Source organism: Nilaparvata lugens, chromosome 6 (assembly GCF_014356525.2).
Source record: "Nilaparvata lugens isolate BPH chromosome 6, ASM1435652v1, whole genome shotgun sequence".
NCBI classification, from domain to species: domain Eukaryota; kingdom Metazoa; phylum Arthropoda; class Insecta; order Hemiptera; family Delphacidae; genus Nilaparvata; species Nilaparvata lugens.
The window spans coordinates 41,117,511-41,261,689 of NC_052509.1; the positions used below are offsets into that span (position 1 = coordinate 41,117,511).

Sequence of the window (144,179 nt, forward strand, 5' to 3'; positions counted from 1 at the left end):
GCCACCTCATTTCCAGATTTAGTTTTCATTGGTATTCCAAATGCAAATTTACTGGAACAGTTAATCACAGTTAGTATGTATCTAAAATTCTTATTTAATGTGCTGTAGTTGGACATGTCAACAATATCAGCTTGATATAAATCTGTTAGACCTTTTATTTCAGTGCGACATGTGAGGAAATTACATCTGACTCTACCATGTAGCTCATGTGCAAGTTTCTCTCTTGTGGACATTCCTTTTTAAATATACAAAGTTGAGGTAACCAGGTGGGGGGGGGATAATCTATACTTCTATATTTATTTCATTGTTTTCATACCATTGCTTGAATGAAATTCCAGAAGAAAGTAAGAATTGTTGGATTAAGTTTGGATCAGTCATATACTTCCACTCTTTTTGATTATTGAGATTTATGTTTGGAATGTAGGGTGCAGCTAATGGTATGATTTGTAAAACATAGAAAAAATTCTGAATCAAATTTTTAATATCTTTATTATTTCTATCATGCAAATATTGACCAAATTTGTCAATACTCATGATCTATTTTTATTATGAATGTGGACTGATCCTTATTTTCTGTTCAATCTTAACAAATGAGGTGTCAATGGATTTGTTATTAGATTTACTGAAAAAAGTTATTCTTGTAATTTTTTTTGTAAAATTAACGGTATCTTAGTTATTCAAGAAATTGAAAAAAGCTTGATCTACTTTTTCCATGAGTGGGACTGATCCTTATTTTCTGTTCAATCTTAACAAATGGGGTGTCAATGGATTCGTAATTAGATTTACTGAAAAAAGTTATTCTTGTAATTTTTTTGTAAAATTAATGGTTTGTTAGTTATTCAAGAAATAAAAAAATCTGGATCTAGTTTTTTCCAAAAATGTGGGGATCTTCATTTGAGGTTTATTGTGAGTTTAGGGGTATGGTTAGGTTAAGTTAGTTTAGATAACATTGGGTTGGGCAAGGTTAGAACCAAGAATCAGCTTTGGGGCAGCTTTGAGGCAGTACTCTCATTTTACCCCTACTGGCAAGGCACTACTACACCGAAAGTATCTCACGTCCAATAAAAGCCATAATAATAAAATATATATATTTTTTTTAATTTGCGCCCAAGAAATATTTGTAGAGGCTAGCGGGGGTAAAATGGAGTGCTGATGAAAATCAAGAATGCCCTCAGAGATTGTTGAAGAGATTTATATCTTATGGAGTTTATTAAAACAGATATTCGAAAGACCAGTTGGCCTTTAGTACGGGACTACTATAATCTTAGATAGAATGAATAATAAATTGTAATGAATAAATCATCATAAATGTATGAATGAATAAACATGTACTTTATATTTGAATATTGTAGATTAAATCATTCAATCAATATTTTTCTGTCATACAGTTTGATATCAACAGGCCTATTGACATTTTTACCACACTATTCTGGTTCAAGTGTATGAGAGCCTCTTCCCCTAACTCCCCACACTATTTTCCCTAAATGGGAGCCCACTTTCTATATTAGAAGAGTTAGGATCTCTCATGTCCCCAGGGCAAGGACTCTACATAATAATTATTGCTATTTTTTTAAACAATACTGAAGCTTTTTTATGACACTCTGACCTTTAAGAATTATGGTCCCTACCTGCCATTTCAATTGATGGAAACCAGGTGTACCATCTCGTCGTACGCTACCTATAACTATTGTCAAAACAAATTCATTTTAAGGCATGCGCAATCGTCACTAGTTCACAAGGTTTGAGGATTGAAACTGCAATGCCACCAGATTTTATTGGAAAACACTGCAAACGAAGTTTGCGTTCAATTTCAGGCTTGTTGGTAGTTTTCTGTTTTGAACACAAAATGAACGATGTTTTTAAAAAATATTACAAAATTTTAAATATAAAATTTCGAACAAATCCTTGAACACTAGTACGAGTTTTCAATTTCAAGTTAGTTATTATTATTATTAGCGTATGGCTTTGAATGGTGGGGAGACCCCAGGGTAGTTCCACCTCGCCGTATAAATTATAGTCCAAAGTTTCGTAATGGGAAACCGGACACTAAGGTTATGTAGTGAGCACAATACTTTAAATTTACACTTTTCACTTCGAAATAGAGTTCATTTTGATGTTAAAAAGTCCAAACATATACAAAACCGAAACAAAACACAAAACCACTAAGCCAAAGTTAGTATTGAAATTAAAATGTCTACATTACAACAATATTTAATAACAGAAAGTAACTAATATAGCTTCTATCACTTTCTCCATACACCATAAATAACACTGAAAAATGTTTTTTTATAGAACGAAACTTTATTATACAAAATGTACAACGTATTTACATTTTATATTGGAAAAGTTGATAACGAATGAAAAATTGTATCATCGAACTCTTAGGATTTCGTCTCGTTTAGTTGATGGAAATATTACGAGATGGATAATAATTATTAATAATACAGTATAGCTTTCCCTTTTCTTGGTAAAATTGATTTGATAGAATAACAATTGAAGTATAATGATGCTGGAATACCTGAAACAGGAAAGCACATTGAGTTAATTGAAGTGAAACAATAAATTTGGACAGTAAATTATTCCACAAAAATAGTCTACTTGTTTCATTTTCAATTTCCCATGCTTTTTTTACAAAAGAGTGATCTAATCTCTAGTCATAATAAACTTATAGAGCATTGAATTCTCTTCAATTTGATGTATAATTTCACACTTTCACGAATTTCCCTACACCTTTTGCAGCAGCTTTAGTATTGATTGTGAAATCTCCATTTTTGCAACAATAGACCAATTGACAAAGGAATTCGGAGGGAATGTTGAAAAATGCAACATTTAAACCCCTCTCATCCCCTTAGCACATGAGTGAGGAATGGGGACTTTTGATATGTTCTTCTCCTAACTAGTCTTAAGCTGCAAAGTCAATTGTGTTTAAACATTCCCTCCAAATTCCTTTGTCAATTGCTCTATTGTTGCAAAAATGGAGATTTCACAATCAACACTAAAGCTGCTGCAAAAGGTGTAGGGAAATTCGTGAACGTGTGAAATTATACATCAAATTGAAGAGAATTCAATGCTCTATAAGTTCATGATCAGCATGGTTTTTTCCCATCGATTTTTAAAAAGTTATAAGAGAAAAAATTGGAGGCAACCGTGCTTTTTCAAGAATGTCACACCTTCAAGAGCGGATATCTCGAAAACTAGGGAAGATATAGAAAATGTGAGATAAATATTGTAGGAAATTATGTAAGCTTAAATTTTGTATGTAACAATTATGTCCGTAAGATATATAGTTTTCGAGTTATATGCGAGAAACCAAAAAATGGTACCTTTGAACCACTCCCACCCCTTTAGGAACAGTGGGTAGTGGGTAGGGGTGGGGACTTTAGATATGTTTACCTCCTTACTTCTCTAAACAGAACTGCGGGGTCAAAAATTGTCTTCCAAACATTTCCCCCTATACCCTTTTTTGAGCATTCATTGCCTGGACTATTAGTCGACTCGCCTATCCTGGCCGGTTCAATTGAAAAGATAAGTTGAGCGGTTTCTCAAGCTAAATCCGGTAAATGTCATGGAACCCATAAAAACCTGTAAATCCATTCATCTCTCATCATCATCCTACCATGTGGGCATCACCCTCAACCAATATATCGCGAGAGTGTACATGAGTTATGTTGATATTCGCTATTATCCAACAGTATTACACCAATGAAGGAATACAAAACTCAATTTTTCAAAAATAATACATTATTACAAATTTGTGACTAATCCAGCATTCCAGTATCTCCGACAATCGAAATATTACTAACAAATTGTTGGTTAAACTTCCGTCTTACCTAATACATACATAATTCTAATTATAAGAGATAATTAGAGAGCAATTATAATTATTAGAGAGTAGGCACGGAACAGTTTGTGTTCGAATACAATGTATACAGATTATAAATAAATTACTTGGTAATTAACTTGATTCAGTTTCTTTTCTTTTATAAAAGATTTAACATGAAATAGTTATTTGTGCAACTAGTGCGCAAAGTGACAGTTTGCTGCACCGAAAGAAACGTTTACGCCCGAGCCGTAGGCGAGGGCGGAATGGTTTCTTGAGTGCAGCAAACGAACTTTGCGCACGTATTTCACATTAAATTTTTCCTACAGTTACCATTGAATATGGAAAGTGGGTAATTATGGGTAAAATTCCCTGAAATCCATCAAATGTTTTTCTGTGTAATTTTATTATTAATAAAAACCTTAATTTATTTAAAATTGAATAATAAGAATTGAATTATAATGATTAGTAATACAATTGAAAATTTATGTGACTGCTTGAAGGGGGTTTATGTTATGTTAGCATTGAAATGACTATAATCAAGGCACATAATGGCAAGGCAACGCTGTTCTCCACTGCCATATTATAACGTGGGCCTCACTATGAGTGTTACCAACTTAATTTTGATTTTCCTGCTCTGGTGCTCCATATAACCTACTAACTATTTTGCATTGTCATGCTGAAAATCTGGAGTACGCAAAGTACTCACTTTGCGCACTAGTGCGGAAAAGTGATTCTTTGCGGCCTGCAATCAGTGCAGAAATGCTCACTTTTCAAGGTATTTGTAGGAAAAATATATTTTTTTTAAGATTTGAAGATTTTTTTCTGAGCCTTTGAGACTTTTGGTGTAATACTTTCTTTAGCTCGATTTAATTAAATTTGTATATCTCTTCTTACTGACTAGAATTGAAGCAGAATAAGTTAACCGCAACTCACTGCCAACACACAAGGACTCTTATGTTGGCAGTGCCCAATATTACATTGATAATAATTATTGTTGTGCAAATTACACAAAACAGCCAAAACAGTTGCCGAAACAGTTGATTTTTGGCAATAAAAAATGCAATAATGAAGTGTAAAAAAGTAATGAAGATGATGATTAATGTGTTTTGAATTGGTAATCAACTGATTGATACTTACGACGTCTTTTTTTCAATTCCTTGAACAACCTGATTGTCATTTACACCCACGAAAGCACTTTGTGAATAAACTTTTTCTGGAAAACATACAAAATATGATAGATAGATAAATAATTTTTATTTTTCAATACAAGCATACAATACAAATTGAATACACTAGATACAAGTTCCAACAACATAATTGAAAACTGATACAATAAAAAATTCTTAGGCATGGCCGAAGACGTCAGCCAGAGTTGATATTTATTGTCTTTAGGTGGAAAACATCTTAATCTTATCATACTATTCCAACAGATGACGAGTAATAATCACGAATTCCATTCTCGAGATAAAGTTCAGAAATAGAAACACTAATGCATTTTTATCTAGATTGAGCTGCCAAAAATTGAATGTCCATTCTGCAGCATAACAGTTGACTACTGTTCTATGGATACAGAATAGAAATCTCTACTGTGTCTTGTGTTATTCAAATATCGAGATTATGTCATCCAACTTATTTCATACAAGCAAAAAGTTTTCAAAGCGAAACAAAATGTATGGTATTACATGTTCATAGTGAAAACTACTTGCCTACCAATAAACAAATAAACCACAAAAAAATTACCGTATATTACACTTTGAGCCATATATAACTTAATTAATCACACCAGTCAACAATCACAGCTACAAAATTAAAATAAATCAGTACAATAGAATATTATGTTTTATTGAGCAATGAGATTCGTCAATAATATAAATTTAAAAGTTGAATTCATTCACGAGAAAGCTTCTATATTTTAGTGCGGCACTTACATATCCTGATGAAGTTTTCCCAGTTTTCCCCATTTAAATACTTGTGAACCATTTCTTCGGTTAACAGAGAGCATACAAACCACCTAGATCTGTATTCTGAGAGCACCTTACACTTTCCCATAAAATGATAGACATCTTCAATTTCTCGGCTATTACACAGAGAACAAATATAACTATCTTCTCCTCTATCGACTCTAAAGTTTAGAGGTTCCCTCTTGCCTTGAATATCGTACTAATCATCCTTCTCTTATTCACAATACCCATATAGTCTCGCCTCACAGAGCCGTTGGCGGTCAGATTAAAATATAACCGGTGGAACTGTGAGTTAGCCGCCCCTCTCCCACCACGTGTCCTGCACCTTCCGACCTATCTTATCAATGACTCTCTCGCATAAAAAATATGATTTATTCGTTTAACTGGTTTTCTAATTCCAATATTGTAATTGCTTATCCAATGAATAAATAAAAAGACTTGGAAACGTCCAGTTATAAACCATAGCAAAGAGCTAGTTGTGGTTTCTTACTCAAAAATCTTTTTTCCTGACAAGGTGGTATTTTTTTGCTATAATAAATTGCATAATAAATTTATGTGTTTATCAAATTTAAATATATATAGCAGAAAGAATGTTAAACAGAAAATTTGTTCATTGAGCACAAAAAAAGTAAAAATGATAATAATAGTCCAGTCAATGACTAATACAATACTACAAAGGCTATTGTAATATTGCACTTATAATTTGCCTAAGCATACTCTTATTTAGTCACTTAATCACTTATGCAAAGTGGAAAGTGAAATATTGTTCCCGAAAAATGTGTTTCAAGTTTTTGAAGTTAAATTAATCACGAAAAATATAGTCCAAATGAGACGATTCTATTGAATATTACAGATTGGTTAACTCTAAACACTTTGGTGAAAGATTCAATCTGATATCTCTTACAATAACTGAATAGCAAGCGATATTAAAATTTCTGTCGATAATGACCCCCATATTTAATTTTTCGTGATTAAATTATGCTATAGTTCAAGATTGTTACCTCATGCGTATGAGTAAAAACACCAGAAATCATGCAGGGTTTTCTTTGGAGGGCGCTAGAGAAACGATCTAAATTTCATAGATTTAAAATTTCTCTGTATTCCTTGCACAAAAAAAGTTATAATGGAAAGAAATTTGAAAAAAAGTTTTTTTGGGCTTTTGAAGGTTATAACTAGTAAAATTTGCGTTTTAGAGGGAAATTTTATAGAACACATTTTGTAGAGGGAGGTTTTAAAAATATTTTTGTTCAAAAAATGGCTAAATATCTTGAACGTCTATTGAAATACAAGTGATATAGCATAACCCTAAGACTTTTGGCGGCCATCTTGGTTTTGAGGTGTTTGCCTGTGATTTCGACTTATCATCATACATTATCCTTATTATGCTAGACCTAACGAAGAAATTGACATCTTCCAAGGTTGTTACCCAAAAATGACCACGGAGAGCCTTTTCATGACATTAATTTGTACCCGGATTAAATACAGATAATATGCATTGTGATTGTTTTGAAGTTTCATCAGTGAAAGGTGTCAAATTGAATTGCGTATCAGGTATTTTCTCCGACTAGATGATTATAAACAAAAATCATCAATAATTTTGTTGTATGAATTGGTGGTTAGTGTGTGTACTGACATGTGCGCGACTGGCTGCTGGAGGCCTCTCTCTGCTGGCGCTCGTACATGCGCTGCTCCTTCTCGGCCAACCGCTTGCTGCGACGCAGAGGCTGCCGCGCGACGGCGATCGACTCAACCTCATCATCACAGTCGCTCTCACTGCACACCGGGTTGTCGTGGCTCCAGCACTTGATCGTGTTATCCCACTGCAAACCACCAACATATTATTTATTTATTTGCGAATATAATAACAAATTATATAAATATGATCGGGAAAAACAACTGGCATGGCCCAAAACTATTCTATTCCCAAATTTTGATAATGAATAACATGCTTTCAATTCTTAGAATCTGTTTCTCTTGCAAATCTAAGGATATCCTTTTCCAAGAATGGACGGTTATCTGTTCAAACTATGCCGATTTATGTAGATACGATACACTATTATCATAGATAAAAGATAGCATGACATATCCCATGGTATGGGTTGTTTATGTTCCAAATTTCAGCCAATTTTTTGTCAACACAAGCTGATCACTGTCGACTACTGTTTATTATAACTGTTTTGGCCGGGTGAGAGTGTAAGAAAGACAGAGTATGAGAGACTACCAGCGGCACATAGCTTCACGAAAAAGAACTACGTTGACTATCGGCTTGAGTTAAGTGATTTTTGAAACATAAAAGCCCTATACCATGGGATATTTTATTATCCTTTATTTTCTCTATGCTATTATTATTGTGCCATAACTGCATTTACCTCCATATTATTCTATACTTTGTGCAAAATTCATGTATTAGACAGCTATATTGTTAGTTGTTAAAGCCTGCAAAATACAGTATTGTAAACTACACTGAGTAATCTAGTTTAATTTTATAGCTGGCCACTTCACCAGCTTAACTTTTTGGTCGTTATCACACTCACCGATTTCTTTTACCCAGAATGTCCTCTGATTGGCTGATTCACAGCAACAGCTGATTCTCAGCCAATCGAAGGACATTCTGTAAGTCGTGTTGGTGACTAATCGGTGGTAAGTGTGAAAACGGCCATTCTCGTCACTGAAGCATCTATATTTTCAGAGCGAAAGAGAAGGAAGGGAACAGTTCAGTTGTTTATGGAAATATTTCTTATTTTCAAATGAGAAATACTTTCTTCATTTATATAACTCACGAAGAACCGCGTTACACATGATTAATTTACAATCAACTCGAATAGATATAACATATTGAACTCAATACACAAGAATCATTATAAATACAAAAAAACACAACGCACCTCATTCTATACACACCCAATGCAGTAGCAATAGCACACTTGATGGAATTTATCTCAACATACAATATAGCTTGCAGCAAGTGACTACTGTTGTATTGTATAGAGGATGTGGTGCATTGCGCCATATTGTAGCAAATTTTCGTGTATTGTAAAGTATAAGATGATGTGTTGCATTTGAATTATTTGTAACTTTTATTCGTTAGTTTAAATCTTGAAAACAATTTTACGACGATAATGTTATTTATATTTCAAATGGTTGTTCAAATGAACATAATTTAAGATATTCTTGAAATAAGACTACTTATTGAATTGATGAGTTGACTGATTGCTTACTGATGTGGTAACTATTTCAGATCGGTACGGATGCCAAGCCACGTCTCTCACACAGCACAAATGTCCGTCATACTCTTTCACTATTTTACCCGTCAGAACATCATACACTGAAAAAGATAGTCATTTCAAGATTTATTTACATTTTGTGTCGTTCAATCCTCAGTTTTATGTCATTTCCTGACATCACCCAAGCACAATACTTAACTTGGCTAAATTGAGCCCTATAAAACAGGAAAAGGCTACCACACACTAGCTATTTAGTATAATAAATTATTACTACTCATCACTTGATGTTGTTTTAGATGAAGAAACACCTGAAAATACCAATGTTGTAATTAACTATTGCCTGGCTATGTATCCATGCTAATTGTGCGAACCATTCCTCTTTATTGAAGGATTCGAATTTCAAATCAATCAAATCAAAAGTTTTTTTTTTAATTCAAACAATTGAGGACCCTGCCAAACCCGTAGGTTTTTCAGCGGGTGCCCAGTTACAGAAATTTTATTTACAGAAGTTGAATAAACTCAGACAAAATAATATGACACTACAAAAATTTCAAGTATAAGATAAAAGGAAACACATACAAAGTACAAAAAAATTACAATTCAAACTTTGCAAACGAATTAATAAAAAAGGGGAAATTGATAAAAATCTATTAGAAAGGAAACAAAATAAAAAAGAGGGAATAATTGTATCACACTATTAATAATTAATTTTTATCGTTGATGCAGGCGGCAGTCACAAGAAAATTTAAAAATTCTAATAATGTAAGCATATTAGAATCAAACTTTCAATCAGGATACAATCAATATTCATTTATTTAAAATGGTTCGCCTGTTTTTCTTCTCACAATATTATTTAATGATAAATGCTTGCTTACAAATGTGAAAAATAAATGAGTCGTTATATTTTAGTCGTTATATTTTAATAATGAGTCGTTAATTTTGTAGGGAGCTTGTTTTATGTAGCTTAGAGTAAATGAACGACGTATAATTTGAATGAATACTGACCAAGCGCTTGCCCCGACGCACATCCTGTGATGATGAACGACTGGCCAGTTGTGAACGCCGGCGAGAAATGACACCGGATGAGCGTTTGAAGCACAAGGTGACCCCTGTACGTCATCAGACTAGTATCTCCTTCTAGTTTAGATTTTCCGTGTATCACTGAAATCATACAAACTTAGAAACATCTGCAATGGGAGTAAAGATGTGCATTTATTCAGCTAAAAAATATAGAAATTGAGTAATTATTTGAAGATAATCACATAATTAGAAATGAGGCTTATACATTTTTGGATTTTTTTGGAGTCCGAATAATCATGCTCTTCATGATTTAAAATCTGCCATAATTTAAAGTTGTTTTAGTGGCAAAAATGTTTTTGTTTCAGTAATAAGAATGGAGTTGCAACTGTAAAGTTGTGTACTAATAATAATGCTTCATTTTGGAATAGAAAGAAAATAAATATTAGGATGAAAATCGTTGAATCGTTTGTAGTCCAGTCAACGAGAAGTTACAGTTTGAAAGGCCATTTTCGAACCCGCTGCTCTGTTTGGGGTAGTAAGGAGGTAAACATATCAAAAGTCCCCACCTAGCCGTTTAAAGGTACCATTTTTCGCATGAATCTCGGAAACAATGAATCGGACATGACTATTTAGTACAAAATTAAAGCATACACTATTTTCTAAAAAAGTAATTTGACAACCTTTTTCACATCTCTCATAGTTATCGAGATATTCAGGCCTTAAGGTGTGCCGTTTTCGAAAAAATAAGTTTGCCTCCAATTTTTTGCTCTTTTTGATCTTTACCTTTTTACTATTGAAAAAATCCATGTTCATTATGAGCTTATAGAGCATTCAATTCTCTTCAATTGATGTATAATTTCACTATTTTACGCATTTCCCCACGACCTTTGCAGCAGCTTCATTGCTGAGTGTGAAATCTTCACTTTTGCCATACATAATAGAACAAATGAAAAAAGTATTTGAAGGAAATGCTTGGAACCCAATTTTTGACTTTGCAGCTTTGTTGGGACTAGTTAGGAGGTGAACATATTATTAGAAGTCTTAATGGGAAGGAATATGATACATGATTTCGATACAGAATTTCAAGAGAAAATGAATTGTGGAAACCGCACATTGATATCTGGAATCGTTCAATTGTTATTAACATTCAAAAATACTAATCTATCATCTATTATATAATTAAGAAAATAATTGGATACACGTACGGAGTATTTTGCTTTGGTTGACTCTAAAATTAACTTTGGTATAACTTGTTGGGGCTCTACAAATAAAACCAATTTGAAGCCTCTAGTCACCTTACAAAAATCAATAATCCGAGTGATGAAAGGTGTTAGGAGAACAGAGCACTCGTTCCCAATCTTCCAATTTTACAAATGTCTACCACTGCGGTATATTATTGTTTTTAAAGTTCTGTCTTCTTTCTTTTTGTTATCAGGTGATCGCAGTAGGCAGGTATATGAGGTGGATCACCTATATAGCACAAGAAGTGCAACTAATAACATTTTAAGGCTTCCTAGACCACATACAACCTTTTTCCAAAAATCATTTGTTTTCCTTGGCCCCAAATTTTTCAACAATGTGCCTGATTCAATTAAAAGAACTAATAATAATTTTTCATTTAAAAAACAGATTTTCAAATGGCTTATTAGTATTTCACCAGAACTTATTGAAAGTTTATTCATTGTAACTAATTAATTAAGTTGTAAAATAATAGCACTTGTACACATGTAATTTCTATTCTTCAATTGCATGAATGGTGAGTGAATCTGCGAGTGAATGTAGTAGCATTAACTAAATTTTTTTCACAAGAGACTCCTACTTGCAAACAAATTTTTTATAATTCAGCAAGTAGTATTTTTGTTTTGACTAATAAATTATAGTGATTTTGTATGATAGTAACAAAATTCATTTTGTTTTGTTAAATCCTAGTTGGATAAGTTTATCAATCTACAAAATGTTATATAATGTAAAGTGTCATTTATGATGATGTCAAAATAAAAAAGCGATTTGATTTGAAATACACGAATCATCACGTCTGAACTACACAACTGATTAACTTGAAATTTAGCATTAAGATTCTTACCGAGGATAGTTATAGGCCTACTTCAAATTCTTCAAGATTTCAGTTTGTCAAAATTTTAATTAGACCCTTGCGGAGCACGGGTTGTGAATAAAAAATTAATTTATCAATCATTAATAATAATCAACTTATATTGTGAATTTAAAAAAATGTAGTGTAGATTAATAGGTATTTGAACTGAAATATTTTTGAACAAAATATTCTATTGTTAATTTCTATAAAGCAGTATGAAAAGACTGACATTTTCGGGGAACTTTCTGCCAACGGTAATCCCAGTCGTGTCTCATGAGTTGCTTTGCGGCGTTACCAATGGCGTTTTTGGACGAGAACTTCCTTATGTCCCAGAGCTTGATGGTCTGATCCTTGGAGTTGGAGATCAAGTGGCGGCCATCACCCCGGGAGTCGATGTGTGTGATGCCGTCCACGTGACCCGCCAACACCCCCACCGGCAGTGGCTTCCTCTCGTTCAGAGTGCGTCTGTCCCAAACCTAAATTACACACAACAACAATGTATCGATAGTAGTTTTCAAATTCATGTTCTGAACTCAGCATCTGATTTAGAGTAACGTAAGGATAGTGAGGAGTTCGAGGTGGAGGTGAGAGGTCGAGGTCAAAGCGGAATAGAGGTAGAGGGATCATCTATTATTTATTTATTTATTACACAATTTTCACATGAAATCACTTGATGTATGAACGTCAACTTAATAAAAATGAAAACAATTAAGAATGAATGAATAGATGATACATATTACGTGATCAGGATATGTATAGCATCAAGTTTCAGTGGAGATTTTTTCAAAAATCCCTAAATTTTATATGGGCAAGTATTCAAGAGACTATATTTAAGGCTTTCTTTGAAACGATCATGGGTAGCACTGTCTTTAATTATTTGTGGCAAAGCATTGAAAATTTTTATCCCCATGTAATATGGGCCTTTCTCAAGTAAGTCTATAATTTGGGTAGATAACACCTCTAAAACGTGTGCAACGTACCTGTCCCTGACGAAAAAGATTTATATTCCTAAAAACAAAAAGAGCCAGTTCTAATATATAAATAGTCGGTGCAGTATGAAGGCTTTGTCCCTTAAATAAGGGTCTACAAGAGCATCTATTAGAAAAGCCATAAACTCTTTGAAGCTTTCTTTTGATACCTGAAAAGAGCATTAAACTCCGTTGTCTTGCCCCAAAAAAATGATACCAAAACGGAAGCGGGATACAAAATAGGAATGATAAAGCTGTCCTGTTGTCAACCACCCTGGAAATCAGACCGATAGCAAACGTAGCTCTACTCAGTTTATTTAAAAGTTCAGCAGAGTGTGTTTTCCACTTCATATCACTATCCAAGCATAGACCCAAAAAAGTTGCAGCATCTACCTGTTCAAGAGAGGTATCCAAGTCCAGCCGCACATTGAATTTTTCTTGAGCAGCTCTAACATGAAAAGGAACTAACTTGGTTTTACTGGAGTTCAAATTCAGGCCATTATAACTGAACCACTTATTTAGTTCCGTCAAACAGTTCTCAGCTTCCCTTACAAGAGAATCTGTTCTCTCACTTTTTATGAGTGCAGTTGTATCGCCAGCAAAGAGAGTGAGATCATAGTTCACAAATCTTAAGATGTCATTAACATATATAAGATGCTTTGGAACTTTTTATTTCTAGAATGACACTTTTCCACTGAATTAGCTTTGTGCCATTCTTTATTTATTTTATTATCTGTCGGCTTCCTTGGCCATATTCTTCTTCTTCTTAGATCAACCCAAGTTGTGATGTGGACCGTGCTGATGGGTGGTACTTTTATATGGTGTCTCTAACGGTGCCTGCAAGATACCAGGAGCCCTCCTTTAGTATTTAGCCTTGCCTGGACATGCGGGGCTCTGTCTGAGTTAACTCCACTTCCCTAGCTGTTCGTGGGAACCACATGAACAAAGCAAACCCCAAGGCAACTCCAGAAGTTGCCTTGCCTTCAAACCGACGAGATCTGGTTCCTTAATCTGAATTGGGTGCTTCATGAACACAGGAGGTTCCGTTGCACTCTTATATAGAGGATATACACATTGAGAAGGCTCCTATTGATCACGACATGTATGATGCAAACTCAATCACATCATCCCAACTGGAGAGGAAGGATGAGCTTCTCAGACCACTGCTCAAAGAAAGGCAGCCATTCACGCAAAACTTCTTGGGAGAGGTGAGGCTTTTGACCCTGAAAAGTTTCGGAGGGGCAAAAAAAAACCAAGAGATCAGAGATGGGTGAGACTCCAGGCACAAATATGGGTCAAGAGGCTGAGTCAAGGGTAGCCAGGCGCCCTAGAGGCAACTTGGCGACCCCTTCCTGAGCGGAAGGATCTTCAAAGAAGGCCAGGAGTGGAACTCACGTAGGTCACGAGGAACAATCAGTCTGAAGAGACTGTCAAGCGTATCACACTAGATTGCGACAAGCAACCATGTGAAGAATGGGATGTTAGCATAGGGAAAAACTCCTGGTTCTTGTAAAGGACACAGGTATTGGTTTGCCTAACTAACATACTACTTGGGAACACAATAAGCTTCGGTTGATGTGTAGGGTTCTTTGAACCTTTGGATCCTTGAATCCATCCCATCAAAAAAAAAAAAAAAAAAAACAAAAAAAAACATATATCAGATGTATAATAATAATATATTATTAATAATAACATATAATTATCATAGCAGTGGTCCAAGAATAGAGCCCTGATGTATACTATGTTTCACCGGCAGTCAAGATGATTTAAAAACCATTCCATCAGCGCAACTTGTACCCTATGGTATCTACCTGATAAGAAGGATCTAATCCACATGAACTCAACTCTTGTTACACCACAGTGCCAAATCTTGGATAAGAGAAGATCATGGTCCAGACAGTCAAAGGCCTTCGACAGATCACAAAAGATACCAAGTACCTTCTGAGATCCATCCAAAGCACTAAAAGCATCCCTATTCCCTATTGAAACGTAACATTCTAAGAATTTCTCTTTTGCGTTCACATTATACCTTTATACCCTTTGTCAACCATCCTTTACTAGATTCATCCCGAACTCTTTCCTTGAATGTCTTCAAAGGAAATGATTCCAAGAAATGCTTTCGATAAATATGGAAGAATTTGCTGAAACCATTAAGACAAGAATCTGATCTCGTACAACTCAGCCAAGACTCCTTCTCCAACAAAGACAAAAAATAATTAATTTGAGATTCTGTAAAAAATGAATCAACATAGCATGATTCTCAGTTTTTCAGTTGGAAACGGAATAAATGAAAACTACAGAAGTAATGTTAAGAAATTTTGGACAGTTTGCAAGAGTCTACGTGGAAAGTTTGGGACCAATATATTTATTATGAAATATGAGTAAGAAAAAAAATTGAGGCACTAACCTTACAGTATCCGTCATCTCCTCCACTGTACAGAATTTGAGATGAGCTGTCAGCAAAGGCAACAGTGTTAACATCAGCACTGTGACTATTGATCTGCAACAATCACATCCAAATTCACTTTTCATTTTTAAAGAAGCAAACTAAATTTTCATCAATTGTGAATTCACTCTACTGATATCATTGTTAATGTCCTTAACATCCTTAACATTTTCAAAAAATTATCAAGAGTAGTAATAAATTTTGAAAAAATACAACAAATCCATTTAAACATAATTTCATAGATTCTCAAACTTTCCAAGCTATTACGCGACATAGATTCGAAACATTTTCAAAACTCTACTGAACCAAAAACATACAACAGATAATATTACAAAACTGTGAATGATACGTTATTTATCCATTGCTGCAGATCAACAGTAGAAGTTCTTTATACTTCTCCATCGTTTGTTTGCCTGTAATTTTGTTAATATAGTTTGACTAAGCCATTCCTTATATTATATTCCATATATAAGTATCAGATACTGTATTTGAGTCTGAGTTTCTCGGGGACTCGACATGCTGCTCGCCAAGCAACTTGAGACTTGAGTATTAAGTATCTACAGTAACCTGAGGCAGATAAAACTTATACTGAGATTGTTTTATTCTATGCTTGAGGTTAGGCCGGTTACAGAGCTCGACCCACCGTCAGTGCGAATGTACAATCCTGACCATACGCATTTATACATCAGTTTTTCAGTCTCATGCCCGGTTTCTCAGTCGTTCCATAAACTATTTATCCATTCAATAACTTTATTGAATCGATAAACATGAGAAATGCGTTTCTATAACGCTCCATAAACTTATTGAAACCATCTCTCGATAAACTATAGTGCCAAAATCCAGCCTATAAATATTTATGGAATGGGTAAATTCGTCAAATTTTTAGTTGCAATCAAAAAATTAAGTTACAAAAATTAAATTACAAAATAAAATTAAAATTAGTATAGATCACCAGTATTTTAAAAACAAAACAGGATCAAAGTTGCGCTATATTTAGCATTGATTAGCATTGATAGCCCATATTTGGTGTCAGCCATCTTGTTTTGGAGACATCAGCCAAAAGATAATATCAATACCGTAGGAAATAACCTCACAACAAGCAGCATAGAATAAGCATCCACGATTATTTTGGTTCGTTACCATGGTTGCCATTGTAACCATGTATAAAGTTTGTTTACGAAAGTGGCTGGTTTGGGATCATGCCCTGTTGCCAGATTCATTGAACAGATAAATCGTTCTAAAGATATGGATTCTATAAATATGTTTAAGAAACCAATAAAAATTTATTGAATACATAAAGTTGTTGAATCAATAGCTATAGCGTTGTTTATTGAACGAAATAGTGCCAAGATGGCTTTCATCTTCAATCCATCGTAGAGGGACTTTAAAGTTTTCACTTCCCTCAAACCGGTGATTTGAATAGAATTATTATATTCTTCTCTCACTGCATCCCATGCCATGTTTTTATCTTTTATCGAATATTTATTCTATCTTTCTTTTTATTCTCTAATACAGCTTTGTACTTTAGGCAGATTTCTACTAATTAGTCTTTTTCGACCTCTGCAAAATTCTTGCCACGGTCTCTTTTCTCTGCTATAATTGACCGAACGAAGTGAAGTCTAAGATTCAAGTCGACGGTTTGGCATTTCTCTTAATGTTTATATATTTATATGTTGCGCATTTACGGCGAAACGCGGTAATAGATTTTCATGAAATTTGATAGGTATGCTCCTTTTTAAATTGCGCGTCGACGTATATACAAGGTTTTTGGAAATTTTGCATTTCAAGGATAATATAAAAGGAAAAAGGAGCCACCTTCATACGCCAATATTAGAGTAAAAATCAGATTATAGAATTATTCATCATGAATCAGCTGTCGAGTTGATTATAGATCGCATGCCATGAAGCATGCAATTCAATATCTCAATGTAATTTCAGTATCGGTTCAGACGTTGAAAGAAGAGGTTGTTTTAGAAGTTGCTATCGGAGTGATAATAGTACTACGTACTTTTGAGCTACAACGTGTTTGAAGAAGTCTTGAAATCTGTGTTTGAATAATTGTTGTCTGCTTGGAACTGTGATTGTTATATTTGTTACGAGTTTTTATTGGACTTATTTGTTTTTAAAATGAAATGCTGAAGTGTTGCTGTTGTGATTTATTCGTCGAGGTAACAAAAATTTTAAATTGCACGACCTGTAAAAACTCATATTATTTCAAGTGCATGGGATTTTCTGAAATAAACTATAGGAAACTGTCAAAAGCAAATTTGGCTAAGTGGAAGTGCTCAGGGTGTAAAAAAATAAACTTTCATCTAGCAATCAGAAAAAACACTATAGACCTAACTAAAGAGTGCAAACAAGAAATATTAAAGGAAATATAATCTATAATATCCACGGAACTTGACGGATTTAGAGAAGAATTGAAAAAAACTAACGATACTGTATCCGAACTGCGACATTCAGTGGAATTGTTCTCAGCTAAAATAGACGATTACAATTTGTTAATAGATAACTTCAAAGCGGAGCATGGTTAAATGAAAAAAGAAAACGAAAAATTAGCTAGAAGGGTGCATGAAATGGAGGTGCAAATCGTCGAGCTACAACAGTATAGTAGGAGCAACAACCAGGAGATCCATGGTATACCACAAACACCTAATGAAGATGTCTACGGAATTATTGAGGACTTGTCAAAAGCACTCAATTTCGAAAATGATGTTTCTAAGATCGATGTAGCTCATAGAGTTCCAACAAATTACAAAAAGACTATTCCACCAATACTAAAAAGATTCAATAACAGAAGTGAGAAAAATAACTGGTTTTCTAGATATAAGCAAGTACAGAAGGATCTGAGAAAAATTCAACCACCAGGACAACTGAGAACTACAGCAGTCAATAGGAATCTTCAAGATGGGCCAGTATACATCAATGAAAATTTATCAGCATACTATCGTGGTCTTCTGATGGAAGCGAAACACTTTGCCAAGGAGAACGGATATAGATATACGTGGGTCATGAATGGGAAAATATATTTACGTAAGCAAGAAGACTCAAGAACAATCAGACTGGTAAGTCACGCTGATCTAGACAGTCTAAAGTGTGCTAGTAGATCGAACTCGTCGGTAAAAAACAATAATGAACGTAAGTAATACAGCACACATGCTTTGATGTCAGTTAATTGCCAATAGACTTTCATATTTTTATGTCAGCAATAGAAGAAATATATAATTTACTAGATAAGTTAGAAATAAAGTTAACTAATGAAATAGAAAACTACATAGATTACTCACCGTCAGCTAGAAATCAATTGAATATTATAAATATATTTCATATGAATATAAGAAGTATTTCAAAAAATTTTGACGAACTGGTGGTATTTTTGAATGATTTAAAATTTGATTTTGATATAATTATCTTGACTGAGACGTGGATATGTGAAGAATCTCTATTTGAATATAAAATAAAGGGTTATAGAACATTTAACAAATGCTCCAGGTTAAATAAGTGTGATGGCATTTGTATATTTGTTAAGGAGGAGGTCATGTTTGAGATTTATTCAATAGATATACAAGAGGCTAACTCGTTAAGTTTGAATGTAGAGATAGGCAATATCAAATTACTGATAATTGCAGTTTATCGCTCCCCTAGTGGTAATGTTGCTACATTCCTAGACAGTATTGAGAATAGCCTCCAATCAATTCAAGATAAGAATAATTGTGTCTTTGTTGGAGATATGAACATTGACTTGAATGCAAATAACAATATAACAAGTGAATATATTCATATACTAAATAAAAATGGTTTTGAATCCTTTATTAATTCTTTCACGAGAGTAACAGAAACTACACAAACTTGTATTGATCATATTTTTCTCAAGACTAATAATAATGATATAAATGAACAATCTTTTGGTAATGTATTAAAAAAAACATCAATTACAGATCACTTTTCGACTACTTTACACATCCATCTATCAAATAACAGACAGGCGAAACAAAAAAGTAGCTTTCCTATAATTGACTATGCACTACTGACTAAACGCATCGAAGACGAGGACTGGGGGTTCTTGTACTCTAATGATGACGTCGGTATTGATTCATTGACGGAATTGTTTGTGGAGGGACTTGGGTGTCATATAGAGAATTCTACAAAGATGAAATCTATTCCACATAAAAAACGAGCCTTAAAGCCTTGGATTACACCGGGTCTTATCAAGTCAATAAATGTAAGGGATTCAATGGAATTAAAACTAATTAAACAGCCATATAACACTTTATTAAAAAACAAGTTTAAAGATTATAGAAATAAGTTGAATGAATTGATCAATATCACTAAAACAAATTATTATAAAAATAAATTAGAGGAACACAAAAACAATAGTAATAAGTTATGGAATGTTATGAGGGAAATTATTGGTAAAAATGCTGACAAAGGAAATAATATCAAAATTGACCCCAATAAATTAAACAATTTTTTCGCAAATGTAGGTAGAGAATATGCTAGTAAAATTCCGGCTATAAATGAAGATTGTGATGAAATTTACAACGACCACTTCCCATTAATAAACGAACATTTTACCCTGAATCCTGTTACGAGTGATGAGATTGAATGTATTATAAAAAATTTGAAGAATTCAGCAAGCCCCGGACTAGACCATATCAATAATATTACAATAAAGAAAATATCTACTTGGATTGCAGAACCTTTATGTTTTATCATTAATAAATGCTTTGAGGCTGGTACATTCCCGATTTGCTTCAAGACAGCCAGAATTAAACCGCTTTTCAAGTCAGGTAACGTTGATCTTCCGGAGAATTATAGACCCATAAGTTTAATCAGTAATCTAGCAAAAATAATGGAGAAAGCAATAAAAACTAGATTGATGGGTTTTATAAACAATCACAACATAATTCATAAGGATCAATATGGCTTCCAAAGTAAAAAAAATACTGAGGATGCTCTGGCCGCCTTTACAAATGAAGTTTCTGATCCATGTCTTCCAATAACAACAAATGCCTAGCTATAATGATTGACCTGGCAAAAGCCTATGATACCATACCCCACAATAAATTACTAGAAAAATTGGAGAGATACGGGATTAGAGGACTCCACCTTGAATTATTTAAGAATTATTTAAGTGATCGGACACAATTAATATCTGATAACAACAGTTACAAATCAAATACTACAAAACTTAACGACTTTGGATTACCACAAGGTACCGTCTTGTCCCCGATTTTATTTTTATTCTATATCAACGACATCTTTAAACTAAATATTGATAGTTCGAAAATAATTTCCTTTGCTGACGATACGGCTGTAATAGTTAAGGACCGCTCATGGTTAGAGACGTACTCGAGAGCAGAAAGAGTAATATCCATTGTTAAACAATGGCTTGATATTAATACATTGAGTATATAAACATCAAAAACTAAATATATTACATTTTCTCCTACAATAGTTGGTTAACCAAATGATGCTATGAATTTAAAAATACATACAAATTGTGATTTTGAGAAATGGAAGGATTGTGCATGCCCTCAACTAAAAAATGAAAAATCTATAAAGTATCTGGGCATCATGGTTGATTGTAACCTTAAGTGGGAGCCTCATATAGAATATATTTGTAAACGCTTAAAATTTATTTCCTTTATCTTTTATAAAGTCCGTAACATATTAGACATTAAATTACTTAGGGTCCTTTACTTTGCCTATGTTCAATCGGTGCTGCAATATGGGTTAGTGGTATGGGGAGGAGCGTATGATGTTTTCATGAATAAAATTTTTACATTTCAAAAAATGATAATAAAAGCAATTCTTAATAAGCCAAGGGCTTTTTCTAGTAGTGAAGCATTTGCCGAATTTAAAGTGATGACAGTACGTCAAATTTATATAAAGAAACTTCTCTATTATGCATGGATGAGGAAGGAGGAATTTACAGTGAATAATAACGTTTCTATGTATAACCTGAGAGTTACATCTCATAACATTTATAATATTAACTACTCAGATTTGACAATAGTGCGAAGACAATTGGGGTATCTTAGCTCAAAAATAATAAATATCATGCCAAATGCATTGTCAGAATATCTTTCTAATAGGGGTAGACAGAGGATGGAACAGATAAATAAGTGGGTGATACAAACATTTTTCTTCGACATCAGTCAAATATTATAATTACTAGTAATTTATTGTTAACTTCGATTTTTTGTAGCTTTGATTATTAATAAATAAATTTTTATATTGTGTAAACAGCTGATACTCTCACTCAGCGGTCAGGGTTTTGCCCTTGCTGGGTGGTGCCATATAATTTTAATTTATTTGTAAAATAGCATAATATATTATTATAATCTAGAATATTTCTTTTGTAAGTTTTTTATTTTGTATTTTGTTTTTATGGGCAATAAAGATGTTTAAAAAAATAAATAAATAAAAAATTGATGAAAAATCCGCAGCTGTGTAGACTATAAATTGCATGCCTCATTGAATGCAATTTTTATGCACTATCAAATAGGATGCAAAGAACTTATAACAGCTTGTCTGGGCGCCTAGATGTTTTCTGGTTTTCTCGCGTTAAATTCCGGAAAGCGTTATTATGATAATAATTAAATCTTGTGTAAGAATGATCTGATCGAATAAATAGTTGGTGCATCAGTGTGGATGTGCATATGGTTTGGGATGTCGTTCAATTATATGTTATTTTATTCTATTGATAAAATTTTTGTTCATTGTTTGTTATTATATTCTTTAATTTTTATAAGTTTTGGAATTTTGAATTCTCAATTTGTTTTATTTTTGCTTTTTTCATAAGTATTTGAAATCTTTGTATTTTTCATTTTTAAATTGGGTGGTATTTTCGTTGTTTGTATTATTTATTATTGCATAATTTCGTATTATTTTTCTTTTTCCTTTTGTATCTGTACAATTTTAATTAAGGAGACATATTTGGGGAAACCCGTTGTCTCCATTGTGAATAAATAAATTAATTAACTATTGATTGCGTGCAATAGCGCATGCAATTAATAACTAAAATAACATAGTATTGTCTCTCGAACTTTTTCTGCTTTGAACTCAGTCTGTCCTGTTGACAGTATGTCTTGAAGGATATTAGCTTTTGATGTTATCATTTTTGATACACCAACCCCAACAGCCATTAGCCGTTTTTACACCGATATCTCGCCGACACGACATACAGACAGGATTTACTCTGATGGACAGTATAAGATGAGGCTGCGGTTTATAACTGCGCGAGGTCTACTGTTCACAGAACTACTAGTATTTTTGATTCTAAAAAATTAATTTTCATCAGATAGAAAGATCATCACGAAACTGGTATATGATATCATATGAAATACAAATTCAAACGTGAATTGAGTTTGTTAACATTTAAAACAGTTGACATCTGGTACTTGTGGATGAGAATACTGCGTGAGATCTACTGTTGACAGAGCTACTAGTAAATAATAACTCATGAAAAATGTCAGTACCGTAGGAAATAACCTTCAACTTAAACTTCACAACAAGCAGCAAGGAATAAACAACCAAGATTTAGTTGGTTACCATGGCTACTATATAAAATTTGTATACGAAACTGGCCAGTTTGGAATCATGCTATGCTGCCAGATTCATTGAACAGATAAATCGTTCCATAGCTATGGATTCTATAAATAATTATATTTAAGGAACCAATAAAAGTTTATTGAATCGATAAAGTTAATGAATCAATAGCTATAGCGTTGTTTATTGAACGACTGAGAAACCGGGCATCAGAGCTCTCCTGACGAACGAACTGATCTGACTCACAAAATGGACGCGTTTACAAATTGTTTAATTTCAAAACCTTGACTCTTATAAAACTTCTTAAGCTATGTTAGTATTTTATAATAAATGTACCGTGGAAAATAATAATATTATTATTTTTTCTAATAAGAAAGTTGGAAATAGGTGAAGAAATGTGTAGAAAATTTCTGATTTCAAATAATTATGATTTATTCATTAATTGAATTCATTCATTATATTATTCAATTCAATATCAGCTGATTGTCGGACAGAGGTGTCAGCGCAGTAGTTATGGCGCGTTCGGGCAACTGTTCATTACTAGATTAGATTAAATATTTATTAAGCCATAAACAATACAAGAAAGTACAGGCCAAGTCATTATTTACAATAATTTAAAAAGTCAAAAGACAATATTTACAATAAATTGTAAAACAATACACAAAATCTATAAAAAGATATCACAAAGACTTAACATATATCGTCAGAATAATTCAAAATAGCCTAAAGAATGTCAATGTCATATGAATAAGCATGTCACAGCCAGCAATCCAACCACGTGTATTAAATACTACAGACATTATGAAATAAACAATATTTATCGATCAGTGAGGAACTCTTCTACACTATAATATGCTTTCTCCGCAAGAAAAGTATACAGATCTTTTTTAAAAGTTGCAGATGACATGGACAGAGATCTAGGTAGCTTATTTAATAGTCTCAGACCATAGGTCCGAGGGTCTTTGTCGGAGAACTTCAATCTATGCTGAACAATACATGGATTGCCACTACCTCGTGTATTATAGCCATGCATATCAGAATTAGTTTTGAATGAGTCTAAGTTATTAGCAATAAAAAGAACAACTCTGTATATGTAAATACATGGTAAAGTTAGAATTTTTAAATCTATGAAGGCATCTCTACAGGGGTGATTGTAATCAAGCTTAGCCAAATACCGTACTGCACGCTTCTGTAAAATGAAAATTTTTAGAGTGTTTCCAATAGATGTACTTCCCCAAAGCTCAATACAATAGACAAGATGAGTGTAAATCAGAGAAAAGTATACAGATTTTGCTACGTTTAATGGTACATACTTTACAATATATCTTAAGACAAAGAGTCCCTTACTAATTTTACCCACCACCCTATCCACATGCTCATTCCATGACAATTTGTCATCGACAGTTAAACCTAACAAATTAACTACATTAGCATTTTCTACAATGCTGTCATTTATAAAAATAGCTGGTTCAAAAGGATGTGTCTTCTTTAAATCAAATTGAATTGCCAGGCTTTTACTTGGATTCACAGAGAGGGCGCATTCATTAAAAAACTGCACAACTTGATTTGTGAATAAGTTTGATGTGATCTCAAGGTCAACAATATTTTTGCTATGAAATAACAAGGAAGTATCATCAGCATAAAGTGTGATATCCGAGATTCTGGGAATTGAGAGCTGCAAATCATTAATATAGAAAACAAACAGAAGAGGTCCAAGTATGGATCCTTGAGGGACTCCAGTGCTTATATTCAATCTATCAGAGCTCGCTCTATATCCTCCATTGCATACACTAACGTATTGCATCCTATTGGACATATATGATTTAATCAATTTGCCAGCAACACCCCTCACACCCAGCGAAAAAAGCTTTTTCAAGAGAATATTGACATTTACGCTATCAAAAGCCTTAGACAAATCTAGTAGTACCCCCTTTATCAATCTCTTCTATAACATTTCCAATAAATTTTATTGCAGCTGTAGTTGTTGATTTGCCCTTTACAAAACCATTCTGACATTCACTCAAAAGTTTAAATTTTTCCAGATAGTTTAAAATTCTATTATGAATAATTTTTCCAAAAATTTTTGAGAGAACAGGTAATATAGATATGGGCCTATAATTTGTTTTGCTAGCTCTATGTCCTTTTTTGAAAATGGCTATGACTTTGGCTATCTCTACAACTGTGAACGCTTCTATTTGCTTCAATAGCGCGTCAGTCGACCGATGGAACGGATGCGCACAAGCTCGACCGATGTTAAAGAATATTTTTTTTGAATGGTCTTCGTACGCAGTGTAAAACGTGGTACTGACCGTGCGCATGCGTGTGGTCAGTCTTGCTCTGTACGGATACATGGAACATCTATGGACAAGCGCGACTGCCGGACGCACTGACGGTCGGTCCAGCTCTGTAACCGGCCTTAGGGCTCAAAGTGAAGTAGCTTGACTATAAACTAGCACACGTTCAAATCTGTTGGGAAAATAGTAACATTTCCGATAATATACAATTGAAGAAAATATTGTAGTAAATGAGTGAAGTGTACCTTGAGCGTTCGTCTGTTGACTGTCCTATCGTATACATAGAGGTTGCCGTCGTTGGCCCCTCCCAGCACCTCATTGCCGTCAGCTGAGAAGACGAGCGCAAATATGCAGAAACGCCTTTCGTCGGGACACAGCGGCAGAGCTACCTGCTCTGCATCAGTCACATCCATCGTGTCATCCAGTTTTATAATGTGAACTGCAACCATTGCCACAAACATTCCATAATAGTTTTTTTCTTTAGGGCTACTTTTGAATATAGATTAAACATTACAAATCTAAGTACCCTTTTTAAAATTGTTTAGTCACAACATATTTAGACTATATGATGCCATTGTCAAGTGATTGAAAAAAAATTAAAAATGAATAATAAAATAATTTTGAAAAGGGTACTTAGATTTGTATTTTTATTTATATTCCATAATGACCATGAAAATTATCATGTCGAATCAACGAGTATTACAAAGTTGAAAATAGAATATATTGTCACCTGGTCATGAAGTTTTATTAAGTAAAATTCTAGTTATTCTGTTCTTTTTTGTTATCATAGTTTTTTCCCCTTACATAATTGGTGAAGGCACATCGTGCTTACATATTTGGTGGAGGCTTCTCCTGCCGTTCCCCCCTTACATATTTGGTGGAGGCTCAAGGGAATTAATCCAGCTTTAAAATTTGGACTTTTCCGGTTACCTCAGTGAAGATTCAATTTTTGTGGTTTTCATTTGTTGCTGTATTGTTGTTGTGATTTATCTTCTCATTTATATTTGTATTATGGAATGAGTGCAGTGGTAGATCTTAGGAATATTCGTACAAAAAAATTGAATCTTAAAGAAGCGTTGTTTATAGCTCAGCAATATAGATTGTTTGTTCTCCCAAATGCGGATTTAGATTTTTTGAGATCTCATATTAGGATCTTGAAATTGTCGTTGTTACAACCTGAACAGCATTTACTTAGTCAAGAGAAAGCTCTGAATCATATAATGAAAGGGGTCAGGTTATCGAACGAATTAGCGTTACAGCATCCCAATCTTGTCTTTTTAGAGCAGACTTTGAGAAGAAAATTTACTCTGGATTCCTCAGAAGTTAGTAAAAGTGAACAACCTATATCTGGAGACGAGGATTCAAATATTCTTAATAAAACTTTTATTGAAAATAAAGATAGTGCGGTTCAGACAGACGTTATTATAAAATCGGATACAGTTGGTTCATTTGAAACATTGAATATGGCTGATAAAAAGCGACCTTTCTTAGCTCCACGGATATATGGAGGAAAGAAATCGGAGGATGTTATAGATTTTTTATTCATTTTGAAAGAGTTTCAAATGCAAATTCGTGGGATGAAAAGGATAAATTACTATATCTACCATTTTATTTAGAAGGCAGTCCTTTGAAATATTTAGATATGATCCAACTCTCGTTGACGGAAGCGAATAGATGGGATTACAAAAATGTTCGATCTGAGCTCGAAAAGTATTATCAGCCTATTCACATGGATAGGTATGAAATGGAGTTGACAAGCATAACAATGAAACCGTGTGAAGCAGCTAGGGAATATATGGCCCAAGTTTTAGGATTGTGCTCAAAGGTTGACCCGCACATGTCGGAAGGTAGGAAAATAAAATATGTATTGAAAGGATTGTTACCTCATATTCAGGATAGGGTAATAATGCTTCCCATCGATGAGTTAGAAAGAAATTTACAGCGTTTTGAATTTTCTCAATACATAGTGGAAGATAGAGTAGGTCTAGGCAAAGCTTCAATAGTTCAATGGGATTCATATGATCACCACATTATGCAGATAAGTAGGAATGTGGATAAACTCATTGCGGAAAAAGAGTTATCGCGGAGAAGATTCAATAACAGCAATACGAGTGGTATGGGGGCCGTTGGCAGAAACGAAAATAATAGGTCTTATGGGAACAATTTCAACAATGGTATTGAGAAGGGTCAAAGGTTTAATAGGAATAGGTATGAAGGAAATAGGTTTGAAGGGAATAGGGTTGAAGGAAATAGGTTCGAAGGAAATAGATTTGAAAGGAATAGGTTTGATCGAAAAAATAGGAATGATAGAGATGGAGATATTCATCACAAAGAAAATATCAAGTTTCAAAGAAGATGGTGTGCGATATGTGGGACCACTACGCATACGACAGCTGAATGCAGGTTTAATTTGAGAAACAACAAAATGGAAGATGAATTTTTTTGTCATATATGCAATGCCTACAATGGGAGAAAGAATGAGTCAAAAAACTAGTAGCGGGGGCTCAGTTCTCGGCGACAGAGTATAGGGGCCCCTTTTCACGTAACAAACGTGATGAATTGCAAGAATCGGATGTAAAAGACATCGATAAGAATAATAATACTAAATCAGGTGTGACAGAAACGTCATTTAAAAATGGAATATTGTGTGTTGAGGATTCAAACCCTATAGGTAATACCATAGTGGAAACCAATATGAGTATGGATCATGTTGAGGATGGTGATAGTCAGAAATTTATTAGTTATTCAAATTCATTGTTGAGTAAGAGTCATAAAACGCTGATATCAATTCAAGGAATATCTTGCGTGGGAAATATAAAGATATTATTAGATACGGGTTCAAGTGTCTCACTCGTTAATCTTGAATTGATTGATCATTGTCAAGGTCAGTCATTGTGATAGAGTAGGTCTAGGCAAAGCTTCAATAGTTCAACGGGATTCATATGATCACCACATTATGCAGATAAGTAGGAATGTGGATAAACTCATTGCGGAAAAAGAGTTATCGCGGAGAAGATTCAATAACAGCAATACGAGTGGTATGGGGGCCGTTGGCAGAAACGAAAATAATAGGTCTTATGGGAACAATTTCAACAATGGTATTGAGAAGGGTCAAAGGTTTAATAGGAATAGGTATGAAGGAAATAGGTTTGAAGGGAATAGGGTTGAAGGAAATAGGTTCGAAGGAAATAGGTATGAAGGAAATAGGTTTGAAGGGAATAGGGTTGAAGGAAATAGGTTCGAAGGAAATAGATTTGAAAGGAATAGGTTTGATCGAAAAAATAGGAATGATAGAGATGGAGATATTCATCACAAAGAAAATATCAAGTTTCAAAGAAGATGGTGTGCGATATGTGGGACCACTACGCATACGACAGCTGAATGCAGGTTTAATTTGAGAAACAACAAAATGGAAGATGAATTTTTTTGTCATATATGCAATGCCTAAAATCATTCCACTATGTCGTGTAGGAACAATGGGAGAAAGAATGAGTCAAAAAACTAGTAGCGGGGCTCAGTTCTCGGCGACAGAGTATAGGGGCCCCTTTTCACGTAACAAACGTGATGAATTGCAAGAATCGGATGTAAAAGACATCGATAAGAATAATAATACTAAATCAGGTGTGACAGAAACGTCATTTAAAAATGGAATATTGTGTGTTGAGGATTCAAACCCTATAGGTAATACCATAGTGGAAACCAATATGAGTATGGATCATGTTGAGGATGGTGATAGTCAGAAATTTATTAGTTATTCAAATTCATTGTTGAGTAAGAGTCATAAAACGCTGATATCAATTCAAGGAATATCTTGCGTGGGAAATATAAAGATATTATTAGATACGGGTTCAAGTGTCTCACTCGTTAATCTTGAATTGATTGATCATTGTCAAGGTCAGTCATTGTTTGAAACAGACGTCATTCTCACAGCCGCGAATGGGTTACCAGTTAAGTCGTTGGGCAAGGTTTTTTTTTATTTTCAAGTTGAAGGAGTCAATGCCACTTGGGAATGTTTTGTAGTGAGATCATTGTCCATACAGTTATTGTTGGGTGTTGATTTTTTGTTTCGACATGGAGTCCGTTTAAATTTTCAAAAACAAGAGATGAAGATTCTTCTAAACAATAACAGTATTGTTGTTCCATTTTCAGTACATGATGAAATTGCGAAGACGAATTTAATTCAAGTTAAAATGGACGATCAGGTTATTGTAAAACCGAAAGAGATATTAAATATTGATGTTCATGTTGATAAGCAAATTAATGAGGACAGTGAATTATCATTCAATTTAAATAAATCAGAGTTGGATATTATTTCTGTAGGTAAATACAGTGAAAATGAGAGATACACATTAAAAATTCACAATTCGGCTGAGTCAGTAGTTCAGTTGTTGAATCGGCAAGTGATAGGCGATGCTACGATTTCGCAATCAACTGATGACGCTGGGCTTTTGCGAGCGGATGAAAGTAGGACAATGATTAGTAAAGATGTATTTTTAAAAGACTATATCAAATTGAGTTCAGGTGAAGAAAAACATTTTTCTATTCCAATGTTGGAGTCGAATTATGTGGTCAACGGTTTTAAAGATCGCAAAAATTATTTTATTGATAAGGAGTCATTTATTGGTTTCGTATCGCAGAGCAGAGAAGGTCTCAATTTTATTGCTAGCAATGTCGATTCAAATGAGATTATTCTCGAAAAGAATGAATGTATTGGGAAATTGATGTATGATAATTCAAGAGAGATGTTATCAGCTCCAGTTAATATAATCGAGCATGTGAGTATCACACAAAAAGTTTCTATTAATGATAAGTTAGAAAAGTCAGTTCAAAATGAGTTTTATGCATTGGTTAAAGATTTTAAGGATATTTTTGCGAAAGATAAATATGATATTCCGGTGTCAAAATTGCCACCAGTAAAAATTCAATTGATAGACGAGTCTCCAATTATCTGTTCACCATACAAATTCGCTGCTAGTGAAAGAGAGGAATTACAATATATTTTAAATGGATTAAAAAAGGCTAATGTGATTGAGGAATGTAGATCAGGTTATGCTTCTCCAGCTTTTCTCGTTGGATATAAGAACAAGCCTCCTAGGATGGTGGTCAATTACAAGAAATTGAATTCAAAAATTATCAAAGATAGATATCCATTGCCGAATCCCGGTACAATTTTAGAATCCTTGGCTGGAGCTCAGTTTCTCACAACATTAGATTTGACATCAGCTTTTTATTCTATGCCTATAGAGGAAAAATCTCAACATTTGACGGCTTTCACGACGCCATTGGGTTTATATAAGTTCAAGAAACTACCTCAGGGGTTGGCTATAAGTCCCAATACCTTTCAACGAGAGGTCACGCGTATCTTCAGTGATAAGTTATATAAGAGTATGTTGTTATAATTATATAGATGATCTATATATATTTTCAGCAACGGTGGAAGAGCACATTAAAGAGTTGAAGGAGGTTTTTGAAAGAATCCGGAAGTGTAATTTGAAACTAAATCCAGACAAGTCGAAAATATGTTTTCAGTCTTTAAAAATTCTAGGACATCTTGTTTCAAATGAAGGATTAGCGCCATTGGCGGAGAATGTAGAATCTATAAAAAAATTTCCAGTCCCCACTAAAGTCACTGAGCTAAGGAGATTTTTGGGAGCAGTGTCTTACTATCGTAAATTTATCCCATTTCTATCTAAAAGAGCATATGTGTTGACGCAGTTAACTAAGAAAGATAAAGGGTTTGAGAGGTTAGAAAGTCACCAACAAGTGTTTGAGGAGTTGAAAAATTGTATTATATCGAGTCCAGTTTTAGTTCATTATTGTGATAATCGGGAAACTTTCTTATACACAGATGCATGTTCTGTAGGGATTGCTAGGTGTTTGAGTCAGAAATTAGAGGACGGTACTATCCATCCAGTTTAATTTGTTTCAAGAAGATTAACTAAGAGTGAATCAAATTGGTCGGCCACTAAGCTTGAATTATTGGCAGTCACGTATTCCGTTATGCATTTCAGATCTTGGCTTCTAAACAAACAGTTTACTGTTGTAACGGATCACTGTAGTTTACAGTATTACAGAAACATCAAGGAACCAAGTTCGCGTTTAGCAAAAATGGTTACTAAATTGGTTCAGTTTGATTTCAATATTCATTATCAACCAGGCAAGACATTACAATTGGTTGACGCTTTGTCTAGGGCGCCAGGGGAAAAGGTTATTGAGAACGATTTTCTTGAATTCTCTTTTGTCATTACGAGCGAAGAAATAACTTCTCTACAGAATCAACTTATTAAAGATGATGTGTAAGAATCCGCTAACATGATTACTAGTATAAATATAGGATTATTGCAAAAACAGGATCCGTTTTTGAAAAATATATATGACGCTTTGTTGGATTTAGAGTCAGCGGAGAGAACTATTGCACGAAAAGCTAGAAATTATGTTCTAAGAGATGACATATTGTACTTCAAGGAAGCACAGGTCAAAAGCGCAGCCTTATTTTTGTTGGTCGTTCCTGAGAGTTTGGTGACAACTGTATTGAAACAATATCATGATTCTTTGCAGTTCGGGGGACATTTAGGGATAGATAAAACGTTGTCTAAAATCAAGGATAGGTATTATTGGCCTACTGTCAGGAAAGATGTAGTTGAGTATGTGAAATCATGTGAAGTTTGTCAAAAGACAAAGGTGTCGAGGTTGAAACCGGCTGGGTTTTTGAAACACATAACAATTTCAGGTGAGCCTTTTCATACAATCTGTATAGATGCAGTTGGTCCAATATCGAAAAGTAATAATTGCCAGTCTATTTTGGTAGCGGTAGATAGGACGACGAGATTCGCATTCTGTAAACCAGTGTTTTCTATTGATGCTAAAAATACAGCTAAATTCATTTTAGATTTTGCGTCTTTATATGGATTACCTAAAGTTATTCACACGGATAATGGGTCAAATTTTCGAGCTGAAATTTTCAAGGATTTTTGTGTGTCATTGGGAGTAGAGCAGAAGTTCGGTTCTGCTTATATGCCTTCCACTCGGGGTGTAACAGAGCGGTACAATGACACTTTAGTAACTATGTTGCGATGTTGCGTATCTGGGGATCAGTCTAATTGGGCGAGCTGTATTAGGCATGTATGTTTTTCTTATAATATAGCAGTTCAAGATTCAATTGGGTTTTCGCCGTATTGCTTGGTGTTTGGATTCGTTCCTAGAAGTCCAGTGGATATTGCTTTCCTTCCTTCTTCTATTTGTAGGGATAGGTTGGAGGAGTTAAAATCGTTAGCAAAGGTCCGTGAGAGATTACCATAGATATTAAGAGAAGTGCAGGAAAAACAAAAAGATAGTTTTGATAAAAGACATAGATTAGTAGCTTTCAATAAAGGAGATAAAGTTTTAGTTTCGTATCCTAGGTTTCAGGCTGATACTTGTAAAAAATTTAATAATCCTTTTCATGGGCCTTTTGTGGTATCAAGAAAGTTATCTGATTTAAACTATGAAGTGTTATTAGAAAAGCGGGGAAAAATTGTTCCAGAAATTATTCATGTAAGGAGAATGAAACTTTTTCATGAACGAAAGTCATAGCAAGTTGTGGAAAAGTGGAAAAAAAATTATATCAATCATTATACCATAATAATGTTGTCTGTAATCTAGATATTGAGTTTTTTTCCCCGTTGGGATGATAGTCATGTTACAGGTAAATTTTCATTTTTGGATTTTATGATTTTTTTTTCACTGAGCTTGTAGGTAGTGATAAATGTTTATGTGATAAGTTTATGTCCAATAAAATTTTTCGATTAGGGCAGTAGTTTTCGAGTTAGGTATTTTCAATAATTTTCAAAAATTTTTCTTTTGGGGTTTTGTGATTTTTTTCTTCATATAAAGTTTTGTTTTAGTATTTTGAAACATATTCTGGAAGTTCAATGTAATTCACCGAACGAATCTGTTGGGAAGGAAGTTTTTCAAACGAAGATTTTGATAGCGTTCGATATTGATTGACTCCTACTAAATTTTGCTCTACTGTCTGCCAAGAGGCGAAATTATCGAAAAATTCAGAAATTTCCAATTTCCGTTTTATATTTTTTTCTCAGTATAAAGTAATGATTACTATATTCTTGATTATATTTCATGATAATATTTGAGTTTCATCGTGTCATGGTTCTAATATTAATGGTTTTGAGTAGGAAAATTTTCTTTTTGGCACAATAGGTTGAGTTTAGGGCTTATTATTATGGTTGAGTTTTGATTTTCAGTAGTGATTTTTGGTAATCATTGTAGAACCATGTTTTGCGATATAGAATCAGTTATTATAAAGAGGTTTTTATTCCATGACTGGATATTGAAGGTTTTATGGTTGATTTACTTCTCAGACAGAAGGACTTTTGAAAATTTGAAGTGTTATATGAGTATTATATCATGCCTATTAAATGTGAATGCTTCAGTATATTTTTTATATATAGTTTTTTTTCACGTGGTATATAAGAGATTCACTATTCCATGGTTACATATTTGTAATTTTAGGGTACAGTTACCTATGAAAATTGGTATTTGGCTGGGTTTTACATTTAATTTCACCAGTTGCATTATTGATTTTGTATTGATTTTACAGTTATGACTAATCATGTTATATTTCATAGTCATTATAATTATTTCTCAGTTATTTCAAATTATGGTTATTCCAGGATTTGAACAGGAAATATGGTTGATGGATAGTTTATCATTGTATGATAACCAAATGGTCATGTTTCATTCACATAATTACATATTCTGATTGCATATTGCATTCTTGTAATATAACATTCTCACTGATATAACTTTTTTCTCTCGATAAATCATGGTGCATATTTGATGCCACGAAAAAGTAATATACTACAGTAATGTAATTCATTGTTTTGATATTTTTGGCGTTTGTACTGATGTGACCCACGTTAAAGAAAAAGCAATTGTCACGTATTTTTGTTTAGTTGTCAATCTTGTTATTCATATCCAGGGCAAGGTCGTTCATTGAGTGACAAGCGTTATTGATACTTTTAAACGTTCACTGATGGAAATTCATAATGAAGCTGTTATAAGACAATTATATTTTTGATGGATGAATATTTTATTCACATTTATTTGACTTGAAATTCTTTCTCAATAAAAATATAACTGGAGTATAAGTTTATTATATTCTGATGATTTATTGTATGATTGTGATTTTGTTTCCATATGACTCATATATTGTTCTGATTTCAGAATTGTTCCAGTATATATATATATAGGCCTATGCACTTCTAATAAATTGTATCATTTCTAGGTTTCTGATTAATAATATATGCTAACCAGCCAGTCCAGTTGTTAATTGTAATATTTTGTTATTCACGTCGAGTTTGTTAATATTATTGTAAACGTTTCTCTTGATTTTTTTTATTACGATTCATTTGCGGTTGCTTTGAAGTAGAGTTTTTTTGCTTGTAAGAGGTTCTGTTACGCATAAACATGTAAATTATGGTACATTTTGGGTCATTTCTCATTCTTACGACTTTCACTGCGCGACTGGAGGCAGTCAGGGTCTTCGCGGGAGTTTTCTACAGCGGGAGTAACATGTAGCAACTCCAAAAACATGTAGCTGATCACCTCCTCAACGCATTCCAAGGGTTGGTTGCAGACGACCATAAAGATTAAATTCGGATTTCTCGCAACTTGAGGCAGTTTGCTGGAAATTTTTCTCAGCAGTTTCACGATGCGTATAGCAAATTAACAGACAGTATGAGATTATTCGTACAACAGAATGTATCGGAGGAAAAAACACTGTTCATAAACCAGTTATTAATTTAATTTTTTCACCTCTACTCACATGTAAATATTTTATCACGGCAGGAATTCATAAATACTGCGAAGGAACGCTGTGATAAAAAGCTTTTACCCTTTTCGCTGGTACACCCCAATTTATTACGTTCAGATCTCTTCAGATTGGAGAAAGGATAAAAGTCAAAAGGACACCAGTTAGCTATACCTCTATCGGATTTGCAGCGATATTTTGATCTTCCACTTACGACTTGTGTGGTGAAGGAGAACTCCATGGTGCTTAGCTTAAAAGTACCGTTGGTCAGCATCGGCGGACAGTTTCAATTGCACAAGTATGTGAGGACACCTATGTATTTCGACGGCCAGATTTGTCAGCTTCAGCAGCAGGATTTCGTTTTGGCGCGGAGACAGGAGGACGGTGAGATTCAGGTCATCTCGGGAGATCATCTCTCTTCTTGTCGGGCACAGGACGATTTCTTATGCTATCTTCCGCGACTGGTGCATGGAGGACATATGTCATCGAGATGTATGAATCACTTGTTTGCGGCGACAGAGCTGAATGACATCCCAACAATATTGCAGTTTAAGCTGTCGTCCAGCTAAGCAGGAGTTGGAGATCGTCGAATTTTCGCCTACTACAGTCACTTGCGAGGGAGGTTCGTTTCATCATCTTCAACCTATTCCGGGAGCAATGTATGTGGTTTTACCCTGTCATTGCGAGATTTCGGTCGGCGGGAGAATATTGGTGAGAAAGACTTTTCCGTGTGACGCAAATGTTGATAAACAGCCTCAGGTTCTCCATTACTTACCTTTGCATTGGGTTAAGTTTAATTCGTTAAAGTAGATCTTCCAAATTCTTGGGGAGATGTTATAAATTCCTCTAGTTTTGTCTTTTATATATTATTTGGCTGGTTAGGGTTTTTAACTTTATTCTATGCATATTTAGGCATCAAGTTGTATGTGTGTAAATTATCTGCTGTAACGGTAGCAAAACCTAGGATACATATAATCGATAGTTAAGAGTTATATAGTTGCTTATTGATGGATTAACTGTTTTATTGTTTTCTTGCTTGACTATATAGTTATGAGTCATATGTACTTCTAAAGTATTTTTTCGATTTTTATTGCAGCTTTTGAAGTAGTTCAATGTTGATTCACAAATAAATATATTGTCAATTGAGATTTTCTTTTCATAATAAGTTGAATTCATGTACGTCTTATTTTCAAGATGAGATTAAATATTCACACTAGTTGCAATGTATATTAATGTGTATAATATTGAAAGTTAGTTTTATATTTAATCAATTTTATTGTACAGCATAGTTTCAATTTGAATTTGATTCGAATGTTTGTAAATCAGTTTGAGTAGACTACTTTCCAATGTGGTTGTTGGATTTCATCTTTGTAATTTAGTTTGAGTAACCTACCTTTCTATGTAAATGTTTGATTTCAATGTATAGTAGCATTATCAAGTCAATCAGGCACACGTTTGTTTCTGGAGTATATTATTTTGTTTAATTATTATTTATTATTTTTTTGTTCCCCTCTTGACTACAGACTCAGGGACGAGTCTTTCAGCGGGATGGGTGATGTGTCACCTGGTCATATGGGACATATATATGAATCATATATTTATCTCATATTGATCAGGATTTTATCGTTTTAAATTAAGAAAGTTTAATGAACAGTGTTTTTGTCTTTGAACAATCTTTGTCATCGACAGAAAGATTGTTTATTTCAATTGTTGTCAAAATTAATGTAGCTTCTCTTTTGTTTTTAATAACAAACGTGCCGCTTGTGCGACAGATAAAAATATGTACTTGAAATGGCTTTCATGTTTGGCATTGACTGAGTTTATATTTAATACCCAAAATTTTACTTTTGGGCGGAGTGTGAGTGTGAGCTCGTTCGATAGGACTGAAAGTTAAGTCCGGCTGATCCAGTGAAAAAGGCTAGATTTCGGTTCGTTTAATAATACAGTTATTCTGTCACAGATCGGGCAGTATAAAAATAATTGTATTGTTAAGGGAGACGGGTTCTGAGCCTATTCATTGGTTCAGTTAATATTTGTTCTTTTTAAAATACTAAAGTCGCGAAATACCAGTGAATGCCAAAGTGGGAAGCAATTTCAAAAAGGTAGGTGACTACTGATTCATTGTTCTTAAATTTTCATAGCCACAAACATTGTATGTTAAAGTTTTATTAAGTAAAATTCTAGTTATTCTGTTCTTTTTTGTTATCATAGTTTTTTCCCCTTACATAATTGGTGAAGGGACATCGTGCTTACATATTTGGTGGAGGCTTCTCCTGCCGTTCCCCCCTTACAATATCTAGTGGCCTGGCTGGCTCATGACTCAAGTCCTGAGTTTTCGGATGATCACACGTGATCAATTTCAGGCCACCTGTTTTTAGAGAATTATAATAGTTGATAAATTCATACCCCTTCAAATTCGTATTCAAATTTTAGTTATTACAATGCACAATATTTACAATAATTATAAGCAATAAGATAAAAAATCACACAACTCACTGAGATGAAAAATAATAAACTAATAATTATTAAGTAATAATTATACAATAAACAAGTGTATATCAGTTAATTTATATCAGTTATTTTATGTGAGATGAATTTTGTATCAGACAATATTATTTGTGAATTAAGAATATAAATACTACTTTTTTGAAGTACTATATTCTAAGTAAGCAAGTAGGAATGGATATAACTTGATTTATCAATTCATGGAGAAGTGGAGAGGAGAAAAAGGAAAAAACTAGAAACCAATCACTCAAACATTCACTCACCTTGCAAAATTTCCAATTCCAGCTTATTTTCCGAATGTATATTGATTACCATCATTACAATATTATTTAAACTAAGATATTATGGTAAATAAATTCTCTAGATAGTCAGGCCTAAGAACTCTAAGCCATCTGAGAATTCGTGTTTTTTCAAACAAGTCGATTGAGTATCCACTTAATTTCGTGTGGAATATTATTTTAAAAAAAACTTTGGGCCATGAAATACAAACGATTTTCGGAAACAAGTGGTAAAAGATTTAAGAAGGCTTGGTTTATTCTGTGGTAGATTATCAACATGAAGTACTTATGTCCTACTCTATCTTTGTAATACAAGTTTTTAGTTTTACATAGAATGCATTAAGAAGTTGAATGTATCAATCCTTGATTTCTCAACATCTCATATGTTAAATATTAAGGCATTACCTAATACAAATATTCAAAATTGGTGATTTAGAGTGATGTCACACCAAGCCGGAAACGAACGGACAAAATGACCACTCCGACCGAGTGGGAAGGCTTTAGCATTGGAATAGGTGATAACACGTCACACCAGACACATTCGGACATTTGCAAACGTGCATTCTACGTACAAATTAATAAATGAATGAATAACTTTGAAATGACTTACTTTTTTCCGACCAACTGGAATAGGCAACAGAATTTCCATCTGGACTGAATGCAGTGTCCAATATGCTCCACCCAACATCTTTTGCTGATATTACAGCCGACTTCTTGAAGAAACCATTTCTACAGTTGTACAACCTGATTAATCGATCTGGAATACAAAAGAATTCAATGTTTTTTTATGTAAGGAATAACACACTAATAAGATTCATATTGATACAAAACTTTTTCACATGACAACTATCGTAGTTAACTTCACTTCTCGCTTTGTAAAGTCGTCGTGGTTGGAAGCTAGGAGGCAGAAAGGAAGTCTCACCGCTAATGAACTCGTAAATACGTTCCCTGATTCCGTAATCTACCTCAATGAACATTTAACACCTGAGACTAAAGCTATTTTCAATGCAGCCATGGCAATGGAAAAAGACGGGAAATTGACATCAGTATGGACGTCTGATTGTAAAGTGATTGCGAGGATTTCGAAGGAGCAGCGACCGTTTCGAGTGCGCGACCTCGCACATGTGGAGCTGATAAGGCGCGAGGGCAAGCGGGCTGCGGTCGCCAACCCTCCAAACCCCATCCCACCACCGCCATCGTCCACCAGTCAGTCATGAAGTGTGCATGTGTCTCTGCCAGCCTATTATTAGTATGTGCCTCCAATATACATGTGAGTAAGAAATACTAAGTCATTTATTCTTGAAATAAAAACGAAGACCGTTCAAGTGATTTTAATTTCAAGACGACTTTATTATTATTATTTTTTTAATTCATATCGTTCTGTAACCTACATGAACTACTGGTTAATGTGTTTACTGGTTGAACTTTATATTTATGATTTTACTTTATTTCCTTTATGATTCATAGATATAAGCCTGGAAAAATCGTGAATGAGTACTAGTTAGGTACCTATAATTGCAAACTAAAGTAGGTCTATACTGTTCTGCCTATGCTGCAACACTCACTTATGGACAATATACGTCCACTATTAGTAGGGTAAAATTATACTTATCATTAAGAATAATACTGTATCATGTATAATATTAATAATACTGTATCATGTGAAGAATAATATATAAAATGTGAGGAATATTGAGTATGGGCTAAAATTGAATAGGAATATTATATTTAGATAATATGAATACAACTGCAGTATATCTCATTATTTTTTCTTCTGCATATATACAATAGTTTGGTAAATGATAATGGCATCTTCATTTCATTAATACAGGAAAATACAGTACCGTACTGACTTTATAACCAGTAGGCTATTTGAGTTCTTACTTGTAAGACAATGAATTATCGTAGAAAATGTTTTCAGTCACGATCTTATCTTGTTTTATCTTTGAAGGAAGCATGATATTCGATTATTACTCTCACAATTCCACTATTTTTCTTACTACCCACTTTACCGAACAAAATAGATCTCTCTATAAATATAGTTATAATAGAAACACATAATTTTTATCGCCAATAATATGAATCACTACAGCTAGTCGAAACTCACAAAACTGTTTGGACAAATTACTATGAACTTAAATGAATATATTATAATCATGAGCAATATTGGAAATTGAATACAGCAGTTTGGAATTTTCATTAATAAACATTTGTCAACATTCTTTATCACATAGGTAACTTGTTCTCTCATTTTATTTCCTTAATTTTTAATCTTATATTATTATAATATTTATAATAATCTTATGGCCCACTCGATTCTGATAGCCTAAATAAATATGAATTATTTTAAAATAAATCACTGTTTAAAAAATAAAGGTCTGAATTATAATTTATGAACAATAATAGTTTAATGTTATAATAATTATAAATCAATGATATTAATGATGAGGTTGTGATATTGTCAAGAATTGATGAAGATTAGTCATTGATCCACTGTTGATCACTATTGAGCGTCTTAGTTCTTGTTATTCTATACTTTTACATTATCTTTCACATTCATATAATAAATTTTAATTTTTTCTTCACATAACTTCCATACACATTCTCATGTATTCTTTTATGTTTGTTTATCACTGGACTAAATTTTCAACTGCTACTTAAAACCATTATGAGTATTGAAAGCTTTTTGGTTGGCCGGTTTCGGCTAGATGCCTTGGTTTTTGGCGCTCACTACAATTATAAACAATAGATTTGATGATTAGGATGGCATGGGATTCTCGACTGTGGTTAGCGAATGTGTGAGCCTCGATGATTTTACTGAATATTCCCAATTTATCAACTGTTCCGGTCTAGAAAGCCTGAAAATCTTACATTGTAATATAAGGAGCTATAAGAAAAATTTTGATGACTACTTAATTTATTTAGATTCTGTTTTTCCCAAATTGGATATAATAATTTTTTCAGAATGTTGGTTGCCCAAGTGTGTATTGATTTATGTAAATGAGCGAATATCAGCGGTTGCAAGGGAGGTTACTCTTGGAGATGTTTATGGGTTAAGTCTTGATTTTAATTATTGCGGGGTAAATTATAACTTGTTGGGGTTGTATAGAACGTTCGATAGCAGTATTGATAATTTTATTACTGAACTGGATACATATTACAGAAATATTCCACGAAATAGAGGATGCATCTTGATAGGCGACATAAATATAGATTTACTCAAAAATGATGTTGTCACTGATCGATATCTTAACAGTTTGTCAGGAGCCGGTCTTGTCCAATGTATCGATAAGCCAACGAGAGTGTCAGGAACTGGTGGAGCATGTCTGGACCATGCGTTCCTGAGGCATTGTGATATGTCGGCTGTAAATTCAGCTGTTCTCCATACCAGTGTAACCGATCATTATAGTATCACCGTAACTATAACTTCCCCTATGCAGCCAAATATTCAGTCAGGACATGAAGCTAATACCACTAATAATACCTACATTTGAAAATCTCTTCTCAGTAATAATTTAGCAAGTGTCGACTGGCAACCCTTCTTTGCCTGTCAGGATACTAACACCTGCGCTCAATTATTTTGTTCCAATATTAGAATATGTACAGAGAAGTCAAAAAAAATATTTAATTACCGGTATACATCCAAATCTAAAAAACTCAAGCCGTGGATCACGTCTGGTCTTGTTGCAGCTATTCGAACTAGGGATAATTTGAGCAAACTAATCAAAAGACAGCCTTTCAATGATGTTCTAAAAAATCAATACCGCACTCACAGAAACCTATTGAGTAACCTACTAAAACAGACAAAAAGAGATTATTACCGATCACAATTTGATGCAAACTATGGCAATCCAAAACTTTTTTGGAATACTGTCGATGAGATAGCAGGCCGTACAAAGAATAAAGAACAGTTCCCCCTACAAAAATTTCTAAATACGAGTACACAGAACCTCTCCTTGAACTCCTATAAGGATGTATCCAATGAATTCAACAATTTCTTCTCTAGTGTAGGCAGGAGGTTGGCTAATACTATTGTTTCAGGTGATGAACCTTTAATAGATGACTATTTATACAGAAGTCATACTAACTTTGTCTTGAAGCCTGTCACAGAGCAAGTTATCTTGCGACACGTGTCCGGCTTAAGAGGAGGTTCTGCCCCTGGCTATGATAATTTCTCTGCATCCTCCCTTAAATATAACATTCATCTTTTATCAAAACCCCTTCTTCATATCATTAATCTTAGTCTGTCATGTGGTGTATTCCCTGATCCTTTCAAATTAGCTAAAGTGATACCTCTATTTAAATCTGGAGCATGTAATGATATGAATAACTACCGTCCTATATCCCTTTTGAGTGTTTTCTCTAAAATATTAGAAAAAATTGAGAAAGAACAACTGATGAGCTATCTTCTAGCAAACAATATTCTTAGTAAATCTCAGTATGGGTTTAGGCAAGATAAATCAATAACTGATGCCCTATTTGATATCAATGTAGAGATTAACAATTCTATATCTTCTAGCCAAAAATCCATGATGATCTTCTTAGACTTGAAAAAAGCTTTTGATTCTATAGATAGGAGAAAACTCTCAAAAAAGTTAGAATACATAGGCATCCAGCGCACATCCTTGTCTTGGTTCAATAGTTTTCTTCCAAACAGGAGGCAATCTGTTTCCATAGCGGGTATAGTTGGTGATGAAGCGGACGTGGATTACGGGGTGATCCAGGGCAGTACTCTTGGTCCCCTGCTTTTCCTCGTCTACATTAACAATATTTCGAGACTTGCCCTGAATGGAAAGATTTTGCTATTTGCCGACGATACCCTGATTTTTCTGAGAGGTGCTTCTTGGGAGGAAGTAAAAGATAAAGCAACACATGATCTTACACAGGTGAAAAAGTGGCTTGACCAGACTTTTCTCTAAATGTAACAAAAACAAAGTTTATGCCAATATCTCTGCGCCCCATTGCTGACTACAACCTTGAAGACATCAAAATACATAACTGTGATGATCCGCAAAGCAATGTATGTAACTGTGCGCGTATAGAAAGAGTACACTCATACAAATATCTAGGTATTGTTTTCGACAGACGTATGAGATGGTCAGAACACATCACCTACTTAAAATGCAGAATTCGTCGGCTAATTTATGCTTTTCGGATGTTGAGTGACATTCTCAATCCAAATGAGATTAAGATGGCCTATTATGCTTATATACAATCAATACTGGCTTTCGGCATCATTGCTTGGGGGGGGGAGCTTATAAAATGGTTCTCGAACCCGTTGCTGTGGTACAGAGAGAAGTCATAAAGGTAGCCTTCAAGAAATCAAGATTTCATCCGTCAGATTTATTATTTAATGAAACATCTATTCTTACAGTAAGACAAATTTTCATAAAAGTTCTTCTTATTCACATGTACAAACATCAAAACTCAATCTTTTCAGTAGTCTCACACTCTTATAACACCCGTTACTCACAGAATACAACTGTCTCATCCACTTATTTGCACAGAACTTACTCAACTACCAACCCTTCATATATTTCACAAATTCTTTATAGGAACATTTCCAGTAGATTTGCCAACTTGAACTTATTTGAATCTTTGTCTATTGACACATTCAAAAAGAACACACACTGGTTATTATCAGTCCTCGGTCTGGATGAATCAGAGGAACTTATAAACTCATCCTACAGATAGTTTTTTTTCATAATCTTTTTATGAGTTTAGTGTCTTGCATCAGATTTAAGGTAAATTTTGCTCCTCATTCAATTCATAATTATTTATTAGAATTTCAATAAAGGTATCATTCCTATGATAGCTCTACAGTTTTTTTTTTCTAATTGAAATCCAATATCGTCGGGGTTTGTGCTTTGTTTCTCATTTCGAGTTTTCCCTGTCCTCCTCTCAATATCTTAGGATACGTCAACATCCTTTTCCAATATAAATTAATGAATTTATATGTAAATTAATAATAAAATTTCATTCTCGTCAGGCTGACTGATGGGGGCTCATCCTTGCTCACAGACCTTAGGTCCATGCAGGGATTAATTCCTTAAGTACGGCCTGTCAGCTTGCACTATTAGAAGAATAAACATTAATGGTAGAATAGAAAGTTTTTGTTATTATGCTTTATTATTATTATTATTATGCTTTGTAAGAAACATTATTGTATTGTAAACATTTTTCTGATGGTGTGGGTGACAGAATTTATTTATATTTGTTGTATTGTTTTTTGGATGAGGAATAAAAGAATTTGAATTTGAATTTATTAATTTACAGGGTGTTTATTACGAACTCCCTACCAATACTATAGGGCATTGTTCCTGGGTAAAAAACATATCAAAATATCATATTTAAATTGTCCGGAAGTCTTTAGTTACTCACACAGCGGTCATTTTGCTTTTTTCAATCATCATTTTTTTCTAAACAATGGTTAAACATACGAAATTTGAAATTTGCACGATCATTTATAACAACTGGACAGAGCTAGAAAAAAATTATGATAATTTTTCAACTTCATAAAACAAAATGGCGGCCATATAGAAAGTTGTTTCTTAAATAACTCAGAAACCGTTGATTTTACAAAAACTTTAGAAGAGTAACTTTTTTAGTAAATTCAATTGCCTATCGATTGGTACCAGATTTTGTAAGATTGGACCAAAATAAAGCTTTCTATTCTATTATCTTATCTATCTGCAATTTAAAATATAATAAAGAAAGAATCATCTTACAGATGTACGGGATAGGAAATTCATGAATGGCGCATCTTCACGTCTGAACTACTGAACTGATTAACTTGCAATTTTACATTAAGACTCTGAATTTACCGAGAATGGTCATAGGCCTATTTTCATTGTTATTAATCAATCAATTCTAATTTAATAATTAAAACAAATTTGTTCAATTTGTGATTCAACCAAACAGGGCATACTTTAAATGGCACCTTAGCTTTCTCTATGTAAATTACTTTTTAAATTTAAGACTTCTAAACTCAACTGTGATATCCTTTGCAGATGATACTGCAGCTATTTTTCACGATAATTCATGGAATGAAGTTCATACCATAGCTGAAAATAAATAATATGCTTTTAATTGAAGTGGTTAGATAAGAATACCTTAAGTTTAAATTTTGAAAAAAACTAATTACATAACTTTCTCTGCAAATAGAGTAGGGCAGCCTAACGAGAATCAAGATTTGAGACTCCATTCTCAGTGCAATTTAAACTTGGGTAATTGTGATTGTCCCACCATTAAAAAAGTCAATAATACTAAGTACTTGGGAATGATAATTGATGAAAGCCTTGAATGGGATGTTCATATTAAATACATATGTAGAAAAATTAGATATTTATGTTTTAAATTTTACCAAGTTAACAGAATTCTTAATAAGAAACACTTGAAAATGATGTATCATGCTCTAGTCAAGTCAATTCTGCTGTATGGCATAGTTGTTTGGGGAGGTTGTTTCAACTGTCATATTGCTGAATTATTTGTAGCACAAAAACTGATAATTAAAACTATATTAAGCAAACCCAGGTTCTATCCAACGGATATGGTTTTTAGTGATTTTGAGGTCATGACTATACGTCAATTGTACATAAAAACCGTAATTGGGTACTTAATAAAATATAGATCCGATTTTCCTCTCACAATAAACTCTATACTTAATTATTATAATCTAAGGGCCACTGCTAACAAATATGTAACCTATAACACTAATATTGAATGTATAAGGAGGCAGTTAATTTACATAGGTACTAAAATAATAAACCTCATTCCAAATCACTTTCTCATTGACAATAAGATCAGCGGAAAAATTAAACTGGATATAAAAAACTGGACATACAGTAATTTCTGCTCCAGCATTGTTTTTTCTTTAGTTTTTTTCATTTTTCAGTGGACTCGCTTACCTTTATTTTGAGTACCTATTCCTCTGTTTTCTTCCTTCCCCCCATTTCTCCCTTCCCTTTTTTGCTCATTACTTCTCTTCTCTTCTTTGCCTGCCTATTACATGGGAAACCATAGTTGGCTAGGTATCTTCCTCTCTTTTTTTCTCTTCTCCAACACAACCAACCACAAAGCCCATGGTTTTTTATATTTGTAACATTGTTTTGTGTGTTTTTAATAAATAATAAAAAAATTGATGGAACTTGATAGCACGCGCGGTTCATGAATCATAGGTTGCGGGTTCCAGACCTATCAAACTAATATTTTTGGTGCAAATTTTTTACTCTTATAAAGATTATCCACCTGATTTTAAACAAAATAATAAATAATGATTCAATTTTTCTATGTTTCCTGGACATTGCATAATATTACAACACAAATTTCTCATCTGTGGTTTCTGCTGCTACAATTGAGGCTCCGTGCGTACTCTGTGGTCACAAAACCGTTGGATTCAAAACTGCAGTCTTCTCGGTTGAGAAAGGAGACACAGTCTCCGAAAATTTCCCCCATTTCTAATGTAAGTTTCTAAGTGTTTTCAATCTATTTATATCGTGTCTCCTGTTTTGATTTTTATTACAAACTTTAAAGTGTCTTCTGTTATGTGCTATATAAATAAATATATATGTTTATAAGAATAGAAAACACAGGATACACACGACACGGATAGATTAAAAACACAGGATACACACGACACGGATAGATTAAAAACACTTAAAAACTTACATTTAAACGAGAATTTTCGGGGGATGGGCCACCTTTGTCAATCAACCAGGAAGTGAAGTGGTGCAGATTTGAACATTCTAACGGTCGTGACCACAGAGACGCGGTAGAGATGTTGTGTAGACCATAGAGCACAGACGAACGGATGCGCACTGATTGAAGGAGCATTATGGGATTAGTTGGTGGGCCATGATGGGTTATTTCAAGCGGGAGATTTCAAATTTGAGTGGGCTATGGATAAGGAAAGGTGTAGATTATGAATTGATAGAAAAGAGGAGATTTAAAAATTAGAAATCCGAAATGAAGTAGAATAAAATTAGAAAATGGAATTTTCTAATTCTTTGAACGAATCTCTGCCCTTGTTGATTTCCACCTCCAACCAATGGCGATCGGTGCTGTAAAAAGTTAGTGAAGCAATAATTTGTTGGTGGGGCGGGGGGAGGGAGGTGTTTGTGGTTTGTTTGTTGTGGGTAATTTTCCTTGACCATGCGTGTGATATTTCCTTTTACTCATTCTTTTTTCTATTGAAGCCTAATCTAACTGTAGACTGACAAGAGATTTCCTTCTAAACTTGAAATAACATAAAAACTCTGCATTACAATTTATTATTATCAAGAGATATATCTAAGAATAATATATAATTGAAAAAAAACTCACCAAAGTTGATCAAGTATGTAGTCAAGTCTGTTCCATTGAGTTATGTATTCACTTATGCACTTGATTATTGTAAATGGAAATATATAATACAATGTTGTTGTTAGCATATGGCTTGGATTGTGGGGAGTCCCGTAGGAAGTTCCACTCCGCCAACATAACCACAATCTCCCATGATGGAAAACTGTGATACTTATTCTTAATTTCACATGAATTTCAATTGGAAAAATCTTTTGATTAAAAAAGCCAAAAACACAAAATGAAACACTAAAATCACTAATCCACGTCCAGAAACTTTAGAATCTTAAAATAATTTATAACACAAAATTTTCAACACATTGTAAAATACAATGTGATAAAGTGATAATAATTGAAGATTTCCTTGAATAAGAATTAAATTGAAAAACTTGGGGATTAGCGAAAGTTAAAATCCATGCTTCTTTCTTGAGCAGCAAATACTTTCATAACCTTGTCAAAAAATGTCTCTGTTTTCAATTCGACTAGCAACTCGGATTCAATTGAAATGATGCCCAAGTGAGAAAGTCTCTTTTGGCCTGTTGTGTTCCAAGAGTATGTTTTTATCTTTTTAAGAACGGAAAAGGATCTCTCTACAGAGGCTGTGTAGTGACTTGAATTGTATACAGCAAGGAAACGAGTAATCCCATTTGCTCAAATGTTTTTCTGAGCAAATTGTTGGATTTCGACAGAAACATCTTACAAAGCTCACTCAAAGTCTTCCCTCTGAACTCTTCACTTGAATAAAATACAATGAGTTCGTTTTTTTTTAATCGCACCTGGTCAAAGAATTTCCCATATGTGCTTAAAAGACTATTGAAAGCTGCTTCTGGGAAATCTCCTTTATGTTGTGGAAATTTGTCGGTTGAAAGAAGTTGCAGAAAATCCAATTTTGAGTAGTCTTCAAAACGGCGTTGAAAATGGCCATCAATATTATAAAAAAATTCGCAGTACACTCGTTTGTAGTTGAACTGCCTTCTCTTTTTTGGGGGTCCAACGTCACTCAAAACTTCTTCATAATTTTTTTCAAAGTCATCACGCTGTTTTGAAATGGTCTCGCGAATACTTTCAATTTTTTTCTGCAGTACACAATGTCACTTGCCTGGTGCTGGAGAACATCAAAAAGAATGTCTGTATGACAGAATATTTTGTCAAAAACACTTAAGAGAAAAACAAACTGGAACTTCTCCAAAACTGATAAGATTTTTAATATTAAGTATCAATGAGTCTGATTCCATAATTTCAATGTTTAATTTGTTAAAAGACAGTTCATTACTGATGAAAACACAGATACCATTCTTTCTATTTCTCTTACCTGGCTGATTTATTGACGAGTAACCATTCAAAACATAGTTGAAAGGCTCGTCTTCGCTCATCCACGTCTCAGACAATACTATAATATTAAATTTTAAGGAACAGTTTTCAATATTGTGTAGGCGAATTCATCGAAATTCTTGTTTAGGCTTCGTATGTTCATGTGAAGAACACTCATTGAACTCCTCTCCACATCATTAACAAAATTAATTGGTAGGGGTGGAAGAATATTATCTAACTCAATTGTACTGTAGCATTCCTGTTCAGCTTCATTGTCAAAATTATCAATTATTACCATGATAGGTTATTAAAAAGATTAAAAAGGAAAGAGAAAAAAAAATAATAATAATACAACACAAATTTCTCATCTGTGGTTTCTGCTGCTACAATTGAGGCTCCGTGCGTACTCTGTAGTCACACAACCGTTGGATTCAAAACTGCAGTCTTCTCGGTTGAGAAAGGAGACACAGTCTCCGAAAATTTCCCCCATTTCTAATGTAAGTTTCTAAGTGTTTTCAATCTATTTATATCGTGTCTCCTGTTTTGATTTTTATTACAAACTTTAAAGTGTCTTCTGTTATGTGCTATATAAATAAATAAATAAATAAATATATATGTTTATAAGAATAGAAAACACAGGATACACACGACACGGATAGATTAAAAACACTTAAAAACTTACATTTAAACGAGAATTTTCGGGGGATGGGCCACCTTTGTCAATCAACCAGGAAGTGAAGTGGTGCAGATTTGAACATTCTAACGGTCGTGACCACAGAGACGCGGTAGAGATGTTGTGTAGACCATAGAGCACAGACGAACGGATGCGCACTGATTGAAGGAGCATTATGGGATTAGTTGGTGGGCCATGATGGGTTATTTCAAGCGGGAGATTTCAAATTTGAGTGGGCTATGGATAAGGAAAGGTGTAGATTATGAATTGATAGAAAAGAGGAGATTTAAAAATTAGAAATCCGAAATGAAGTAGAATAAAATTAGAAAATGGAATTTTCTAATTCTTTGAACGAATCTCTGCCCTTGTTGATTTCCACCTCCAACCAATGGCGATCGGTGCTGTAAAAAGTTAGTGAAGCACTAATTTGTTGGTGGGGCGAGGGGAGGGAGGTGGTTGTGGTTTGTTTGTTGTGGGTAATTTTCCTTGACCATGCGTGTGATATTTCCTTTTACTCATTCTTTTTTCTATTGAAGCATAATCTAACTGTAGACTGACAAGAGATTTCCTTCTAAACTTGAAATAACATAAAAACTCTGCATTACAATTTATTATTATCAAGAGATATATCTAAGAATAATATATAATTGAAAAAAAAACTCACCAAAGTTGATCAAGTATGTAGTCAAGTCTGTTCCATTGAGTTATGTATTCACTTATGCACTTGATTATTGTAAATGGAAATATATAATACAATGTTGTTGTTAGCATATGGCTTGGATTGTGGGGAGTCCCATAGGAAGTTCCACTCCGCCAACATAACCACAATCTCCCATGATGGAAAACTGTGATACTTATTCTTAATTTCACATGAATTTCAATTGGAAAAATCTTTTGATTAAAAAAGCCAAAAACACAAAATGAAACACTAAAATCACTAATCCACGTCCAGAAACTTTAGAATCTTAAAATAATTTATAACACCAAATTTTCAACACATTGTAAAATACAATGTGATAAAGTGATAATAAATGAAGATTTCCTTGAATAAGAATTAAATTGAAAAACTTGGGGATTAGCGAAAGTTAAAATCCATGCTTCTTTCTTGAGCAGCAAATACTTTCATAACCTTGTCAAAAAATGTCTCTGTTTTCAATTCGACTAGCAACTCGGATTCAATTGAAATGATGCCCAAGTGAGAAAGTCTCTTTTGGCCTGTTGTGTTCCAAGAGTATGTTTTTATCTTTTTAAGAACGGAAAAGGATCTCTCTACAGAGGCTGTGTAGTGACTTGAATTGTATACAGCAAGGAAACGAGTAATCCCATTTGCTCAAATGTTTTTCTGAGCAAATTGTTGGATTTCGACAGAAACATCTTACAAAGCTCACTCAAAGTCTTCCCTCTGAACTCTTCTCTTGAATAAAATACAATGAGTTCGTTTTTTAATCGCACCTGGTCAAAGAATTTCCCATAGGTATGTGCTTAAAAGACTATTGAAAGCTGCTTCTGGGAAATCTCCTTTATGTTGTGGAAATTTGTCGGTTGAAAGAAGTTGCAGAAAATCCAATTTTGAGTAGTCTTCAAAACGGCGTTGAAAATGGCCATCAATATTATCAAAAATTTCGCAGTACACTCGTTTGTAATTGAACTTCCTTCTCTTATTTGGGGGTCCAATGTCACTCAAAACTTCTTCATAATTTATTTCAAAGTCATCACACTGTTTTGAAATGATCTCGCGAATACTTTCAATTTTTTTTCTGCAGTACACAATGTCACTTGCCTGGTGCTGGAGAACATCAAAAAGAATGTCTGTATGACAGAATATTTTGTCAAAAACACTTAAGAGAAAAACAAACTGGAACTTCTCCAAAACTGATAAGAATCCATTGACTGGAGCAAGGATATCAGATTCTATCTCCTCAGGGTGTTCTAGCATTGCTTGGAAAACTTCACAGAGCTCTTTCCTAAATTTATGCACTGTGTTCACTAGCCGAGATGAGTAGTTCCATCGAGTTGGACAAACATTGGGCAACCTTCTCTTCAAAAATTCATCCAAAAAAATGACACGCTTTGGTGATCTTGAGAAAAATGCAGCAATTCCATTTAACGTGCTGAAAAAAATTTTGCATTGAGGAATTTCACTTACACATTGTGACAAAACTAAATTCAGTACATGAGCATAACAATGGACAAAAAGTGCTTCAGGATGGCTCTCTTTGATTCTTGCTTGTACACCAGATAGATGACCAGCCATTGTACTTGCTCCATCATATGTCTGTGCTACTAATTTTTCACTGCATCCAAACTTATTCAAAAACTCAAGAATATGCATTGAAATAGCAGAATCATGCTTGTCAATGCTTATGTCAGTGAAACCTAAAAATCGTTCTTTCACTTGTCCATCATTTACATAACGAAATACAATAGAAAACTGTGCTTTATTCGATACATCTGTTGTTTCATCCACCAAAACCGCCACAAAATTTGCTTCCTCAAGCTCTTTTTTTATTGACAATAATAAAGATGAACCCACCGCATCAATGAGGTCGTTCTGAATGTGACTGGAAAAACCTTTAAAAACAGTTGCTGTCTCCAAGTGTTCTGCTAAGAGAGGGTCGTAATCAGCAGTGTACTTCAGTAGTTCGATATAGTTCCCTCGATTAATCGAACTTTCTTCTTCATTATGCCCCCGAAAAGCCAATTCTTGTTTTCCCAAGAAGCAAACCGCATTAATAAGTCTCTTAAGTAGATCCCGGTTTCGCTTGACTATTTTATTATGTTGCAAAATTTCCTGTTTCAATTGATCATCTAAAGCAGTCTCTATCCTGATCTGACCGATAGAAGCAGCACACAATGAAGCACATATGTGATTCACTGTTATTTCATGAGAAGCAAGCGATTTGCTTAAATTCCCAAGGTGTTTGAATCCATTTTCTGTCCATGAAGTATGTCTATCCCTTCCAAACAATAAACAATTCCAACAAAATAGTGCATTCAACGTTTCACTTCCAGCTAACCATTCATACTTTTTATAATTATTCGACTGAAAATGTCTTGTAAATTTCCCACAATTTTGCATCAAGTTTGGGAGGTTAGGTATTGGTCTTCCAATGTTCATAAGGTATTTTTTCTCCTTAAAAGAACGAGAGGAAAACGGACGTTCCAGAAGACTTTTAATTACACAAGACATACCTGGATCTTATAGCCTAATTAAACTATAACTTCACAAAATATCAACTCATTCTTAAGTTTTTGATTTACAACCGTTACACTAGATAAACAAACTTTATCACACTAAATAGCCTAATTAAACTATAAGCCTAATGTATTATAGCCTAATAGAATATTAATAGCCTAATAGAATATTAATAGCCTAATAGATTTTATAGCCTAATTAAACTATCACAAAATATCAACTCACTCAACAAATATCAACTCATTCTTAATTATTTGATTTACAACCGTTGCACTAGATAAACAAACTTTCTCACACTACAACTACACACGTGCAGTCGATGCAGTTGTACAGTTTGAAAATTACCAATGCCAACTGAACTGAACATGGACAGAAATAAGAACTGTTTCAGATCATCGTGATTTTTAATTTTATTGGTTCAAAGTCTTCAATTTTTTGTATATAAATTCATCTTTATTGTTGGAATGAATAAAATTATTTATGTAGAGATTGTCTGTCAATCTTTATTATCAGTGAATATTATTATAAGAAAATAGTTCGCTTTGCGCTGTCAACTTGTCAGGTTGGCAATGCTCGGAAATTGAAATCACATTCGGCCAAGATCGGCTATCTTCGTAGCCGGGCCACTGCTAGCTTATTCCACAGCTTTATTCCAATGTTTACCACTCCCACTTCCCCCCAACCTTTGTTATCCAAATCGTGGCAAGAGCATATGAAGCAGGTCGATCTCTGCTTCCTTTCACCATTCAACCAACTAGCAGCTGGGCGGTGAGGCGCTGACATTCAAATCAAAGCAGTTGATAATCATTGACATATTGAGCATTTATAATAAACTTATATATATATAAAAGCGAAATGGCACTCACTCACTCACTCACTCACTGGTATAACTAAAAATCTACCGGACCAAAAATGTTCAAATTTGGTAGGTATGTTCAGTTGGCCCTTTAGAGGCGCACTAAGAAATCTTTTGGCAATATTTCAACTCTAAGGGTTGTTTTTAAGGGTTTAAAGTTCGTCTTTTAGCATGTATATTCTTCTTCTCCCAATCTCTTAATTAGAATTGAAATTTCCATATCATATGTTACTATAGAACTATAATCTAGATAGAGTACCTCTTCGAAACAGTTGTTAACTGGCAACTAAATTAATAATTTTGTCAGGTTGGCATTAAGTTGAGTTGACTTTGTTAGGTTGGCACCAAGTTGAAGATTTAAATGCATTTATCGCGGAAAAATTGATTGGGCACTGCTACTTCAATCCTGGGAATATTATATTACTAGCCGTCAGGCTCGCTTCGCTCGCCATATCTGTTTAGCCAGACGTTTAGTCTGGACCCTCGACTGGATTGTCCTATTATAATATGATAAAATGACGACTGGATTGTCCTATTATAATATGATAAAAATGAAAAAATGCAGGCGAGCGAAGCGAGCCTGCTGATCTCATTCTTGGACGATCCAGTCGGGGGTCCAGGGGGCGGAGCCCCCTGGCTAGACGGATATGGCGAGCGAAGCGAGCCTGACGGCTAGTAAACTTATATTTCAATAATTCATTTTATTATACTATTAATAATTTGCACGATTCAAATTAAATTTTTGGGGGTTTTCGTTACTGAAGCAGTGCTTCACTTGCTTCATTTGACCGCTCGCCACTGCCTCCAACCCATTGTTGCCTCCCTACCCTCTCATCTCAAAGACTCCTTCCACTTCATAGATAATAAACAGGGTTATCATAAAAGAATGGTGCGGTTTCAAACATTGTTTAAAGAAAAACAGAATTACTTACAATTAATGTTTTTTTTAATCTTGTCATCTCAAACAGTTTTTTTACATAATCAATAAATTTCAATGTGGGCGCCCTTAGTCGCTCGACAAATGTCCAAACGATATTCAACTTCTCTCCAAACATTCGCTAACATTTCTTCGGTTATGGTTGTCATTGCTTCATCAATCCTGTTTTTTAAGTGGTTCAAGTCGCGAATTTTTTGTGAATAAACAATGTTTTTTATGTAACCCCACAAGAAAAAATCACAAGGTGTCAGGTCTGGACTCCTTGGAGGACACAGCATAGGTCCTTGTCGGTCTATCCATCGATTTCCAAATTTTCCGTTCAAAGCGTCTGTGACCAATGCACTGAAGTGTGGGTGAGCACCATCTTGTTGGAAATGAAGTTGATGAATGTTTTCGAGTTCATCTAGCTTAGGAAAGCAATAATTGATTAACATGTCGAGATACGCAACTCCATTAATTGTTTTTTCAGCAAAGAAGAAAGGGCCTATTACGTGATTTTTCATCACACCACACCAAACATTAACTTTAAGCGAATCACGTTGTTTCTCAACAATTGCGTGTGGCTTTTCAGAGCCCCATATTCGTGAATTGTGTCTGTTAACACATCCACTCACATGGAAAGTAGCTTCGTCTGTAAAAATTATATCATCTAAAAATGATTCGTTTTCACTTATTCTGTCCAACATTTCAACAGCGAAATTGTAACGGTTTACACAATCATTGGGTTTCAATTCCTGCAGTACCTGGATTTTATAAGCGTGTAATTTGAGTTTTTTATGTAAAACTTTGTGAACCGTTGTTTTCGGAATACCTAATTCAACGCTTCGACGAGGGATGGACTTCCCAGGACTTCTAATTGCCGATTGTCTAATTTGTTCAACCGTTTCGTCCGGTACACTTGGTCTGCCGGTTGATTTCTGTTTCTGAACTGATCCGGTTTCTTCAAATTGATTAAACCAGCGTGTTATGTTATTTTTGTGCAGTGGATCTCTTCCAAATTCAAGTCGGAACGCACGTTGAACTAAAATTACGGATTTTAATTCAGCCATCAATAAAACACACTTTGCTTTATCTTTAACCGAGAACATAGTAGCCTAACTCACTAAACTCACCGCAACAACTGTACAAGAGATTGTACTTTCCATTTCATGTTGAGGTTGGAACAGCTTATAAACAAACTTTTGGGTTAGAGGCTTTCAGAGATACCAATATAACATTTTAAAATTTCCCTACAATCTTCCTACGAATTACTGAATCCCAAAGACCTTAAAGATGCATAGACTCACATGCAGCGCTAGTGTCGTACTTGGAATTGAAATCCGCCATTGAGGGGGCAACCCATAAGATTATCACATACCAATGCCACCTATGCCTTTGTGATCTATAGTATTACAAATATATATAGATATAATATCTCGTGCTAAAATAACCCAATGGCGGCCTTCAATCTCAAGTAAGAGCTATCATTGGGAAGGCTCCAACCCATTGTTGCCTCCCTACCCTCTCATCTCAAAGACTCCTTCCACTTCATAGATATCCTAAGAAACACAACCCTTCCAACTGATCAACAACTCCTCCTTGTTACCATTGAAGTGGCCTCCCTCTACACATCCATCCCCCATTCTGAAGGCTTAAAATCCCTTGAGCATTTCCTCTCCTCACGTCCCACACCCTCCACCCCTTCAACCACCTTCCTAGTAAACCTTGCAAAACTGGTGCTCACAAGCAATGTCTTCAGGTTTGAAGATAAATATTATCTTCAGACTCAGGGTACAGCCATGGGCACCATCCTATGCAAACCTGTTCATGGGCCTGCTTGAACAGGATTTCCTTTCTAAACAAACCCTATCCCCACTGATATGGCTCCGTTTCATTGACGACATATTCCTCATATGGCCTCATGGACATGATACCCTCTCCCACTTCCTCAATCAACTCAACTCCAACTACTCTGTCTCCTTCACCTGGAATATCTCTGAATTCTCCATCAACTTCCTAGATGTCAACGTAATCCTTTCCAACTCCAATGTCTTATCCACCAATATTTTCACCAAATCCACCCACACTCAACAGTTCCTACACTTTGAGAGTTGCCATCCCTACCACATCAAAAGATCCCTCCCACGTTCCCTCTCAATCCGAGGCCAAAAAATTTGCAGTGATCCCCACCACCTTGACCAGTACCTCAAAAAATTCCACCAATCCCTCCTGAAATGAAACTATTCTGAAAGGTTGTTACAGAAACAAATCACCTCCAAAACAGACACTAATCCAACCACAAAAAATTCCCAAATCCCACAAACTCCAAAGCTCTGTACTACCTACTTCCCTGGAATCGAAAACCTCAAGCCTGTCCTTAAAGGTCTGTTCCATATCGTCTCCTCCAATCCCTCTACCAAACACCTTTTCCAGCAACCACCCATCCTCATTTACAAGCAGCCTCCCAACCTGAAAAGAATTTTTAATAAAAACCAATCACTCACCTCTGATGAAATCCCAACTCCACCTGGTACCCTACCCTGCAAACGCCCCCGCTGTAAAACCTGCCCTATCACTGATCCTTCCATTTCCTTTACCAGTCCTATCACCAACTACACCCATCAAATCCATCAATCCAGTAATTGCATCTCCAAAAATTTCATCTACCTCCTTTCCTACAACTTCTGTCCTGCCTTCTACATAGGTGAAACCACCACTGCCCTAAACCTCCGGATCAACAATCACAGGGCTTCCTTTAAAAATAATACTTCCCTACCCATCCCCAACCATGGCTCTGAGCACAACAAGAACTTTGACCAATGCTTCAAGTCAAAGTCCTTGCCACTCTCCCTCCCACAGCCCCCTCCATAGATGTCAAGACGAAAGAATTGGCTTTTATTTGGGTGCTTGGAGCTGCTTCCAGTCCTGGTCTTAACAGACAGCAATAGTATAATTACTATCAACTTTACACCAACTGTCCAATTGACTTGAAATAAATTTCATCATATATAAGAAATTTCACAGCTATCAAATATATAATAAATTTTCAATAAAAATAAAAATAAATTTAATTCCAATTCGATTCTATAATTCCATTTTCTAATTTTATTCTACTTCATTTCGGATTTCTAATTTTTAATCTTCTCTTTTCTATCAATTCATAATCTACACCTTTCCTTATCCATAACCCACTCAAATTCGAAATCTTCCGCTTGAAATAACCCATCATGGCCCACCAACTAATCCCATAATGCTCCTTCAATCAGTGCGCCTCCGTTCGTCTGTGCTCTATGGTCTACACAACATCTCTACCGCGTCTCTGTGGTCACGACCGTTAGAATGTTCATATCTGCACCACTTCACTTCCTGGTTGATTGAACAAAGGGGGCCCAGCTCCCGAAAATTCTCGGTTAAATGTAAGTTATTAAGTGTTTTTAATCTATCCGTGTCGTGTGTATCCTGTTTATATTTATATTATAAAACTTTGAAGTGTTTTCTGTTAAGTGCTATATATATATATAATATATATATATATATATATATATATATATATATATATATATATAACATCAAGTGAATATAAAGGAAACCCATTTTGATGAGGGGAAAAATATTCTCAAGCCAACATTACACATAATGATTTTGACAGCATCAAGGCTCCGTATTGATTGTATAATAGGCTTGCGTTTTAGTAGCCAATAGAATAAAGTGCAGAAATAGTTAATAATTTCACCTTGAGCAGCAACAAGAAAGCGATCTCCATCCTGAGAATAGACTCCACAAAAGGCTTTGCTGCCAAACGTATCCAACTTCTTCACTCGTTTCGGCAATCTTTCGTTTGAAATGCGGCATTTATCTCCCTTGGTGAATGACGTACTTCCAAACATTCCTTCCTGATAACAAAATGTACATTATTACACAGCACACTCGACAAAGCACATACACCAATAAATTGTAAACTGTAAAATCTACGATAGATTTAAATTTATAATACCAACCTTTAATACTTGTTAAAAAAGGATTGTGTAATTGAAATAGTTAATTTATATTTTCTTTCGAATGTTACGAGCGTCATGTTTCAATGAATCTTTCAAATTTTGTACGGTAATCTGAAGCTGTGTACAGGCTTATGCGCCACGAACACACGTCTTAGGCTTGTTTCACACTTATATGAGTTCAATCGATTCGTTTTCGGTCGAAACTCATGTAATAACGTGGACACTCCCACCCAACACTCAGATGAATAGTCTAGTAGGGAGATTCCAAAATAAGTTGTATATTGTATTTCATAATCGAGTATCATGTTTTTTGGAAAATACAATTGAATTGATTCCGACAAATGTGAATACGGTAATTCGGTTTTAATGCATTACCGAATAGAAACTGCCCAGCACGGAACACCCCCTCGATGCGAATAGGTTTCATCAGGTTTGAATTCGGTACCAGGGAAATGCAAATAAAAAGTATTTTACACTCGCTCGGTTAAGTTTCTCCTTCAATCTGATAGCGAGTGGATTTGTTTCAAAATCTTTTTCAGGACTATTGATTTATTCTAGCAGTTTTCAACCATTATAGTAAATTTACTGTATTCGTTATTTTAATAGAATGAGTAGTTTGTCAGATCGACTGATTTTTGCCAATCTAAACCAGTGATGTGGGACGAAACTTGTGAAGATTAGAAAGATGTATTCAAAACTCTGGAAGCACGAGAGAAGACGTCTGTTTTGAGATTTTTACAGAATTTGTGAAAATCTTAACACCGCGTGCATTTGAGGAGAAAATACAGAAACTGATAAGAACCGTTTGAGAAACAAATATGAATCATTCGTTTTCGGCAAGGAATAGAAAACGAACTGAACCGAAGTGAAACAAGCCTTACGCTTTTCATCATTATCATTATATCTGTATGTTACTGTATTTATACACAGATACGATAAGCGTAGCATCAGTTGATGAATAAGGTGTGTGTTTGTGTGAATGAGTACGGTGTGTGTTTGTGGCGTGTAAGTCTGTACGAAGCCTTACAGATTTATTGATTCACGATTCTAAATATTAAGTAGTAGGTTATAAAATACAAATATTATCTCAATAGTGCAGTTATTATATACAAATGTGTCTAAAAAATTAATATCTTGGTAACAGGCAATGGTAAGTATAACAGTTTGCACACATGCCACGCTAGCTGTTGACGAGAGAGATCAATAACAAAGGTAAATCCAAATTCAGACAAAAAGAAAGTGGGGTAGAGACATGGTGCGAGCATAGCCCAGACCATTGTGTGGCGTATGCAATGCATATCAAACAGGCGAATCTGTGTCTTTTTAATTCCATTCTATTCAATTCAACATGTTTGTTTTGTCCGTTATCATTTCAAACAAATGGTAAAAACGTGGTCGTTTTTGTACGTCACGAGAGAGACAAAGAAATGTGGCGATGGCGAGGAAGTGGCTCGCGCCAGGTCTCGTCTGTGAATGTTTTTTTTTTTTGCATAGAAGAGAAGAGGAAGTGACAAAAGTCCGCGCCAAGTCTCTGTCCGATTCTGTGATTTGTGGCTAAATTGTTATGTTTAGAGTAACATTGCTACCAGAGAGCCAATTGCTTCCTCGTTTCTTATGTACAATCCAATATAAAATTAAGTTGAGCTTTATAATGATGATTATTTTAATTTCTCAATAGACAGGACAAAAATAAAAAGCTCATAGAGATTCATTGTTTAATTATTGAGAAACTCATTATTATTCGTTAAATTTTTTAATACAAAAATATTGGTTTAATGAACTCACCTGCCTGGCATTAATCATGCTGACGATATTGGTCGGCCTACGTTTCGGTATGGCATGAAGTTGCCCACTTGCCTGTTTCGTCGCTAAACTGATTTCACTGCCCTGTCAAAATTGCGACAAAATATGAAGAATTTATTTAATAAAGTAAATTACAGATAATTACTTCTTTTTCTAATTCTTGTTTTCAGAACTTGAGCAATGGAGAAAATAATTTACTAATTTGTTAAAAATTTAGTTTATATACTGCCTCAAGACTTCAAATATTTAGACTTGAGATACAATACAACCACATTTTTAGAAAATTCAACCAATTTGTCTGATTTTTAAATTGCCTGTACTCACATCCAATATCTTTGTGTCTCTCTTCAACTTGGATCTGTCAAGCTTCTTCTGGTAGTATTCATAATCATCATCTACACTATTAGAGGTTGATATTACTTGGAAGTGTCCACTGAAATGAAAGATTATGATATTTATAAGATAATAGAAAAGTGCCTAATCAGACAATCATTAAGATAAAACAAAATTTAAAATATTGCTTGATATTTCAACTTGCTAGATTTGATAACATATTTCAACTGTTGAACATACAGTTTTTAGAGAAAAACAATTTTGGAATATATTATTATAATTTCTTATGCGTAGAAATGACGAGCGCGATTGTGAGGTTGGCTACTATGCCACCGCTTGGCTCGCCTTTGCTTCGATTTTTGTCATGACGCTTCCACACTCTTGCCAAGTGCCTACAAATATCGTCTTCAATCCGACAGTATGGATGTATACAGAAAGCCGCTTGGCAAGTGACTTGGCCAGAGAGTGGCATCAAGATCAAACGAGACGAGCGAAGGCGAGTGCCTTCCAACACTGATCTTGATGGGGCGCTCCACTTCTGGTCGCATCGCAGTGTGGATTGCAAGACGAACATACGCCACTCGTGCTGGTCATTATCGAGAGTGTGGCTTAGGCATTGAACATAGGATACCTCTAATTTTGTTTTAGCTACTTCCAGATGAATCAATAATTGTGTACTACGCTACGACATTCACTATCCGATTTCTTGTCTAACAATGTTGGACCTTAGTGAAACCACTCACGCTCCGACTTGTTCTCAACGTGTTAGACCAACATTCCCACTCACGTTCCAACTTGACTTTGACTAGACAGCTGACACTGGAAAGTTGGATGAGTCGGGTCTTCATTTTATCCAGACTAGTCCAACTCGTCTGGCAACAACCCTATTCACGGAACAGTTGCAAACCAAACATCGAATATACAAACTCAAGCTGTACATGAAATCGGATATTGAATGAGCCGCTTAAGTGCTCCGGCTAGAGCACATACCCTATAAACCCATTATATTTGACGATTCATTAGATCTGAATCGTAAAAACAATATACAGTAGTCAGCACTTCTAATTTATTTGCCGCCATTACATTCATAAGACATTAAAATCTAATGAATCATCGAATCTAATGAATTAATAATCATCGTATACAATGAATTAATGAATCATCGATTCTAATAAGTTAAATCAACATTATTTAATAAATTTTGGAATCTATTGCCTAGTACACACTTGGCACAATCGCTGGCCAGCGTGGCCCATCCTGCAATTTAGCCAAAGCTAAATAAAGACCAGCGAAAGCTAGCATTGGCAAATCACCCATCCACACAATATTGGCACTGGCCGACGTTGGCTATCATTGGGCCAATATGTAGTGCGGCATCATAAAGCCTTGCGGCTCGAAGTCGTCGCTAGAAAATTGCAACTCAAAGGACTTTTACCCGAAGTACACGAGAAATTACTTATATTGATAGTATCGAGTTCCTGTAAAAGCATTTCATCTATTTCAATTTCATTTTTAAATGTAATGATACTGAAATTTTATACTAGGCTTATCTATGTTTATAACATCGTTTATTCACTCAAAGAGGAGTGCCACTTCACGCTTTGACGTAAACTATGATGATCAGGTTAGAACTACGAAGAGAAAAATTCATTTCATATTCCATAATACCATAGACATCCCAAAACCCCTCCAATAATTAATCTCTTTCCAAAATTAGATTTGAACCCTACTGAATTACAAGTTATTAATGAATAATGCAATCATAACTTTAATGAAACAATTGTTTCTAAATCAACATCTATCTATGTTTCTATCAACAATGGAACTGTGATAGATATCAATAATCAAAAATTGAGACATTGTCATGCACATAGCAAAACTGATATGAGGAAATTGATGATAGTAAACTATTAAAACTTTAAAAGTATACCTTGCAACAAGAAACTCCAAAACTGCAGTAAAATCAGAATCATGTTCAGATTGTGATTCAAGTGAAGAGACAGAACTTGAGTCGCTATCCATTCGTCTTGAGTGAGAAGTTCCCATAAAGATTGGATAATTTAAACTTAGAAGTACAGTATATCACACTTAAAGATATACTGAGATATCTAAAATCATAACAGAACAGTAAACTTATGTTTTATATTTGAGTTTGATTTTAGTTCTAACTTCAAAGTATAATATTGAGTAACCTATGTTTTCGATCATGAAGACAAACAAGAACGTAAGTCGTAAATCGTAAATTAAATTTTATACTAATTCTAGAAGGCTTTGAAAACATCTGTGACTGCCTTAGACCTTAGACAGTATAGAATAGACACGAAGCATTGTATAAATTCATCAACGAGCTATACTATAGAGCGGCTGAGTGGCCACTATTCCTGTTACGAATACGAATTGATCATTGGCAGCCATGAAAGAGAGAGGCAAGAAGCGGCGGGAAATTTGAATGGCCCTATTGTTATAATGGGAACTTGCATTTACTAAAAAAATTTGACACACTATTTCCTTTTATCTTCTCAACATAAAAACACCTCTTGTTACCTTGCGTTGGGGATAGTTCAGTCAATAAAATAATGGCAATATATTATACAAACACATACCAAAAAAATTGTGACTGTGGAAACTTTTTGTATGATGAATGACTTCATTGACATTCTCTACACAATAGAAATAAATAATATATTAACAGTGTACAGTTGAAATGTTTAATAAGTCTAAATCTATCCAACTCGACAGTAGTTTCATATGCAATTCAATTTGTAAGTAATATCACAAACAAAATTATGAAATAGTCTAGCCTACTCCTATAGACCTACATTTATATTTTGTATCCTCAGTCGATTCTGAACAGAGGTTATTTCAATGAAATAAATATTCTCACACATACCTCATTCAATTTTCGTAAAAGTACCAATTGGAATGATAATTTTATATTGATAGAAATCAATTTGAATAAAATTAAACACATCCATTCCTGCAGTGGCAGACTGACTCTTCTTGAAATCTTGCCTCTCTCTGTCATGGCTGCCCTTAGTTGGCCGTGAACACATTGAGGGCGCTGTAAGCACACCAACAGCCACTCTATAGTTTACTATAATAGCTCGTTGGGTGATGAACTGTTAGCCCAGTCAATAAAGGTTTTTTCGATCCGAAAATTAAATAAAAGCTGAATCTTTTACCATCGATAGAACCCTCCCAGAGGGTCATTCTCCCAAAAGTCCCAAGAAATCCCCTTGGAGCTTTCCCCCCTAGCCGCCCTCAAAGTTGAAAAATGCAGGTAATCACGGAAAATCAATTATCTCAGTACCCATTGATCGGAAACAGTTCTATTATATGCCATTCGATTCGTTACATTATGGACTACAATACTAGTTATATTCATTTTTCAAGAAAATCAACAGTTTTCTTGATGAAATAGTATATAAGTAAAAATTTAGGGGATTTGCGATTTGATTTTTTTTGTTTTCTTCGATTAACTTCAAAGCAAGTAGTTTTAAAGAGAAATGAGCCGAATAATTAATGTAGCCACTCTCATTGCAAATCCATTGATGTATATTGTTATGTATTTGCGATTCGATTTGACGCCGTGGAAGGAGAAGCAGTCGACGCGGAACGGCGCGGCTGACTCTCTTAGCCATAGTAAACAGCAAACTGGAAATCAATTATCTCTGTAACCATTAATCGGGAAAAAATCTATCATATGTCATTCGATTCGTTAAATTATGGACTACAATATTAGTCGGATTCATTCCCTCAATAAATCGAACAGTTTCCTTGATAAAATAATAATGTAAAAATATAGGGGTTTTTCGTTTTGATTTTTTGTTTTCTCCAATTAACTTCGAAGCAAGTAATTTTAAAGAACAATATGACGAATAATTATTGTAGCCACATTTATTGTGAATCCATTGATGTATATTGTTATGTATTTGTGATTCTAGTTGACGCTGTGGAAGGGGAAACAGCCGACGCGGCTGACTCCCTTCACCATAGTAAACAGAATAATACTGCTGTCTACATTGCATCTCATTTACACTATGGCCTTGAAACAATTAATTCTGTCTATTGTTTTGACATGCGCTGTATATAGATTTTCACTTTTCAATACCTACTCTAAAAAAATATTACAATTTTCTTGATTTAATCATGCTCATGATAAAAATCAGGATTTCGTTGATTGTTCACAGAATTTATTATATTAATTTGAAGTGTGCCTTCTCCATACGAGTCAGAGGTAACACAATTTGATAACTCTAGTTTCAGATATTGATGTTTTTCAACGAAGTTTCATGATATATTATGTGTCCGACTCCTCCATCTTATCCTTATTTTGTGAAAAATGAAGATTCAAAATTTCTTTTCATAGCTTTTCTTGTGTTTTATCTTGTTTCATCACTCTTTATGATTTAAACACTTGATAATGGAATGAATATCATCGGATCACATGAAAAAAAAAATAAAAGGGTGGGCCTACCTGACATACTATATGATAACACTGTACTCCTGATAAGTTGAAAATTTTCAAGCTGAAAATAGATTAATTTGTTGCACATTCGGTTAAAATATTAACAAATGTTACCAAATATTACCAATATTATCACATATAGTGAGAACGAATTACTCTGAAGATTTCTATTCTCACGGAACATGAAGAGGCAATACCAAGCCAGAATCGCAGTTCCGTTCAAATCATTATTATCAGAGCTTTCAAATTGATGCTATGTAACTATGGATGTTATGATCCCCATCTCACAATTTCCCTATTTATCCTTTTCCTGATTCAGAATAAAGTAGTTGATCTCTATAATCACAAAAATCAATGTACAGTACCTGTAATAAATGTAAAAATAACAAAATTTCTAGTAATAATGCAACTTTTTCTAGGTATGAATTTCAAGGCTCATAAAATGACTTTTTCTCAATCACAGGCAGAAATTCCAATGATCATCATAATAGTAATTTAATGAAAATTGTTTGTATTGTACATTGTTCGTCGTAAGATAAGCTACATCTTCAAGGTAATCAACATATTTAGGATTATCATGTTTATGAATGAAAGCGAGACTGTGATAGAAGATTAAAAAAAACTGAAATATAAACATTATATACAATGCATATTTCTGATCAACTATAATTACAAATGATAATGAATGCTTCAAATAGAAAATGATCTATTCTTTTGGTGCCCTAATCAAAATCAATTTCAATCAACATAAATCGACACAAAGAAAAGCTTCTGCCAACCTTGTGTAATGAATGACAAGATGTGAGTGGAGGTGAAAAATTGATATGTTAACAAAAATACTAGAAGATGATGAATCATCTTTCAATTATTAATCTTATACGGTTGGGTACTTTGTGGTTAAATGTGAAACACTTTCATGATTTTCCTACCTTTTATGCATGCTTACTCCTCCTTAATTTGAATGTTTGCATGGCTTTCATCTTTAGAATCTACTGAATTTTCATATTGGACTGTCTAAATAATGTAGATTCAGCTAGTAAGAACGGAAGATAAGCTACTTTACAGAGAGAATCATAGAAAGTTTCAACTCAACAAGCCCAATGTATAATTTTTTTTATGCCTCAGCCGTCATATATATATATATGGCTCAACTGAAGGTATATTATCAACCTGGCTTGGAGAATATTAACTGTAGAAAACATCAAACACTGCATGCTATGATTTTTCAGGAAATTGCCACTGTTAACACTATTGTAATCTATGATTTATCTCAGTTTTTGACATTCATAACTTATAATAAATTTTAACATAGAATTATGATCATAGACACATATTTTAAATATGTATTATATTATGTAATAGTATGAATATTTTATCGGTTGCAAACAATATCTTTGTCTGTCATAGAATGCATGACATATATAACAACAAAATGATTTTTGAGAATTTAGAGAATTAAAACCCCTAAATTTTTACATATATATTATTTTATCGAAGAAACTGTTTGATTTATTGAGGAAATGAATACGACTAATATTTTAGTCCATAATGTAACGAATCGAATGACATATGATAGATTTTTTTCCGATTAATGGTTGCAGAGATAATTGATTTCCAGTTTGCTGTTTACTATGGCTAAGAGAGTCAGCCGCGCCGTTCCGCGTCGACTGTTTCCCCTTCAACAGCGTCAAATCGAATCGCAAATACATAACAATATACATAAATGGATTTGCAATGAGAGTGGCTACATTAATTATTCGGCTCATTTTCCTTTAAAACTACTTGTTTCGAAGTTAATCGAAGAAAACAAAAAAATCAAATCGCAAACCCCCAAAATTTTTACATATATAGGCCTACTATTTTATCAAGAAAACTGTCAATTTCATTGAAAAAATGAATATAATAATTGTAGTCCATAATGTAACAAATCGAAGGACATTATAATAGAACTGTTTCCGATCAATGGGTACAGAGATAATTGATTTTCCGTGATTACCTGCTTTTTTCAACTTTGAGGGGGGCTAGGGGGGAAAGCTCCAAGGGGATTTCTTGGGACTTTTGGGAGAATGACCCTTTGGGAGGGTTCTATCGATGGTGGGAAATTCAGCTTTTATTTAATTTTCGGATCGAAACTGCTTTTTTGGACCTTCATTGACTGGGCTATGTCAAAAGCTCCCATGAAACGCTGGTCGCCTAGCTCGAGTCACTCGAGTCATTGGAGCATTGTATCCCTGAAGACACTATAATTATTATAGCTCGTTGGTTGATCACACTGACTGGGCAAACGACAAATGCGGTCAGCGACAGAATGGGTCACATTCGTGAGCAGACCCAGTCTGTCGTGTCATGAGCCGACAAATGCGGTCGATTTTCATTCCTGCACCTCTTGACAAATGCGGTCAGCGACAGAGTGGGTCACACTCCTAAGCAGACCCAGTTTGTCGTGTCAAGAGGCGACAAATGCGGTCGATTTTTATTCCTGCACCTCTTGACAAATGCGGTCACATTCTTGAGCAGACCCAGTTTGTCGTGTCATGAGGCAACAGATGAGGTCGAAAAAATGACCCACTTTGTCGTCGACCCAGTTAGGCACTATACCGCTTTGGTAAAGAGAGAAGAGACGTAGACTTAATCTGAACAAAGTTAGTTTTTGTTTACAAATAATTATTGCATTTATTTCACTGAGACAGAATCAAACCCTTGTTATTTATTACCATTTCAAAACACATTATCCATTGATCATAATATTAAGTCATAAATCAAAGTGAGTATGTTTGGTCGGTAATGTTTTCATTGAAGTGCTCATAACCTCTTCTCTTCTGATGGACATAGTTGAAACATTTGATATCAATTAAAAAAACGTAGATTAATATTGTTTACAACATTTCTAAGATCACTGATTTGAAATTTTTCTTTATAAACCATCAAAATAATGTAGAATGTTTCATGTAGAATTAAAAGAGTCATTCTGATTCCGCAAGGTTGTAGTTCAGATTCAGGTCTTTCTGTCTTGATAATTATATACTACTTTATTTTATAAATTTTGATTAAGTTATTAATTTTTCTGTTTACTTCAATCATTATAGTATAATTACTCTATCTGTATGATTAATCAGTGGCTTATCGAAAAGAGTTATTACAGCGTGCGTTTCCAAACGATAACCTGATTAACATTAATTTATTTTTAACTTCTCCTGCTGTTGCCAATCAAGTGGCATAATTTTTTTTGTCAACTTTAGTTAATTATTAGCTATCTGGTGTTTATGTTTATGACCCAATCCATTCAGGCGTGCTTGGACATTAATCGAAAAATTAGATAATACTTTGAACAAATAAACGGATGATTACGGTATAATTATCATTATAAATAATAATTTTTCACAAAATATATGTGTACTTTTAAAAGTTCAAAGAATACCCAACAATGTATGAGTGTTGAAGAGTCATAGGCTATTTTCTAATTTGAATTACAATATTGGAGGTTCAATGCAATATTAGAGTTTAGATTTTCATTTTTATTATAGTTTTGTATGTGTCTTATTTGAAAACTGCATGGCTATTCATGTTCTGGAGGTGCAAAAAAGGGACTCCTCCCTCAATTCCCCCAACGAGTAGAGTAGTCTTTCGAAAAGTTTGCTCTTCACAATTGCATAGATCCTGGATTTTGGTTTGCCTTGTCCTTGGGAATACTATTGAATAATTTTGTCATCATATGCAAAGTTTATTTTAGAATTAAAAGTGGCTTATGAGTTGTCTGATTCTTTCCAGTTTTCCCACTGGAATGTATAAATAATGTATGTTTTACTTCGTTGGTTTGGCTGTAGGTGCACTATCCGTCATACTCCTTGGAGTAGGGATAAGGACTTTTGATATGTTCACCTTCCAACTAGTTCAAACAAAGCTGCGAAGTCAAATATTGTGTTCCAAACATTCCCTCCCAATTTCCCTAACAATTGATCTATTGTTGTTAAACTGAAGATTTCACACTCGACACTATAACGGCTGCAACAATCGTTGGGAGATGCTTAAAATAATGAAACCATAGATGAAATTGAAGAGAATATAATTTTCTATGAGCCCATGATTAGCACGGATTTTTTCCCCCACTACCCCCACTACCTTAGCACAGGGTGTAGGAGAGAGGACTTTTGATATGTTTACCCCCTTATTACCCTTAAAAGAGCTACGGGGTCAAAAATTGGGTTCCAAGATTTTCTATAATCTTTCATTGACTGGACTATACGAAAAGACAGTGAGTGAGTGGAGCAAAAACATGATCAAAGAATGATGATTTATTGATTAGGATCAATGTAAAATGTGGCTGAGCTTGATCAATATCAAATAGAATGATGATTTATTGTTTATATTGATGTAAAATATGAGTGGGATTGTTCAATTTCAATAATTTTTAGAACAATTTTATAAATGCCCTTAAGTTTCCATAAATGCCCTTAAATTCCCAAAATTTCTTGGCCTCGGGAATATTCCCGGAAATATTGCCAAATCATACGTTCCTTCCGACTGGGAAAATTTTTCGATCCACATCACTACTTAAGCTCTTGAGCTCCTACTCCTTGGAGTAGGGATAAGGACTTTTGATATGTTCACCTTACAACTAGTTCAATCAAAGCTGCGAAGTATTGTGTTCCAAACATTTCCTCCCAATTTCCCTGACAATTGATCTATTGTTGTTAAACTGAAGATTTCACACTCAACACTATAACGGCTGCAACAATCGTTGGGAGATGCTTAAAATAATGAAACCATAGATGAAATTGAAGAGAATATAATTTTCTATGAGCCTATGATTAGCACGGATTTTTTCAATGAATCATTAAAAAGTTATAAGGCCAAAAAGATGAAAAAATCGTAGCCAGAAGGGTTTTTCTTCAAAATGTGATACCTTAGAGAGCTCATACCTAGAAAACTATGAGAGTTATGGAAAAATGTTGGAAATGAAACTTGTAGGATAATTTGTGAGCTTTAATATTATGATTAGTAATTCATGTTAATTCATGATTAGTTATTCGTGTTTTGTAATATGTCAATTATAAGTAATTTTTAGTAATATTGTATTTTTTGTTTTTAGAATATAATTATATTTATTTTTAGTTTTATGAAATAGCACAACTCGCATCCGCGCTCAGATTCTTTCTTTGCAGATGCTAATCTTTCCATAAAATGTCATTCATATTTATGTTTACTGTATTTTTTACTGTATTTTGAATGGAAATAAATTTGATTTGAATGGAAATTTGATTGTATTCGACAAAAATTTCCGAAAGGCGCCTATTGTTCGAGATATATGCAAAAAACAAAATATGGCACTCTCAAACCACCCCCACTACCTTAGCACAGGGTGTAGGAGAGAGGACTTTTGATATGTTCACCCCCTTACTACCGTTAAAAGAGCTACGGGGTCAAAAATTGTGTTCCAAAATTTTCTATAATCTTTCATTGACTGGACTATACGAGTATTTAAAAGACAATGGCCCATATGAATAAAACCAGAGCAAATGCTCATGAGCAAAAGCATTGAGCATAAGGTTTTGCTCATGAGCAAAAGGTAGAAGCTAAAGCATTTGCTCATTTTGATATGAATAAGCTTTACCTTATGCTCCTGAACTCTGGAGCAAATGCTCAAGTATTTTAAAGATTTTTCATCAGCTGATTCACTTTTGTAGCCTTACTTTGTTTTTATAGCTCACGGAAGCGCTAAATATACAAGTAGGGTGCACCGCTTGTGTTTGCGTCGTCTGCTCTGTTTTCTATTTATGAATAGAGTTTTAGGTTAGTTGAGTTTAGAATTTTGAAATAATAGCGTGAAAAAATGTCATCTCTATAATAATCTTCAGCATATTCTTGTAATATCAATAGCCTTCTTATAATCGTCTACACTCTCATCTTCTTAAATGCCTATTTCCTATAGAGCTTGACCAATATCAAATAGAATGATGCTTTATTGTTTATATTGATGTAAAATATGAGTGGGATTGATCAATTTCAATAATTTTTAGAACAATTTTATAAATTCCCTTAAGTTTCCATAAATGCCCTTAAATTCTCAAAATTTCTTTGCCTCGGGAATATTCCCGGAAATATTGCCAAATAATAAGTTCCTTCCCACTGGGAATACTCCTGATCCACATCACTACTCTCAACTGTGAATCTTTTCCTTGAATTTAGGATAAAACATGCAATTAATCGTTGATCTATTCTAGACTCTTGATCAAGTGATTATTCAATAGCAAATATTACTTATTCAATTATTGACATTTATGTTTAGTATTGACAGTTCCAATACCTTTTCCAAGATAATAGACTTGAATAGTATTTCATTTTAATAAATGAGTTGTGTAAACTATAAATGAATAATTATATGCCTATTAATATTATGTAATTATTTATACTTGATTACAGGTGGAGCAATTAGAAATAATGGATAATAGTGAGAGTGGTGATGAAATGGGTGGCTCATTTCTGGACAACCAGAGTTACTTGGTACATGGAGATGATATCGATGGTAGGACACATCTTTTATTCTAGTCTATATACTAAGTGCCGGTTGCACAAAAGCCAGTTAAATTTTTATTGTGACTAATTCCACAAGAACCAATCAGGGTAGCTGTCTTATCAAAAAGGCCTTCTCTGATTGGTTCTTATGAATTGATCACGGTTAAATTATGTGATTTGCCGCCAGCCCTCAACTGGTTTTTATTGGTTACTTGTGGTTGCGCAGTAACCCTTTCTTTGTAATCTAGCGCATGTTCAGTAAAAGCATCACCCCGGCTTCCATTCGTATGAAGTGATTGCTAGGAGAAAGTTCTATTCCTTTTTCGTTATAAACCACTATAGTTAAAACCGATACACATTATTCTCTTCTTATTATTACCAGTATTGTGGAAAACCTAATTCAAAAGTGCTACAAGACATTCATAATCGACGCTACGTGTGGCCACACCAACGAGTCAACGCTTCAATTACATATGGTGAAAAGGAAAAATATCAAGGTATTTAGATTCATTTATTAATTTCATTATTATTTATCCTTGCATCTCGTTTTGTGGTATCCACACCCCTTCTTCTGGTCCTCCATTTTAATACAGTCTTATTCTACTACTCCTTTTATTTCCTATCCTCATTCCCGAACAACGAGTTTGAAGTTATATTCACCATATTGTAAATGTTGTTGGAATTAGATAAATCTTTCGGATATTGTAGTATGATTATTTTGGAGCTTCCAGATGGTTGAATTGATCCGATATCCTCGACATCAAAATTACAGACAATTTCTTGAAAATCGACATATTTTTGCCGCCATCTTGTATTTTTATGACAAACATTTTTGAGATTGCCATCATGGATAATCTCTTTCTACACATTATTACAAAGAGATTGATACCATTCCAAGTATGTACCTTCAAGGAGTCATGAGTTACACGGTTTTCTTATTGTTGGGATTGGTATTTAGTGTAAAAAGTGTGTTTTTCGCTGCAAACAGTACTTTCTCTCTTTTTCCGATGACGCTCCAGCCGTGGAATATGGACTTACAGCCTCCAACCAAATGTCATTTTATAGCTTTGGAAATATTCTAGAAAACTGTACCAATAACATTAGTGTATGTTTACTGCGAATACATTTACAGGTTGGAAAGTGAAATATTGTCCCCGAAAAATATATGTTTCAAGTTTTTGAAGTTGAATAAATCATGAAAAGAGTGGTCGAAATGGGACGTTTCTATCGAACATTATAGTTTGGTTAATTCTAAACACTTTGGTGATAAAAATAATCCGATATCTCTTACAATAACTGAATAATAAGCGATATAGAAATTTCTGTCAATAATGACCGCCATCTTGAATTTTTAATGATGTCGATTATTTTCGTTGTTTTCATTTATCAATATTCTTATTCGGATTGTTGTAACGAAGAGATTGAGACCATTTGCAAGTCTCTATCTTGAAGTAGTCATGAGAAAATTGATTTTATAGTTCTAGCTTGTTACCTCATGTATATGGAAAAACGCACCAGAAATCATGCAGGGTTTTCTTTGGAGGGCGCTGGAGAACTCATTTTTTGACGTACAGCGCATTAAGATATATCGTTCCAAAGTTTAAAAAACGCTCTATATTTCATAGATTTAAAATTCCTCTGTATCTCTTGCACAAAAAATGTTATAATGGAATGAAATTAGAAAAAAAGTTTTTTTTGTCTTTTGAAGGTTAGTATGTTGAAGTGAAGTTAATATGCGTTTTAGAGGAAAATTTTATAAAACATAAATTGTAGAGGAAGATTTTAAAAACATTCTCATCTGTAAAACGGTTGAATATCTTGAACGGTTATTGAAATACAAGCAATATAGCAAAACCCTGAAAATTTTGGCGGCCATCTTGTTTCTGAGGTGTTTGCCTGTGATTTCGACATATCATTATCACGATTCTTATTATGCTAGACCTAACGAAGAAATTGAGACATCTTCCACGGCTGTTACCCAAAAATGACCACGGAATGACATTTGCGCCCGGACTAAATTCTGAAAATATATTACTGGAACCATGAGTTGAATTTTTAAATGATTAATCTAACTTTCATTCATTGCTGTTGCTTAATAATTTATTGGAGAATCTTCCAATTCTATCTCTATTTTTTTGCAATTTTTAGTTCTTGTTTCATTATATTATGATTGTTGTTATTTTTTTACCCCACATTTATTTATTTGTATATATGTCTTGTATTTTGTGTGTGTGTGTAAATGAATTATATTATTATATTCATCAACAAGATGCATCATTAGTACAAGTTTTAACAGATTAATTTTAAAATCTTGAATCATAGCCTAGTCGTAGTTTCCATGGAATGATCGATTTGCATTATAATAAAAATAATCGAAATTTTGATTTAAAATTAATTTTTCATTCACTTTTTTCCAGGATTTTAATCTGAAAAGTTATATAGATAAAAGAAAATATTTCCTAATTTTTCATTGTATCTAACTTGATTATTATATGTTTTATCAACTATTTTAAAATTTCAGATGAGGTGCTAACTGCAGATAACACAGATGACTCAAACCACGGTGGCGACAAATCCAACTGTCCACTGAGAGAACAAGACCGATTTCTTCCCATTGCCAATGTAGCTAAAATTATGAAGAAAGCCATCCCAGAAACTGGCAAGGTGAGTTGTCTTCATATCAAGGTAAATATAAATATGCTTTCCCTTACCAATATAAATTTCAAATTTGTGTTTCATAGATATTTCTTATTTGCACACAAAAATTGAATAATAATGATAATATCGAATGACCTGGCTGACTCATGTCTGGTGTCAGTTTTCAGGTCGCAACTGATCAATTTTAGGGCCTCTGACATGACGTCTTTATGACTGCTTTTAAGGCAGCCGGGACCGACGATTAACGTGTCCATCCGAAACATGGGAGTGGCCGAGATAAATTTAAATACAATAAATATAATTCGATGAAGGAAAATATTTCTATGTGTACTAATGAATCGTTTTTTCTCTTCTTGTAAATAGAAAGTATTGCTCTGATTATCTATAGGCGCTCTCTTGAGAATGATGAATGCTTGAGTCAGCTTCACTTTACCATAGAGAAAAGTTCGCCTAATAAGATGGTACATATCTCATGGTATAGAGCGCTTATGTTCCAAATTTCACTGTTATATCAAAATGGCTATTGTCGATTATTACTGTGTTGGCCTGGTGAGAGTTTATGAGCAGTAAGCCGAGGCCACACTACCAATGCCACATACAATAGCTTCACGAAAAAGAAGTACGTGAACTATTAGCTTGGCGTAACAGTGAAATTTTCAACATAGGCACCCCATGCCACGAGATACTTTTTTACGCTCTCTTTTCTCTATGGTTGCACTTACTGACATAAGCTAATAAATTCACGGATGTTCAAAAATCACTTTTCGAACTGTTGGTCACTCTTTCAATCTTTTATCATTATGCCACGCTTCATAAGTAGATGGCTCATGTGGGTTTCATCCTCAACAAGAAAATATCTACTTTAAATTGTGCAATTTTAATTCCAATCAACTCCTCCAAGTTTCTTTTTAATAAAGTTCCATTTGTAGTCCTTCCTTCTAGTTTTCAAAGTATTTTGATCATCTTTAGAAGTTAGGCCTACCTTGAAACAGTATCTAAAGATACTAAAGTAAATGGTTCACGATTCAACATAGATGAATATCATCTATGTCAGGCTGATAATATTCCTAGTTATTGTAGCTCGTATACGAAGGCTTGACACGTATGAAGTACTGTACATATCTCACTTTTAAAGAAATCCATATTTTTTTCAACTTTCACCATGTTTTTAATCCAATGACCAATATTAATAATTTTCTAACGAATTGTTTGTGATAATTTCAGATTGCAAAAGATGCCCGCGAATGTGTCCAGGAATGTGTATCAGAGTTTATCAGTTTTATTACAAGTGAAGCAAGTGAACGATGTCATATGGAGAAGAGAAAAACAATCAACGGAGAAGATATTCTGTTTGCAATGACCACTCTTGGATTCGACAATTATATAGAACCTTTAAAACTTTACCTTCAAAAATATCGAGAGGTTGGTAGTTTAAGATTTTATAGATATAATTATTTCGTAGGTTTGTAATTATTTTCTGGCGTTCAAACAAAATTTTCTTTCATTCTTTTCCTTCCAAGGTTTATTTTTTTCTGATATAAAAATTCAATGTTTTGATATGAATTTCAAAATGTTGTACTGTAGTTTATAGTCTAAGAGAGGGTAAAATTCTGCTACAGTATCTCAATGCCAAGCAATTTAAAAAATTGCTTGGCATTGAGATACTGTTTTTTGGAATTAATTTCTTTGGCGATTTTTGACTCTGGCGATATTTTGACTCTAAGGGTGGTTTTTAAGGGTTTAAAGTTCGTCTTTTAGCATGTATATTCTTCTTATTCCAATATCTAAATTATAATTGAAATGTCCATACCATATGTTAATATAGAACTATAATCTAGAGAGAGTACCTCTTCGAAACAGTTGTTCTGGTAACTAAATAAAAAATTTTGTCAGATTGGCATTAAGTAGAGTTGACTTTGTTAGGTTGACACCAAGTTGGAGATTGAAATGCATTTATCCAGGACCTCCTAAATACCAATTTATCCAGTACCTCCTAAATACCTATTTATGAGGTCCTGATTTATCGCGGAAAAATTGATTGGGTACTGCTACTTCAATCAGAGCTATTCCTGGGATTATATTACTACTAGCCGTCAGGCTCGCTTCGCTCGCCATATCCGTCTAGCCAGGGGGCTCCGCCCCCTGGACCCCCGACTGGGTTGTCCTAGAATGAGATCAACAGGCTCGCTTCGCTCGCCTGCATTTTTCATTTGAGCATTTTTATCATATGTTAGGATGATCCAGTCGGGGGTACAGACTATCCGCTAAAAGGATATGGCGAGCAAAGCGAGCCTGACGACTTGTATTATATAGATACAGTGAGTGCTGAAGGCTGTTAATAAAATGGTTCATGCATAGACAAATAAAAATCATGATTATTCATTCTTGAGATTTAAATATATTTATTTTGATTCTAGATAGGAATTAATTTTTCCAGTAATAATATTGTTTGGAGAACAGGATCAAATATTTCAATGAAGAAGAAGAAAGAAGAAAAAATGCTTTATTGAACAGTATTTTCATACAATGCAATGAAATTTGTAACACACATTTACGGCTTGATACTTTTTGATCGTCAGCCGGAAAGTCGGTAAAATGTTGAAACTAGTGACAATAACAATGAAAATAAATCAATATCAAGCAATAGAGATGACTATAACTTGTAATAATCGAAAACACAACAAAAATCTGAGAAAAAAAAGCATAAAATACCTCGAGAAATAAAACAATAAGAAAAATAATAAATTTCAAATAATGCTAGCACTGAACTTATTCTAACAAATAAAATCTAACTTTTTCTTTATTTTGTTAAACTAAATTCAACAGTTTGTTTGCTCTCAAATAAAACCTCTGGAAGGTAGAGGACTCATGAATTTGACCTATTGTAGATAAATATTTTTCCCCAGAGCATGACAAAAATACCCTACCAGTTGAAATCCTGGACTAGTTCTCGCCTATATCTCCAAGCGTCCCTACAATAAGAAGCTAATCTCTTCCAATCTAGGCCATTCATATAAGACATAAATACTTCTCTAGAGAGTACCGCCGCCCCTAACCATTTAATTCTCCATTCCTTCAAACATGGGCATCGCCCAACAAAGTGGAAAACGTTCTCAATTTCTTTTAAATTACACATTGAACAAGTATAGTTCCTATCTGACACCCATGGCTTATAGTTCAAATCGATCAGCTCGCCTCTCGCTTTAAACACCCATCTCATCACCCACAAATCACAATTATTCCTCTTTATGTAATTGTTCTCACCCAGTTGTAGGTTCAATGATCTATACAATGAATGGAAATGGCCTGCTTGTGCGTCCTGTAAGAATTTATCCCTGTGAATTATGCCCAAGCCTGAGAGAATTTTCTTAAATTTATTACTCCAATTAATATTGTCATTATAACTTATCCCTATATCATTACACAATTTTCTCCAATCTTTAAACCAGAAGACTCTCTTTTTTATTACTTCTTCCACTAGAAATCTTGGAAGTCGACCTTCTTTCATTTCCATAACTTTTGTAATATAGTTGTAATGCAACCTGAGACAGTACTCAAAAAGAGGTGACAGTTCTGTCTCAATAAACAACATGTAGTTTGGGGTGTTTATAGGAAGCGAGAACACTTTCTTAATGAAAAATCTCTGAAATTTTTCTACAGTATCATACTGTCTATAGCCCCATACTTGAGCTCCGTAACACAGAACTGCCCTTGCGCAAGCTTTGAACCATTTACATTTAGCTGTGAAATCTATATTATCACTATTTAAAAGACCTCTCCAAGCCAAATTCACCGCAAGTTTAGCCTTATCTGATTTTTCTTTCAAATGAGCTTCAAAATTCAATGTTGGTGTAAGAACTACCCCCAAATATTTGTATCTATTTACACATTCAATCTGCTCATTTTTAAATGTCCATTTCTCACACCCAGCTAGTTTTCCTCCATTCCTAAAGACCATTATTTTTGACTTATCTAGATTTACTTTTAAATTCCACATTTCACAGTACCTTTCTAAATTATTTATCATGTACTGAAGCCCTACTGGAGAGTCAGAAATCAAAGCTATGTCATCAGCGTACAATAAGACCCGAATCCTCTTACCATTTATCAATAGTCCTCCACCCAGTTCATCATTTAAATCATTTAAAAACAAAGAAAATAGCAAGGGACTCATTAAGCAGCCCTGTCTCAATCCTGATTTAGTTTGAAAACGTTGTGAGAGACCACCCTCTCCAGACCCTTGAGTGCACCATACTCTAGCAGAAGTATCCTCATTTAACGCTCTCAAAATAGCCAACATTTTTGTTGAGAGGCCCATATTACTAAGCTTATATAATGGAGATTTTCTGTCTATTGAGTCAAATGCGGCTGAATAATCCACGAAAAAACAGTATAATTTACCTCTTTTTTTTAGCTAACTGAAGACTAGCGATAGATGTTAAGGAAAATATATTATCAATAGTAGAGTATCCCCTACGAAATCCCGCCTGAAACTCGTTTAGTACGTTATTTTCCTCCACCCAGTGATTAATACTATTTAGTATTAACCCTGCAAAAATTTTGAAGAATGCTGTTAAAAAACTGATACCTCTGTAATTACCTACTACGTTGCTCTCACCTTTTTTAAAAATCGGAAAAATAATGGAAGACTTGAAACTACTTGGGACCCTACCTATTGTAAATATTGTATTGTAAATATTCAGTAATCTATCTAGCATATTGGGCGGCGCATTCTTATAGAACTCAAAGGGAATTTGATCTTCTCCTGGCGCTTTGTTATTTTTTACTGATTTTAAAACTATATTCAACTCATCCAGACTGAAGTCACTATCTAATTTATCATTATAAATATAGGGTTCCGCATATAAACAAGACAATGCTAACATTTCAGGATTTAATAGTCGACGGAAATACTCTACCCATTCACGTGGATTTATTGAATTATTTACAATTTTTGATCTAATTTTAAATTTATTTAGAGCATGCCAAAAATCTTTTGGGTTTTGGGCCGAGGAAATATTATTCAGGAGAGCCTTTTGATAACTCTTCCTCTTCTCGTTACACATTTTTTTGTAATCATTTCTTTCAACTAAGTATAATAGCCGGGTGTGATCATTACTGATACGGCGGTACAGATTTAGAAAAGATAAGACCTTATTTCGGGCTTTCCAACACTCATTATCGAACCATGCTTGTTTTTGTCTGTACCTATCTAAGCTTCGAACGGATCCAAGAGATTTAGCTACACTTCGAATACACTCTGACAAATCTTGACATGCCTTCTCGACATTTTCATTCAACAATAAATCATTATTTACTCGTACTGTTATCTTATCTTTATATTTTTCAGAAATAGACTTATTCCAAGACAGTTTTGGCAATAGAGGTAAACACTGATAATTATCACCTGGCTTCTTACCTACGTCTAATATAACTTCGATTGGAAAGTGATCAGAAAATGACTGGGAGACGACTTTGAAATCCAATGCGTAATTGAAATACTCCATACTAATTGCTGCTATATCGTTCACAGAGTCACCCATTGCTCCCACAAAAGTCATCTCCCCTTCTAGATCGCTATTCATTCTACCATTTAGTATAATAAATCCTAATTCTGAACACATTTCCAAGTAACGCCGGCCTTTATTATTGACTGTTTTATCTTTGGAATTTCTATTATTTAACAATCTATCCGACACATATTGGCTCATCTTACTTGATAATCTCTGCTCTGTACCTATTCTCACGTTCTTATCCCCTAAAACCAAGAATCCCTCATCTGCGTTTTGCAACAGTAAATTATTCATTTCATAAAATTCTCTCTCCCAATTATTACAGTTAATGTACACTGGCAATACATTCAAGCAAACGAAATTATACAATTTTACAACAATTACACTCACATTATCAATATTTCTAAAACAAAGTTTTTCTTTAAATGCTGAATTTTTATTAATACCTAATAGCAAACCCCCACTAGCACGACCAAAGTGAGAGTTTTTCTTTGCAAAACACCAGACCAGTTCAAAATCAATGAAATAATCACCTATCCACTCTACATCTTCTTGCACTATGTGTGTTTCAGAGAAATGATATCATAATCTTTTAAAAAATTTACAAAATTAAAATTTCTCACCTTGTCTTTCAAACCACACACATTGTAATATAACAACTTAAGGTGTTCATCTCTTTCTCTCACAACTACAGACTGCACATTCGGCTCCTCGAACAGCAGACGCGCAGTGGGAGTTTCCTAGTTGGCTGGCTGCTCCGCTAGACCCGCTAGAAAGCGACTCATATCCACATGTAGCATTGATTTGAGTTTTTCGACGCCATCCTCCGCCCCCGCCATCAACTTGTTATCCGTCGACCAGTGGAAGTGAGTCCCCTCGATTTTTAGGAAGTCGAAACCGAGGTGTACATCAATGTCCGGCACCATTTTTGACAGTTCTTTTTTCAAAGCCAGAAGTTTCCCCCGTTTGAATCTCACCTCACGAGTATAGTCTAGATGAATGACAATGTTTGTATTTTTCAGTTTTTTCACATTACCAAAGATTTTATTAATATCTTCATCCCTCGGAATGTGCGCTATTACGGTTTTATTTCCTTTACCAAGAAAATGAGCACGATTCACCAAAATTTCCCCATGTATTCCTAAAATATCAGAGCACAGTTTTTTCACTTTAGCAATACAGTCTTCACCACCTAAATTTTCTATTCCCTTGAAAATTAGATTATTTCTGCGAGAGCGACTTTCCAAGTCAATAAGTTTGAGATATTTCAATGTATTTATGTATATTATCAGGGAAATCACAAACAAAAAATGATTCCAATAATATAATAAATCAAATCAAATCAAATTGGTTTTTATTATCCATGATAACATGAAACAGCTGTTATATAGCTAAGGTGAACGTTATATTTTCGAGCTCAAAATTTTAAGTGGTTTTATTCTTTATTTTGTGAATTTAACGTTTTTTTCATGTTTTTACAAAAGTTTTACTATCAATCTATCAAAATTTAAAATTGTTTGTTTTATTCTAATCTATACTCTCAGATTGTGATTTGGTGTAGAAAATTTAAATGGACATAACCTATGTATAATATTTGCACAATTTGAAACTGAATTAGGAAATTGAAAAAGTTTTGGGCAATAACCTGTTTTTACTTTCCTTGCCCTATTACCATAGGCAAGGAAAGTATTGCTTTCCGAAAAAAATTAAGGTACCCCAATTTCTATATGTTTCAAGGTCCCCTGAGTCCAAAAAAGTCGTGTGTGTGTGTGTGTGTAAGTGTATGTGCGTCAGTGTACATGATATCTCATCTCCCAATTAACGGAATGACTTGAAATTTGGAACTTAAGGTCCTTACACTATAAGGATTCGACACGAACAATTTCAATCAAATGCGATTCAAGATGGCGGCTAAAATGGCGAAAATGTTGTCAAAAACAGGGTTTTTCGCGATTTTCTCGAAAATGGCTCCAACGATTTTGATCAAATTTATACCTAAAATAGTCATTGATAAGCTATATCAACTGCCACAAGTCCCATATCTGTAAAAATATCAGGAGCTCCGCCCCATGTATGCAGATAGATTTCCAATTATCAGGCTTCAGATACAATTGAAACAAAAAAAAATCAAGTGGAGTAGATTGAGCATGAAAATCTCTACAATTAATGTTCAGTAACATTTTCACCTAAAATTGAAAATAAGCTTCAAATTCGAGAAAATGTGATTATTCAATTGCAAATTATTGTTGATTCTATTAAATCATTCACTATGAAGAGATAGCAGACCTCATGTGTGTCTCCAGCGTTATTGCCCTGTCACCAGCTGTCTCAAATCTTTGAATAGTAGACTTGAGATGCGCGGGAACACTAGCGTCAGGTGATCAATTTTCATAACGGCAAGGAAAGTTGTGTGAGTGCGCCACACCAGATTTTTTCTTTCCCGATCATTATATTGTTTGTGCTAATTTAATAAATAAAAAATAAATAATTAACAGGGCACAAAAATCATACAACAACGCTAAATATTATAACGCTACAATGATTCATAAGCATAGTTTTATTCAGAAGCAAAGTACGATTCAGAACTGGGCTAATATACGGTAGCAAATGTTACAAGAAGTACCTAATTCCTGATTCACCAAAACAAGTGCAGATCACCATGTACAACGGCCTGTAAACAACTGAACAATGGACAGCTGATAACTATATATTTTTCTATTTTATAAACAATCAAATTCATTTCTGGTCAATTATGAATTTAATAAAATCTACCGCGCAGGCGCCAGCAGGCGCCTAAACCCAAAAAAGTTATGATTCATATAAGCATAATTTTATTCAGAAGCAAAGTATTTGTGTTTCTGCACGATTCAGAAAACATTCCAAACAAGAAGATCGTCAGTCGTTACAAGTTTTTGACCCTATTGGAAACCCCCCCTCACTACAATGACAAGGACGCAGTCTGCGCAATCTCACCCCCCCCCAACGTTACCACTCCTGGACAATGACAATGTACAGTGTCATACTGTACATTAGCTCTTGCACCTTTCTTCCAATTGAATACTTGTACTTGTACCCTATTACCACTTCAAAGAAAGTAAATGTAAATGAAAAAAAAGTGAACAGAGAATTGGCTTATCTTGGAAATCTTGCAGTATACTAAAAGTATTTTTTTTATTGCAGAAATTTTCGTCGTAGCATGAACTATATTATTCATTCATATTATCCAATAACTTACTTTTTCTCGAGAATTTACGAATGATTGGTGGTTTTCTAATTACAGTATAAGAAAAAAACGTGTAAAACTTGATCTCTCCAAAACTAAATTTTTCCCGGGTGTTATCATGTAAAGTTCTTGGGTTGAATTTGAATCGCCATGCATGGCCGAACGTGGATAATGAAGAATTCGATGAGAGAAGAATGAACCATGTCTCCCAAATCGCTGTACAAATAGAATATAGTACAGATTTCATGTGATATTGAAATTAAATGGGAATAAATAATAATATGGATGTCAAACTACTGTAACTGTATAAGCATATAGAATAATAGAGCATATATGAATATAGTATATAACATAGAACACAATAGCGCAGACAAGAAGACGGGCAATAACTCATTGAACAAAAACAATCAGTTATTGTTTTGATGACCGAAAACCAGTTTTCCAGTTCACCGGTTGTGTGTGAGTGTGTGTACTCACAATTATAGCAGTTTGGGACTGTGTTAGTGAGTTCGACCACACTTTTTCGAAAGGCTAGTACGGAATTGAAGCTTTCTCGATTAAGAGTACTTTGCAGGTACTTCGTTCTAGCGTGTTTCGGACGCTATTTTCCAACCGATAATCATGAAAATGGTACCAAATTGTTCAGAAAGATTTGGACATCTCGCGCCGTACCGCCAAATTTCAATTTTCCAACTATAAAATGACTCTAAAATTCGATGAACTTGGAGAAAATTTGGCAAAGTTTGACGTTCAATAGAAAAACATTGATAAGTGATATCAAAATCTTGCGGTACAGCCCGAGATGTCCAAATCTTTCTGAACAATTTGGTACCATTTTCATGATTATCAGTTGGAAAATAGCGTTCGAAACACGCTAGAACGAAGTGCTTTTTTCAGCCCTTTTTCTGAATTATAACATTGCTCTTAACCTCATCTTGCTAATCCCGTAATCCGTCTCTGATAATCCTTGCTGTTCTAGAAAAAGTAGCAGTTTTCTACTAGATAGTACAATATACAGCTTTCGAAAATGAATTTTTGTTTCCTCTTCTGACTGATATTGTACTTTTATCGAGTAAAGTTAGGCATTGAATTCAAGGTAATGTGAAGTCCAGCAGTAAACAATAAAGATGTTACATCAGTTTACTGTTTTCAAACCAGTTTAGTTACAATCATTCTGGGATGACAAATAGGTTATAAAATACTCTGTAAGCTACCCTTTAATTTAATGTAAACAGTTAACAATAAATGTAGAACAATTAGAACATAAATTTGAATAGTTTTGTAATCAAAGGAAACCATAATTTCAGAAATTGTTGGAAGTATACTTTTTTGTATAATTTGGACAGGGTTAGATTCGGTTAAGTAAGTGATTTAAAGATGAAATTACAGATTAATGTACCAATTTGAATAATTTTAATATAATATACATGAAATTTATGATTTGTTTTATAGTAGTATTGTTTCTGGATTGACTTCTTAAATATTCAAGCTAGAACACTTGAAGGTGTTCATGAATTTTTAGTTATAGTATTTGGGCTTGTGATGCTTTCATAGCAATTCAGAATTGGCATCAGAGTTGATGATAACCTTATTTTTTTAAGGCTACAAAAGGTGGAGACAAACCTCTTGGTGTTAACGAGATGTACGAAGAATTAGGAGAGGATGCTATTTACAGTAAGTATAATAAATGGCGGATCTAGAAATAAGTTGTTTGGGAGGGGGTGGCTTCTACCGTTGTTCGTGAGTGGGCTATGGAATAGCCCAAGTGTAGAAGTGAAAAACTCTCCCTGTAAAACTTTTAAATTTGCAGTCTGAATTCTAAAAATTCAATTTCAGCCCTTCTTCAGGCTTAAATTGATATTTATACGAATTTTTTTATTCACTAGTTCTGCTCAATGCGCTCACATTGAGGTTGAGGGGGGGGGGGCTTGAGCCCGGAAGCCCCTTAATTCTTCCTTTGAGTATAATATTTTCTTTGAAAATACTATTTCATATAATTTTTGAAAATACTATATCATTGAGAAGATCTGTTTTATAGAACTTATGATTGTTTATAATACAGAAACATCTTATTCTTCTGTTTATAAAGCCTGGATTCTACTAGTAGAGTTGGTGGTCGAGTAACTGGCATACTAACTCTACCGAGCTAAATCTACTCTACTTACTTGGTCGAGTAACTGTTTTCACTACAATTGAGAATAGTAGGTAAAGTGTGTTGTCGTCTAGTAAACAGAACTAACCTTAAATGTCAATCCTTTTAATAAATTAACACTTTAATTATTTGACTTTGACTTTTTAATAAATAACAATACTTCTTAAACTTGATAGCCTACGGCACGACTCTACTCTACTAGCTCGAGACTGTTTTCATTAGCATAGTAGTGGTGGAGTAGAGTGAGAAGCAGTAATGGGGGAAGGCAAGTGGTAGAGTACTATCCCACGGTGCTATCCCACTCTACTAAAAACTAGTACTCTACCATGAACGTTTTCATTGGGAGAGTTTACAGACTCTAACGTTTTATTGGGAGAGTAATTGCCCAGGGAACTCTACCCCTAACTCTACTAATTAAAACCAGGCTTTATGTACTTTCAATATTAATGGATCTTATTGAAAATTCTCCTGTAAGACTTGAGTTATAAGTTTCATAAAAATTTCTCATTTACCGTATATTTAAGGGGTTTTTATGATTTTAAATGGTGTCACTACTTTCTCAATACTTGATAATATTGTTTAGTAATGTTGGGTAATAATTGGCTCTAATAAGATAGTGCAATTACAGGAGAATTAGATGAATGAATAACAATTTGTTTCAGATGCCCATCCGATTTCTGGTAACTTGTTGGCCGATCAGAATGGACAAACGGAGACCGTCATATACGCAACCACCTTTCCTGAACAAATTCAACAATACCATATGGTTTGATGAATTATTTTCGTCTCTAAGGAGTCAACAACTTTCATCGTATTTGCCCAAATTTTGTGCTTTAACGTTTTCCTTTATTTCGGAGATTTTGAAAATAATTTTAGGTTTTGAAGCTTACAAATGTACATTTGAGTTGATATTTATTAAATATTTCTAGTCCAATTCCTCTACTCATCGCCGCATCAAACGATGACCGGACGCCTCGCAACTGGTCTGCTGTTTCTATACTTTCTCATTTTTTGCTCTGATCTCCTGACTTATTGCTTTAGAGATCGCATGTGAGTTTCAAAAATTGTAGTTTTTAATGGAAAAGCAATATTTTTCCTGTAAACTCTAGTCGATGAACACAAACTGTTCAATTCAACATAATTATTTATGAGTGGATTCGCATATGAGGAATCTTAACCTCTTTTTATCTTTGAACAAGAATGATGCATTTGGTATTACCTTTAAGCTCTTCTTAACCTGTTCTGTTACCTGTAATTTTTCTCGTAACAAGTTTACTGGGTAGGATTTACCTCACCTCCAGTCACATAGGCTATTCCACGTTCATACTGTAAGTTTTGGTTTCTAAAATATTCTGAAACATTTTACTGTACTTCTAACAGTTAGAAAAATAAGTTTGTATGTAAAATAATTGGATTTATGTATTATTGAACTGTGGAAATTTCGTAAGAATAAATTTATGACTTGTAAATAATATTATCCATATTGTTTATAAAAATATTAACTGTTTAATTGGTCGCGAGCCTTCTAAAGAAGAATATCTCCAATCTGCCTTCCATCTCTAGGCTATCAATAACTTTACTATTCGATGGCAGACCAAGTGATCAATTCATATTAGTTGCAGTATCTGACAACTATTTACAGAGTACATTCTTTTGCACTTGAATATACATGCAGTTTTTCAACACTGTGTATCCTAGTTTGGTAACGACTTCCAGTATTGAATTTGCTAGTATTCAACGCTACTTGAATATTTGAAGTCGTTGTCAAGCTAGGACTGGGATGAAATCTCCAGATACACCATTTTAAACATTTTCTGTCACATACATTCAGAAAAACTGCATCGATATTCATGTTGTGGAGGTGCTAGATTCGCAAAAAGAGACAACTCCCCCAACGAATAGAGTAGCCTTTCAGCGAGTTTTAGCCCAGTCAATAAAGGTTTTTTCGATCCGAAAATTAAATAAAAGCTGAATCTCTTACAATCGATAGAACCCTCCCAGAGGGTCATTCTCCCAAAAGTCCCAAGAAATCCCCTTGGAGCTTTCCCCCCTAGCCCCCCTCAAAGTTGAAAAAAGCAGGTAATCACGGAAAATCAATTATCTCTGTACCCATTGATCGGAAACAGTTCTATTATATGTCATTCGATTTGTTACATTATGGACTACAATATTAATTATATTCATTTTTTCAATAAAATAAACAGTTTTCTAGATAAAATAAAATATATGTAAAAATTTAGGGGGTTTGCGATTTCATTTTTTTGTTTTCTTCGATGATTAACTTCAAAGCAAGTAGTTTTAAAGAAAAATGAGCCAAATAATTAATGTAGCCACTCTCATTGCAAATCCATTTATGTATATTGTTATGTATTTGCGATTCGATTTGACGCCGTGGAAGGGGAAACAGTCGACGCGGAACGGCGCGGCTGACTCTCTACCTCATAGTAAACAGCAAACTGAAAATCAATTATCTCTGTAACCATTAATCGGAAGAAAATCTATCATATGTCATTCGATTCGCTACATTATGGACTACAATATTAGTCGTATTCATTTCCTCAATAAATCGAACAGTTTCCTTGATAAAATAATATATATATGTAAAAATTTAGGGGTTTTTCGATTTGATATTTTGTTTTCTCTGATTAACTTCGAAGCAAGTAATTTTAAAGAAAAATGTGACAAATAATTATTATTCATTGCGAATCCATTGATGTATATTGTTATGTATTTGCGATTCAAGTTGACGCTGTGGAAGTGGAAACAGCCGACGCGGCTCACTCCCTTCACCATAGTAAACAGAATAATACTGCTGTCCACATTGCATCTCATTACACTATTGCGCTCAAACAATTAACTTTGTCTATTGTTTTGACATGCGCTGTATCTAGATTTTCACTTTTCAATACTCTAAAAAAATATTCTAATTTTCTTGATTTAATCATGCTCATGATAAAAATCAGGATTTCGTTGTCTGCTCACAGAATTTATTATATTAATTTGAAGTGTGCCTTCTCCATACGAGTCAGAGGTATCACAATTTGATAACTCTAGTTTAAGATATTGATGTTTTCCAATGAAGTTTCATGATATATTGTGTCTGACTCCTTCATCTTATCCTTATTTTGTGAAAAATGAAGATTCAAAATTTCTTTTCATAGCTTTTCTTGTGTTTAATCTTGATTCATCACTCTTTATAATTTAAACACTTGATAATGGGACGAATATCATCAGATCACATGAACAAAAAAAAGTGTAGGCTTAACTGAGATACGAAAATCAATGTACAGTACCTATAATAAATAGTAAAAATAACAAAATTTCTAGAAATAATGCAAGTTTTTCTAGGTACGAATTTCAAGGCTCATAAAATGACTTTTTCTCAATCACAGGCAGAAACTCCAATGATCATCATTTTAGTAATTTAATGAAAATTGTATGTATTGTACATTGTTCGACGTAAGATAAGCTACATCTTTAAGGTAATCAACGTATTTAGGATTATCATGTTTATGAATGAAAGCGAGACTGTGATAGAAGATTAGTCAAACTGAAATATAAACATTATATACAATGCATATTTCTGATCAACTCAAATTACAAATGATAGTATCAAGCCGAAATGAATTGAGCAACTGAATTTCAAAGTTACTATCCACTGTTCAAATCGCACTGTGATTTCCTTTTACTTCCAAATGGATTGAATTGCCACACTCTTCAACGTAACAATTATTGTAAAAAAAACAGTGGAATGTGAACGTCATCCAAATAGCATTTGAATTTCAATTTTCAGATCATGAAATTCATAAAAAACTAATTCTTGAGAGAATAGTGATGAATTGCAAATAGTGCAAGTAACATTGATACAAAGCGATACAATGAAAATCAACGAATAAGAAATACAATATACAACATATTATGGAATCCCCCTACTAGACTATCCATCTGTGTGTAGGGGGATAATTTAATACTGGACTTATCAAATTTATATTACCGTTAATTTATATTATTTATAAAGCTTATAAAATGTGAAACCAACATTTTAAATTTTCTCTATTGGAGCAAAACATCGATAGAAAATAAAGAAGTGAGTGCACTAGAACTCACTTACTAACTCATCACTTCAACCTTCAATGATCACAATGAACTAGAATGGTATGAAAACTAGGGATGGGTATCGAAAGACAAAACATCGATGTTTTTTCATCCTAACATCGATAAGTGAAAAACATCGAACAGTAAACATCGATGTTTTTAAACATCGTTTATCGCCCTACGTTTTTATGGATGATACTATCAGTCCAGTCAATATAGACATAAAAAAGGGGTGTGCTTGCAATTTATACTGTAGTTCTGATTTTAAATATATTATTTGGGTACATAAGAGAAGTCCAGAACCAGTTCCTTCATGCAAGATTTCCTTGTGCTAGATACAGAATAGTCCAAAAACCTCGTATTTTCGGCTCATTTTCCAGTTTTCAGCTATTTCTGCCAAATCTCTCCCAGATTTTAAAATTCTGAAGAAAATGAGATCACTCGGAACTCTCTATCTCCAATGAGTACTTAGTTATTATTTTGCAAAAATGAGTGAAATTTGAAGAAAAAATCAATTTTGATGAATTTTAGTTTTTGATCAACAATATCTTCCGATTGTTACAATTTAGATGTATATTTCAAAATCCCTCTAGGCGTATTTTTGTGCTATACAATCTGAGATCAGGTAGAGCGCTCTATGTCATAAGGATTTCCAGGTACACTTGACAACAATGCTCCTTGTATTGTGAAAAACACCTAATTTTCAGCTTCAACCATCATCACCATTTACTTTGTCCTCACATTGATATTTCGCACAATGACATAAGTTCATGGTTAAGAATCACCCGTTAGATGCACTTTATTTTAGTATTTCCTAGTAGAGGCTTGCTTAAGGACACCTCAAGGATCAAAATTTCAAACACTTATAAATTACTTTTGACACAATGCTCAGATTTCATCGTACTACACTTCATTCTTCTCGGCTCGCCAAGGCGGTTCAAAATCATGCATCAACAATCAAATTCGGTCAAAAAATAGAAAATTTATTGTTGAGTGTAGGTACTTAAGCCCATATTCAATACATAAAAAATGGCCAATTTCTATATTCAAAGATAGCTTACATAGGTATCTCGGTAACCCCTTATTATAAAAATTATTACATGATCTTGTAATGTACAATAGAATTTTCTATTTCATCTGCTGTAAACAATTCATGAAAAAATATGTTCGTAAAGTGAGATTTGATTGTTGAAAAAAATCCGGAAATTGTAGATATTTTTCTCATATTAACTGTTTTGGCAGTTCTATGATAGCGAAAAGTGATTCAAGATGGATTTTAGACAACTGAGCTCGTAGAGGATGAATTTATCTACAATTTATAATCAATCGTAAGTTTCTATGATGTGTCAGACTCGTTTTAGAAACTCTTAATCAACTGTAAAATTACGAAAAAAATGTAAAAACTGAAATCGCCATTTTTAAAATCTTAACTTCCAAATTGTTTTGGAATCGGAAGTATTATTTATTGAAGTGGATAGAGGGGGACGATTTTCACATTCTCACTAGATTTGGAAATTTTATCAGAAGTATTTCACAAGACATGCAACTTTGAATAGACTATAGAAATTGGTCATTTTTTGTGTATTGGAATATGGGCTTAAGTACACTCAACAATAAATTTTCCATTTTTCGACCGAATTTGACTTATTATGCATGATTTTGAACCGCCGTGACGAGCCGAGAAGGATGAAGTGTAGTACGATGAAATCTGAGCATTGTGTCAAAAGTTATGTGTTTGAAATTTAGATCCTTGAGTTGTCCTCAAGCGCGCCTCTCCACTAGGAAATACTGAAATGAAGTGTATCTTACGGGTGATTCTCATAGAACATAATCTCAAGAACTTATGTCATTGTTCGAAATATCAATGTGAGGACAAAGTAGTTGGTGATGATGCTTGAAGCTGAAAATTAAGTGTTTTTCACAATACAAGGAGCATTGTTGTCAGGTGTACCTGGAATATGAGATAGAGCGCTCCACCTGATCTCAGATTGTAGAGCACAAAAAGAGCTTCTAAAGTGACTACAATTTTATCTGGAGCTATTGTTCCATTATTTTAACAGTTACTAACTGGAATCACAGCAATTTCGGACTTGTGGTATTCAAGTAACAGAGTCTTTCGAATAGTTGAAGTCAGGTTGTGACTAGAAAGATACATCCACTCTAGTTCACAAGATTTGTCATTTTCATGGTCTAGTCTGAAACCTCTCGGGATATCCTCGAGGATTCGGTCTTGAAATTTCACCCTAAGCTAATTTCAGCAATCATTGATACTCATATCGTATTCATTCAATAGATATTTAGGAATCATCTATCGTACACCTGATAGATTTTTTAGGAAATGAAAATGGATTGAGTTTTTTTATATGGATATCTGCACTCCTTACAATACGAGGACCTCTTTTCCAGAGCTAGATTAATTAGTGTTAAACACATGTTGAGGAAATAATTGTAGTAAGAAAAAACTCTTTCTTCCTAAGAAACGAAGAATCCGACCTCTTATTCAATTGTAAATAACTAACTATCCAACCTTGACACGGACCACAGAAGTAATGTAAATCTTCAAGAGTACTGTATCCAACAGTCTCACATAAAAATACAGAGAGCCTGATTGAAAAATAAAAATAGCAATATGCAGGAAATCAAAACTTATGCGAGATCTTTCACAAGAGTGATCTATATTCACGAAAAACACTAAACAGAATACTACACTGAATATGATAAAGATAATGATTATAATTCTGTTACTATTGCTTATTGCTCTCACGATAATCCTCTTCAAACAAAAAAATCTGGTGTGGTACACTCACACAACTTTCCTTGCTCATATTTGAAACTACGATCAGACTTCTGTATTGTCACAAAGTGAATTTTTGTGACGGATGGAGAGCCGTCGAATAGTGTAAAATTAGCGAATTTATTCTGTCTTAGAATTAGAATAGGGTCGACTGCCGGATATATTTTGTTAGATTTGCAGTTGTGTACATGCACATCATCACCATCGTCGCCAATCCCTATGAATTAGCAGCATCCGTATCATCAAAACGATAAGCGGCTACCGAGTCGGGTTGGTATCGTTCTTCATGAAATTTCTGGAATAGAAATATTGTTTACCGGCCTGAATTAGTGTAGCAATTACTATCATTGTCATCATTGACTGCACCCTTAGCATCAGGAGCAGCTGAGTCAAACCCCGTCACATGACCAGTGGCGTGATCGTCTTTTCAGACTCTCATTGGTCAGGAAGCTCTTTTCCCCCGGCCTCCTAATTTTCAGCGACCCGGTGCAGCTTCAAGAAGACCTGAGAAAGAAGCAGTTGTTCGGTGAACGGGTTCGTGTACGGCTGCGTTCCGAGCGGCGCTCCTAATAGTGGTGTACTAGAGGGTTAATATTCTATTCTGTATTTTAGTGAATGGAATATTGTATGTCGAATTGCCGACTGTATTTGAAGATAGAACTTCCTGGGGGATTTTCTTTCTTGTTGGTTATTTTTCCTAAATTCGTATCACTGGGGGTGAACGAGTTATCCTTGGTTTTGAAACCTGTAAGGGATCTCAAGTTTGTGCTACAAATAGTTGAGTGGGGAAATTTAGCTAGGCTCTTATAGCGGATTATTTTTGAGTACTTAATTCTTAAGTCTCGACTCTGTCGCTTCACGACGTTTTTAATTATAATACGGGAAGTGGGAATCGGTTCGCTATTCTCCGTATCAGTATCCACGTCATTTCAGGTAATTGTATGTCAGGACTGGTAGTCCGTATATTTTTCCTTCTCTGTAGTAAGGTGGCCTTTAGTTTAAAGAGTAATTTTTCTCCATTGAGTTTTTATTCTTGTAGGGAAATCCCTGTCCTTTTTAAGAATAGTTTTCTCAATTAATTTTATTCTTGTGGGAAAATCCCTGTTCCTTTTGAGAAAAGTTTTCTCGATTAATTTTTATCCTTGTAGAGAGATTATTATCATTTATGGTAAATTTTCCTTGCTTAGTTTTCATACTATAGAGTGGCCCTGTGTTTTAAATTCGCTTAGCAGTTTCTGACTTGCTGTAATTCCAAGTAGGAAAAGTCCAATCCTTTTCCTAGAGAACTCAGGTGCAGCTTGAGTTCGTCCTTGTCGAAGTTTCTAGACTGCGACGTCCATTCTCTTTCTCTCTCTTCACTTTCCCTATTCTAAAATCCTTCTAGCTCTCAGGTACAGCTTGAGGACTTCCTCGCCGAAGTTTCTAGACTGCGGCACCCTTTCTCTTTCTTTCTCTTAATTCTTCCTGTGTTAAAATCCTTCCTGATCTCAGTTCCAGATTCGAGATCGTCCTAGTCGCGGGTTTTCAGACCCGCGAATCCTTTCTAAAATTCTTAGAAACCTGTCTTCTTTAATAGCAAATATTATTTGCTGGTTTTCCCTGTGGAAAATTCACGAATTTTCCCGTGATCTCAGTTGCAAATTAGAGATCGATCTTGTGGTAGTCCTTAGACTGGCAATTACTTGGAAAAGTCTATTGAAATCTTTTCCGAATTAGGAGTCTCTGACTCGATATTTTCCTTGTGGAAAATCCTGGAAAAATCCTTTCCTACCCTGACAACGACAGACTGTTGTCTTCCCGATATTATTCTACAGACTGTGTCTGTGGAAAATCTTTTCTATCCTCTCATAATAGTCGACATACTGACTATTAATTTAAAAGCGTTTCGGACGATTGAGAGCGATTCCCATACCCTTAAGGGCAGTCACAGATTGGCCCTAATAACCGGCGCGCAGTCATCAGATTAGCGCGGGAATCCTGTTTAGCAGTTTCAGAATTGCTGAAAATCCTTTCGCAGCTGCAGGCTCGCGATTCAGAAATCCTACACCTAAAACCTTATCCTCTAAACTTTAATTACCACATAATTGAAATTGATATACTGTATTTAGCTAGCAGGTCCAGCTTGCTGAGAGCTAGAGCGCAATTCTCAGATTGCGGATTATTGAGCAGATATTTATTTGCTGTAGAGAATAATAATCTTATTATTGATTCTCTGTTCCCTATACCCTATACCGTATACCTCATACCCTGCACCCTATTCTCTAAACCACATCCGGGCTTGCAGGTACAGCTTGCTCGCCGTCAATTCGCAGTTGGTTCAGATTGCGTACTACCTTTATAAATAGAATTATTGGTAGGGATCTGATAGTCAGATCCGTCTCCTTGTATAGGGTTATCTTAATCTCCCTTAACACCCACCCTGTATTCCAAAGGCCGAGGGCTGAATCAGCCAGTAACGCCATGGGTAAACACTCTTCCCCTGAAAATAAAAATCTCGCGAAAGAAGCAGAGGGTAAAGAATCAGGATAGAGGGAGAAGTGTAGGTCCGGTAACTCCACCTGTCAGTACGGCTACTGACCCCGACCCATATCCGACTGTAGCTAGTCCGCGTTGTAGCAATACTTCGCAATTATTAGGAACCTAGAGGGTGGAATAGGTCATGCTAATAAAACTGACGTCTCCCATCGTGGGGCTAAGATGTCTGGCGCCCAAGAAAATCGCAAAGAGGGTTTAGGTGAATCCCAATCCGCGATGAGTGTACACGGAGAAGAGACTACTCATCAGGATGATGAAGTTGTACAGGCGGTCCGCCGGGAGGACCTCGCGGAACGCGAAGCCGACCCCAGAGTGTCGTGGGTGTATCGGCTGAATAAGGAGGAAGCGGTCGGCTACCTAGAGAGTCTCGGCCTGTCGGCAGCGGGGACTGTGAAGGAGCTGAGGAGGAGGATGGTCGAGCACCTTCGATCCCGGACCGCTGCTGCCTCTCAACCAGGTACAGAGCCGGCACTGTCCCGCTCTTCAGGCACGTATAGTCAGGGAGAAGTCTGCGACAAGGTAAGAAGTTGGAATTTACATTTTGATGGTGTATCGGATGCTCCCAGTTTCATCGAGAGGCTCGCGGAACTCCAGGGCGCATATGGGATCTCTGGGGAGCAATCTCTTATAGCCTTGCCGGAGCTGATGGAGGGAGGGGCCCTACTTTGGATGCGGAATCGTCGCTCCCAGTGGAGGACGTGGGCTGATTTTGTAGAGGCATTTAAACTCCGTTATTATCCCCATTCTTATAGTAACGACCTTGAGAGTCAGATCATTGCAAGGAAGCAGAGGGAGGGCAAACCGGCTGATGAGTATGCCGAAGCCTTGCTTACCTTAATGAGACGGTTAGGTAGTTATGAGGGGGATAGGATGCTTCAAAGATTGTATTTGAATTTATTACCGAGGTATAAATTATATGTTCGTAGTGTAGGGGTTAAAAATGTAGATGAGTTGTTAGATGTAACCAGAGAGTATGAGGCGATTCGTGCTGAAGAGAGAAACGGGAGGTTATCTCTGAAAAGCACGAAAAGTGAAGAACAAAAACGGAGTGATTTTCAGTCTAAAGCCGCACCAAAACGCGAGAAAATAGGGTAGGAGAAATACAAGAGCCTAAGTGTTGGAATTGTAATAAAGTAGGGCATTGGAAGTCGAATTGTCCCGAAATTTCTAGTTGTCAAAAGTGTAAAGAATTTTTGATTATTGTAAATGTGTCTCACAAACCAATAAGGTATCAGGAATCGCTGTAGTAAAGTTATCACGTGTTTAAGTACGAGGTCAAAGTTGGGGGATGAGCGCATTTTTATTGATGTAGAAATTGCAGGGCAAAAATTTATTGCACTATTAGATATGGGAGTAGAGGTATCCTGTATTAGTGGAAAAGCTCTTAAAGTGTTAGAGAACGTAGGGTGTGTAAGAAAAGAAAATTGTAGTCACCATAAAATATTATCCAATGGGAAGTATAATAATTTTTCCACAAAAATTATAACTAATTTAAAAGTAGAAAATATTTTAGTTTCATTTCAACCGGTAGTTGTAGAGGGGCTTTCCCACGATGTGTCATTGGGTATGTCGTTTATGAAACAGCATAATATGAGTATTCAAATGCGTGATAGAATTGTAGAGTGGGAGCCTAGTATAGTTGATAGCGGAGTAACAGGTAGCTCAAAAGGTGAAGAGATGTCTAAGTCTTGTATCTCAAAAGTTGCTACAGTAGCTAGCGAGAGACGGGAGAGTGAGAGTGATGGAGATGGGATTTATGTCCATGTGGGAGTAGGTGGAATGGATCTCAATGCTTCAATTGATACGACGACAGATAAAACATTTATCTCTTCTGAAGTAGCTAACCGTCTTGGAGTAGAGGGGGAGCCCATATTACCGGTTATCGTTTGTGGGAAAAATTATAATTGGAAGGTATCTATCACGCCTAATATAAATTCGCGAATGGTTTTAGGATTGAAAAATCTCCGTGATATGAGGGCTGTAATAGAGTTACAGCCTCATGGTATTCGCTTGAGGAGTAGGGATGATGAGGGTAGATTATCAGTTGTCTCCGGGATGGAGAAGGTAGATAAATCCCCTGTAAGAAAACTTGAAAAGTTTTCAACTCTCTCTGAACAAGCTCCTGTAAGCGGGAAAAAAGTAAAACTCCATAAAAGAGTCGAATCTATTAAACTTTATACCTGTCCTAAAAATATAGAGAAGCAGGGGAATGCTTTATATATTAAGAATAGGCAGGATAAAGGTGTGGTACGGGATGTACTGTCACGGTTTTCTCATATAGAGGGTGGCGAGTTGAACAGAGTTAACTCAGGTTGTAGTGTAGCTCATTCAATTGAAAATCGCCGTAGCGGTAGCGAATTTAGTGGGAAAGGAGAATTGAAAACCCGATCCGAGATAAGGAGATCAGGGGTGAATGATTTTGATAGCAATTCATTGTATTCCAGCTGTCAACAGTACAAGAGCCGATGGAGAAGAGCGAAAGAAATAGGTAGATCTGTAAGGGTCCATATGAGGTGGTGAATGGTTCTCTTTTCATCTTTCATCTTTTTCTCCTTTTTTTTCATTCTTCACAGGTGCTGCGCCGTTTTACTTTTCCTTCCTTTCAGATTATTATACAGCTGCTTTCAGCCAGGGGCTGTCGTTATCGGTGTTGTCGGGAGATAACAAGCAATGAGGTCTATTGCTAATTGCTGTTATAATAGTTGGAGCAACAGGTTGTTCTTTTCCAGCGTTAGGTCATGCATCTTGTGGCTTGGAAGCCTGACCTACTGCACTAATTATCATTTTCTTTTCAGCTTGACACTTTCTTTCTCTCTCTCTTTATTCGCCCGTTATCTTCTCTCTTTCGCTTCCTTCTTGTTCTGAGTGCTGTACTTCAGGTGGTGATCTGGGTTCAACCGGAGTCAACCGGTACTCGGATGCTGTATTTTCTTCTCATCGCCAACCCCCCCCCCCTCCTTAGTAGGAGTGGGGTGTCACAAAGTGAATTTTTGTGACGGATGGAGAGCCGTCGAATAGTGTAAAATTAGCGAATTTATTCTGTTTTAGAATTAGAATAGGGTCGACTGCGGATATATTTTGTTAGATTTGCAGTTGTGTACATGCACATATCACCATCGTCGCCATCCCTATAAATCAGCAGCAGCATTCGTATCATCAAAACGATAAGCGGCTACCGAGTCGGGTGGTATCGCTCTTCATGAAATTTCTGGAATAGAAATATTGTTTACCGGCCTGAATTAGTGTAGCAATACTATCATTGTCATCATTTGCTGCACCCTTAACATCAGGAGCAGCTGAGTCAAACCCGTCACATGACCAGTGGCGTGATCGTCTTTTCAGACTCTCATTGGTCAGGAAGCTCTTTTCCCTCGGCCTCCTAATTTTCAGCGACCCGGTGCAGCTTCAAGAAGACCTGAGAAAGAAGCAGTTGTTCGGTGAACGGGTTCGTGTACGGCTGCGTTCCGAGCGGCGCTCCTAATAGTGGTGTACTAGAGGGTTAATATTCTATTCTGTATTTTAGTGAATGGAATATTGTATGTCGAATTGCCGACTGTATTTGAAGATAGAACTTCTGGGGGATTTTCTTTCTTGTTGTTATTTTTCCTAAATCGTATCACTGGGGGTGAACGAGTATCCTTGGTTTTGAAACCTGTAAGGGATCTCAAGTTTGTGCTACAATAGTTGAGTGGGGAAATTTAGCTAGGCTCTTATAGCGGATTATTTTTGAGTACTTAATTTAAGTCTCGACTCTGTCGCTTCACGACGTTTTAATTATAATACGGGAAGTGGGAATCGGTTCGCTATTCTCCGTATCAGTATCCACGTCATTCAGGTAATGTATGTCAGGACTGGTAGTCCGTATATTTTCCTCTCTGTAGTAAGGTGGCCTTTAGTTTAAAGAGTAATTTTTCTCCATTGAGTTTTTATTCTTGTAGGGAAATCCCTGTCCTTTTTAAGAATAGTTTTTCTCAATTATTTTATTCTTGTGGGAAAATCCCTGTTCCTTTTGAGAAAAGTTTTCTCTTAATTTTTATCCTTGTAGAGAGATTATTATCATTTATGGTAAATTTTCCTTGCTTAGTTTTCATACTATAGAGTGGCCCTGTATTTTAAATTCGCTTAGCAGTTTCTGACTTGCTGTGTATTCCAATAGGAAAAGTCCAATCTTTTCCTAGAGAACTCAGGTGCAGCTTGAGTTCGTCCTTGTCGAAGTTTCTAGACTGCGACGTCCTTCTCTTTCTTTCTCTTCACTTTCCCTATTCTAAAATCCTTCTAGCTCTCAGGTACAGCTTGAGGACTTCCTCGCCGAAGTTTCTAGACTGCGGCAACCTTTCTCTTTCTTTCTCTTAATTCTTCCTGTGTTAAAATCCTTCCTGATCTCAGTTCCAGATTCGAGATCGTCCTAGTCGCGGGTTTTCAGACCCGCGAATCCTTTCTAAAATTCTTAGAAACCTGTCTTCTTTAATAGCAAATATTATTTGCTGGTTTTCCCTGTGGAAAATTCACGAATTTTCCCGTGATCTCAGTTGCAAATTAGAGATCGATCTTGTGGTAGTCCTTAGACTGGCAATTACTTGGAAAAGTCTATTGAAATTGGTCATTTTTTGTGTATTGGAATATGGGCTTAAGTACACTCAACAATAAATTTTCCATTTTTCGACCGAATTTGACTTATTATGCATGATTTTGAACCGCCGTGACGAGCCGAGAAGGATGAAGTGTAGTACGATGAAATCTGAGCATTGTGTCAAAAGTTATGTGTTTGAAATTTAGATCCTTGAGTTGTCCTCAAGCGCGCCTCTCCACTAGGAAATACTGAAATGAAGTGTATCTTACGGGTGATTCTCATAGAACATAATCTCAAGAACTTATGTCATTGTTCGAAATATCAATGTGAGGACAAAGTAGTTGGTGATGATGCTTGAAGCTGAAAATTAAGTGTTTTTCACAATACAAGGAGCATTGTTGTCAGGTGTACCTGGAATATGAGATAGAGCGCTCCACCTGATCTCAGATTGTAGAGCACAAAAAGAGCTTCTAAAGTGACTACAATTTTATCTGGAGCTATTGTTCCATTATTTTAACAGTTACTAACTGGAATCACAGCAATTTCGGACTTGTGGTATTCAAGTAACAGAGTCTTTCGAATAGTTGAAGTCAGGTTGTGACTAGAAAGATACATCCACTCTAGTTCACAAGATTTGTCATTTTCATGGTCTAGTCTGAAACCTCTCGGGATATCCTCGAGGATTCGGTCTTGAAATTTCACCCTAAGCTAATTTCAGCAATCATTGATACTCATATCGTATTCATTCAATAGATATTTAGGAATCATCTATCGTACACCTGATAGATTTTTTAGGAAATGAAAATGGATTGAGTTTTTTTATATGGATATCTGCACTCCTTACAATACGAGGACCTCTTTTCCAGAGCTAGATTAATTAGTGTTAAACACATGTTGAGGAAATAATTGTAGTAAGAAAAAACTCTTTCTTCCTAAGAAACGAAGAATCTGACCTCTTATTCAATTCTAAATAACTAACTATCCAACCTTGACACGGACCACAGAAGTAATGTAAATCTTCAAGAGTATCCAACAGTCTCACATAAAAATACAGAGAGCCTGATTGAAAAATAAAAATAGCAATATGCAGGAAATCAAAACTTATGCAAGATCTTTCACAAGAGTGATCTATATTCACGAAAAACACTAAACAGAATACTACACTGAATATGATAAAGATAATGATTATAATTCTGTTACTATTGCTTATTGCTCTCACGATAATCCTCTTCAAACAAAAAAATCTGGTGTGGTACACTCACACAACTTTCCTTGCTCATATTTGAAACTACGATCAGACTTCTGTATATATTTATATATAATTGTTTTCAGAGTACTTTTTCTTTGTGTGAATTGTGAAATTCAATGATTTTTTTAGTCGTCATTCTTTTAAAGTCGTCAAAACAGCTGTTCTACACATGAAATATCTCGACTATGTGTTCTTTTTATGAACTGCGCTACCTACCTACCTCATGCACGAGAAGGAGGTTACTAAGTCCATTTCCCAAGGATGGGGTGGACCCCCCACTGGTTACCCAGGAAGGAGATTCATGCCAGTTGATAGAACTGATAAATAACTATACAGGGTATGAATTTGAAAGACATCGGTCAAGTTATTTTTGAGAAAATCGTGAAAAGCATGGTTTTTTAGTAATTATCCGCCATTTTTCTCAAGAATATTACGGAGCTCCTGAAATTTTTCCAGAAATGAGACTCATGTCATTTGATAGGGCTTATGAATAGCTATCCATGGTATAAATTTGAAGGAAATCGTTGAAGCCGTTTTCGAGAAAACCGTGAAAAACATGGATTTTTAGTCATTATCCACCATTTTTCTCAAGAATATTACGGAGCTCCTGAAATTTTTCCAGAAATGAGACTCATGCCAGTTGATAGGGCTTATAAATAGCTATCCATGGTATAAATTTGAAGAAAATCGTTAGAGCCGTTTTCGAGAAAAACGTGAAAAACATGTTTTTTTTAGTAATTATCCGCCATCTTGAATTGAATTTTATTGAATTTTTTATTGTCGGATCCTCATGGTATAAGGACCTTAAGTTTAAAATTTCAAGTCAATCGGTCAATTAGGAATGGAGTAATCGTGTTCACAGACATACACACATACACACACACAGACCAACACCCAAAATTCATGTTTTTGGACTCAGGGGACCTTGAAACGTATAGAAAACATGAAATTAGGGTACCTTAAATTTTTTTGGAAAGTAATACTTTCCTTACCTATGGTAATAGGGCAAGGAAAGTAAAAATAAAAAAAAACTTGTATCAAATTAAAAAATTAGAATTGTTTTTACTTTTTAGTTGGGAAAAACAATGAATGACCGATGTCTAGGTAAAACCATCGATAAGTGAAAAACATCGAACAGTGAACATCGATGTTAAAAACATTGATGTTTGATGTTGAAACATTGTTTTTAAACATCGATGTATCGATACCCATCCCTAATGAAAACCATGAAATTGATAATCAGGTACATTTTTCAAATAGCTTCACCCAACTAAATCTGTGAATGCCAAGTCATAAGAAATCATGTTCAATAGATTTAATTTGAATGCTTCAAATTAGCCTGAGAAAAAGCCTGAGGAAGAGCAGCAATGAATTGGGAAGGCCACCAAAGTGATCCAGCGTCACACAGCAATGAGTTATTGCCTCTACTTTGTCAGAGATAAGGACTTGTTTCCATCATGGCTGACAATCACTAACCTCATCCCTAAGAATCCAATTGTCTACAGAGGACCTGATGCAGCCGAACACTTCATCAAAACTCTGACCATGCATGCGAGAGACCTGGATGAGGCAATCAATCATCGTCAAATAAAGATGCTTCCACTTTTTGAGAGGGAGAAAGCCAGGCACAATGCTGCCACCAACTGTGAAGCCTGCGAGAAACCATTCAATGGTGACAAGGTTTATGATCATTGTCATATAACAGGAGTCTACTGGAATGCTCTGTACAACAAGTGCAACCTTCAAAGATGTCGTACAAAATTCATCCCTGTTTTTCTTCACAACTTTTCCAATTACGACACTCACTTGATCATACTGCACCTTGGAACCGATAAAAAGCAGCTGACTGTCATCCCAAACACATCAGAAAAGTACATATCATTCACCAAAAAATTTTCTCAACAACTGCACCTACGATTCATAGATACCTTCAGATTCACACCGGACAGCTTGGACAACCTAGTCACCAACCTTGTCAAGTCTACTGAAGAAGTGTCAACAGTGCTACCACATACAGCTAGAGAATTTGGAGACAAACTGGAATTGGTTTCCAGAAAGGGTGTGTTCCCCTATGAATATTGTGACTCGTGGGAGAAACTGAAGGAGACCTCACTACCACCAAAGGAGACGTTTTTCAGTAAGCTGACTGACAGCCACATCAGTGATGAGGCATATGAACATGCTCAACAAGTGTGGGAGAAATTTGACTGCAAGACCTTGGGAGAGTACAGTGACCTATACCTCAAAACAGATGTTCTCCTTCTGGCTGATGTCTTTGAAAGCTTTAGAGATATGTGCTTGAAAAACTATAACTTGGATTGTGCACACTACTTCACATCACCAGGCTTCTCCTTCGATGTTATGCTGAAGTATACAAAAGTTGATCTAGAACTTCTGACTGACTATGATATGTATATGTTCATTGAACGAGGCATCAGAGGTGGCATAACAACATGCATTCATCAACATGCCGTAGCCAACAATGCCTACACAGGAGCGCCTGTCGACCCCAAGAAGCCTACATCAAAACCTACGTACAAAGAGAACCTGCAACTGCTTTATCAGGATACTGACAGCTTATTCTACATTGTGAAAACTGAGAACCTATACAATGACATCATCAACAACCAGCAACTGAAAGACACCTTTGATACATCCGAGTATCTGACTGACCACCCATGCTATTCAGACACAAACAAGATGGTACTTGGAAAGTTCAAGGATGAATATGCAGGCAGAGCTCCTCATGAATATGTAGGTCTACGATCAAAGCTGTATGCCTGCAGATGCTTCACCAAAGATCCAAACCAATTGAAGAGTGGTTTGATAAAGAAAGCTAAAGGAGTGAGGAGACCAATACTGGGGCAAGAACTGTTAAAATCACACCCAGATGCTAAACGATACATCACCTTTCAGGACTTCCTTGAATGCCTCTATGAGAACAAAGACATCTCTAGGAAGCAGGTAATGTTCGGTACCAGGAAGCATCAAATCATGACTTTGGTACAGAAAAAGAAGGCATTAAGCAATGCTGATGAGAAAAGACATATCCTTGAAGATGGAGTTCATACTTTGGCATTTGGACATCATTCTCTGTCATTTAAAAGGAGCAATGATGATGAAGAAGTTGATGAACCATCTGCAAAAAAGGCTATGCCAGAGTGATAATGAGTAACATCATCATTGGAGAGCTGGACATTGTGATAAGAATAATCTCATACAAAATATACTTTAGTTACTAATAAAAATTAATCATTGCTATAAATAACCATTGACGTCAGGTGGACTCATGAGAGCTGTATAAAAGGAGTGAGCATTGTTCTATTATATTCAGTTGATGGAAATCTTGTGAGAAGAAGTGTAAAGCAGTGATTACAGTTTTGTGCAAAGTTTTTACAGTGATGGGTGATCAATCTCATGTCTGGGACTATGAACTTCAGAGACGAAAATCATTCAAAAAATGGAGAAATATTTTGCCAGCACTTTCTGCAGAGAATCTTGCTGCACAAGGCTTCTACTACACTGGTGAGAGTGATACAGTATGCTGTGCATTTTGTCACATTTTTATTAGTCATTGGACCAAGACCAATAATCCAAGAGAAGTTTATAAAAATGCTAGTCCAAATTGCAGATTTATACTCAAAAGACTGACACACAATGTTGCCATTGCCGATGAGAGGGGTGATTGGATGCTTTCGTATGATGATCGTTTGAAGTCGTTCAATGATGGCAATGAGGAAAATGCAAGCACACCAGCTGAACAAGGGTTTTTCCAAGACATAAACGGATATGTGCAATGTGTGTTCTGCAAAATGATTCTAGACTCTGTCAGCAGAAAACCTTGTCACATGGACTTCTGCCCTAAATGGTGTGAACAGGAAAAAGTGGAGGAGGATGAGTCATCTAGTGTGGGAGGAGGAGGTATAAAAGAAGCTATAATCATGGCGCCTTCAAGCATCTACCAAGCAGCACTCTACCTCGTGCTAGCACTCAGTGTCAGTGCACTGGATCCAAAGTACAGGATGCAGGAATTTCTCACATTGAGGGAGCATGGCCTGGATACATCGAACATCTATCATATGCGTCAGTGCCTGCTAACATCTGGGATTCCTGCTCTATGGGGTAATCAGTCAGCAATCGATCAAATGTACAGTGACGTCAGAGACTGGTACATGAATATGGCCGGGGAACAAGCTGTGGAGGGGGCACTCTGCAAATGAGTCCACTGCGCATACAATCTGCACGCATGTCTCCACCCAACATTCACATCACTGGACTTTCTGGAAGTGGTCATTGTCAGTTGAGGTCTGTGCACTGTGCTGTAAAGAACTAGCATCAGCTGCAACTACAACTCCAGCTACTACTCCAGCTGTTACCACTACCACTGCTCCAGACCCAGTGCCAACATCAGCCTGCAGTGGAGCAAGCAGATATGTGTGAGTGCAGAGACTGTCTACTAGTAACCAGCAACCAATGGATTGTGCAACCATTTCTGAAGTTTGGAGATAAGGACCTACCAGAACCGTTTGGAACAGCTCAAAACTTTCTAGAGACACTAACATCCATCTTTCAAGATGCCGAAGTGTCAAGCTGTACCGATCTATGCGAGGGAGCAGTCATCTTGAAATTCTCATTCAGCAGAGGATTCTGTGAAATAAGTGATAGATTGGGTGAATTATATCACTGGATAGTTCTTGATATATTGGACTGAATCTATTGAATTGTAATGTAAATAATCTTATTATTCATATGAATGCTCAGTTTCTATATATATATATATATATATTATATATATATATATAATGACATTGTTGGGGCTATGCATCCTATATTCAAAAAAAATCCAATGAAAAATCTGCATACTGATGATGGTAAAGAGTGGTTCAATACAAAATTTCAACAACTTGTGCAACAGTATAATGTGAATCATTACTCAACTAGATCAGAGAAGAAAGCATCCATAGTGGAACGCTTCAACAGAACACTTAAACAGTTAATGTGGATCAAGTTCAATGAGCGAGGAACCTATCGTTGGACAGATATTCTAACCTCACTTCTCAAAGAGTTTAATGCCAAGATTCATCAAACAATAGGTATGCAGTCAGTAGATGTGCATATATATATATATATATATATATATATATATATATATATATATATATATATATATATATATTATGCTGTGTATCAATAAAAGAGAGAGTGTGTTTTTTCAAGAAAAAAAAATGTTGTACATCTTATTCCATACAGCCTTCAACTTCTAGAGTAAGCACTGTTAGACATTTAAGATAGAGTAAATACAATAGGAAGCATCCTACTATGATAAACTTGTCTTTATCATACCATGCAGGAAGTTCATGATGGTTGAGCTCAACAGCTTGATGCCTATATAAATGCTAATTAGCAAGTTCATATCTCCAGTATGGATAAGACAGCGATAGCGCAAGAGCTGCACAAGCAAGCTTGTCGGAATTTTCCAACAAGAAAGGTTACAGTCAAAGGTCTTGATGACCTCTATCAAGCTGACCTTGTTGAGATGATACCATATGCTCGACAGAACAAAGGTTACAAGTACATTATTACAATCATAAATTGTCTTAGTAAGGCTGCATTTGCTATACCAATTAGGAACAAGTCAGCCAATGACATTGTTGGGGCTATGCATCCTATATTCAAAAAAAATCCAATGAAAAATCTGCATACTGATGATGGTAAAGAGTGGTTCAATACAAAATTTCAACAACTTTTGCAACAGTATAATGTGAATCATTACTCAACTAGATCAGAGAAGAAAGCATCCATAGTGGAACGCTTCAACAGAACACTTAAACAGTTAATGTGGATCAAGTTCAATGAGCGAGGAACCTATCGTTGGACAGATATTCTAACCTCACTTCTCAAAGAGTTTAATGCCAAGATTCATCAAACAATAGGTATGCAGTCAGTAGATGTGCAGAAGAATCATGAGGAAGTGCTACTCGACTGACTCTGTAAACAGCATCAAGCCTATCGAGAAGAATTGCAGAAGAAGAATGCAGAGTGTAGAGGTAGGTTCTATCCAGGTCCTAATCAGGATATTGTGCCTGGTGACAAGGTTAGAATAAGCAAGTATAAAAAGACTTTTGACAAGGGATATCTAGCCAATTGAGACAAGCTGTTAGTGCGTTGGAAAGGATACAGTTCAAGTCACGACTCATGGATTGATAAACGTGACTTGGTCTAGGATGAGAGAGGTTGTACAACAGCGCAACTTATTCAAGAATATTGATTTTGATCAGATAATAAAAGGTTGTGGTCTGGAAATGTACAATGAGAAGAAGCACCATGGTCCTTTGTTTCCCAACCATATATGATGCATTATATGTGGACCTCCATATAGGTAAAAAATCACCTTGCTATGCTTTCATATAGGTAAGAGATCACCTTGCTATGCTTTCATATAGGTAAGAAATCACCTTACTATACTTTCAATGAAGGCTGTTTCAACAACCCCCACTCTACCGTCCCCTGTCAAATGACTAATGGCCACGCCCACCAATCTTTATCATCATTAAGGGCATCAATGGGGGACCTATCACTCTAGCTCAAGATAGTCATGCAGGACCTGTCACTCTATACTAAGATGGTCATGGAGACCTATCACTCCAGATCAATATGTCCATGGTAGACCTACTAGATCAAGATGTCCATGGGAGACCCGCCACTCTAGATCAACATGGCCATGCTGCTCTAGAGATCAAAATGGCATTGAAGATAGACATGGCTTATTCAACATGGACATTTTCAATGACCCTCACTCCTCCTGTCACATGGACCATCATGTCTGTATGGGCATGGTTGGGGGTCGTCCACTCAGTGGTCAGTCAGTCAGTCCAATTACTGATCAGTCACTGTTCAGTCAGTGTTCACTTACAGCAAGCTGCAATGAGCTTGGACATAGTTGTTAAAGTATACATAGTATAGGAGTTACAAGAAGGGGACAGAATTGGTCATTATTGCAATCAAACAGGTATACTGTAGGAACAAGAGTCGATATATTTTACAGTTTGAAAACCTGGAAGCATTGTATGTGTCAAACTATTGGTTAGAGGAAGAATTCGAGAACCCCAACATAGATTTGAATTATGAAATTAGAATCAAGCTAGATGTGTTGAAATATACACCCAGTAGGAATAAGGAAAGAGTTATTTTCTGTATCTGATTGACATAGATGTTTGCCATAATAAATGCCTTGATGTTTGTATAATAATCAAAAAAAAATAAAATTATTGTAACCTTATGTGTTATCTTTTGATACCTATTCTATCCTATCCAAAGATACAAATTTCCAATAAGATGAAATTGAGACTCAATTCTCAGAGTCAAGTATCATTTATATAGTAATGCACTCAGCATTGGTTACAGTGCAACGGATAACAGTGGATGTGAACCCCACTTTCACATTAATCAATTGGTTCCGCACACGTCACAGTAGGACCACTGCTCTACTCAAAGTTACTGAGGATATCAGGTCAGCTATGGATAGTAGTCAGGGTACTATTCTGAAACTATTCGATTTTTCAAAAGCATTCGACTGTGTTCATCATCCACTCCTCCTTCTGAAATTGAGAAATCTTGGTTTTTGAGAGGGTTGTATAAAATGGATCGAGTCTTACTGTTGAATCGCCAACAGTGTGTCAGGGCCAATAATGAGGTCTCTTCATGGAGAAATGTAACCCGAGGAGTCCCCCAAGCCTCTGTTCTTGGGTCTCTTCTGTTCTCTCTCTACATCAATGACATCGCAAAATGCATAAAACACTGCAAATTTCATCTGTATGCTGATGACCTTCAGATCTATAAACATTTTTCTGCAGGTGAGTCTGATGCATGTGTTGAGCAGATGAATTCTGACATTGATGCTATTAGTGGCTGGGCATATAATCATGCATTGATATTGAATGAAGGTAAGACACAGGTTATCATTGTGACTCATAACCGATTCAGAGCTCAGAATGTTCCAAGGTAGAGGTTGAATGGCACTGAGTTGGAGTATTCTGAGAGTGTTAAAAACCTTGGTCTTGTTATCTCAAAAACACTCTCATGGCTCAATCAGGTTGAGATTGTTTGTAAGAGGGTGTTTGCTTGCATCCATATCTTGAAACGATTTGCCCTGTTTCTTCCACTCAACATCAAAATCCTGCTGGTCAAGACTCTTGTGCTGCCTCACTTCAGCTACTGCAACACTGTCATGAATGACATGACTGTTGAGCTCTCTAACCGACTGCAGCGTACACAGAACTATTGTATTTGATTTATTTTCAATGCTAGACGATTTGATCATGTTACACCTTTATAATTATGTACAGCTAATTATAAACAGCTCCTAAAATTGAATGATCTTCGTACTTTGCACATAATATTGATTCTGCTTCACTCAATAATCAAAACCAAATCTCTATCTTATCTGTCTGAGATCGGTGAACGTGCAACATGGCATGGCAACTTGCTGCTAGCTTTTTCCATTCATAGAACGACGACTTTTGGAGATCATTCACTGTCACGGGTTTTAGGCTGTGGAATAATCTTCCTGCTTCGGTCCCGGCCATTGATGGGCGTGCTCGCTTTGGGGTGGAGTTCAAGCGGATTTTGATGGCAGGTCTGCAGGGCACAAGAATTGTTTAGAAGCTGTTGATAGGACCACTGACACAATGGAAAAACTCAATCAATATTTTTATGGAATTCCATCGGACCCACTTGACCTTTTCATATACAACTTCTTTCTTAGCCATATATTTGTATTAGCTTTATGTATTATTAGTAGTGGAATAGGCTAGACAAAAAACTTAATTTGAGTTTTATCATAATATGGATACCTACACATATTAAATATAGTCTTATACTACATCTTTTTCAAATAAAAATTTTCAATTCACTTCAATAAGATAATTGTTACATAGGTACTGTTGAAATAAATTTTTAGCAAATAAATTCATGCTCATAAATATTAGAGATATTTAACAAAGTGAAAGGATTAGTAAAAATGAGTATCAGGTGGATTGGCCATAGTGAGTACAAGAGTTAGTTTTAGGCGAAGGAACGTCAGATAAATGTCTAAAAAAATCCCTATCAGAAACAGCTCAAGGTTTAATCTTTGATATAGGGGTCATTGAATTAAAAACTTTTTATTGTGAAGTTAAAATTTATTCCAATTAGAATAGTTCAAAAAGCACAAACACATACCGGTTCTGTCAAGTTGGGTGAAATTGTTTCACCTGTTTTAGTTTCATTCATTCATTACACACAATCTTTTCAAGTAAAAAATACCAAAGGTGTTCTGTGAACACAAAAGTAGGAACCTTAACAATGATAAAAAAAATATTTTCAAGTTTTTAAAACTAGTTAATATAAATATATTATTATAAGGATGATGCTTTGTTTCATACACAAAAGTATAAAATTTAATAATCCATAGAAACTTTAAAACATTTCTTATAAATATTTCTATCACTTTTAGGACAAAAATCGATCAAAAGTTAAAGCCAATTGCCAATACGAGTCAAAAATTCTTGAAAAGTGAATAATATCCTCCTTGTGCGCCTTCCTGCCTATTTGATTCCATTACAGCCCTCAGTGGATTTCCATTTTCTGAACAAGTCTGAAAGTAATAAAGACATTTTTATTAAACTTAAATTTTAAAAAACACAGAGTGAAAAAGCACTTACATTGGTAGTGATGATCGTTTCTGCCTGTTGTTGGTCATCATCAGACTGTAGGAATTTACTCTAAATTTTTATTCATCAAATCGTTGTTTTCCTCATAATTAATGTAGGAAAAAGAGATTAAAAAAATAAATATAAAACAAAATTAATAGAATCAAGAATTAAAGAGCGCAGCAAGACCTTTATAATATAATATAATATGCTGTATAAAAATAACTTTGGATTTAGTACAGGAAAGATAATATGTTGTTTTACAAATCATCACATCTGAACTACCAAACTGATCTACTCAAAATTATGCATAATTTCGAGTTGATCAGTTTGGCAGAGACTGAATGAATTTATGATAAATTTTCCATAATTTTGTCGAAACTGAATGGATACCTTCTTCGAAAATTTAAAATTAGAACTTTCTTCAAAAGTTAAAAATTCATTGCAAAAAATTGGCAAATTGGCGACCTTCGAAGTTCAACCTGGCAGACAATGAAGACTCCTTCCACAAATTTGGGCCGGAAGTAAAACTACCATCAACTGTAAGTACAGATGCGAACATTTTCTTCACTTCATCTTCTACACTCATTCGACCGTAAAAATTAGACCCTGTGATCATGTCAACCAAATCTATCCCGAAATATTTGCTTGACTGTATTCCAAAATTCGATGGAACTTCCAATAAAATTTATCTTCCAAAATTTATCAAATCTCTCCAAGACATTTTCAATCTGTATTGTAACGATAAAATTGAACAATCACAACGCGAAGAAAATCATTGGCTGTTATTTACTGCTGACCTCCACAGTTTGCAAGGTGCTGCAGATGATGTTGTACAAAATTACGAGTGTTCCAACTTAGCTGAACTTATTGAACTTTTAATGAAAAGCTTCTCTGATAAACGCACAGTCCCTGACCTAATAGCCGAAATTGCTGTGAAGAAATCATTCCAATACGAACACCCCCTCGACTTCTTACAAAGACTCAGTGAAAAACGCACCAGAGTGGTGACCCGCTATAAGCTTGATGGTGTAACCGGGGATCTCCTGAAAAATCTTCTCGAACTCGAGACAACTCTTGTTTGCACGCTCATTCACGGTGTTCATCCAACACTCGGAGCTCATCTTCAGGTATACAAACTCAAGAACTTGGATGACGCCCGCGATACCCTGCGCAGTGATTGTAGCATTGTTTTGAAACAATTAAAATGTGCAGAGCCCGTAAGTGACAAAAGTGCAGTGAATGAAAAGCAAATCAATTCTTAGTTCTAACCGCGGAATTTCTTTCAACCGCAAGCAGTGTTCAATCAATTCTGACAATTCTCTCCTTGGAATTTCCGCCAGCAACACTTCAATCAGAATCGGTTCCAGCAGCCCTTCACTACTCAGAATCGGTTCCAACAACCTCATCAAATCCATTTTCAACAGCCTCAACATTCTAATTTCCAACAAAGTGTAGTTCCCTCTACCTCTACTTTTCAGCAGTCGCAATTTCAAAATTTCCAACCGAAATCTTTCAATAATAATTCTCATAACTTTTCAAACGGAGCACGAAACATTCAACAGTCTCACAACTGGGACTCCCAGAATACTGTCTCCATGCGTACTGCTTCTACTAATAGAAATGCTAATAATTCGGCAAGAAACAATCCTTTCCAGGATCTTCACTATCTCGATGAATCAAATGATGATATCAATCAAGTAAATGCATCGACTCGTATTCAATTGTTGCAATCGCAACTCAACAATCTAAAATCAGCTGTGAATGAAATGGCAGATCATTTTTTAGGGTGTGGCCCCAATCCGGCGGAAACCCCCCCAAACAGCTTGAATTGAATATTATTGATAAATTGCTACCTTATTTTGTCGATGATGTAAACAGAAAATGGCTTGTTGACACTGGATCGATGATGAATTATGTACATCCTGCAATTGTACCACCAACTGTAACTAGATATAAGGAAAAATTTGTTGTAAAAACCCCGGCTGGTACAAGTGGTGGACATAAGTATATATTTTTTGGTCCATCCACATTATTTCCGAATCTTTCTAGAATTAAGATGTATATATATGATTTTTCCGACAGGTACGATATTCTTTTAAGCTTTTGATACCCTTGATCACAAGATATTACTGCGAGAATTATCAAATATAGGAATTACTGGCAATGTATTGGAGTTATTCAAGAGCTATCTGACTGATAGATATTTCATGGTCAACCTGGGTGGCAATCACAGTGGATTACACAAAAATGATGATTTTGGTGTACCACAAGGAGTATTTTAGGCCCGATTTTATATAACATCTATGTAAACTCAATTTCCAGTGTAATTAGTCATGGAGAAGTACTAACGTATGCAGATGATACTGTTCTGATAGTTGGACATAGAGATTTGAAAACAGCCCAGCAATTGATCCAACTGGATTATAACAGAATCCTAAGATGGTCCCACGACAGACATCTAATTGTTAATAGAAAAAAAACTGTATTAATGCACTTCAAGTCTCCCCATCTGAGATGCAATGAAATACCAACAGTATCAAGTCATGACTGCCATTGCCTTTATTCAAATGCTTTTCTAACTTGCAAATGTCCGCCTCTAGATCTAGTGAATAGCACCCGTTATCTTGGTATTATAATTGATTGTAGCCTGAGATGGAATCCTCATATCGATCACATTGCAAAAAGACTTCAAGCGCTAAATGCAAAAATTTATTATCTGCATAGAAACATCACTCCCGACTGCTTGTATCTAATTTATAAGTCACTGATGGAACCTATTGTTAGATATGGAATTGAAACATGGGGAAGTGCAGCTAATTATCTTTTAAAAAGAATAGAGCGAATCCAACTGAGAACATTAAACTGTATAACAACCAGAATCCCTGTCTTTAATATTGATCCTAACAACCTACAAAACATCTATATATTTTACCATACCCTATCACCCAGAATTTTTACTTTTACAAACTTATAACACTTTTTAATGTAATTTTCAGTATAGATTTCTTGCTCCTGCCGCACCTTACAACTTGAGATTTCCATTAATATTCCTAGTCCCCAGATTCAATAATGTATACGGCAAAAGATCCCTCCACTATGTTCTTCCCTACTTATTCAATAGACTTCCCCAAAATATTCGAGACTACACTAAAAAGGACATAATGATGTATCTTAATATTAATGCGAACACACTAAACTTATAATTTATTATATACTTAGATTATCTATAATATATATTATTATTATTGTTACTATTATTTGGCTACACAATTACCAGCGAGTTTTTATATTATTTCTAAGTTCTGGCTGGCTGAAATTCTATTTTCTCATTGTTGACACTGCCGCCTGCCTCAGCGATGAAATGTTTTATCAAGATAGTGTGAAACAATCCTTCTTTCTATTTTTCTTCTTCTTTTTCATACTTTTCAGTTGATTTTTCTTATTCAACAAGCTTTGTAAAGTTATTTTTTAGTTTATACTTTCCTGTTTTTATTACATTACATATTGTCTTTTTCTTCATTTATTTCGAACTTCGAATGTCATAAAAATTCCTAGTAAACTTACCTAATTATGTTCTTAATATTGTTTTTGTGATTGGGCACCCGCCGAAAAACCTACAGGTTTGGCAGGACCCTAAATTGTTTTTTTTTTTTTTGAAATTGTGAATAAAATTTGATTTGAATTTGAAAAAAAAATGAAACAATGCAACAACTCAAAGCCCATGTAAATTATGAGACTAATACGTTAGATTATGGCAACGTATCAAAACCGTTATTATCTGTAATTAATTCTAGTAGAAAACAAATTGAATTGAAACCTGGATTTAATGTAATAACTATCCCAGTTAGGTCTATGCCCACTGTAGGACAGGGATTACTCAAACCTGTAAAAAATTACTGCCTGCCTATTATATGGGAAACCATAGTTGGCTAGGTATCTTCCTCTCTTTTTTTTTCTCTTCTCCAACACACCCAAACACTAAGCCCATGGTTTTTTTATATTTGTAACATTTTATTGTGTTTTATTTGTTTCGTAAATCTTGTTTTGTCTTGTTTTGTGTGTTTTAATAAATTGAATTGAATTGAAATTCTAACTATTGTATTGAAGAAGGTATAGTTGATATTGTTAATGGTGAATGTACTTGTATAGCTTTCTCTCATGAACTCATGACCATCAGTCCTGAACCCATGGAAATTGAGGAAGTAGAAACGATTCTTGACTCGCATAATGACTCAAAGACCACACGTCCTGACAATTTTGCATTGATAAAGAAATTGATACATGAAACTTTACAAACTGACCACATGAATGACGAAAAAAGAGAGATATTCGATTTAATTATCAAATTCCTTGCGATAATAAAGCTTGATAATATTCCTCTTGGTTCAACAACTTATTAAAACATGAGATCAATACTGTAGATGACAATCCTGTGTACACACGAAACTATAGGTACCCCCAAATATTCAAGAAAGACGTACAAATCGAAATTGATAAACTGCTGAAAAATAAAATCATTCAACCCTCCAACTCTCCATACAATTCCCCAATATGGGTTGTTCCAAAAAAACTAGATGCTTCAGGGGAAAAGAAAATACGAATGGTGATAGACTACAGGAAACTTAATGACAAGACGATAGCTGATAAATATCCTTTACCAAACATTGAAGATCTTTTCGGTAAAATTGGGAGAGCCACTTATTTCTCCACAATAGATTTGTACTCAGGTTTCCATCAAATCGAAATAGACCCAGAATCTGTTCCTAAAACTGTTTTTTCAACAGAAGATGGTCACTACGAGTTTCTTAGGCTCCCTTTCGGGCTGAAAATGCACCCCCATTCTTTCAAAGAAATATGAATAGGCCTATATTTATTTATTTATTTATTTATTTATTCCTTGAAAAAGCATTACAATAATTCACAATTTAGAAATATAACAACAAAATGAATCAATAGGAAATACAAATAAACATAAGGAACTACTTCCCCAAAAGAGCAAGCTCGAGCTTGGGGAAGGAGCAGCCGTACTTTGACTACTTACTTATTATTAATTAACATTACAGTATATACATTAACAACTAAAATCAAATCCTTTCAATAAACAAGATAAATCAGTGATGCTATAATAGATCAATATATTTACATACAATATGTGTTAGAATGCAACAAAATTTGTAAATTATAATAAATTATAATAATGACCTGATATTGCCTAGCCCAGTGTATAACATGATATAAGATGTGTTACAAAATGAAATCTATTCAATTGGAATAATTACTATACTAATGTAATCCAGAAATTCTCGGCACTATCCCAGCCATGAGAGCTAACCAGATACTTTTTCAAATGTAGTCCAAAGTTTTTTTGGGCGAGTAAACCTCTCAAATTACTTGGAAGAATATTAAAAAATAATGGAGATAAATATATGAAGCTACGCTGACCAGCAGTAGTCAATAATCTAGGAACAGTAACCAGACCTGACTCCTCCCGTCTTGTAATAGCACAATCCGTACTATTAATGAAATGAAAAAGTGATAGCTTCTTATAATATAATATGATGTGTTTCAGGTATATCTGTCTAATCGGTAGAACTGAAAATTCCAAAAAAGCCAATCTTGTTGAATACATTCTATTCTTTTTCAGAATAATTTTTAATATTAAATTTTGTATTGTTTTTACTGGTTTTAGAACATTTGTATATGCACCACCCCAACCCACAATACCATATTGGAGCAATGACTGTGCCAGTGCATAATACACTATCTTCATGACTTTCATAGGCAAAACAGAACGTAATTTCACAAATAAATAAATAAGTTTTCTAGATCGTGTAGTAAGCTGCGACAAATGTACATCCCACTTTAAATGCTGATCAACCATTACTCCAAGATATCTGATACTGCTAACCTTCTCTATTTCATTACAATTAACTGAACACCCTAAATCTACATGACTAAGACAATTTGGAGAATGCAAAACAAGTGACATATTAACTGGCTGATTCTGTATATTCAAGGAAAAAGATATGTATTTTGTTTTGGACAAATTCAGAGTCAGTTTTCTTCTATCAAGCCATTTTTTTACTTCTCCCAGTCCCCTAGCAGCTGAGTCATATGTGCTAGCCCAGTTTTCTTCATGAAAAATTAAAACTGCATCGTCTGCAAATGACAATATTTTCCCATTGATTAAATTAAGGTTACAAAAGTCATTAATATAGATCAGGAAGAGGCAAGGTCCAATCACTGTTCCCTGCGGGATTCCCATTTTAACAGATTTATATTCACTAACAGTGTTATTGACTCTAACACATTGTTGCCTATTCTTTAAATAACTGCAAAACCATCCCAGTGCCACATCCTCAAGACCAAGGCTACGGAGACAATCAAGTAGACGATCATGGCAAACTGTATCAAAGGCTTTTGCAAGATCAAGAAAAATAGCTATTTGTCTCCTACCTACATCCAAGTTTAAGATTGTTTCTTGAACAAAAGCAGCAATTGCTTCCTGTGTTCCCATCCCCTCTCTAAAACCAAATTGATTTTTTGACAGAATATTATTCACTTCCAAAAATTTATGTAGCTGTCTCTTTACACATTTTTCAATTATTTTAGCCAAATTCGAAAGTAAACTTATAGGTCTATAGTTGGTAATTTTCCTTTTGTCTTGTGATTTGAATATTGGTTTTACTACAGTTGTTTTAAAAGAATCTGGAAAAATACCTTGTTCAAAACTTACATTAATAATGTGTTTGAGTGGAGAGGCAACAATACTTTTAACAGATTTTAAAACAGATACAGTAATGCCATCATGACCAGGCCCAGATGCACCTCTAAGACTCTCGATCGCCTCCACAACCTCAGTCTCTGATACATATTGAAAAGTAAAATAATCTTGCGGATTGTGGGGATTGTCTGGTTGCAAATCGTCACCAGGCTCACTAGGAATATTTTGTACCATTTTCTCTCCTATAGAGATGAAAAAATCGTTAAAAGCATTAGCACATATATTGGGATTATCCCTAGCACTATAGACATTACCATCAATTTCAATTTCTTCCAAACACTCCTTCCTTATTTTACAACCAGCTACCTCCCTAACTACATTCCAAGTCCGTTTTACATCATTTCCAGCCTCCTCAATTTTTCTGCTATAATACAATCGTTTAGCTTCTCTAATAAGGACTGTCAATCTATTTCGATAACTTCTAAAATAATTTCTCAGATTTAAATTGAATGGTTCCTTTTTACATTTGTTAAATAGAGCTTGCTTTCTTCTAATAGAAAATACTAAACCTTGAGTAATCCATGGCTTGATTTTTTTAAACCTCGAACTAGATTTGGCTACATTTATAGTGGATTTTTCAATATAGCTTTGTAGAGTTGCTACAAAGTTATCTGTTGAAACATTAACATCCCTACTAGAAAATACAGACTGCCAGCCCTCAGACTGGATAAGAGACAAAAGCCTATCATAATCGAGCCTGGTGGCAACAAGTGGCAACTGAGCAGCATTGTTAGTCAAGTCTATTTCACAACGAACCCTAAGAGAAGTAACATAGTGATCAGTAATACAAGTCTTCAATACCATGGGTTCAATGTGCTTATTAGTGTGAACATTACCGAAATAATGATCTAAACACGAAGGTGTTCCCTGAAATGGAACCCTTGTAAAACAATTCACATAAGATATAAGCCCATTTTCGTTCAATAAATTCAAATAAGATTCAGTGTGGATGTTATTTCTATTATTCAAGATATCAATATTTATATCTCCTACAAATATAATATTTTTTCCTAAATTTAAATTCGAAAGCAGCTCAGCTAAAGAGTTAACAAAGTCCTGGCAATTATCATTAGGTGATCTGTAAGCACAAACAATAACCCACTCCTCCTCAAAAATTTTCAGCTCTATCACGAGACAACTAGCCCCAACTATTGTGCATTCCCGCACATGAACATGATCATAATCTTTTTTCAAGTAAACTACTACACCCCCATTTCTATTTGTGTGATTCATTGAATAGTACTGATTAAAACCAGGTATATCACACCCTATGGGCCTAACACCTTGGTGACCCGTCTCAGATAATACAATCATGTCTATAAATGGCAATACATTAGCAAATTCTAAACAGAACTCGTCTAAATTCTTCCCAATGAATCTGATATTACTATGAATTATATCAAAATTTACACTGGGTTGATTAGAAATAATATTGTAATAATCATTAGAGTTATTCAAACATAATGTCTCAACTTCATCGAATTCATCTAAATTTTCAAAAATGTCCATAATAAAATTATTTTACTGTTCATTGTTAAACAAGTCTTTAGTACTTACATCTTAGAAAGGTCCACATCACTTTTAATATGTAAAACATTCTTACTGGTTTCGTCTTTTTTGACAAGAATATTACCATCACGTACCCACACAAAGCGATATCCTTTCTCCCGAGCTATTGTTCTGGTCGTATTTAGCAGTTCAAGCGTTGAAGGTATCAAATGTTCGTAAGCCATCACCCTTGTTTCAGGTAGAACAGCTGAAATGTTTTTCGCCGATATACCAGCCCCACTATTGTCCTGCGAAGATGCTAGACGAAAATGACCCATAAACTACAAAATCACAATCTCAAAATACAGCTTGACAAAACCGAATTTTTCAAAAGAGAATTGTTATACCTTGGCCACATTGTTTCAGAACGCGGTATTCAAACTAACCCAGCCAAATTGCAGGCCATAAAGGATTTTAAAATACCTAAAACCGAAAAACAAATCAAACAATTCTTAGGGTTAACAGGCTATTATAGGAAAATGATACAGAACTATGCAAAAATCACTAAACCTCTGACTCAGGCATTGAAAAAGGATGTAAAGATCGATATTAATAATACAGAATATGTAAATGCATTTGAAAAATTGAAAACAATGTTACAGAACAGTCCAATATTACAACTCCCTGATTTCTCTAAACAGTTCATTGTCACGACTGACGCGAGCAATTATGCTATAGGAGGGGTATTATCCCAAGTTTTTGAAGGAAAAGATCTACCAGTAGCGTATGCTTCGCGAACTTTGAATAAACATGAGATCAATCTCTCCACCATAGAAAAAGAGTTATTGGCTATTGTCTGGTGCTGTAAATATTTCAGACCTTATTTATACGGATGGAAGTTTCTCATTCAAACTGATCACAAGCCTCTCCAGTGGCTTCATAGCATCAAAGAACCGAACTTGAAACTCATTAGATGGAAACTATTATTAGAGGAATTTGATTTTGATATTATTACATAAATGGGAAGACCAATTACGTAGCGGACGCTCTGTCTCGTCCTAATAATGTTAACATGATGGAAAATGAGGAAGATGCTTTTTTAGGTTTTGAAGATGGCTTTCGTGGGTTTGCGAATATTGCTACTGACCCCCACGAAACTGGTCTAGAAGATGGCTTTCACGGTTTTGATAATAGTACTCATGACCCTGATCATGAATACGATGACATTAACGTGGAAGAATTGCTGCAATTCAATACTCGTACTGAAGCTCCCTCCATAGACATTAGTTCCCTTGATGAAATTCTCCAACAAATAGATAACCCTGCCGTAGGAACTGATAATGATGATATTATATGTATTGATAATATAAATGACGACGTTGTAAATAATGATGCTAATGAAAACATTGTGCGTGATATTGATTATGAAAATGGTAATGAACGTGAAGATGATAATAACAGTTTAGCCACGATGCACTCTCAAGAGAGTTCAAACGAGCAAGTAACTATTGCTGACGACGATAAGATTCTGAATGAAGAACATAACCAATTAGTACTTGAACAAGGTGACCAACCCCCTCACTTGATTAAGATTTTTGCTAAAAATAGATTGATTATTTATTTTAGGAATGCTAATGATTATGATGACATGAAGGACAAATGTATAGAGTATTTGAAACCGAATACAAAGTATGGAGTTTTCTGCTCGCGTGCAGGAGCCCTATACGATGAGTATGAACGGATTTTTAACAATTTCAAGAACGTACTACTAGAGACTTTTGATTCGATCAAACTTAAACGGTATAAAAGAATGAACTTAGATGTGACACAAAATGATGAACAAAAGCAGGTGATCTCTAATTATCATGAGGGTAAAACATTCCACCGCGGTATCAATGAATCTTATAATCAAATACGACGTAAATATTATTAGTCATCAATGCTACAGGACGTGACTGGTTACATTAATAAATGTGCTGTTTGCTTAAAGGTTGAATATGACAGGAAACCCGTTCGAGTTGACTATAAAATCACACCCACTCCTGAAACACCGTTCGAAAAAAAATACAGATTGATTGCTTCCAATATGAAAAAATTAAGTTTTTAACGATGACTGACTGTTTTTCCAAACGGCTAACGGTTCATCCAATAAAAAGTATGAACCAAGTCGATATCCAAGAATGCTTAAACGACTATTTCTCTGCTTTCCCCATACCCAAAATTGTACAAATGGACAACGGACGTGAATTTGACAATGCAGGCCTACGTGATTTCCTGAGACTTTATGGCATTGAACCATATTACGTTACTCCCGGACACCCAGACTCGCAAGGTTTGGTAGAAAGGACTCATTCTACACTTATTGAAATTCTGAATGCCATTCAACTTGAAAATAAATCCAAAACCACTGAAACTAATATGAAATTAGCGGTAATTGCCTTCAATAATACTCTAAACTCTACCTTGAAAATGTCTCCTATGGAAATAACATATGGAATATCGAATAACCCTTTTGTAAACGGAATAACAGAGAGATTAGTAACTGAACAACTGTCCCAACAGTATATTGAACGAGTCAACCTAGTGCATAAAATGATTAAGAATAAAATTGAAGTAGAAAAACAAAAACGTACTGAGAAATTGAATGTTAACCGTGAGAAGAATGTTGAAATTGAAAACGAGCCACACGTAAAATCGAAATTTAATAAGAAAACAAAACCGAAATTCATCAAAGTAAATTACGATACAACACAGCAATTAGCTAGGAATCCTAAAGCTATCCAAAAACGCCCTTTTAAATTGCACCCTAACGGCCTAAAAAGCCGGTAAAGGGTAAGAAAAAGGATTTATTTGTTACAGGACGTGATGGTACTGCCCCTAATTCTCCTGTTGCTGGTCCCAGCAACGTCTTATAAGATGGTAGATTTGAGCAGAACATCTGGTATTGCTCCAATCAAGATACAGAATTCTCATATATCATTAATGAAACTTTTACCTATGTTCATAATATTAATACTAGTTATTTACGTTTAGAATTAAGTAATATTGAAACATTTGTTGATTTTCTCGCTAAAAGAAATAATATTGATAAGAATCGATAAGTATGATGAAATTGAATTTGTAATACACCAAGAATAAATTGAATGATATCCAATCAGTTAATTATAGGCAGAAAAGAGGTCTTTTTAATGGTTTAGGATCCGCGATTTCGTGGATCACTGGGAACATGGATGCTGATGATAAGGCAAGATATGACAAAATTTTGCAGACAGTCCAATCTAATGAATATCATCTTAGTAACAATGTAGACAAGAAATTTTCTGTAAATCAGAAATTAATTAACGAATTCAATAATGAGATGAAAGTAATCAGAGCGAATAATCTAAAAATCAGCAACTACTTTAATTCTTTGTTCAATGAATCCAACCGAATGGAAATGAATCAGCAATCCTCTTTGTTATTCGACTCGCTCCTGCTTCTGCATAATAAAATATCTGACATTTTAACTAGTCTCGAATTTTGTAAATTGAAAATACTCCATTCTTCTATTATTTCTCATGATGATATTTTTCTCCTACAAAAAACTCAAATGTCAGCTTTATTTCAAATAAAATTAGTGTGTTATGGAAACTAAGCAAAGTACATTGTGGAATATTTAAAGACCATATTTCATATTTTGTGGACGTACCGCTATTGTCAACTGTTTATGAAACGTTTTTTCTATTGTCTTATCCTGTCATTGTCGGTAACAAAATTTCAATGGAATCCCCCTACTAGACTATCCATCTGTGTATAGGGGGGGGGGGGAGTTCCACTTTATACATAATAAGCTTAATCTGCTCATAGAAGTAAATAATAGAGAATAGAGGAATTCTCTTCCTCACCTTCTTTTGTTCTTCGAAATGACAAATTATTTTCTGGAAATTGTGAACTCATTTATGATGATTATTATTGTAGTGCAGTAAGCAAACTTAATTGTATAATGTATTGAGCAATTATTAATTGATAGGAATCTAGACGGATGTAGTAAGGTAGTTTTGAAAAACGGAGATTCTTTCATAAAATATGTAGAAATAGTTGATAGTTTTATATTATTTAATTTTAGTACATGTACGGTTCTGAATACTGATGTGAACAATAATATTACTCTTTTTCTTAATAAGAAAACGCAATTGTTGAAAATTAATAGCTCAGAAACACTGATTGGTTACTACAAACCAAATATATTTTGGGAAAACGAAATTGTACTTCCAACTGAATTTGTAGAAAACAAATGACTATCCAACTTCAACTTTGATCAAGTACATACTGCTAATATAAATTTTCAAAAACTTGATGTTCTAGATGAGTTACCTCTGAACGATAATCGAAACCTATGTATTATTCTATCGCTTATTTTTACTATAATTTTATTGATTGTTATAATATTTCTCAAACGGCTGTTTATCTGGCACAAACTTTGTAACTTAATCTGTTGTAAATCTGAAGTTGAAAATGATACTGTGCAGCGTGAACCAGAACAAATATGCCCCAGACTACCATGTACTTAGTTGGTTATAATACTTTAAATATAATATATATATTTTTTCTTTCTTTGAAGCTGAGGGCAGCTTCACTCTTAGGGGGGAGGAGTTACATCTGGTAACACCTAATATTATTGCTGACTTTGTATTCCATTGTAATGCTCGATCATAGTACTTTTAGTCAGTCTACTGCCAAACTTCACCGAGAGCACTTCTCTCTTATTCGCTGTATATTTTATAATTATGTATTTGAAAATAAAGTTTTTTTTTTAAGTTGTTTGGTTACCCCAGAACTATAACTTATGATCTAAAATCAAACAAGGTAGTGGACATATTAGAAGCAGCAGAGTAAAAGAATCACTCCAATAATTTGCTCTCCAAACCATCGAGACTTGATTTCTAAATCTGTGGCAAAGATTTATTAATGTGACATGCAAGAATCTATAAAGGAATAATCCATACGTTAGCTACGTGCAGGAATACATACATTCATTCATTCATTTGTGGATAAAATTACAAATCATATAAATATGTTTTGGAAAGAATAACAGGCATGGCCAAAAACTATTCGAGTCCCAAATTTTGATACTGAATAACTTGTTACCATTCCAAAACAGTCTGAACGGGAATACCATAATGGATGAATCAATCAAAAGTTAGTGAAATATCATTATTATAATAATACTGTTAGAAATAATATGAATGAATATTTAATTTTTTTTTTCATTTTGATTTGACACATATCTAATATTATATTGGATATAATTTCTCAAAAGTTCACGACAAACTGAAGATTCACGAAAGATTAACATTTTCATACTAAGCTTAATCATTATGATAATGAATGAATGATGAAATTCCATTTCCACCATGAAGAACTAAGAAATTCCACAAATATTTCTTGGAAATTAACTGACCACTATATCAAGTAAGCGTGGCCAGTGTGCAATTAATAAATATAGTTTAGCCTGCAGCGTATCACAATAAATTAATTTGAGATAAAAATAATAGAACATAAACACATATAAATGATATTATCATTATTCTATCCTAAAGGGCACGCCACACCAAGCTCGCTACCGCGGCGGTAGCGAAGTTTTAAAAATCGCTAGCCATGTATTCAGGTTGAGCGCGCCACACCGAGCTCGCTACCGCGGCGGTAGTACGGCGCACTACCACCTACGACCGCCTGCTAGGCGATTCAACAAAACTTCGCTGAGAGGTAGTACGGCGGACAAAGCGAGCTCAGTGTGGCGCGCTCAACCTGAATACATGGCAGGCGATTCGAAGAGGTAGCGCATGCGCACCTCTCCTCCTTGCAACACAACGCAACTAGTACGTCTCACCCCCCAAAACTAGACTCACTACTCGGAGACTACCGCTAGCAGACGTTTTTCGGTGTGGCGTGCTCAGCCGAGAAAACTACCACCAGCGGTACTACCTCGGCGGTACTGGCGAGCTTGGTGTGGCGAGTCCTTAATATATTTCTTGAAACTCAAGTTTCGTTTATTTCAAACAGTCATTTCTTAGTTTCCTTGCAGAATGAGATGAAGTTTGTAATTTTGACCATAATTAGTATATTATGATGAGAATTATCAATTATTCAGACTTGAGAGTTGAAAAATCGTGTTCAGCGACCGAAAATAAATAAGATAAGATAGCGTTCCTGAAATACATAATTTGAATGCATAGACTAGTAGGAGCGATACGATAGACAGGCCATTACGCGCATTAATCATGGGGGAGGACCGCGCCACAGTGTAACAGTACTACTCATCCCCCTCCCACTGCCGCATCTATGATCGTAACTCCCAAACTATATATATCATTGGATTCAGGAAGAAACGACCTACAACGTTTATTGGGAGCCTTTTCCTCTAAGTCGGCTAATTACTTGAATATTCGAGAAATAACAAAAAGTCCATAATAAAAAAAATACATTTTTCGAGATATTTTATTTTTTACGGATAAACTATGTACCCCAGTCAAATAGTCATTATAAAGCGACCCGTCCAAACAAAAATTAAGGTAATTGATTTTATTGCTTTAATCGGTCCATTTGGGTTCTAGTAAGAGTAATCTATGGTTTCCGACCAAAATTTCTGAAGACATAACTTTTGGTAGCCTAAAAACCGTTTAATTTTTGTACTTTTTTCAGTTTTTCCACGATATCTCCAAAACTAATTGTTCTATCAATATTTTTGTTCTATACTTTTTTAAAGAGCATTAAATTTTCTACAATTTTCATCTATGAAACGTTGATCTATCTCCTATAGGAAGCGAGTTATGGCTCGTCGAAAATTGGTAATTTTTTTCAATTCTGCGAAAAATCACCAAATTCACGTTCTTTAGTCGGATTTACGGCTGAATTAGTCGTCTATAGTATTAATTGATCGTGATAATGGTGTTGTCATGATGTGTATGAGATCAGTGATAATCATTCTGGTTAGATTCTAGATTGCAATAAAAATAAGTGAAATAAAAGTTATTTTAAAATAAATTACTCAGAAAGTTATATAAACTTCTAGAAGTTATTCAACGGAATGGTGATTAAATGTATTCAAAATCTTCAACAATTATTATTATGCTATTTCAAGGAATCGTTTGCAATACTATCTATACAAATGTTTATCTAAATGTAAAAGTAAAGTTTGAATATAATATGAATGTCCATTCTTGGGAAAGGTTGTGTAGTGGTTCAGTGGTAGTGACTTGGGGACCTAAATGGAGCCTCTTGAAACCCTTTCGAGCCCCAACGCATATGGACGGGGAATGGTCACGTGACACTTCTCCTCACATAGGAGTCTGCGTGAACTGCAGCTACTCAGTTTACGAGTTTACCTTGATTGTAGGGTTTGTTACTGTGACTAGCGTGTAAAACAATGAGTGGGATCGACGATACACTGTGTTTCATTTCTCAGACAACTAAAGAAGGTGAGTCAAGTCACATTGTGACCCAGAGAGGACTAGAAAGATTGTTAGAATGTAGTGTTAAACGTCAAAATCCTCACCATCAACGCTTTCTCAAGAAAAACGGAGAGGTGAGTATTCACAACTCTTGTTAAAAAAAGTATGTAAATCCAAAACTAATAGCAGTATGCATCTCCTCGTATCTATCAATTCATAAGCTACACCTTTCCTTATTCATAACCCACTCAAATCTCAAATCTTCATTGTGCCAAGAAATTCTTGAAGATGAGTAGCTGTTTATGGCACTCGTCACCTCAGGCGTCACCTCAAGCGGGACCGTCCCGTCCATCACGAGGTACATGTGAGGTACCTTCAACTTCAAAGAGCAATGCTTCATGTGTGGGCAAGGGAATCCTGAGTACTTTCAGCAAAGAAAGGCAACAAGTCTTTTTCAAAACAGCTATTTGAAAGGTGACAAAGTTGGAAATGAGAAGCTCTGTTCTGGATGCTGCAAAGAAAAGGGATGATGAAATTGAAAGGGCAATGAAATTGATTGAACGTTTCCAGAGTGAGACTGACTTGATAGCTGTAGATGCATGGTACCATAGTGAATGTAACAAAAAACTTTACCTGCCAGTTGGTCTAAGAGGAAAGAAGGGGCGACCACAATCTCGAGATGTTGATGATGCCATGGACCATATTTTTTCCTATATGGAGACTAATTCTGATGAGTGTCAGTTTTCTTACGAAGAGTTAACTAAACAAATACAGATTGGGGGTGGTCTTTAAGTAGTGATGGCAGTGTTCTTCAGCCCACACTAATGTCGCAGCAGCCTGCACCAGAGTCTCTTCTGTACATTGTGTCCTGCCAATGTAAGACTGGATGTAGTAAGGCATGTACATGCATCAAAGCAGGATTAAAATGTTCACCCATCTGCAAAAATTGCAGTGGGGTGAACTGCGAAATATCGTGGAGGCAACCCTTGAGGATGAATATGATGACCTGTCCCCGGACTTTGGCAACCCCGAAAACGATGATGACAGAGAGGCCGGCAAAGCACCAGAGCTCCGGGAGGAAAGCAACTTACAACCAGGCCCATCCAAACGTCAAAGGAGGCAGTAATAATAGGCATGTCTTCCACAAAACTGGCGCAACTAAAAGAGTAGATTTCATGTAGGCATTCTGCTGTTTCATCCTCAACTGGACTATCTAGTGTAGTACTTGATAATTTTCACACTATAATAATGTATAACGTGCACTTTTCATTCCCAACAATGGACGTTTTAAGCAATTAGCATTTAGTCTGAATTCACCCAACAACAGTTAGCGCCAAATCATGAGTCTGATAAATTTAACCACTATCCTAAAATATACATTTTTTGTTCAAAATCTTTCATCAGTGATTGTATTAACATCTCAGTAATACTCTAATTACGATCAAATAATATATAATACGACTTTATAAGAAGTAAAAAGGAAAAATATAAGGATTTCGTGATTTTTTGCAAAGTTGAAAAAAATTACCAATTTTCGACAAGCTATAACTCGCTTCATATAGGAGATAGATGAACGTTTTACAGATAAAAATTGTAGAGAATTTAATGTTCTTTAAAAAAGTATAGAATAAAAATATTGATAGAACAATTGGTTTTGGAGATATCGTGGAAAAACTGAAAAAAGTACGAAAATTTAGTGGTTTTTAGGCTGCCAAAAGTTATGCCTTCAGAAATTTTGGTGGGAAACCATAGATTACTCTTACTAGAACCCCAATGGACCGATTAAAGCAATAAAATCAATTACCTTAATTTTTGTTTGGTCCGATGTACTATTTGATTGGGCTAATGCGATTTATCGCAAAAATGTAGAGGACCACATTGAAAGCCAGTTATGTGTACATAATATTGAGAAAAAAATAAAAGCTGTACTATGAATAGTAACTGCAGGACAGGCGATTTTTACAACTTACCCTCCTCCCCCCCAAGCTGTCGACCACCCTAGGACGTGACGACATCGAGTTTCATATACACTAAAGACCCCCTAACAATAATCCGAAGTCAAATTCTCTGCCTCTCTCATGTATGCTCAATGTAAGCCAGCGCCAGGACTAGAAAGAGAATGTCCATGATGACAAACTCAAAATTGTTTGTCATCATGAAAAAACAAGATGGTGACAAAAATATGTCGATTTTCATGGAATCGTCTGCAATTCTATTAATGTTGAGGATATCGGATCAATTCAGCCATCTGGAGGCTTTAAAATAATCATACTACAATATTCAAAAAATTCATCTTATTCCAACGTCTTATACTGTGGTAAATATAACTTCAAACTCTTCAAATCTGATTTTTGGGGACAAAATTTTACTTTTTCACCCTGTGAATGTCTTTAAAGTGAATAAACACTGATATTATTGGCACAGTGTTGTAAAGAATTTCTAAAGCTTTAAAATTACATCTGATTGAAGGCTGTACGTGCATGTTCTACGGCGGGGGCGTCATCGGAAAAAGAGAAAAGTACAGTTTGCAGCGGAAAACACGTTTTTTCACCATAATTTAGGCCAAACCTAAAAAAATTAGAAAACCGTGTAACTAATGACTCCTTGAAGGTACAGACTTGGAAATTGTATCAATCTCTTCGTGATGATGTGTATAGTGAGCTCCACGTTATAATGGCAGTGAAGAAAGATAGGAGAAAAACGTTGCCAAGTCTCTCCATTTTGCCACTGACTGTACACAGCTGTTACTCATTTCATCCCATTAAATTTAATCTAATAATAATTATCATTTCCTTAATAAAATAATTAATTTAATGTAAAATTAATCAAGAAAATATATTTTTCATAATTTGATTCAAAAATTTGCTTTCATACCTGAGATCAGATTTTAATTTTTATACAAACCTGAAATGGCGGCTAATTTAAAAAGCTGTGATACACTGATCTGAATTTCAAAACAACAGAAATTGAGTTATTTGGTATGATATTCCAATTTCTTTTTAAAATAATAGAAAAATAGGAATACTTTTTAAAAATAAGTAATTTAAATGGATTTTGAAATAAATTTTCAATGTTATTAAATACAGGTACGAATAGGTCTAACCTATACGGGTAGGCTATCTGAAGCATGGATGAAGTCCAGGATGGTTAGTTATCAACTTTTAAAATGTCATTTCAGGTATTTTAATTTGTGCTTCTCATAAGGTAATGTTTAAAAATTATTTCATTGTTTCAAAAATACATTTTAAATCAATTATACGACTTGTGTACTCTAGTATTTTCATAGAATGAAGAAAAAAAAGCGGCTGAGAATTGTTTGGTCAGTTTTGTACAGTCACTGTCAAAAGTGAATATAAAATATTCTGGCAAATAGACAACATTGCAAAGCGAGAGAGAGATAGTGCTATCTGTTTTGTTGTATGATAGAAAAGGACAGCAACAGTATTGTCAATCGTACACTGCCATTATAATGTGGACCTCACTATAGAAAGAGAATATCTATCTATCATTGACAGACTCTTTTTTGAACAGTCAATTCTGGCTGCCATCTTGGATTTTTCTATGATGACAAATATTTTTGAGATTGCCATCATAGATATTATCTTTCTACGCATTATCTTGAACGGTCATTAAAAGACAAGCGATAGAGAAAAACCCTAAACATTTTTGGCAGCCATCATGTTTCCGAGGTGTTTGCCTGTGATTTCGACTTATCATCATCATGATCCGTATTATGCTAGACCTAACGAAGAAAATGAGACATCTTCCACGGCTGTTACCCAAAAATGACCACGGAATGACATTTGCTCCCGGACTAACGTTATGAGCACGGGTTACACCTGCTCGACTACAATTGTTTTGAATGAATCTAGAAGATACCCCACTGATACCCTGTAATTTCAAGTCAAATCAAATCAAAATTTTATTCACAATTCAAACAGTTGAGGGTCCTGCCAAACTCAAAAGTTTTTCGGCGGGTGCCCAGTTACAGGAAAAAAATGAGTTACAAAAGGTAAATAAACTTAGACAAAATAAATATTACACTTCAAAGATTTTAAGTAAAAAATGAGTTAAGTAAAAGTTTTCAGTAATTTAAAGTTTCGAACATCAATCAACTGTATATTAGAACAGTGATCATGTACATCTTCAAACACAAATCTGGTTTGTTCTCTAACATCCGTCACACCCATCAAATCGATCCGCTTCAGATACGGTACTGATATTGTGGTTTCGCCAATGACATTAAGACATTTACTACATTCATCATTATAAAATTAATATTCTTTTCTTCAATTTACTGAAAAATATCAGAAACACCGAAAACAAAAGAATTGGTCTTAAAAAAAATTGTTAATGAATGGATCTTCAGCATAAGAAGTGGGGAGTTGGAAGAATATTATTGTAAGCTAATAAATTCTAGCACTTGTAAATGATGATACCTCTAGTTATGTCTATTTATTCAATAGGAAGACTTTAGTATTTTTAAATGTATTTTACTTTTTAAGAAATTATAGATTAAAATTAATGGTTGGTCCAAGGGACTAGTTTTAATAAAATAAATTATTAAATTGGAAGAATTTAGTATTTTAAAATGTGTTTTACTTTTTAAGAAATGATAGATTAAAATTAATGGTTAGTCCAAGTGACTAGTTCTAAAAAAAAATTCAATTGTAGTCTTATTATTATTCATTTTTTACTCAAGCTTGTCATTAAGTTACCTCCTACTCGCTACTCTTGAATTATTTTTGTATTGAAAATGTTATTTTTCTATTATTTTCTTCAGTAAGCATGTATGTTATCTTACGTCAGATATGAATGATTTTCATTATTCCGCTTAAAGGAATAAAATCTATTCTATTCTACGTCAGCAATTAGTTTATGATACTGATGTACATAATACTTTTAGCAACTCGCTCCTCAACCACAGGCAATAGCCTGTGTAAGGAGCCTTTTTCATACTGATTATATATTTTTGAGAACGAATAAGAATAAAACTCGATTTCATTTTATATAGTACCAGTACTTTTTCAATTGTGTCCAAAAATCTCAAGACGAGTTCAATAATTGCAACTAATTTTACAAAAAAAGATAAATTCCTCTTTTTCTCACCAAAATGAATACTGCGCTATTTATGAATTGCATGAATCATGATGAAATTGAAAAGTTAAAATTCATTGAATTGTTTTTTGTAATGACTTTGCAGCTAGCATATAAGAAAGAGTGTCCTTCGCAAGTTGTACTACAAAAAAATGTTATTCATGTTGAATGATCATGAATTGAACAGATCTGCATTCACAAAATAATTATTGTTCAATATTTACCTGCTTTGTCGATCCTTTGGAAGAATCAGTCATTCTCAGGAATCTTTTCACATTTGGCAAGCAATTTTCTTGATTATCCTAGAAAAAATTAATAGAGTATTTATTACGATTCATAAGTTTGCTCAAACGAAACATTTTTTTATATGATTCGTGAATTTAATTCAATATTTAGCAAGTTACAAGTTGAAAAATGAATTAATAGATAAGAAAAATTCAATTAAAAAATGAGTATTTTCCAATTAAATATGCTTGGTCTGAATAAATCGAGAACATTATAATCGGCATAATCGGCATTCTTGGGCTATTGGGAAGACATATAATACATAGTAAAGTATTGTATTGGGCATACTTGATAGAAACATAATCGAAGAATTGAAACAAAAACTTTATAGATAATAGATCAGCATTTGAACATTCAATAGAAGACATTTGAGGTGAAATGGTAAAATATTTTGTTAGCAAACATGTAATAGACAATTTATTGTATTCAACAATTAGCAATGTAATCTAGAATTTATTGAATTGAGAATATTTATAGTATGTTTGAGAAAAGAGCACTCAAAGAAAGGATTTTAAACAAATCATTCAACTAATCTTATTCAAGGATTTCAGTCATTCTCAGAATTGTCCTCAAATTAGCCGTTTCAAAGTTATTGATTGACGGTCGTCACTCAGAATAGTTGTCCTCTGATTGGCTAATGCTCTTTAACAGCTGATTCTTAGCCAATGCGAGGACGATTCCAAGTGTCGACCAACAATCGGTAGGTGTGAAAGAGACTATTGGCTGATTCTCACCAACAGTTGATTCTCAGCCAATCAGAGAAAAATTATGAGTTTTGACCGATACAATAAATGGCATATTTACAAATATTTCACAGGAGGATTACAAACAAAACATTTGAACTAGACAAAACATTTATACAATTTATTACATGTCCACGAAAAATGTCACTTGAAGAATAAAAATAAATAGTTCATTAAAAATTTACTATTTTTGAAATATTTTTATTCAATATAGAAAGCTGGCACAATACCACCTCCACTATTAAAAAAATCTGGTGTGGTGCACTTACACAACTTTCCTTGCCGTTATGAAAATTGATCAACTGACAATAGTGTTCCCGCGCATCTCAAGTCTACTTTTCTAAGATCTGAGCCAGCTGGTGACAGGACAATAACGCTGCAGACACACAAAGTCTGCTATCTCTTCATAGTAAATGATTAAATAAAATCAAAAGTTGCCAACAGTTTGCAACTGAATAATCTTATTTTCTGGAATTTCGTGCTTATTTTCAATTTTAGGAGAAAATGTTACTGAACATTAATTGTAGAGATTTTTAAGCTCAATCTTTTCCACTTGATTTTTTTTGTTCAATTTGTATCTGAAGCCTGATAATTGGGAATCTAAAATCAAACTTTGTATAGATGGTGCAGTGCTCCTGAAATTTTTACAGATATGGTACTTGTGGCAATTGATAAAGCTTATCAATGACTTTTCTAGGTGTGAATTTGATCAAAATCATTGGAGCCGTTTTTGAGAAAAACCCTGTTTTTGACATTTTTGCTATTTTAGCCGCCATCTTGAATTGCATTTGATCGAGAATGTTCATGTCTGATCGTTATAGTGTAAGGACCTTAAGTTCCAAATTTCAAGTCATTCCGTTAATTGGGAGATGAGGTATCGTGTACACACATACATACACTCACACACAGACCAATACCCAAAAAACACTTTTTTGGACTCAGGGGACCTTGAAACGTATAGAAATTTAGAAATTGGGGTACCTTAATTTTTTCGGAAAGCAATACTTTCCTTACCTATGGTAATAGGGCAAGGAAAGTAAAAAAGTTATTCATCTACACTTGAGAAATTATTAATCCCAGATCAAATAAATGTAAAAAAGTATAATATTTACCAATTTGCGTTTCCTCGAGGCATATTCTATTCCAACAAATGACTCATTTAAAGGAGTTATACAGCTATGTAGGGATGGTCTTGACGACACCTTCTTCTGAAGAGTGCTTATCCTTTTTTCATACTGAAAAAAAATAAACATTTCATTACAGAAGTAATTTGTACGTATGAAGAATGAAAATGAATATTACTACTTATAGGAATTGTAATTTTTTAATGAATGGATAAATAACATGCCTGATTGCATGGGATCAAACCCAAGGCCGGTGCATCGATTTGAAATTCTCCAAACCTCTAGGCTATAAGGATGCTTGTTAGCGTCCAATTCATGCTACCTTTTTAATGCGAGTTAATACTATACTGAGCTACTTTGTATTTCCGTTCAGTTTTGATCTTACACTTATAAATAATATAGAAAGTAGCTTTGTCTATAGATTATAAATTTATTTTATAATACTCCAAATAAATATAGCAATAACGCTACTTAGAGCCTCTATGAGGTGTTATTTACCTCAAGTTTTGCCTGGCATATAGCATCGACCCACTCCTCAACTACTCTATCATCTTTGGAATAGAGCAGCAGATTACAGCCAGGACCAGTTAGCGAGAAAAGGCCTCTACCAAGCACCATTTCAGCGTGACACTTCCTCAGAGGCATGAACGCTGAACAATGCAGACTCCCCGACTTCATTTTACAACACATCAATGCATCTGACATCAACACAAAATGGCGTGGTTTCCCTTATCCTCATTATCAGCAACCTTCATTAGTACTCCCTCTTTTATCAACGTTCTTCCAGGCAGAATAATACTTGGCTTACCATCTGCTAGACTCATCTGTATTTGCAGCAATCTCTGAACATTATCTTGCTGATTGACCTGGCTGTTGATGTACTCAGTCACCTCTTCAATCCTTCTCAATGCATGTTCCACCAATGTTTTCTCGTTCGATTCGGCCAGTGTATGTTCGGCTAGTTCTCTCAGTAGCAACCTATATCGGGGTACTCTTTGTACGGGAACAATTAGCAGTGAATTGATGCGATTGGCAACTTCAGGTCTGGATTCTTGACGAGCAACGTTATCATCTATTCGTTGATTCTGTCGGCGGACCTCCTGTATTGCTAATATCGTCCGCTTGTAATCATTGGTGTAATTTGTATACAGTTTGAAGAATGGCGCAAGTTCTATGAATGCTTCAGCAATCTTGTTCGGCGTCAAGTCTGTGCTAATCCTTTGAAGAAGTACTTTGTTCAGGTTTCTGATTGTTTCAATGTTTTCGAAAACTTTACTGGCGGCCGTATTTTTGATTGTGTCTTCCAATGGTGTTCTGAAAAACTAAAAAAAATTAATGGATAAATGGATCAGTCTGATTATTTGCATTTAAATCATTGAAAAATTATAATTTAAAGGATAATTTTCAACGTGAAAATTCATAAAATGTAGAAGTGGTAGTTTTTCTTCATGATGCGTAGTTTTGTGAGTATGATTGTCAAAATACTTTTTCTTACAATATTTATTTTTTACTTTTCTAATTACCCAGATTCAACATTTCTATCTATTTTAGCTGGTTTATATAAATAGTAGGACTAAATTTTCGTTACTGTAAATCAAGTTTAGGAAGAGAAACAGTTTTGAGTTCATCCTGTTGATTCTCTCTCAAACATTGATTGAGATAGTTTCCTCAATCATCTTTTGACGTACCTATGTCTATAGCTCTACCGTTCTAGAGTTGGTTCAATTACTAATTAATCAATCTTGTTTTATAATGACTTATATTTATTCAAAATAGATTAGAGAGGAACCTACCCTCAACAATGTTTCAAGCTGACACAAATATTTCCTTTCAGATTCAACTAATTCGTTCATAGTTTTCATCTGCATGTTCAATCTCTTTTCTTCTTTCTCGATTTTCTCTCTTTGTAAGTCGTTGATAACTGAAATTGAAACAAAAACGAAGGATAATTCAACTCCGTATTAATTTTTTTAACCTACTTGTAGCCTACTGTAGCATTGTAGCCTACTTTTAAAAAAGTAGGCTACAATGCTACGACTAATCGGAATAGGTTCCGATACTATAAATCATGATATCAATGAGCGCTTTCAGGCGTGATATATTTAAAAATAAATTAGTTGAATCGCCATTATTATATGTTACATGTGAAATAAATATTTAATTTATAATGTTTATATAAACCGCTGAAAGGGGGGGGTGTTAAACGGGTTATCTAAACAACCCTTCCAATACTTATGACAGTCCCTACCTCCAGCTGTATAAGAATAAGATAGTTGATAAAGCTAATTAGAATAATTATTATTGTTTTTGTACAAGGCCCGGTTGCACAAAAGCCAGTTAAATTTTAACCGTGAATAATTTCACGAGAACCAATCAGAGAAGGCCTATTTGATAAGACGGCTTCTCTGATTGGATCTCGTGGAATTAACCACAATTAAAATTTAACCGGCTTTTGTGCAACTGGCACTAACTGTCACACCTTTTGTATTATTTTTGTAATTTTGGTGTAATTAATAGAATTGCATTGAATTGAATACTGGTCAGTGGTCACTGGTTATAGACCTACCCTGCGCAGTCCTGCAGTGCGGTTCCTGTCTGTCTATGTATGACTGGCAGGTCTTTTGTCCTTGGGGGTTATTACAATCATTTTGGACTTGAATTCAAATCAAAGATATTCGGTTGCTGTTTTTATTGCAAATAATTCGTGTACTAACACCATCTTATTCTAATTAACTACGTTTGACATTGAGAAACTTCTAGTACAAGATTAGCAAATACATACCTTTGTGCTTTGTTTTCTCTGTCAGGATATTTCTGTTATCGATCAGTTCTTTCAACTCATCACTCAGGGTCCTTTCGGGACTGTTCAACTCTGAATAACTCATTTTTTTAACCTTCAACAAAGATACACAAGCCTAAATTAAATAGAAATTTGAACTTGATATTATATTGTCCCAAGCAGGGAGGTTATGCAAATTGACGGGCCTTTGTGCAACATGCTGCCTTGGGCCCCTTGTGGAAAGGATAGGATGGATGATAGCGGGTTTTACCTCTAGGGGAAAGTTTACAACGACTACGGTACACAAACATTTGATTTCTGTGTGTTACTATAGCTACCGTATAGTAGGTTACACTTAATATAAATAATTTAGTACCCAACTAAACTTCTGTAAAGCCTGCTGAAACCGGTTTCATAATGTTAATGTCTTAACCAATCTTGGTTAATACAATGGTTAAAGTATTAACCAAGTTTGGTTAAGACATTTTTTAAGTCAAGTGGACAATTTGTTTAAATTTTTAATACATGAAAGCATTTAAAATATAACATATAAGTCAACTTGAGCCTCGAGTAAAACTTGCTAAGCTTTTTCAATAGTTCAAGGTATTTATAACAAATTATAAAGTTAATTCTTGAAAGTAAACATTAGTACCTATTTTGTAAACTTCATCTGAGGAACCCTACAACCCTAATTTAGTGCATAACAAAATTTGACATTTCCTACGGGTATAATGTATAAAAATGTTTAACTTATTCAATAAGATATTAGTATCTAACTCACCTTACATATAATCACTTAGCTTTTTTAGAACAAAATATACAGAATTATTTCATGACAAACTAATGCCAAAAATAAAAATGGTCGTTATCGGTCGTTAATCGTAATCGGTTTTTCTTTTAAACTATAACTAGCAGTCTAGCCAACTGCCCACTGTGAACTGCCAACATAAAAAAGTGTGAACATAATATGAAGAAATATCAATTAAAAATTATATACACAGAAGCAGATTTTAGAATATTAAATATTATGATATATTAATGAAATTATAGATCAAAAATAAGCCTAGGCTTATTATGCTACCGCAGCTTGATCCGGAAAATAAGAAGTGTCAGTAACGATAACCTCAAAAGACAGGAGCTTCTCTTTGTCTCAGAAACAGAGTAACGGCCAGCAACAGTCACAGTTATAACATAGTTATTCAAAAGTATTCTTTGAGTATCTATAGTGAGGTCCATGTTATAATGGTAGTGTACGATTTGCAATGGTGTTCTTGTCTCGTTCAACAAATGTGAAAGAGTTAGGGGTTAGTTTTTATTTAGGTTATATTTAATAATGTTTTATTAGGATAGGTTAGGTTTTTGCTTTAAAATTGCAATATGCTAGAAGGGACTAGGGTCTAGGTGGAGTTATGTTTTTTGATGTTTCTAAGCACAGAATTACAAGGAGTTTTATAGGAGTTTTCTCTGTTTCAAAGGTAAAAGGATAGGTTAGGGGGTTAGGATTTTGCTTTGAATCACATGTTTGTGAACATATTCATGAAATGAACCACATGTTTATGTTTTGTTCTAAAGATGACGAATAAATCTAAAGTATTGAATTTGAAAGGGTTAGAGGTTAGGTTTTATTTAGGTTATATTTAATAATGTGTTATTAGGATAGGTTAGGTTTTTGCTTTGAAATTGCAATATGCTAGAAGGGGCTAGGGTGCAGTTAGAGCTATGTTTTTTGATGTTTCAAATGTGAAAGGATAGGTTAGAGGGTTAGGATTTAGCTTTGAAATCTAAATTATTAAATGTGAAGGGGTTAGGGGTTAGGTTTTTTTGGATTATATTTAATAATGTTCCATAAGTTCAGGTTAGGTTTTTGCTTTTAAATTGCAATATGCTAGAAAGGGCTAGGGTCCAGGTAGAATAATGCTTTTTGATATTTCAAAGGTGGAAAGATAGTTTAGGATTTGGCTTTGAAATTGCAATATGCTGGAAGGGAATAGAGGTTTTTCAAATAGTTATGTTTATTGATGTTTTAAATGTAAAAGGGGAGGTTGAGGGTTCGGTTTTTGTTTTGAAATGACAATATGCTGACTTAGTTATAGTGTTTTTTAAGATCAGTTAAATATCAACTGTTATATTTTATTAATTATATTTTTCAAAAGTACTCTTTCTTTTATTAAATAAAATGATAATATATTGATTACTATATTGAATTTAATGATTGATCATCATTAGATAATAATATCTTCATCAAATGGAATGACGATTGGTTCCAGTTACAGTGCTCGGTAACTATCATCACAAAGAACGTTACATTCAAAGATCTGACTGAATGGAATGGGAAAAACCCGTTGCTAACGCATGCGCGATGCGGTGCTGTCTGAGACAGAGAGTGGTTTGTCAAAAGACGTCATCGAGATGATCGAGATCAGCAGCTTCTTTTCGGCTTCTTTTTGTCTCAGATACAGAGTAGAGACTTTACCTTACGTAAAGAAAAATCAAATAGACCATCGACCATTGATATAGAGAATAAGATTAAGAAGAGCGAAGTCCGCTATGATGCCACTGCGCTAGTGTAGCTACTCATTAATCTAATAGATTTTTTTTTAAATATTATTGAATGTAAGAAGACATAATATTATTCAAATAAATTAAAAGAGTTGGAGTGGTTGAAAATAGGAAGCGAATTCAACAATATTTTAATAAACTACTTACTGCCTAATGAATTAGCTAACTAACTCATAGCTAATTCGAAAAAATATCAAAATAATCAACTGAGTATTTAACAACATTTGAAATGACAATACATTAGTATGTGACCTTAACATTCAGCTCTCTACGATTGCAGTACACAGAAACGCGACAGTAGGTAGTGCAATCCATTGATATAGAGAATAAGATTAAGAAGAGCGAAGTCCGCTATGATGCCACTGCGCTAGTGTAGCTACCAGAAATTTCGGGCAAGAAGTCGGGTATTTGTATTCGCTGTGTAGAAAAAGAGCCTTTTTCAAATGATAATATTTTTTTATTGAAGCAATGAAAAATATTCAAAGTATGGTAGTTTCATGCAGTGCTTATGGATGTACGAATCTGCATGCACCAGATAAAAATATTTCTTTTCATACATAAGTATTTTTATATTTTCATCGGTCATGTCTCATGCAGGCTAAGCCTAGTGCCAAATGATCGTTTCAAGGAATATTGTGCTTAGGTTGATTCATTATCATTTGCCAAGTAATAAAATATAAGTTTCGGTAATATTATAATAAATATTTTATTTCCATAGATCCAATATAGGTATCCATATTCAATTCCATTAATTGTCTTCTATTGTAATATTTTGTGAACTATGAAAATATGTATGCTAAATTTGTATTATAAAAAATATTATTTGCTAAAATTGTCTATAAATTCTTCATCATTGCTATTGTTTTATTTTTCCCATTCTTATAATATGTAGTTATTTATTATCTTATATTAAATATAGGAGTATAGAGTATAGTTAGTACCTATAGGTACGGTACTTAAGTTGCAAAACGAATGGAAACAGTTTCACGAAATATTGTGATAACAGTTGATTTATTATTATTTGCCATCTAATAAAATATACGGTAATATTAGCATTCTATAATAAATGTTTTATTTTCCATATCCTAAATACATGGTAATAGGAAAATATTGTAAAAATGAGATTCATTTGCTAATAGAATGGATCAAAATCTGTAGTGAGGTAGGTTCACTAAATTAGATGTTTGGTCGAGTTAAAAATAATGTTCAATGAACAAATCATTGTATCATATGGTAATGGAAATGACGAAAAGTTGAAAAAAAATTATATTGAAATCCATCAAGTATGTCGAAAGATATAACGCAATGAAAGTCGATGTTTTCCCATATAAGTCTGTCTGGGCGCCTGACTTCTTGCCCGATATTCAATGGCGACGAGAAATGAAGGAGGCATCATGCTTCCAAACGCTTGAAGGTATAGCTTAGTCATCCACGGTATATAGAAGAATAGTCATCTAACTATATACTATCGCTGTGGCTACAGTTACGGTAACCGTAACTCCATTCGCGTTCCGGTAAACATTTGCGCAGGCGCGGCTACCGCTATTTACATGTGCATTGTGGTGTTGATGGTTTTTACCCTTGGTGGGGGAACCCCAACTGTTCGATGGGAGAGCCGATCGACAGTAAACAGAGATGGCCTTGAAGTTCCTAGCGTTCCACAATTCCACTATGAATACTTTGAAGTAATGCGCATGCGCTGGATCGACCAATAGAATTTACACGCGCGACTAGCCATTACATTTCAAAATTGCTAATACTTTGAAGTAATGCGCGTGCGCTGGATCGATTAATAGAATTTACATGCGCGACTAGCACTACATTTTAAAGCCTAGGTTTCTCTTGACGTAATCACGCAAAAGTCTGCTGCAGCTATTGCTAGGGAAGTGTTTTCTCTGACTTCACGCGCGCATTCTCTGTAATTCCCTCTGCGTCGCGCACTCAAGAATTTTACTAGTAATTCAATTGTTCCAAAAAATAATAATGCTAATAGGTTTCAACTTGATTCAAATCAAATCATTTATTTGCCATACAACAAATATATATTCAAAACGAATAAAAGAGAATACATAGTTTTATAAACAAAAGCATAAAATAATAAAACAGAAAGTAAGCATAAATAATACCAAAATATTAATTAGATACTTTTCATTAACTGTTTTGATCAATTTTTCATAATTTTTACTTCAGTTCTTGAACTTGAATTTTTTCTAGGGGAGAGGAATAAACAATTTTCCCAAATATTCAGGGATGTATCTCCCCTGTTAACGATGGAAATTTCTTCAAAATAATAGATGGTGAAAAGTAACAAAATTGACTCACTTTAAAGTGCTATCTTTTTATTTTCATGCTATCTCAGTCCATATATATACTAGACCATTCACTGTCTAGCTTATAATTTCATAATTATCATTGTGCTATTCTCTCATCTCCTAGATATTTGTTCGACTCATACAATATAAAGAAAGCTAACTAAGTAGTTGCTGAATGGGCCACGAAATAAATGTAGGTCTCATTTCGCTGGGGGGTGGGGGGACACATCCTCATATCCCCCCTTGATATGCCACTGACACAACAGCACAGGACAGAATTTACTCTGATGGACAGTATTAGAGGAGGCTGTGGTTTATAACTGCGCGAGGTCTACTATTCACAGAATAGTACCTCATAAAACAAAATGTATTGAAAGCCTAAAATATTCCCTAAACTTGGTATCTTTATCAAACAGATGCCTGGTAATCACAATTATAGAAAACCCTTCTTATCCCCAGTCAATAAAAAGTTCAATGGGTTTTCATTTACAAAATTCATTAATAGATCATTAGCTACAGCAACATGTTGGACATCTATGTTGCCTATGACTGAAAATATAATCGCACGCTGCGAGGTTGCTGTCAGAGAAAACACCCACTTTTTTTATCACACACGCGTGATTTTTGCGTATCACGGTTGACAGAACCCACAATAACGCTGCGTGGTTCAGAGAAACCTAAACTTAAAATAATTGCTAATACTTTGAAGTAATGCACATGCGCTGGATCAATCAATCGAATTTACAAAAATTGCTAATATTCTCAAGCATGAGCAACGATCAACAAGAACCTATTATGTTAACATATATTATGTTATGTTATTATATGTGTAGACTTGGTTTGACCGAAGTATAATACTAGTAGTTCTGTGAACAGTAGACCTCGCACAGTTTATAAACCGCAGCCTCCTCATATACTGTCCATCAGAGTAAATTCTATCCTGTTGTGTCATGTCGGCAAGATATCAGTGTGAAAACGGCTAATGGCTGTTCGGGTTGGTGTATCAAAAATGCTAACATCAAAAGCTAATCTCCTTCAAGACATACTGGCAACAGGACAGCCCGAGTTCAAAGCAGAGAAAATTTGAGAGCCAATACTATGGTATTTTAGTTATTAATTGCATGCGTTATTGCACGCAATCAATAATTCATTTAATAGTGGATAAAAATTGCATTCAATGAGGCATGCAATCAATAGTCTACACAGCTGATGATTTCTTTCCCAAGTTACATTGAGATATGCGTCATGGCATGCAATTTATATTATAATCCACTCAACAGCTGATTTATGATGAATAATTCTATAGTCTGATTTTTACTCTAATATATTGGCGTACGAAGGAGGCTCCTTTTTCCTTTTATATATCCTTGAAATTTCCAAAAACCTTGTATATACGTCGACGCACAATTTGAAAAGGAATATCTGTCAAATTGCATGAAAATCTATTACCGAGTTTCGTTGTAAATGCGCAACATATGAACATTTAAACATAAAGAGAAATGCCAAACCGTCGACTTGAATCTTAGACCTCACTTCGCTCAGTCAATTGATAGACCTGCAGTTTTACTTATGCTAGGATCGAAATTTCAGGTGGGTTCCCAACCACGGAGACGTGATTATGCAGCTCATAATTTTCTGAGCTGGCCTATGAGATCCTACGTTTATTCATTTATTCAACGAAGATTTAATCGATGATATTAATCGAACAACAGCTGTTTTTCTTCAATTTACATTAATATATTAAATTGCTTGCGTCATTGCATGCAATTATAATCCTCTCGACAGCTGATCTATGATGAATAATATTCTAGTGTGATTTTTACTCTAATATTGGTGTATGAAGGATGCACCTATTCCATTTATATTATCCTTGAAATGCAAAATTTCCAAAAGCCTTGTATATACGTTGACCCACAACTTAAAAAGGTACCTGTCAAATTTCATGAAAATCTATTACCGCGTTTCGCCGTAAATGCGGAACATAATTATTAACATAAAGAGAAATGCAAAACCGTCGACTTAAATCTTAGACCTCACTTTGCTCGGTCAATTATGTTCTATATATTGTTTATTATATATTATTTACTACATCTATATAGGCCTATTGCTATACAGTTTATACAAGCACACTATATTCAAATTGCTATACAGTCGAGCCTCTCTATAACAAGCCACCACTTAATAAATTCTTCTAAGCAACAAATATTTTTACCTTGTCCCATGACATTTCAGAATTTTGGCTCCTTATTTTCTTCTATAACGAATTTTGGACCTCTCAACTACAAAGTTATCTCTCTTCACTTCAACATACAAAATGTAGTGTGAATAAGAAGCCAACAGTCAGAATTGTTTAGTTTCAGCAGAAAGGTCAATAAACTAAAAATAATGACAAGTTCAGGTAGGGAGAAGATAGGATGGTAAACAGTGAATAGAGTTTGAAACACATGTTGGAAATTGAATGCAAGTTACTGGAAATAGAATTTCAAAAACCTGTCATTCGTAGAACAGGCAGGTAGACAGGACTTTCCCATCCTTCTGCTTTTGTCACACATTTCAATTCTTAGAGCTGATGATGATGATGATGATGATGATGACTGTGACGAATCTGAAGAGAAGAATCCGTCAGATCAAGAAGTTCTACAAGCTTTCAAAATTATCAGGCGAGGATTATAACTAAAAATAGTGTAGACTACCAGACAACATTTTCAACTGTTTGAATAGAGATGTGAGTCATTTATTGAACGTGATGTTTTACTCAAATGCAAAATTTAACCGAAAATTACTCACTTTTTCAAGTAAAACGTTAGAAAATGGAAAAATTGAGTCATTATAGTAACTATTTATAGTAAAGTTATTGACAAAATTACTTCTTATTCTCTTATCCAATTTCCCATGGAATAATGTGTTCTATATCATGTATACACTGTATAAAATATGAATAAGGAAGAGAGTTCCGTAGTTTAGTATAAGATATTTCAGAGAACTTTAAATTTAATTTTTTTCCTACTCACACTGGCGATCAAGAGTCATCTCACGCCAGTGGTTTTTTCCCTTACCATCTACTATCAAATTATTGAATTGTATTATCATGCTGAACTTTATTTGAATTCTGCATTATGTATTTATGTGTCTGGGTGAAATATTTAATATCTTTTATAGATTCATAAATAAAGTGATATTGAATATTTTTCATATTGGTCTCATTCGATGGAGCCCATTCCTATACTATTCTCATAATTTGTCTCAAAAAATTCAACCGTGAGAGACTTTAAAAGTTTTCAAATTTGGCAGGCCAGCTCCACTACGTCCAGATTGGAAAAAAGTGTGAATCAATGAAAACAATTCTGGGCTTCAGTTCTATACCATTTTCATAGTTAGGGATCAAAAATCATGCTGTCAGCGGAGGAGAAGGATGTAGGTAATGAGGTCCTTTGCTGCCCCAGGTAAGAATTATTGAAGGAAACTGTGATGAGAATTTATGAATCAAGTCTTCAGCTATCACATTAAACTTTCATAATTTGGGCTCAACTAAGATGCTGCCAGAAGACGGAATAGTTGTAAGTAGCCAGGTCCTTTGCAGCCTCCAGAGAAGAACTATTTCTAAAATATGATGAATCCCAATAGGATAACGCATCATGCCATCATATTATGTTCATCCATCATATTACCTCATAATTTCCGCTCGACAAGTACATGGTACGCTCTCAACAGAAGTTAGCAC

General features: G+C 34.7%; 4 protein-coding genes across 6 annotated transcripts; 1 reads left to right on the top strand and 3 right to left on the bottom strand.

Annotated features, from left to right (window-relative positions):
• Positions 1–2,279: 2,279 nt before the first annotated feature.
• Positions 2,280–62,679, bottom strand: LOC111049795 (DDB1- and CUL4-associated factor 11). The gene is made up of 13 exons (XM_039430809.1): positions 62,326–62,679; positions 60,387–60,495; positions 60,045–60,146; positions 57,995–58,154; positions 38,584–38,730; positions 25,628–25,821; positions 15,496–15,588; positions 12,350–12,596; positions 10,014–10,169; positions 9,003–9,109; positions 7,418–7,604; positions 4,961–5,036; positions 2,280–2,518 (listed from the first exon to the last, which is right to left on the bottom strand). Coding segments are annotated over exons 1-12 (1,620 nt in total). The 5' UTR covers positions 62,442–62,679; the 3' UTR covers positions 2,280–2,518; positions 4,961–5,034.
• Positions 47,035–52,907, bottom strand: LOC120351922 (zinc finger MYM-type protein 1-like). The gene is made up of 2 exons (XM_039430810.1): positions 51,119–52,907; positions 47,035–48,453 (listed from the first exon to the last, which is right to left on the bottom strand). The coding sequence occupies exons 1-2, from the start codon at positions 52,481–52,483 to the stop codon at positions 48,310–48,312; spliced, it is 1,509 nt and encodes a 502-aa protein (XP_039286744.1). The 5' UTR covers positions 52,484–52,907; the 3' UTR covers positions 47,035–48,309.
• Positions 62,680–67,430: 4,751 nt separating the features above from the next.
• On the top strand, positions 67,431–86,394 carry LOC111059389 (nuclear transcription factor Y subunit B-4). Of its 2 annotated transcripts, none has more exons than XM_022347040.2 (6): positions 67,431–67,627; positions 71,284–71,386; positions 73,898–74,040; positions 75,259–75,456; positions 84,372–84,444; positions 85,585–86,394. In XM_022347040.2, the coding sequence occupies exons 2-6, from the start codon at positions 71,302–71,304 to the stop codon at positions 85,692–85,694; spliced, it is 609 nt and encodes a 202-aa protein (XP_022202732.1). In that variant the 5' UTR covers positions 67,431–67,627; positions 71,284–71,301; the 3' UTR covers positions 85,695–86,394. The 2 variants fall into 2 exon arrangements, with proteins under 2 accessions (XP_022202732.1, XP_022202733.1); XM_022347041.2 differs by having other exon boundaries at positions 67,452–67,505.
• Positions 86,395–109,323: 22,929 nt separating this feature from the next.
• LOC111059392 (rac guanine nucleotide exchange factor JJ) lies at positions 109,324–136,519 on the bottom strand. Of its 2 annotated transcripts, none has more exons than XM_022347046.2 (7): positions 136,369–136,519; positions 135,591–135,702; positions 134,602–134,729; positions 133,307–134,130; positions 132,797–132,919; positions 130,881–130,958; positions 109,324–109,799 (listed from the first exon to the last, which is right to left on the bottom strand). In XM_022347046.2, the coding sequence occupies exons 2-4, from the start codon at positions 135,691–135,693 to the stop codon at positions 133,513–133,515; spliced, it is 849 nt and encodes a 282-aa protein (XP_022202738.2). In that variant the 5' UTR covers positions 135,694–135,702; positions 136,369–136,519; the 3' UTR covers positions 109,324–109,799; positions 130,881–130,958; positions 132,797–132,919; positions 133,307–133,512. The 2 variants fall into 2 exon arrangements, with proteins under 2 accessions (XP_022202738.2, XP_039286745.1); XM_039430811.1 differs by having other exon boundaries at positions 136,369–136,481.
• Between the last annotated feature and the right edge of the window lie 7,660 nt (positions 136,520–144,179).

What these genes read in the sequence shown, in the direction of transcription:
- LOC120351922 (XM_039430810.1), bottom strand. Translation starts at nt 52,483, where the DNA reads ATGTCTTGTGTAATTAAAAGTCTTCTGGAACGTCCGTTTTCCTCTCGT. An exon ending in TCTTAAGTGTTTTTGACAAA is followed by an intron (nt 48,454 to 51,118) that starts ATATTCTGTCAT and finishes GTTTTTGACAAA; the next exon opens with ATATTCTGTCATACAGACAT.
- LOC111049795 (XM_039430809.1), bottom strand. Translation starts at nt 62,441, where the DNA reads ATGGGAACTTCTCACTCAAGACGAATGGATAGCGACTCAAGTTCTGTC. An exon ending in CTTTCTTGTTGCTGCTCAAG is followed by an intron (nt 38,731 to 57,994) that starts GTGAAATTATTA and finishes TTTGTATTCCAG; the next exon opens with ATCGATTAATCAGGTTGTAC. An exon ending in TTCCAGTTGGTCGGAAAAAA is followed by an intron (nt 25,822 to 38,583) that starts GTAAGTCATTTC and finishes CAATGGTTGCAG; the next exon opens with TTCACATTATAAAACTGGAT.
- LOC111059389 (XM_022347040.2), top strand. Translation starts at nt 71,302, where the DNA reads ATGGATAATAGTGAGAGTGGTGATGAAATGGGTGGCTCATTTCTGGAC. An exon ending in CCATCCCAGAAACTGGCAAG is followed by an intron (nt 74,041 to 75,258) that starts GTGAGTTGTCTT and finishes TGATAATTTCAG; the next exon opens with ATTGCAAAAGATGCCCGCGA. An exon ending in ACCTTCAAAAATATCGAGAG is followed by an intron (nt 75,457 to 84,371) that starts GTTGGTAGTTTA and finishes TATTTTTTTAAG; the next exon opens with GCTACAAAAGGTGGAGACAA.
- LOC111059392 (XM_022347046.2), bottom strand. Translation starts at nt 135,693, where the DNA reads ATGAGTTATTCAGAGTTGAACAGTCCCGAAAGGACCCTGAGTGATGAG. An exon ending in AGAGAAAACAAAGCACAAAG is followed by an intron (nt 134,730 to 135,590) that starts GTATGTATTTGC and finishes TTTCAATTTCAG; the next exon opens with TTATCAACGACTTACAAAGA. An exon ending in AGCTTGAAACATTGTTGAGG is followed by an intron (nt 134,131 to 134,601) that starts GTAGGTTCCTCT and finishes AATTTTTTTTAG; the next exon opens with TTTTTCAGAACACCATTGGA.